This window comes from Elgaria multicarinata, chromosome 6 (assembly GCF_023053635.1).
Source record: "Elgaria multicarinata webbii isolate HBS135686 ecotype San Diego chromosome 6, rElgMul1.1.pri, whole genome shotgun sequence".
NCBI classification, from domain to species: domain Eukaryota; kingdom Metazoa; phylum Chordata; class Lepidosauria; order Squamata; family Anguidae; genus Elgaria; species Elgaria multicarinata.
The window spans coordinates 62,934,308-63,078,486 of record NC_086176.1 but is presented as its reverse complement, the minus strand read 5'-3'; the positions used below and the strand labels follow the sequence as shown (position 1 = coordinate 63,078,486).

The 144,179-nt window shown below is 40.0% G+C and overlaps 1 protein-coding gene across 1 annotated transcript; it reads right to left on the bottom strand.

Annotated features, from left to right (window-relative positions):
- Positions 1–43,109: 43,109 nt before the first annotated feature.
- DTWD2 (DTW domain containing 2) lies at positions 43,110–138,491 on the bottom strand. Its single transcript, XM_063128608.1, has 6 exons — positions 138,295–138,491; positions 106,148–106,238; positions 100,241–100,335; positions 83,541–83,730; positions 47,358–47,486; positions 43,110–45,236 (listed from the first exon to the last, which is right to left on the bottom strand). Exons 1-6 carry the CDS (start codon positions 138,489–138,491, stop codon positions 45,066–45,068), a joined length of 873 nt encoding a protein of 290 aa, XP_062984678.1. The 3' UTR covers positions 43,110–45,065.
- Between the last annotated feature and the right edge of the window lie 5,688 nt (positions 138,492–144,179).

Sequence of the window (144,179 nt, the reverse complement as noted above, 5' to 3'; positions counted from 1 at the left end):
GCTGCCACTCACATAGCTGCCGTCTGTTCCCTGCTCCACACAATAATGTTAAAAAGCATCACATCCTTTTTTCATTGATTTAAGTGTAGAACTGAAAATAATTCCTGGAAAATCCAACTGCTTAAGACCCCCTCCTACACCCCACATCATTTCTTCAGACACACACTATCCCTAACTGATTGCTCCTTCAAATGTGCTGCAGCACAGTAGAGTTTGGGGGCATTCCTTGGATGTTAAACAAAAGCAGAAAAAAGAGTGAAATGTTAATCCTGCTTCTCTCAAAATGTAGGGTAGCCGTGTGTCCTACATAAGAGAGGGCAGTCTTCTTCTCATTGATGGGCTCTCCAGTCCAAGTCCAGTTTAAAGATAAAGAATCCTAAGAAGAGAGGTCAGTGGCCTTGTCATGGAATGCCCAACAACAATGAGCACAGCAGACTGAACAGGCAGGCACACACAGGTCACCTGTTCTCAGCCTTCCCTGTTATGGTGATGGGATATATTGTAGTTTTTATTCATTAGAAAAGAGTCATTATTTCTCAATATGCTTCTTCACATATAAAAGATGAAAACACGTGCCCTCTTATTTGGCGATACATTTCCTCTTTTTTTTTTTTTTGGAGTTGTGCAAGTCAACTTTGAGTGTGAATCCCTGGCTCGTCAGAGGTATACAGTCTCAACAAAGGCAAGAGGAAGCAACTTCTAGCTAAGCCCCACCTGGAATGGGCCACCAAAAAAACAACATGGATTTTCATACTACAGCCCATTGTATTCTTCTGGACTGCCTGGTTTGAATGGGCAGCTTAGGGCAGTGTTAGGTTCAGGTTTGATGGGGGTCTTTCAAAGTCCCTTCTCATACATCCTCTCTTAAATTGCCTCTCCTCTGGATGGGCTTACCTACTAATGGCAACTGGCAGCAGCAGTGCTGTGATCTGAACTTGCCACTTTTATTACCCAGAGTGATGCTACATCAGAGGCATTGTGGGTAAATAAAATGGTGTCCTCATTGCTGTTTAACATCTAAGTGGAACTGCTAAGGGAAATTGTTTGGACATTTTACGTGCAACTGATTACAGTTATCTCTCACTCTCTCTCCTTTCCATCTCAATCCAGGGAGGCCATGGAGATTCTGAATTGCTACCTGAAATCAGTAATGTGCTTGACATGGACTAACAAACTGAAACTTAATTCAGACAAGACAAAGTACTTCTTGTCAGTAAGACTGCTGATCATGCAACAGGGATGTGGTCACATTCACCATGAAAATCAGGTTTCACAGTTTGGAAGTGCTCCTTTGCCCAACCTTGGGCCTAGATCCCCAGAGGTGCTTTCACCCAGCATAGCCTGGTGCTCCAACTCTATCCATTTCTGGGGAAGATGAACCTGACCTGTTATTTACATTGGTGTTGGGTACTGCAAAATATTCTACGTGGGGATGCTTTTGAAAAGCATTCAGAAACTTCAGTCAGTACAAGTGCAGCTGCTCATGACAACCCTGGGTTGTCATGGATGAGCCAGCATGCTCATTCACATTGCTTGATTTCTCACCCTGCCAGCAAGAACAGCTAAACAGACAAGGATACTTCATACCTGGGTTGTTAAATATGATTACCTGGGTTGTTTAATATGATATCAGAACCTGGAACTATGGCTTGTCTTTCCCCCAACAAGCCAGAGAAATAACCCATAGTTTGTTCTTGGCTTATTCTTCTGGTTTGTCAGAGGAAAGAGAACTCAGAGTTCTGGGTTTAGATGTCACACTAAACAACCCAGGGATGGAACATTCCTTTAGCTGCTCCTGCTAGTAGTGGGAGCCAAGGAAGAGCAGTGAAGCAGTGTGAACGGCTCATTCATGACAACCCAGGGTTTTGAAAAAACATGTTTTGTCACTGTGTGAACAGGGGAGTGTTTTGGAGTGTATGATTCCTCATTTATATAAGCTTCACTGGCTTCTAGTCAATTCAAAGTGTTTGTTATCACCTTTAAAGTTTCAAATGCCTTGGGATCAAATACTTAAAGGACCGTCTCCTCCCACATGATCTGATTCTGCATCATGCATTCAGCGCCCTTCCCTGGGCAATCCATCTGGTGCAGACTTAGATGACATTCTGACACCAGCTAATAATATTTTTGTTCTGGCAGGCTTTTCACCTGACTGGTATGTGAAGAACTGTATTTGCCTGGCTCCCTTGCTTTCTGACATTTTTATTGATCAAAATGGAGAGGCAGGTAATAAATAAATTATCATCATCATCATCATCATTATCTGCTGTTTGTTCTTGTACGCATCTTTTAAAAAAAATATTTGTGTAATGTAAGCCATCATGGGTGGTCCTAGTGTTGTCAAAAGGTGAGATATAAATATTTTAAGAATAAATTAATACATTTACTGAGATCTTTTGGAGGGACAAAACACAATTTCTAAGGTTGCAATCCTATGCATGTCTCCTTTGAAATATGTCTTCTTGAAGTCAATGGGACATGCTTCTGAGTAAACTTGGTTGCACTGTCTATAGAATAGGGATAATAAAGTTCTGCTCTGATTCCATCATGAGGAAGAAGTGGCTACAGAAAATGGAAAAGAAATGATAAATAAAATACCGATAATAGCATACATCTCAAGGAAGATCTGTCTCCCGTGGTAGGGCTACAGTACTTATATAATATACAACTAGACTATTTATTTATTTATTTATTTATTTATTATTACATTTATATTCCGCCTTTTCCCCTCTTGCAAGGAACCCAGGGCGGCTTACATGGTCATTCTCCTCTCCATTTTATCCTTTGCTGTTCCTGCTGCTAATTTTATAATACATTCAAACCATTACAAACCGCTCCTAAATAACTGTCTTCATCTTCAAAGGCATTATAGTCAGTAAGTTCATTGACGTTTTCTGAAATGTACCTCAGATTCCAACAAATCTTTGGTTATTAAAAAAAAAAAAAAACAGAATCAACATGGCTTAGTATAGGCACTCCTTTCTGAATGATGACTAGTTATTGATCACATAGACAGAATATTGGAATAAAACAGGATTTTATAAAATATTTTATTTGTCAGTCAAGAGGAATATTAACAAGTTTGAGAAACTTGAGTCGTTCAATTCTTTACAAAACAAAAATTCCACGTTTGCCTCTTTGTATTTTTTAGATATACATGTGGATATTCCAAAACTGAAAAAGTTCTTTAATTACAATTAAGATCTTTTTCAACATATATGTATAGGTCGCTGTATTTTAATCCCTTTACTCTTCTTTAGTTGAAAATAGAATAAGCAGTATGTAGGGGGAAATGGTTGTTTTGCTTGCAACAATAATAGCAGCTTAACCACATCTTATAACACTCAAATGTTTCCTACTGTCAGATAAGAAAACAGACCTTTTGCTGTTTTTCTTGCAGGAAAAATCCAAAATGGTGAGCCAGTCTTTTCATCTAGATTGACAACAACAAAATGAAGTATTGGATGATTTGAAGAAATAATTGGGTTACCAGGCAAGCAGCACCTAGCATAGAGGCACTATACAATTTGTATTGCACGCATATGACTTGCAACATTTTGGTTTTGCACTCACAAAACTACTTCAACTGAGTGGGCTTTCTTCCTGCATAAACATTAGACAATGAATTCTTCCTGTTGCAAAGTGACCTCTGGAGTCTGAAAAGTAGTTTCATTTCAATTTGTGTCAAATAAAACACTTGATAAATCACTACTCTTAGAATCATGTATACCTTTGGATTTCAAGACTTACCATTGTTACCTCTCTGACAAAGATAAATCAGGCAAGAGGCTTTGTTCTGCATCTTCATGTCATGGTTGCAATTACAGGTATGGGACTGAAATGCTCTGGGCATGTGATTTAAGTTGAATGTTTTGCTCCCAGTCTATGCTTACTTTTGGGACAATTATACATATCATGCAATGTCCAGATTGCATAAAGCACTTGAGTCTTGTTTATTTCTTGTTTATTTTTTTATTTATTGTTCATTTAAAAACCACCACCACAACATAGGAATAAATACAAATGCATTGAGAATGAGTTGTCAAGATATTCTCCACTGCAACATTTAAAAAATATTTATGCAAAGTAATAAAAAGAAGAAGTGACAATGTTATGTTATTCAAGCACACTCAACAAATAAACTATCATGGGTATGTTTCTTGGGTCCAATGCACCACTGCGGAGACCCCTTCTCTATGCTCCAGAGTGTAGAGAGCCTGGATAATATTGTAGTTGGGCTCACATCAAACTCCAGTCAGCCATGAGGTGACTTCAGGCCAATCACCACCTCTCAGCCTAACTTTCACAGGGATGTTCTAGGAGTAAAAATGGGGGAGAAACTACATATACCACTTTGAGCTCTTTGAAGAAAATGCCAAAAACAAACAAAAATGACAAATGATAGGTCCCTGGGTACCAACTATGATTCTGGCATGGAAATGAACATTATTCACTAGGTGGGTCTTCTTATAGTTCCTTGTGTTCCTTAACAATAATGCATGGGTTAAATCCAACAGCTTGTGGGAAAGGTCTGTTACTGCAGCAGGAATTTCTCCTTCTCTCCTTCACTCTGCTGTTCTCTGCACCACCTGAAATTCTGCTTATGAGGGTCTGTGGGTGCTAAGGGAAGAAAAGGAATTGCTCTCTCCTGGTTCCAGCGAAATGACACTATTGCACCCAGTCCTATGAGTTGAAAAAGGGGCTGTGACATAAAACAAATTTGAATGGGATCTATAAAACAGAAATAATTTTAAATAGCTTTAGGTATATCTGGAATAATGCAATTATTTATACTGTTTTCAGTTTGAAATAAACCAAAGATTTGATGTTAATACCCAGAATGACATAAATGTTGCTCCATCGTCTCATAATATTCCCTATTTGAGATTTGTCTCTTTATCTTGACAAAACCCCTAAACAGAAGTAAAGGGAGCATTCAAATAATATTACATTCCAAAAAACAGGCAAGTTTGTCAGAGAGCCGTGTATTAGCTAAAATGAATGAATTTTCTCTAGTTAATGTGTCTTGAGTCTCTTTGTAATACTAAACAAATATTAAAGAATAATATGGCACATTTTTTAAACTATGGAAATACTACAGTATTTAAATACATTTCAGTCTTGCACTGGTAAAGAAGCACGCTAGCCATCCAAATACAGTCTGCATTGTGTTTTTATGAAGAGTTTGCTGAGGAAAAGTCACGTCTTGGGTTCCCTTGTGACTCCCTAGGACTTGCCTCATGGAGCTCCAGGCTGTGTTTATTAATCAAACAAAATATGTGCCATGTTGATCTGAAAAAAGAGCCATTGTCAAAGAATCCATCACAAGTTTATTGGCACAGTCCGCGTTTCTTGGAGCAGATGTCTATCATTGCTTTTCTTCTTGATCCTAAAGTTATTCGAACTTCACCTGTCCCAATCTCAAAATAGCATGAAATTGCTCTTCGTTTGCATAGTAATGCCCATCTGGTAGCAACTGTTCCAAAAGGCAGTGAGACTTCTTGGAGGCTTTCAATGCATCATTCATTGCTGAACAACTGTCTTGTTGTTGCCGGTCAAATGAGCAGCAGCTTTATAGCATTAATGAAGAATTATTTGTCATCTTAATTTATTGTCTTGATGAATTCCTTCCTTCCTAACATAGTCCCTACATTTAAGTAGCTCACATCCCCCCACCCTCTTTCCACGTTAAAAAAAATCCATTTTGAGGAAGACTCCTGTATAACTAATAAGCTGACACACTTGCTGAGTTTAGGGATGTTGGGGAAATCCATAATAGAATCAAATGAGTTCAGATTTCTATCAATCTGACCCACAGATTCTGCAGTGGACTGGCTTTCCCCCAGATGCATGGATTACACAAATTTGCAGTGTTTTTTTTTTTTTTTACTTTCTGGAATTTTATGGAAATTTGGTCACAGAAAATACATTTTAAAAAAACCTGCTGAAAATGTGCATTCCCCTCTTTGGATAAGGAATGAAGACACACATTTTGGAGGGATTTGCGTATTGGGGGGAGGAATTGCCACATTTTTACAAATGTAATTTGCACAAATACGAATTCAGGCAAATTCAAGAAATTGGAGGAAAAAATCCGATTCTATCAATTAGTGGATGACATAATGAAAGGTATCTGTTAATTCATGAAACACAAATGGAATTAATTTTACAAAATCAGTACATCCCTAGTTGAATTCAGCAAAGTTATTTGGTGGGGGGAACTTGCTGGTGAAGAATTGTGGAAGGCTTTCCCCCCACCCCAGTGATGGGGTACATGTTATTTGACATCTATTAATAAATGATTTATTTGTTTGGGAGTTTAAAACCTCTAATATTATCTTTCTGCTAATTTCTCAAAGAGGTCTAAAGTCCCAAAGGATAAATAGACTTCTTTCCAAAGTATCTTAAACTGTGGCTTCCAGTATAGAGGGGCATATGGACAGTCTTTTTGGGAGAGTTTCATACATAGATAGATAGATAGATAGATAGATAGATAGATAGATATCCCTCACAAAAATCTCAAATATGTTTTCAAATAAATTTAATGAAAGCAGGTGGCATAGTGGAGATGCATCAAACGATGCACACTTCCCCCATTATGGTTAAATAATATTGCTCATGACAAAGCTCCACAGTTGCTTTTGAATTCAAGGGATTTTAGAATGCTGTTGTGGGTTCACAAGTACAGCTCATGAAGGAATTGTCAAAAATTAAATTACCTGGACTCGTGCATGCTGTCAGGGTTCCTTCTATGACATTGACTCCCTGAGCAACTCCTTAAGGATCTCTGCCTCCTTAAGAGTCCCACCTTCCTTCTTTTTACCTTTCCCTTCCCACTAATGTGTTGTTTAGGCTGTAGACATGGGGGTGAGTGACACTCCAGACACTTGTGGCTTAATACCACAGATTACTAGTGAAGTAAAATGAGCAAGTTACAATTAATTATAGTCATTTAGTCAATAGAGCTGAGTGATACAAAGGCGTTAACAGAAAATAAGAATTACAAATATGCAAGTTCTTTTACCCTAAGCTGCTTTTTTCTGCTCCTTCCATATGCTCTGTTCTTTCTATGGCTTTGGTCTTTGGTCTGTCTCCTGCTTTGGTCTCTCACTCTTTTATATACTTTCCCCCAAAATCAGAAAGTGAAGTTCCCACTTTGAGGAAATCAGATTTACCTGGAGAAATGAAACTTAACCAAGGAATGAATCTTAACTGGAGAAATGAAACTACTGCTCTCACGGATACTCCCTCCCAACAGAAAATCCCCAGGCTTCTAAGCCTGAGTTTATTACCTAGCCTCTGTAGGCCTCAAACCTACTTGATCCAATTTAGTGCAATAGATAGAAACTTGGACTGGAGGCCTGGGTTCAGTTAGCCGCTGGTCCATAAAACTTACTAGGTAACCTTGGACCAATCACTGGCTGAGTTTGGACGACACGCTAATCAACTGTGAGGGTGAGGTAACAGGAACAGAATGGGAAAACAACCATTGATTAGAGTGACTTCCGAACTCAGCCATTTTCTCCTAACCTTACCTACATTTCAGAGATATTGTAAGGACAGAACAGGATAAACCAGGATAACGCTGGGCTGCAATTCCCATGAGCCCTAGCCAGCATGGCCAATGGTGAGGCATGATGAGAGTTGCAATCAAACATCTGGAGAGCCACAAATTGCTCACTCCATGGATGCCGGTCTGAGAAACTTAGCAGGACAAACAATATGTAGTTAGCTCGTGAATTAGTTAATAAAAACACAGACATGTTGGTTAGCTATAGAAATAAGGCACAATGTGCAGTGATGCTCCATTGACTTCATTCCTAACCTGTAACCTTTGTTTTATTTATTTATTTTTGTGGCTCGCGTTAAGTTTGAAAATTATATTAAATTAATCGTATTAAAATAAAATTGAGCAAACGGCCAGATGTTGTTGGCAAGATCACTAATCAAACACAGCCTGGGTAATGCTTTCCATGCCTAGCTCGCTGGGAAGTAATTACTATAACATTAGCTTTACACTGTTTAAACAACCATTTCATTATATTTTTTTCTACACTGATTACATTTTCCCAGAGTTTATAATGCATCATTACATCTCTTTTATGAACAGATACTGCACAACATAACTACTTATTAAAAATTCCCTGCTCTCTTTCATCAGTTTAATAAATCTAATTTGACTACATTTGCATAAGGTTTTATAAAGAGTGATTATTCCTTTTATTATTAACACAATACCTTGGGTGTGAAATGACTAAGTCACTCCTTGCCAAAATCAGGTGTTTACACTCTACTTGTGTATGCTGCAGGTAATTAAGGGCAAATATTTGCTGGTGACCACTGCAAGCGAAATCAGCTCTCCTCACGTTCCACTGCTTCCATTGACGTTGGGTAATAAGCGCTATTGACATAAGAGCTGAAACCATCTTCTGTCCTATTGCTAGATTAACCAGCTGCAGTTCGAGGGACTGCGAAGTTATGTCAGGCGAGAGTCAGCATTGTCAGACACAATCCCGTGCACAATGGACAATTATAGAGGCTGTTCCAAATGGTGTTGCACATTGCCTTAAAGCTCAGAGGTTTGGAAGGGAATCTGTCTCAGCCTGAATCGACATTTGGAGAAGAATGAGCTGGGAATGAAACAGTAGAACAGACCGTATCATAGAAGACTGCAGATGGAGGTCCCCCTCTGTGGTTGTTTCTTAAACTCCCTGCAAGTAGAACAGTATGGAGAGGACTTGGGTGGAACCTTTTCCCCAGATGTGTTCCTTTTCTTGGGGTGTCTTTATGGCAGTGCTTTGGTGACGTGTTTGTTAAAAACCCAGGACATCGCAGCTATGGGGTGGGAACAGCTAATCCCTATGGTAGGAGGGAGTGTGGGCTTTCCGACAGCCATTGGGCTCATGGAGCAAGCCCCCTGCCCTGCCTTCCTGTGCTCCAGGCAACCTACCACAGGCCTCGGTCCACCCCCCCAGAACGCCCCCAATGTCAACGCGAAGCAAGGTCACCACCGACAAACAGTGGAAATACGGTGGTGACCTCGGAGGGAAGAGAAAAGTCATGGTAAATCCTCAACTTTTTAAAGGTGCAGTTTTGGGAAAAAGCCCCGTGGTGGCTGTAAGTTGTCTGCTGCATCATTTAACCTATGCAGCACCACTGCGCAGCCACCTCAGGTTAAACAGGGTACATAGATAGCCCCCTTCTTGCAGGCATCTTCAGTGAAGGAAAGGATTTAGAAAATATGATGCCCACATGCAATCTGAAGTTATGTCTTAGGGTGGCATGCTGGGGCAGTGGCTGGGGAGCCAGCAGGGCCCACTACTGGTGCCTGTCCTGCTTTAATGAGTCCCCCCTTTATCTTAGCAGCAGCCACTGGTGATGTATCATTGCCATGCTATATCAGGGGAAATGGTGAGTGCTCACAGTAGCACTAGAATGCTGCTGCTGCCACCACGCTGCAGCAGCACCAACAAAAAAACCCACCATGCTGCCAATATTGACTACCAAAGGTGAGGGGGCCCACAGGGTTAGGAGACCCTGAGTGGTACATTCCACTTTCTCGCCTCAGGATTCTACCACCTTATGCCACTGGATGTTTAGACTAAGAGCACGTCTACACCGGGCGATATCCCGGGGAACGTCCCAGGATCATCCCTGTACATCCACATGATGCACAGGGGATCCCTGGAGCAGGGAGGGAAGATGCCTGCATTTCCCTGGATATCGCCTGGATATATTCTTTGCGGCTTTTCCTGCAGTCCCAAGATGATCCCAAGGACCACGGGTGGTGTGGCCACCCATCCCGGCTTCTTCCCTCTTCCCTGCGAGTAGTGGGGGTCATCGGGGGTGGGGTGGGGAGCAGGGTCGGGGCTTTTTTTTTACTTTTGTGCTGGAGCGCTGGTGTGCTCCGTCTCATGGCTTTTTTTAAAAAAAATGGCGGGCACGACATCCTCCTTCCTCCCTGGATGTCGCGCACCACATGTGAACGCAGGGGGAGGATCTTGCAATCAGCATATCGTGAGATCCTCCCCTCCTCCCTCCCAGAATGCTGGGAGGTGGACCTGCCCTAAGCCTCATTTCACTGCCAAGAAAACCAAGGAGGTGGGGGGTTACCCTGTGACAGATCTGAGAACAAAGGCGTAAATATTGCAACCCTCCTATCATGTTTGCATATTTGTTAATTTTCATGAACATTTGTGCAAGTGTTGCCCTTTGTGTTTGGAACTTTTAATAAAGTTTTCCATCATAATTTTATCACAATTCTCCTTAATTCAGTATTGTGATATTTCCAGGAAGTTCACTATAATTGTTAAATGTAAATTCTTAGAATCTCCCCTTATTCCCATTGCCTTGCATAGCATGGGAATAGAGTGGCATTGGATTGTGCACAAAGTATAGTGTGTTACAATGGTTCTGACTACTATATCATCAAGGACAGACAAGGAAGATTTTATTTTGTTTAATTTATTCATTCATTATATTTTTAATCCAATAACAAACATTCTCTGGCTTGGTTACAAAAACTAAAAGAATAAAATACACTAGAAAAAAACAAACAATACAGCACATTTTCCTTAAGAAAACCAGTCCTTCCTCCTCACCCATCTCTATATGCAATGAGAGATCTTTACCCCATGTAGTGTATTTATATAGGAATACCCTTTCAAGATAAATTGTTGGCTTTAGATTAAAAGGGTCTTCCCAAGACCCATAATATTTGACATTTCCCAGAGAAGTGAGTTGTTAGAAAAATGGAATGTCTAATCAAAGAGTTTATTTCAATAGCTTTTCTACATGAGACATTGGTTGTGCGCTTGTCATTCCCTCTTCACAGTTGTTTACAGGATTTTTATATGTCAATGTGACCCTCCAGTTTTGCTTCTGTTTGTTTACAGAACTTTTCTGAGAGTTTTTTTTACAGCAGGGAAAATGTGTCATTTAATTGTAAAAGTAAAAGAAAGTGCGATTTCCTCTTGTGCTTTTGCACTATTCTGCTATACCACAGTGCCACCTAGAGGTTATGTAGTGGAAAAACAGGGAAGGAAATCCTACTTGTATAGTCCTTGGATCTCAGTTCTGTGATGAAACTAAATATAGTGGATTAACAGCCTCATGTAGAAAAATCCTATATGTGTGAGAGCATCAAAGGATGGACACTCTGGAGAATACTTTCAGTACCTTCAAACAGGAGTACATTTATTTTAGCCTCCAAATGAATGTTTTAAGCAACACTGCAGGATCCCAGATGGCCCTGTGGTTGACCTGGTAATCCAGGTTTGTTCTTCCCTGCCTCCCCTCTCACTTGCATCTTCTGGAATCACTGTCCAGGCCAGATCTACACCAAGCAGGATATAACACATTGAAAACAATATATAGAATGGGTCCTTGGCCCCAACAGTTGTCAGTACGATTACATAGCAGTAGTGTAGATCCTGCTCTAGTGTCCTAGATCCTGGTTGAGGTATTAGTGAGAAATCCAGCCTCCAGGGCACCCCACAGGTATAAGTCAGGGGCAGGAACCTGGCTATCAGTAGGATTGTTGAAAGCTACTGGGATTCCAGACACCCACTTTTCCCATGATGTCTCTTGCCTCATTCCAGGTGAAACAATTACCTATAACAACATTTGGTCACATCTATCCCTTGTTAACCTTTCCCTCTCCTCCCCCCTTCCCACTGTTGTGTCCCTTGTGTTGAAATAGGGATTGTTAAATTTCCTTTACAGCTTAGCTGCTGTGCTGTTTAGCAAGTTTAGAAAGCTGTTCTTCTTTTTCTTTTCTTTTCTTTTCTTTTAATATAAAGGATATAAATTACAGGAGGGAAAAAAATATCTAGGGCAGACATAGCCGCGCTCGCTTGCAGCAAGGATACTCATTTCTTTCTGAAGGATAACAGTAATCTTTCAAGATCTCTGCACAAGGGCATAGTGCATTGTCCCTGCACTTCCTCATATTTAAGTGGAAAGGATCAGAGGGAGATTTGTAGGGGTCTAAGAACCGGGAACAGCTTCTCTATCCTAGTTTTTATGGGAACAAAAAGGGTTAGCAAGTTTAAGGTGCAAAAAGGGAAGGAAAAAAAAGGGTACAGATAAAAGAGAGCCTTGAGAGTTAACCAGAAACATTTCTGGTGGAAAGGCTTAGCGACGCCGTTTGTGGCCGTCAGGAGCACATGAAGAGGCCAGAGCTTCCTAATGAGGTATGTGTTCACAATAATTCCCTTACGTGGATGCTAGGAAGAGCAGCAAAATGGAGAACAGCAGGTACTGGCTGTTATAAGCTTGTTTTAAGTTATTTGCCACTTTAAAAGGAGTCCACAGTGTTAGACATTCCAGAGTAATCACAGCAAGGCTAGTAAATAGCAAAGCTACCCACAGGGAGAACTATTATCAACATCTGTACCTCACACTGTCTATTAGTGCTTTCATTCCATTTCTCTGGGCTGGATGGTTGAGCTGCATCTACTGACTCAGCACCAGTATCAAGTTCCTATCAACAGAAAGTTTAAAAAATACTTGCCTGCATGTGAAGCACTAACATGGTTGAATATACCAAGCACTTAAAGCCCTAAGCCTGGATGAATGAATCTGTAAGTTTCAATTTCTCCCGCATTTGATTTTAATTTTTTTTTAATTTCAAGCTCTTTTTGTCCCAAATATAGATAACTTTGTGAATTTTTGTAAATTCGTATCAAAACCAAAATGAAGAGAAGGTCTTCCCCATCCCTTCAAAGGTCATGAGCACTGTACAATATTTCCACCTCACTATGTAGACCAACAGAGGCAACTGACAAGTACATGCAGTCTTGAGAGGCAGCCCCAAGAAATCCACACTGACACATCCCTATTCTTGTCCTAAGTTACCAACAGGTGTACTCTTAAGATCATGAACTTGACTATGGAGTATAAAGTCTCTCCTAAGGGCTGGTTGTCTCGTCCCTGCTCCTCCTAAACACAAGCATCCTAGAGTTGCCCTCAGATGCAAACTTATGTAAGGGGAAGCACTGTTGAGCAGTCTCTATAGAGATACACCCGTGGTGATTCCCATTATTATTGTGGTTAGAAAAGTCCTGTTTTTGTTATGGATCCTGCCTGTAACTGTATCCATGTGCAGCTCAGACCATGCTGTTATGCATGATCAAGGGGGACATCTCTTGACTGCATGCATGTCTGGAGAAAGTACTCTTAGCTAGCTGAAACTAAAATCAAGAAAAGCCTTTCCAGGTCATTATTATTTTGCCATTTGTTTATGCAATGTTGCTCCTGGGCTTTGCTGCGCCAGAGCATGGCCAGCAAAATGCCAGGCATCTGTGGAGGGAAACCTCTAGAGAACCGTAGAGGTTCTATAGCATTTAGTTGCTTAAACTGATTAAGTGCTAAGTTACATTAGCCCAATTAATTGGCCACTAGACTTTTAATTAGTTGACAGTCCTTATTATAAGATAAAGGAGAAAGAAAAAGATGGGGAATGAGGCAGACTCAAAAGCATTAGATAAAGGCTCCAGTATCTGGGATTCATATGAAAGTGTCCGCTAACTTCATTAAAAAAAGTGTCTGCTGCTACAATGTCATGAGAATCCTGGGAGGGAAGGGGAAAATCCTTGCAAATCCCCAAATCGCCATGAATGATTCATGCAGTGCTTTCAAGGGAAGCAATCGCAGGCAAGTAAATATCCCCACTTTGCCACAGAGCTGCCACAAATGATACAGCAAGCCACTGCGTTTCCTCTTTACTTCTCATTCCAGAAGCTTTGTTTATGAGCTGCAAAATGTTTCAGATCTCACATGTCTGCTACTCAAATCTGTTACTTTTGGCAAGGCCTTCTGGGGATCCCTAAGAGAGTGTTTTGGATAAGTAGATGTATTGTCTATAAAGTTTACAAGGGGTCATTCTTCCTCCAATGCCTACGCTATAGCACTGTGTACATTTCACTCGCACAGCAGACTCTCTTGATGGAGAGCACCGAAACACTCTTCCTAGTTTAAAGACATGGATTGGTTGACAGATTAATTATAGTATATTAGCACTTGTGTGTCTGTGTCTTGGTTCTTGAAATATTTGGTGAAGCAGCAGACAACAGAAAGGAGGAATTATTCAACTACTGTTTGTTAGTAATTACCCAGAGCCAGTTCTGGGGCAGAACCCAAGGCTTAGAAAAAAGAGGCATCAGATATCCTGGTACTGAATAGTTAATAGCTTATTAGTGTGAAGTCTGACATATTGAAAGAGAAGCTGAATGCCATATAAAGAACTGAAAGTTGACCAAAATTACAAGTCAACTCCCGTACAATCTGCCCTGCACACTCAGGTCCTCTGGGAAAAATCTACTTCAGCTAGCAAAAACTAGATTAACAACTGTTACCCAAAGGACTTTCTCTTCTGCTGCTCCCAGACTGTGGAATGCCCTGCCGGAGGAGACTCGTCAACTTAACAGTCTACTAGCATTCAAGAAAGCTATAAAGACTGATGTCTTCCGGCAGGCCTATCCAGTGGAATTTTAAGATGTTTTTACAATGTTTTTAGGGTGTTTTTTAGGATGTTTTTAACAATGTATATCATGTTTTAATTGAGTATTATGTATTTTATCATTTATTGTTGTTCCCCGCCTCGATCAAAATGGAGAGGCGGGCAAGAAATAAAGTTGTTGTTGTTGTTGTTATTGAACTTTCTGAGTGCATTATGTGGAAAAGGGAAACCAATGCATGGCATAAAGGTCAGGCAGTCATAAAGGTCTGGAGGTCAGGCAGGCGCCAACTTTGTATTCCTTTCGGCGCCTCCGGAAAACATCATTATTCCAGGAAGCCTTTCCTTAATGACTAACCATGGTTTACTGTACATTTTGCTTCTTTTAAAACTTATTTTAAAGTGTTTTATTCTGTTTTTATTTTATCTTGTACACTGCTCCAAACTTTTCAATGGGGAGCGCCATATAAATATTGTAAATAAATAAAGTGCATTGTATTGCATTAGAGGCTATAGAATATTTCATAAAACATAAAGTGTTTGCACTATTCTGCTGATATTGCAACATGCTCTCTGTATTTTACACGATCGTAGGTATTCCACATGGCTGATTCTATCAACAGAGTAGATGTAAGATATATTTACACCTTGAGGGGGAACATATGCTCTTGACTTATATGTCAGTAAGCCATCCTCAGGCACAGGTTTTACAGCTGTTAAATGGAAAAATCCTTAGAGGGCAATTTTTATTAAAAAGCTGGAACACTTCACAATTCACCAATATTATACATATCACTCTACAAAGAACTACCTGCAGTATACAGCAGTCACAAAGTATGAGTTTTGTTTTGAACTGCATTGCAAACAAACAAAGAATTTTGCCATTTTCTTGTCGTTTCAATACATATTTGGGTTATAATTCTGACTCCTCTGTACAAGCAATATTGTGGATATTTTTCCTGCATGTAAGAGAATGTGGATTTGTGCCTCTACTACGGGGTGGGCAAAATGTGGCCCTCTAGATGCAATTCCCATCAGCCCCAGCCAGGCATAGCTAATGTATGGGATTATAGACATTCCATGCCAGCCACACCTGAGGGGCCACAAATTGCCCACCCCTGTTCTGATGTGGTTTGCAAACTTAATCCCATCTTTTTTAATCCCATCTTTTTCTTAAACACCTTTCTGATTTGGTTGATTCAGAAGTAATGTTATGCCTATTTGTTTTAAACCACCCAGAGAGCTTTGTCTATTGGGTGGTATAGAAATGAAACAAAGAAAGAAAGAAAGAAAGAAAGAAAGAAAGAAAGAAAGAAAGAAAGAAAGAAAGGGAGGAGGAGGAAGAGGAGGAGTCCTTCAGAGAGGCTTTGAACATCATTTTCTTATGGGAGATTCTGGGACTGGTGGTCCCAGTGCCATTGCCAGCAAGAAAACATGCCAATGGATCCCAGCATTGCTTTTCCCTACCCAGCCCCATGGTGAATTAATGAGCCTTTTAGGCAAGGAAAGAGGGAAGAGATGGTGCTTGAGATTCAAACATAGCAGGCTGCACACAGAGCCCTGCTTGCCTTGAACCTATTGAACAGGGGTGCTTGTTTTTGAGAAAGCTGTGACTCATCCTCAGAACATCTCTACATCTCTACATGTTAAAAGGCTAAGGGGTAGTTGGTTGTGTATATTTGTTCTGTTTTTATTTATTTTTACCAACACTGATATAACATTTCTTTATGCATCTCAGCAGCTATAGCTGCAGCTGGTTGTCTCCTGTGCTTCCCCTTTTGCTGCCACAGTGACTGGTGCATGGCCCTTAAGAACAGCCATGGGGGAGGGGGGAGTTAGTCACTGGCTCACAGGTAAGGTCCATTACACTAACAGGCTCAAGAGAAAAGGCCTTCTCGATGGGTTTGAATGGTAGTCAAATGGATGGGAAGAATGTCAGAGTCCCAAAATAATGTATGCTGCCTTCCAGCCCACCAGCCCCCACATTTCCTGAAAGGAGGGGGGGGGCTGTGGGCAATTTCACAGATGAGAAAAACAAGAACTAAGATTGATTTAACAGGAAGGGGGAAAGAGGGGTGGAAGAATGAGGAATGTCTCAAATGCATATATAAGTCAACGGAAAACCCTGAGCCACAAAATAGGAGCGGATGGAGTCCAGTAATTTAGGGATTCACAGGTGAATGATTTGTCTCTGAGTCCTGTCTCTAGCTACACAGTGCTGGGCTGGGATGCAGCTATAGGCAGCTGTCTCTGAGGCTCCTTTAGCTGTGGAGCTGCAGCTGGATGATCACTGTGTGGGACTGAAGGCGGCTGCCGACCTCTCTGGATTGTTTATAATCTCTTTCCTGCCCCTGTAGTCTCCTCAGACTCTTTCCTCACAGAAATGTTTGTAAAATCTCTTCAGAACTCTCCTTCAGTCTCTTCAACCAAACCCTTCCATCCCTTTCAACAGCTCCTAAGAGTTCAAAGGGGCTGCGCTGCACAGGGTCACAGGAGTATTTAGCCTGCTGTTTAGATATTCCCAACAGCAAGTCTATATTGACCTCCAGGTAAGAGCCAGGTAATTGGTTTCTCAGAGAGCTGCGACAGTATGATGGAGGCTCCATTTCCTGTGGTGTTCATGGTAGGATTATTTAGTAATGATGCCTCCTGTTAGCAGAGAAAGGGCAAAATGGAATGATTGTTTACCAGTCCCATATGCACACAGGCTATCTTAGTACAATGAAGGAAGACCCCACCTTTCTTCGATGAAGAAAGAAAACAGTTTCCTCACAAATAGGCTTGCATATACAATGCAGGTACAGTGTAGGGTTTCAAAAAGAAGTTTGTTTTGCGTTCCATTACACAGGCAGGAGTGAAAGAGAGTAAATGCAAGTGTTCCAAGCAATCATAGTAGTTGGGGGAGCAGGGAGGAGCAAAAGGAAGAACCTAAGGCTAGCTGTGGTCAAAACGCCCATGAACTAACTAACTGCAACACTCCCCCTTCTAGTAACTTGCAGATGAGGTTGCAATATTCCCAACAGTTTACTCTCACCCCATGACCATCTCTTTCACAGATTTTTGTAGTGCTTCCAAACTCCATTTGACTAAAGAAGGCATTGGGACAAAAAAGAAGAGATGAATGTGAACACCATTTGGAAGCGATGCCTCTACTGTATAGTCTTCAACTGTCTGGGTGGGGGAAAGTATTCTTTCTCTCTTTCACTCTCGCCTGAGAGTGATTATAACTCCAGCGGCCATTGGTGTCTTTAAATGATGGTTGTGTTTATAGGAGGCTCAAGGCTGCAGTCCTCAACACACAAACATGAACATGGGCCCCAAACTGAAGCTGTTCGGGTTATTTATAAATAAATGAATCTCAAATTGGAGTGTGGTAACAGGTCACATTTGTTTAGTATACTGTTGTTAGTTTTTAATCACTCATTTAATATGTCATTACTAGCTTGTTTTGGGACACAAAACCCCGACAACGATGAATGAAGTTACCCTGTGCTCTTCATTTTGGTTATTAAGTGCTAAAATAAATGGACACAGAATACTGGGTGGGAGTGAGAAGACTTCAATAAATGGACAAAGAACAGAAGAGTGTGAGAGGTAGTCCACGCAACAAAATCCATTTAGGTACAAAGAGAGCCTTTGCAAAGTGAAAAACATATCTAGAACATGAAATTTATGGAACTTCAGCTTGCCTCAAGAGATCAAGTGAGGGAAATATTTGCTTTGGCAGAACTTATAGGAAAAGTGTAACTGTTGTGTAGGATATTTAGACAGAATTGTTTTTGTTTGTTTAAAATTGGCTGGCCGACAAAGCTCACTTCAGTTTCTTTTGCTGTTGTTGTTGCTTTCCACTCAGTGGCACAGATCATTAACTGATAAGCAGCAATGGAGCCGCACTGAAAAGTCTTGATAAACTGTCTTGGCAGGGCGGGGACAGGCAGGGCAACTTCAGCAGAAATTGACTCTGGTGTTATAAATCTTCAAAAACAAATAGAATTAATCCTGAGGAAATGGCCACAATACGGCACCCAAATGATGGAAGAGCACTTCTGTGTCACATCATTCACACGGGGGGTGGGGGGTACAGCCTACATCATCATAGATATGTAACAGTTTGTGAAGAGTCTGGAGCGGACTAGCCAAGGCTAGAGGGGGGCACCTGGGCTGTGATCCGTGCTATGGTGAATTGTTCAGTTTAAAACTGAAGGAGAGCAGGGCAGGATCTACACTACTGCTTTAAAACAGTTTATAACAGTAGCGACAACTGCTGAGGACCAGGGCACACTCCATATACAGTTTTCAAACCATTTTCAAAGTGTCATATCCTGCTTGGTGTAGATCTGGCCCAGCACATTCCCTTTTACCCACTGTGGTTTATGCAGTAAAATTAATCATCATCATCTCCAGCAAAAACATACCAACATTCTGCTGCACTCCTCAGTTGAACAAACCCCACTGGATTCAGTAAAACAATTTTTTAAAAACCCTCTACTCCTGACTAAACAGATTGAGAATTCTGCTCTAATGTTCTGGTGGGTTTCTGGTCAGAGTAGGGCCAGCCCTTCTTTGGGGAAGAGAAGAGGTTGTACACGGCCATGAGGGCAGGCAAGGCTGCCTCCAGGGTTACTTCCAAGTGGATGGCTTCTAGCATTGCCACACTCCCTCCTTTTCCTCCTTAATCGGTTTTTTGTGGAAAGGCAAAAGATGGAAGGAACAGTGGGGAAGCACAGGCATGCTACAAGTGGGGTAGCCATGTGTCCTCTTTGAAGGGCCACCAGAGGACCATCTGCTGTTTGAAGGGCTGCCCTATCCAAGTCCAAGATGAAAAAACGTAAGAACTTGTTGCCATCAACAGTGAGCACCTGAATAGGCAGGCACACCGCTCACTTGGTCAGTCTTCCACAGTGTGGTGAGATGTACTGTATTTCTACTTGAAGTATAAAAACCATTTCTAGATTTGCATATATACATAAAATCAGCATATGATAATTTTATGTAAATTTCTGTCCTCTTTTCAGGCTGTTCCTAAATGGCCACCTTAGCTAAAAGTGGAAGAGGCGATGTCAGGGCCCCCTGTAAAATTCTGACAATGAGGCAGGGCAATTGCATGATAAAAGCCTTGCCTGGAAGCACATCTGGTTGGAAGGGGCCCTCCACAAAGTGCCGTCTGGTGGGGTCCGTCCTACACCAGTGATTCCTCCTAGTGGATTTATCTGGGGATGGTGGTGGCAGCCATAAGCCACACTTTGACAAGAAATACTGGGCAGCCAGGTCTGAGCAGCCCGTTTTAAGTTCCCACAGTATTGCAGTTGTAGCCTTTCTCCAGGATATTGTGTGAATCATGAAAGCACTGTAAAATATGTTTTTAAAGTGGGGGTGCTGTGGCAGACATCAGCAATAGGCTCTGCAGCTGCCAGAACTCTGGAGCCTCATCACCAGCTGCCCATGTCTGATACCAGGCTTAAGATTAGAGCTTGTTTGTATTGCCAGTTTTAGGCAGCATGGACTGAAATGAAAATGTGTGTATAAAAACACATGGATTCCATTTTAACAGCAGCATGAATTTTAGAAGTGGAAAGATTTCCGTTACTGGTTTCACATCTCTCGCTCTCGCTCTCAGTTCTTAGAACTTCACATTTGAAGTAATAAATCACATTTAAGCACTTCATCAGAAATGCTGAATTGGCAGTGTTTCCATTACATAAGCTTGAAACTCCTGTTTAGAAAGAACAAGAAAAAGGAAAAGAAAAGAAGAAACAACACTCCTGAAGTGATGGACGCCACCCAATTTTGAAAGCACAGATAAGAAAAACTGTAGCAATATCTGAGCATCTTTTACCAAATGGTGGATGGTGGGGGGAAAGAATCTACTTCTTTTTTTAATACTCATGAATGTGTCATACTGGTTCAGTGTTTCAAAACTATTTTCACAAAGAGGGTAATGCTGGGGTGGGGGGAATGCCCAAAACAGTACTACAAAAATAAATTTCATAAAGTCAACAGAAGGGATAGGGGAATTTAAACTCAGAACTGGTTCTCTGTGATCTGTGGCCTATTGCTCAGTCGCCTGTGAGCTCATGGAACTCTGAGTAAGGTTGCAAGTTCCAGGTAGCATCTACAGGTTTTAGGTAACAGGCTCTTCAGGTTCTGGGAGAGCTCCCAGATATTGCTTCAACAGTGGCCACAGCTCAACTGAGTTCTCAACTGGGTTTAGTAGAGTATTCTGCTGTGTAGAGTATTCAAGCCCCCTCCTCAACTGAGAACTGACATGAATTTAAAGAGGAAGCACCATGGCTTGAGTCCTGCCATCCAGCTTTCTTACTATGTTTGGGTGGAGGCAAGGAGTGGCTATTTTTCAAATAGCAACACCCAAAGGCCTTAGTGCATGTACGTTTTAGTAAGGCATATGACATTGATGGATCTGTCAAAGCACAAAGATTTTGTCCAGGGAGGAAACCCCTGTCTCCAAACTGAACAATATCAGGTTTGGTTTTGCTTTGGTTTGGTTTGCAAAAGAGATACAATAGAGAAGTTCCATAATGGGATTAAAAGAAACAAGCCAATGAATTTCAATCACATCTGTTTGCGTTGTAATCAATTAATCCCAACAGTCAATCAATCTCATCTTTCTATGAAGAGATCTCCAAGGTGACTAACAAAATCGTACTATAACATTTTAAAATACGTACATGTTCCTAGAGGCATTGCCAATCATTAGGCAGAAGACAGTGATATTGAAGTAGAAATGAGTGAAAAAATAGGACATATATAAATCATTGCAGTGCTCTCAACATGTTAGTGACATTTTTAATACAAATGGTTTGACTGGTGTTTATTGTCAATTGTAACACCAAGTATTTGAAAGGTTGTCACACAGAGGAGGGCCAGGATCTCTTCTCGATCCTCCCAGAGTTCAGGACACAGAATAATGGGCTCAAGTTACAGAAAGCCAGATTCCAGCAGAACATCACGAAAAAACTTCTTGACTGTTACAGCAGGACAACAATGAAACCAATTACCTAGGGAGGTTGTGGGCTCTCAAGAGGCAGCTGGACAGCCATCTGTCAGGTATGCTTTAAGGTGGATTCCTGCATTGAGCAGGGGGTTGGACTCAATGGTCTTATAGGCCCTTTCCATCTCTACTAGTCTATGATTTTATGAATCCCAGATAGATTTACATATTTATTTATTTATTTTTATTACATTTATATACCGCCCCATAGCTGAAGCTCTCTGGGTGGTTTACAAAAATTAAAACAAACATTTTAAAAAGTATACAAAATTTAAGAATCATCAGAAACATAAAAACAACAATATCCATTTTAAAAACAACAGTTCTGGGATCCGTTAGAAAACAAACTTAGTGTTGTTAAATGCTGTTAAATGCCTGGGAGAAGAGAAAAGGGTTAACCTGTCACCTGAAAGTTATTTATTATTTATTTATTTATTTATTTATTACATTTTTATACCGCCCAATAGCCGATGCTCTCTGGGCGGCTCACAAAAATTAAAACCACAATAAAACACCCAACAGGTTAAAAATACAATTACGAAATACAGTATAAAAAGCGCAACCAGGATAAAACCACACAGCAAAATTGATATAAGATTAAAACAGTAAAACAGAGTTAAAACAGTAAAATTTAAATTTAAGTTAAAATTAAGTGTTAAAATACTGAGTGAATAAAAAGGTCTTCAGCTGGCGATGAAAGCAGTACAGTGTAGGCGCCAGGTGGACCTCTCTGGGGAGCTCGTTCCACAACCAGGGTGCCACAGCGGAGAAAGCCCTCCTCCTAGTAGCCACCTGCCTCACTTCCTTTGGCAGGGGCTCACGGAGAAGGGCCCCTGTAGATGATCTTAAGGTCTGGGTAGGTACATATGGGAGGAGGCGTTCCTTCAGATAACCTGGCCCCAAACCGTTTAGGGCTTTAAATGTCAATACCAGCACTTTGAATTGGGCCCAGACCTGGACTGGCAGCCAATGAAGCTGGAAAAGGACTGGCGTAATGTGATCTCGCCGGCCAGTCCCTGTTAGTAAACGGGCTGCCCTATTTTGTACCAGCTGAAGCTTCCGGACCGTTTTCAAAGGCAGCCCCACGTATAACGCATTGCAGTAATCCAAGCGAGAGGTTATCAGAGCATGGATAACTGTAGCTAGGCTATCTCTGTCCAGATAAGGGCGCAGTTGGTATATCAACCTAAGCTGATAAAAGGTGCTCTTTGCCACTGAGTTCACCTGTGCCTCAAGTGACAGTTCTGGATCCAAGAACACCCCCAAACTACGGACCTGATCCTTTAGGGAGAGTGCAACCCCGTCCAGGACAGGGAAAACATCACCTCGCCATCCAACACATTAACAGTGTTGGCAACAGGCAAGCCTCATCAGGGAGATCATTCCACAGTTGCGGGGCCACCACCAAAAAGGCCATCTCCCTTGTTGCCATCCTCCGAGCTTCCCTCGGAGTAGGCACTCGGAGGAGGACCTTAGATGTTGAGCGCTGTGTACAGGTAGGTTCATGTTGGGAGACGCTTTCCATCAGGTATTGTGGTCCCAAGCCATGTAGGGCTTTATAGGTTAAAACCAGCACATTGAATTGGGCTTGGAAAAGTATAGGCAGCCAATGCAAGCGGGCCAGAATCGGTGTTATATGCTCAAACTTCCCTGTTCCAGCTATCAATCTGGGCGCTGCATTTTGCACAAGCTGCAGCTTCCAAACCGTCTTCAAAGGCTGCCCCAAGTAGAGGGCATTGTAGTAATCTAATTTGGAGGTTACAACTAAAGCTAGGTTATCCCTGTCCAGATAGGGGCGTAGCTGGACCACCAACCGGAGTTGGTAAAAAGCATTCCATGCCACCGAGGCCACCTGATGGTTCTAGGAGAACTCCGAAGCTATGAACCTGCTCCTTCAGAGGGAGTGCAACCCCATCCAGAACCGGTTGAAACCCGCCCCCCACCCCCACCCCCCACCCCCGCAAAAAAAAAAAAAAAAATCCAGTCATAAGAACCACCCACCAGCAGCATCTCAGTCTTGTCTGGATTGAGTTTCAGTTTATTAGCCATCATCCAGTCCATTGTCGCAGCCAGGCACCGGTTCAGCACATCCACAGCCTCACCTGATGAAGATGAAAAGGAGAAGTAGAGCTGCATGTCATCAGCGTACTGATGACCATGCAATCCAAAACTCCAGATGACCGCACCCAACGGTTTCATGTACATGTTAAACAGCATGCGGGACAAGACTGACCCCTGCGGAACCCGATACTGGAGAGTCCACGGGGCCGAGCAATGTTCCCCAAGCACCACCTTCTGGAGCCGACCTGCCAAGTAGGAGTGGAACCACTGGAATGCAGTGCCTCCCACTCCCAACTCAGCCAGACATTCCAGAAGGATATCATGGTCGATGGTATCAAAAGCCGCTGAGAGATCAAGGAGAATCAACAGAGTCACACGCCCCCTGTCTTTCTCCCGATGTAGGTCATCGTACAGGGTGACCAAGGCTGTTTCTGTGCCAAAACCAGGCCTGAAACCCGACTGAAATGGAAGTTATGGAAGCTTTGGAAACAGGTGATTCCTGTTTGTAATTAGACATGCCAAAGACATGGATGCAATTCACTTCCATTGGATTGACTTTTTGAATGGAATGCCTCTTCCAGCTTTTCCTTTGCAAACCCTTCAGGAATAATGTGTCTATATTCCATAACATCATATTATTTTGTATTTTAATAGAACTAGGCTTATGTTTGGCTTCTCCAAAAGAAGCATGGAAAAGACAAACAGATTTTGAGTCATTCATTACTAAAGTGTTCCAGATGAATAGATAAGTAAATGTTCCTTTACAAACTCACCTAAGTTGATAGTGTGATGTCACCTTCTCTGTCAGAGAGCCATAGCTCAGCATTGGTTCTCACCGGAAATCAGCCAACTCCAACTGGACTAAGATATTAGCTTGCAATCTACATAGGTCTGAATGCAGCCTCCTTCTAGCCTGCTAATGTGTGACTCTAGGTCTATTTTGAGTTTTCTTAGCATAAAAAACAGCCCAACAGTGTATCTTATCAAGGACAAAAGCATGCCATACCTATGGAGAAGAACAGTTTGTTTAGGAACAGCAAAAGTGAAACAAATATGACACTTTTTTTTTTAAAAAAAGTGTGCTGTCTTTCAGTGATTTTATTTACTTTCTGGAACATGGGAAATCAACAGGCAATCAGTAATTTTTTTTGCCCACTGAAAGTGGTAAAAACAGCAGGTTAACATGCAGCCAATAAAAGAATTGCAAGCAGTATCTTCCTCCTTAACCTCTTTTCCAGTCAATAAGTCACTAAAAATTTCACGATCAGAGAATCTGAAGAGACTTCTGGATGGATTTTCTATCAACGTTGGTCGGCCGTCTCTTTGGAGGACGGGGTTCCATAGATGTTTACTTATTTATAGGCAACTTTCCTAGTCATGCGGAAATTGTGCTGACATCATTTAAGCCAAACTCTATACGCAGATCCTAAGACACTGCCAAGAAAGCCTGTAACCAGAAAGTTTGATAGCAATCTCAGTGCTCTCAAGAAACAAGTCTGAAAGTTTGGCTCAAAAAAATAAATTACAGGGTTTAAAGAGGAAAAAACAGATATGGCTGCAGCTAAGTCCTTCCTCCAGACATGTTAAATGATATTCTTCAAAGGTTTACAGAAGACAAAGCAGCTGTATCCAAAGCATCACATTTCATTATTTATTTATTTATTTATATAGCACCATCAGTGTACATGGTGCTGTACAGAGTAAAACAATAAAATAGCAAAACCCTGCCGCGTAGGCTTACGTTCTAATAGAATCATAATAAAACAATAAGAAGGGGAAGAGAATGCACCAAACAAGCACAGGGTAGAGTAAAACTAACAGTATAAAAGTAAGATCAAAATCAAGTTCTAAAAGCTTTAGAAAAAAGAAAAGCCTGCCAACCTTTAAATTCATTATGGGTAACACCACATTACAGGAATGGATGGTTGAGGTGGTTTGAGTAAAAGCATGCATGCATTAAGACATTTCCGTTCAGCCTCTTAACAAAGTATCACTTCTTCACTTCTGTAATAACTCCAAGGACAGGAAAAACTGCAGTAAAATTAATGGTTTCTGAGTTAGAAATTCTTTAAAATTGCCTCCCTCTGGATGTTTGGCTTTATTACATTAGGCTCATATCTTTGGTCCAAATTATGGAAATATATAAATTGCTAGTTACAACAGTACAATATGTAAATGAAGCATTTATATATCAAACCAAACCCACCCATTTAAATAGCCCAATATAGGCCCCTTAACGCATAAAAGAACTCCCACAGATTAATTTGTGATGTCTTGACTATCTTAAGCTATGGCTTAAGGAAACCTAAACACGAGATAGTGAACACTCCTCATGCATTGACAAGTGAAGAACAATTTCTTCCCACTGCTTACATATGGGCTGACACTATCAGCCACACATTCAGCTGGTGTGTGAAGCGGCCCTGTACCCATAGAGTTGGCCTAAGATCCAACGTTGCATGAAAATACTCTATGTGCATAAGTCAATACATGTGTAAGGCCACCTCTAGTGTACATGTCAGTGATGGTTAGGCTTGGCCACCAGGTAGGGCGGCCACTTGTGAATGTCAAAAAAATGAAGACATGCATCACCAGAAAAAGGACAAAAGTGGACAAGATGATTTGTATGTGCTAATTCATATGTATATGTGCACAATGTAGATCACACCATAGTGAGAAAGACTGTGACCAGGTGAATTGGGTGCCTTGCTCAGTCTGCTGTCCAGATGCTGTTGACTGGTGACTTCAAGGCCCAACTCTTCCTTCTGATGGTTATTTTGCTTTAAACTGGATTTGAACCAGACACCCCTTCAATCAGCGTAAACCTTCAAAAGAGAGGCAGTCTTCTGGCAGTCCTTCAAATAGAACACAGTCCTCTGTTAAAGAGGAGACATAGACACCTTACCATCAGGGACAACCACAGTCACCCTATCAACATGTTCGTAGGAATACACATATACACTCTTAAAGTAAAATATTTCATCATCTTGGATGGAGAAAAATATACCTAGTTGATGGAGGACAAGGGCTGTTGTACTCCTGGAAGCATCAGTCTGGCCGCTCTGGGAAACAGGATGCTAGACTAAACTGACTCCTTAGTCTGTCTCCATTTCTTTTCTATTCCGTCTGCTCCTGGCAGATGCACATGTTATATTCCAACTGCAGGTCATGACGTGTGCAGATTTTCAGATGCTCAAAATCACACATGTTTTAGCAGTGGTACATACCTGTGTTAGCTTTATAAATAATTTGTGCATATATGTTATGGAGAATATATATATATATATGTCATACATACCAAATGTCAAGCCTTATGCCTTCACACAATTGTGGCAAGGCTTTAAAATCAAATATGTTATATGCAACAAAACTTAAATCTAATCAAGTCAAAATCACTCTATAGGCGATCAAGTCTTATAGTACATTGATGGTGCTATATAAATAATAATAATAATAATAATAATAATAATAATAATAATAATAATAATAATAATATAGTAGAAGTCTGTGTATGCTTTCATTTAAATGTACAGTGAAACAACAATATTTGCAAAGGTACAGTATTTCCATTCATTCCTCTTTATATATGCTATTGTAAGTTATTATTTATCTTTATTTCAGTGATATCTGAGGCACAGCTCAAATAAGAGCTCTATGAGCTTTTACCTAAACCAAAATACAAAGCTATTTTTCTTTCGCATAACCAAAACAAGCTCTGGACTGTCCTTCTAGGCCAATGCTGTACTGATTTTACTGAGAGCTGAAGGTGGAAAAAGGAGGAACTCTTCAGAAAATGAGTCATTGATTCTGTTGAAGTCTTCGTCATACTATGGAATGATGAGGAACAACAGGCCATAGACACTATCACTCCTGAGCGCACCCTCTTTGGCAGTAGAGAGTAGATGTTCTGCTCTGGTACAAAATTCTGCTCTGGTACCTACCTTATACAACTTTTTTTAGTAGCAGATCTTTTTTCAAATCTATCTGACTAGGCAAGTTTAAGCCACCACGAGTTGTAGCAACAGATACTGTTTGAATGGCAGCTCCCCATTGACCAACACACACATACAGTTAAGATAGGACAGCCCAGGTGAATAGACAATGTGATAAAATGTATGTAACTCCGTGCTCAGGGTGAAAGAGATTTGACGCTCCTGCCCTCAGTGGTCAGAGGCCAGAATATTTCATAGGCTAGTGGTCTTCAACTGATCCAGACCCAGGATCCACCTCGGATTCCCAACCTGCAGCATGGGGCCCACTTTCCCAATTTTACTAACTATGCTTATATATTTTAAATATGTGTATGTTTTAAATAACTCTTTTAGCCTGTTGAACAAAAGACTGTGATTTTATGGTTTTAAATTAATGATTGTTGGTATTGCTTTTATTGGGTCTGTGACCGCATAATAAAAATCTGAATCTGATCAAACCCTAGCCCAGTACGAAACTTTCTCATTAGCAAGGGTGCAATCCTATGCATGTTTAGACAAGGAAAAAAACTAAATGTACAGCTTATGTTGTTTTGAGCTAAATCATAGACAAAAATCAAAATCACGTCTAGGCATGGTCTTCCTACAACCCCAACTAGGCCACAAATGGAAGTGCAAAGACAATATTAGGAAAATAGATGTTGCCTATTGCAGATGGATTTATACATTTGTCTGCTGTGGACACTGCTTCCCAGGTTGGTTTGATGATTCTTGTACTTCCTTGTAGACTATTGAGAGAATGATTGATATGAGTGTCATGATTCTTGTATTTTCCTTTAGACTGCTAAGGGAACAGGTCAAGGATTGATATGGGCAGCTGACTGAGACAAGTAACTACTTCTCGCTCCATCCGACTAGTTTGGGTGTATCTAAGATTCACCAGATCAAAAAAGAATACAATGGCTTTAAAGGACAGACCTCACTCAGTGATAGATTTATGAATCTTTACCAAGTCTTTTGGGCTTCAAGAATTAATGCATGGGTAGTGGTCCCTGAACCTTCTCTCAAGCCAGACAACACAAATATGGTGTTAAAGAATACATTTTATTGCTCAACCGTCCAAGGGAATAACAAGCTTTAGCTAAGATGAGGCAGATCACAAACATACCTAAATATACAAAAGTTATATTCACTAAAAGGATAATGAAGATAGTAGCAAGCATATTGTTAACCCGATAAAAGCTAGTTTCCTCTCAATCTAACAGTCAATATCAAAGTTTCATATTTACCTGCATGGAAGGCAGTGTGGGCAAGGCCAGCCTAAGCATGTACAGCAAGTTTCTCGTTCTCCCAAATCAAACCCTGCCTTTTATAACATCCATGATGCCTACAACCTCATCCTTAGTTATAGACCTGGTCATACCACTATTCCCATTTTTCTCAATGTAACCAGGTCTGCCACTGATACCAATAACAGCCAGAAGAAGGTATCCCTGCTAAATTAAGCTACATGCTGCTTCCAGCACTTGACTGACCCATTTGTGGCGGTCTTCTGTCATTTAAAAGAATATTTTCCATTACTCATAGTCAAACCTATAAGATACAATAAATTCTTATCAATTCTACACACTACAATGCATATTACACTACATGATCCTTGTAGGGTCAGATGCATTGAGCTAATGTATCTGAACCTTCCATTGTCCAGAAATAAAATGCCAGTGAACATGTCTTCATTCTCTCTTGTTATTTCCCTCAGTTATTCACATAGCCTTGAGGTGAAGCATTTACTAAATGGGAAGATGGTTCGAAAACTTGCTTCCTGAATGACTTTGAAATGCCTCTTGAAGCTAAATATGAATTTTCATTTTAGATCCAACACTGCTTTTAATTTATTTAGTTTCTCAATAGAATCTCCCTTGAACTGTGCAACTGAGGAAGTGGAAAGTGTCAACTAGTCAAGCCTGGGAGAAATTGAGATCTGATGCATTTGCACACAAGAACCCTTTACAACATAGAAAATATCACAGTTTTCAACTCCTTCTTTCTACAACTGGGTGCAGAAAGGCAAGGAGAAGTGGGGAGGGGGACATCTTGCATAACTGATCTCACCCAGTCTTCTCTCCCTGCTGAGACCGACAAGATACTCTGTTTCTCTTAACCTTCTTATAATGTGGAAATTGTATCTGGGAGTTCAGTATTTTAGAGCAGCTTTTCAAATAGACATATTGTTATTATTCCGAACTCAGCTTGAGCTGAAGATTCTCTACCCTGTTAACCTAAGTACCAATTTTTCATTCTATTAGCTTCTTATGTTGGGTTTTCACCATCATAGTAGGCATCAGGAGTGCTTTCTCTTTTCAGACAAGCAATATTAGCATTAACCCCCTGACATTGTCCATAAATACTAGTACTCACCTCCTGCAGCAATCTTAGCAAGGGGGAGACAGAAGACAGATGTTGTGCATTAGGGGGAACAAGGAATAACAACACTGTTTGAGAATTAAATATGCAGATTGGTTATTTTACTGTCTCTTCAGCCCCGTCCTTAAGGTAAGACCACTGGAAATCTGTGACCCATCACTTGGAAGAATGAACAGTGCTACAATATCAAAGCAGGATCAAAGTTCTTAGGCTGAAGGCAATAACTTCTTTGTCTTAGCATGATTGTCTTCACAAATCGTTCGCTATGGACAAAGCCAAACTCTTGAACTTAAAAATGTATTATGCTGTTTCTACTAATTAGTCATCACAACCCACAGAAAATATTCCAGTACCTTTCGAGCATTCTGAGCTCCTTCAGGCAGGGAGAAGTTGTGTTCCTTTACCATAGCTCTGCTTCCTGTTTCTCTTCCACTTCTGCAACGAGTTGTTACACAAGGAAGAGTAGTGACCATGTGGCTTGTACAGCCTCAATGCAGTTGAATGGGACAGCGCCCTCTAGTAGGCATTTTATAATGCAACTTTGCCTGCACTTGGCAGGAAAATCCCACAAATATGGATATGTCTCAGAAGAGTCGAGGTTTCTGAGGTTTCATTTTTAGCGCTAAAACTGGAAAATGGAGCGGGAGATGCACAGGAGGCATCAGAATGACCCGCAAACATCCATGAGTGGCCAGTAATGAGTGGCTATAACATTCTCTTTTAAAAAAGCTCTCAGAGTAGTTTTTAAGGCATTCCTATCCTAATAGTCTGCTTTTTTTGTATAGTGAGGTTTAGAAAGAGAATGAATTAGGTTAAGTAATTAAATGGATTTTCATTGCCTTTTAATTGTAGAAAGGGATTTATTTATTTCTTCATTAATTCCACCTAGCATCTCTTCCTGTGTAAGCAGTGGTAGAACAAGTAACAAAAAGCAGCACTAAGGCAGGGTCCCCCTCCCCCAACTTCTGAGTGTTCTGAGTATAAGGGGGGGGGACATTTGTTACTCCCCTTCCCCAATTAGAGAGTGCAAATCATAGCATTATTTTTCTATCTCCATTAATGAGCTGGAAGAAGAATTAAATGAGGTGTTAATTAAATATGCTGATGATGCAACATTACACGTGTATAATTACAGAAGAAAGATAGAAAAAATATTCAGTGAAGAACTAGGAGAGAGAAAAAGTAAGATATATTCAACCCCCAAAAAACCTAGGTAGCTTTTTGAAATGAAAAGAGACTGTAGAGTTAAATTTTTAAGTAAACTTTGATTTACTTAAAGTGGCAGGGGATAAAGAAGAATTGTGTGATGGATTTCAAAGGGGCAGCCCCCTAACTCTGCTAAGCCAGTGGAGATGGGGCAAACAGCAAGACAAGGTGAAGTCAGAGGAGGTAAAGGAAAATCCAGGTACAAAAAGAGCATATTAAATTGTCAAGCAGCAATCAGAAAAGGATCACTTCCTTTCTGTATTTGTTGAAGGGAAGTTCAGCCATTTAGATGCACGCACACACATTTTGCTATTCAGCTTAAAAGGTAAAGCTGAATCGGCTCAAAGAGAACTCTGCTAAAAGGATGTAGTCAAGCAGTGATCTAGTTTTACTGTGCACCGTGTCAGCAGATCTGGTATCTACTGGAGGAAAGATAGAAAGAAGTACAATCCCTTCAGGAATTAGCACAGCATACAAAATAGGATCTGCTGGACCATTATCTATTCTGTGCACTTGATGCCCAGTTAACAGAAAGCAGCTTTGGTTGTGATCATGTTGCAGAAGAACTTGCATGTTTTGTCTCTCTGCAACAGCTTCATCAAAATATTATTAATCATAATCTATCTTGCTTCCCACTCCCTGGCCCCCTTTCCAAGTAACAGAGCACACTTTGGAGCAATTAACTAAAAAAAATTGCCACAGTGGATGAGAGCAAAGTACAGATGTGTTGATCCCACTGATTTCCCATTGCACAAGGATACATTTGAGACTGGACTAGAGAATATGGGAGAGTCTCTAGTTCAGTGGTAGTAGAGCAAGTTCCTTGAATGCAAAAAGTGCTGGGTTCAAGTTTGGGTATCTCCAGTTAAAAGGATCACAAGTAGCAGGGCTGGCAAAGATTTCAGAGGCCTTGTAAAATTGCTCTGTCTAGTTCAACCAATGGTCTGATATAGCCTACTCCAATCTGGTGTCATGCAGATGTTTTGGATGACACCAGTCAAGTATGGTCAGGAGTGCTGAGAGTTGTAGTCCTAAAAATCCGGCAGGCACCAGGTTTGGGAAAGGCCTCCGACAGTATAAAGTAGCCACATATGAGAATGCTTTTCAATACAGTCTTAGCAGGATAGTAATTTCCCCTACTTGAACAGCACATTTCTAACATCTATGTAGTTGTGGGTTGTTGCTTTGGTATGCAAGTTTAAGAGGTCTGTAGGGGAATGCAAACCAATGCCATTCGAAACTTCTTCATTTGAGCTACACGTCTACAGAAGACCTAAAAACAAAAAACTTATTAGTGTATTATGAGAAGCAATCTTCTGGAACAAAGAAGCCAGTAAATCAATTGCAGCTAATTTGTTCTGTGGAGCATTTCTACAACTCAGCACATTTTGTCCGAGTTCTAGCGTCCCATACATTTTCTAAACTAATGATGCTCCCAAGCTAGAAACTGTGGGTTATGGAAGCTCTCAAAAAAGCAGGATGATTGACTTTCTTTTGCACTCATACACTGAATGCGCTCTTTTAGTTACCACTCCAACCAAAGGACACTGGGAACTTCTGCACAATTTCAGTCGAATGCTGACATTGCATTTTTCCTGGCCATCTTTATGCCAAACTTATGGAAACTGCATGCAATAAAAGATGTGGCCTATATTACAACACCATCACCTGGCATGGGGTTTCGTTTCCTTCCTCTCCGCTCCCTGCTGTAGGCACAAGCTTCTGTACTTGAAATACGAACAGTGCTTCAGTGATTTCAACAATAACAACAAAACTCTGTGTTCACAATGAATGTCAACAAACTACAGAGATGGCTATGGTCCCCCTCTGACCTTAATAATGTGTATGTTTAACTAAAAAAAAACCCTCTTCACATAACCCAAGATAAGGAATGACAGGCAATACAACAAATTAGTGAAGGTCAATAGAGCAGGTGGCAGCAGTTAATCAATTACAAGAGCAAACCCTCTGTTAAAGTAACTAGTCCGGTTTTTTCTCAGTGTAATCAACTGGCAGTCTCTTAGTCTAATAAAATTGACTTGTTTTTCTTCTTTGTCTTTGTCTAATGGATTGATGCTTGGCTTTGCACAAACGTTGGGTGCCCTAGAATTTAAAACTGACTATCTTCCCACCAAATGACAGACATATAATTAGCTTGCCGCCAAACCTAATGGATACCTCAGTAAAATGGAATTCCACCCAGCCATGACAAAACTCTTTGCTTTGAAGTAGGCATTTACAAGTTTTGCATTAACTCTGTTGGGTGCAAGAAAGTCATGGCAGGGAAGTGGCTTTCCATTTGTGAACAGCAGGAATTAAATTACAGAATAATCACAGAAGACTTCATTAGGATGACATATTTGTGAGTTGCTTTCCCCTCCCCATAAAGAGTAAAGTCATGACAACTTTATCTTTTGTTCATGTAGCAAGAAGGTTTTTCTTACTAAAGGGTTCTTTAAAGGTTATATCTTAAAAAGTTGAATAGAAATAGTCTCCCATTAAAGTCCTTAGCAGACTTTGTTAAAGTTAAGCTATTGGAGGCTACAGACATTATTTTCATTAGTTCTTTGACTATTAAGGCCATTTTACAGGGCCAGAAGAATGCAGAATGGAACTATATGTGCTCTTTAAAGACACAATAAAGTGATAAAGGGGGATAATATTAAATGAGAAGCAGGCATAAGCTACCCTGTTTCTCCTGTTGATTGAACTTGAAGCCCTTGAGAAAATGCTGAACATGTTGTCAATTAGCCTACTACGATGTGCAGAATTTAAAGATTTCAGCCTAAGCTTGGTGAACATGACCCTCCATTTGTGGTTCCCCCACCCCCAGCATATACAAAGGCACTGTGGTTAAATGTATGTACTGGGATCCAAAGTATAGTCGAACGCCATACAAGTTAGATGCCTGGCATTAAAAAAAATGCTGGAGGGCTGATACACACACACACACACACACACACACACACACACACACACACACACACACCTTTAGCTTTGCTAAAGATCTACAGGATAGCATTGGCCAAGTCACTTGTTTAAGTTTCAGACTGCAAGCCAAAGTATGCACATTTGGGAGATCTTCTATTGAATCAATGGGACTTACTTCAGAACAAACATGGCTAAGACAGATCTGTACATGGAACTGTCTTCTTAACAAGATTATTGTGATGATGAATGTGATAAACAATGCAATGAACTTTGAGCATTAAACTTTAAAATGGAGTATCGACGAAGATGATCTTTACACCCACTCTTCTCTGCTTTAAATAGATTCTCTGATGCTCCCCTCTTTCTTCTATCAAACCTATTCAATCAACCATCAAGATGATGGGACAAATAGTTGTTCTCATCCAGTTTATATTAGCGCTGCGCTGAAACCCCACCTGCCCTTATGCAATCCCTTTGTTTCCCTGCGAAAGAGGCAGTGCTTCTTTCATAAGGATGTTGAGAATTTCAGAGAAATTCCCCAGCGTGGAGGGCTTCAGGGCTTCACTGCTTACCTTACTGCAAGGAAGTAACTGGGGTGTCCATGTGTGCTCTTTATTTTACCATTTCCCCCATTCTGTCATTGAAGTCTTTCTGGCTGTTTGAGCTTCTTGGAAAGCCTCCTAGAGGGACTTAACCAGGACTCACTCCCTTGGTGCTTTCCAGTGTTGCTGCCTGCCTGAAAGCTGAGAGAGGAATTTTTAGTTTGGTTTGGTTGTTGAAAGTCCTTTGAACAATGACAACAACTCCTCACTCAGTTTTCAGGCAGTCAGATTGTGTGGGTTGTGTGTCTTTTTGCTGACTGATTGTAAGCTACTTTTGGAGTCTTGTTTGGCTAAGGAGCAAGATAAAAAAGAGTTTAAATAAGTAAATTAAATAAGTAAATAAATAAAATTAAAAAATAAATATTTTACTGTGGCGTAAAATACCAGCAGTAAGAACCTTCTCTGAATCCTTCAAGATAGATGCTAAACCCAGACAATGATCAGTAGAACTCAGACATAAAACTTCCTCCTTTTAGCCCTTGCGATAACCACTAATTCCTAATGTGATGACCTTGGATGGATATCCGATGAAGCAGACTAGCAATTGATTTGTAGTTGAGTTTCACAATATGTTTGCTCCATTTTCTTACCCGTCTGTACACCTGGAATACCACATGCATTCATCTTAATTACATCATGTAAGTTTTCCTCTGGACAAGGCAATTGTGGTTAATTACTAATTAGATATCCTTGGAAGGGAAGGGAATTAATGCCACATCTCAGCCATACACTAGGAGACTGTTAATATCACTAGAGGGATCTCGCCGTCATCAAGAATGTTTAGAAACAGCTTGAATTCTCTTTTTTTGTCACCAGAAACCCAGATGGAGTTATAGTCCTAATTTATAGTCCTGTTGGAGATATGCTGTGTAGTGCATAATAATATGAGCGGCAGAATGGATAAATAGCGTGGCTGCAGTCGTATCACAAATCACAAATTCTGCTTTCTACCCTGGAACTGACTCTAATACAGAAAATTACACATTTATAAATGCAACTTACAGAAGAGCTTGAAAAATGCAGCTACCCTCAGACCCAGGAGGAAAGGGCAGAACATGATAGAAGGTAAGAGCCCTGCTCAGACCAAAGGCCTGTCTAGCCCAGCAGTCAGCTTACAAAGTGGCCAATCAGATGCCTATGGGAAGCCCACAAGCAGGACATGAGTGCAAAAGCACTTTCCCAGTTGGGGTTCCTAGCAACTGGTATTAAGAATCATACCACCTCTGAGACTGGAGGTATAATGACTAGTGAGGCTGCCAAGTTTTGTAACTAGTTTGCTTACTGGCCAACCCACACAAGTTTGCAGTGCTCTAACTGGTTGCACCATCTTGCTTGCAAAACACCTTCGGTAGCCCCTTTAGAGTTCCAGCTGATTCTGACTAAAACCTGGAGTGGATTCGCTGTCCCATAACATTGGAGCCATCAGCCTCCACTGCATGCAAGCAAATTTCTGAAGGGCATAAGAAAAAGCCTACTGTCTCTATAATACTACCTCTTTCTGAAACAGTAGTGCAGGAGTGGGGAATCTCAGACCAGGGGCTAAATCTGGCTCTCTTTTGCTGCTTTTGTGCTGTCCCCTCCCCCCAAAAGGTTGCAAAGCCTTTCCTAAGGTTTAATTACTGGCAGTTAAGAGTTTTAAGCTACAATATGCTGGCATTTTTTGCATTTTTGTCCCCACCCTCTCTGCCTTTTGCACCCCCCACCAATGGAATGCGGCCCTTGTGCTATCCCATAATGATAAAAACGTCTACTATATACGTGTTGAACTTCTGTAGAGTTCCATGGAACTTGGGCATCAGGCTGTTTCCCTTAAGTTGCAATTTTGCTGCTGTTACTCAAAATGATTTACAATTTCAGCTATCTTTGAGATTAAATTCAAATCTGGTACATTGGTACCATCTTACATTACCATGTAAAACTACCTAGAAAGACAATAAAAAATGCAGGGAACTTGTGAACACCTTACAGTTATTCTCTGGCATGATGCTGTGATTCATTCATTAAGTGCCACTGTTATAAACATTTTACTGACAGGTAACAAACAATGGGAGATGAGCACCCTCTAAATCTTGCGTTGAGCAGAACCATGGCTTTGTATGGCCCCATTAAACTTGCTACTTTGTGCTGACACGTCTTAAGATACTTTAATGAACAAAAAACACAGAGAGAAGTTTCTCCAACTTGAACTCCCATACATTTCTTTAATGCCAGTTTCTGACAGGCATTGCTATCGTAGCACTTTAATGTCAATGCTACATGGACAGAGTTTCTGCTTAAATACTCCCAAGCCTAACCCACAGCTGTAAGCTGCGGCTAAAATAACTAATGAAAAAAGAGTCAGCAAACACCAGACACTGGAGTCCTGGAGCTGCTTAGCATAGCAACCTTCACGCATACACTTTCAGGAGGATATAGTAATTAAAAGGAAGTGCTGGATTTTGGATAGCTCAGTCCAAGGAAGTACATTAAAGATATCTTTATTTTCTTGCATCAGCAACTATCAAGGTTACCTATGGTAACTAGGTAAAGGAGCATTTAGGAACATTTCCAGTACATCCCTTACATTAAAGCAAGGCCAGATACCTTGTGTCATATCCATATGATCCCATCCTTGTGACACTATATCCCTCTTGTGCATTAATACCTTGTAGCACAAACAATGACATCCGCTGCAGTATTTTTGATAATACGGAATAAAAAAAGTGGGAAATGCTGGCAAAGCGGTATATGGGACGTGTTATATGCTCCAAATATTATCAGTGCACTTCAGTGCCGATAAAAAGCACCCGTGTAGATCTAGCCCAGGTCTACTCCTTAATCTGCTCAGCTAGTATCAGAGACAAGACTGGACTAGGAATTCAGAAAAAAACTTCATTTTGAAGGCGTTTGGCATGTACTAACGTCGCCTCTCAAACCCATGGGGACAGGCTGCTCTTGAATGCAGGATTGGGCATAATATGCTAAGCAGAGGCAGCAGATGCTGAGCAGTGTGGAGCAATGGGAAGGTGTTTGAGGACACAGTGTTGTGTGCCATGCAACCTAGCCTGCCTCCCCCACACATGCCGGAGTCGGGGATCATGAGCCACTGAACACCATTGCTGGGCGTGAGGGAGTGTGAGCCACCAAGTACTGCTGCTGGGACTCAGGGAGTGTGTGCCATCATTCCCTGCTGCCAGGGATGGGGGTGGGAAGCGAGAGCCACCCTGTCCACCACCACCACCTTCCCCTAAATAACTTGCTCTGAGGAGTCCTTGCTCAAAACAAGGCATTGGTGGAGAGGTGGCCCTGGAGATCTCAAGGGTCCCCTCCCCAACTCCTCACCCCGAAGCATCCTCCTGCATTGAGCAGGCAGTTGGACTCGATGGCCTTGTAGGCCCCTTCCAACTCTGCTATTCTATGATTCTATGAAATGCTGCACTCTGAGGCATCCTTCAGGGTGAGGTTGGATCTGTGGAGAGCCACACCAGTGGCTATTCTGCTTTGTCAAAGGCAGAGCTGCCACCTGTCTATGCCTTACTCATAGTGAGTTGCCTACCCTGGCTTAGAATGATTCAGATCCTTGGCCATTCCCTACCCACCCGCATGCCCATTTTCCAGTCTTATAGTGAGAGCCACCATGGAAGGAGCCTGGAGGGCTGCTGGAGAAAAAAAATCCTTCTGAGGTTGGAACTCTTAAGATCTCATCCATTTTTTTCTAAACAGTCCTATAGCTCCTGGGACACTTTCTAGGGACCAAACACTTTCTGAACACTGTAAATGAAGATTTATTTCTTTTCCCTATTCATGTCAAGCTACCTCTTAGTACCACTTCAGGTTAACCAATGTGCCTCTTCTGGTATTCCCTTTTGCAACTAACTACTTACAACAGCTTTAATAGCTGGCATGCCACAGAGCTATTTGGGAATATACACTAACTGAACCTCTGCCTGTTTTATGAGACCGACCAAGCAAATTAAAATTTAAAATTGAGCATTAAGTCTTATCATGCATTTTACATAGGATGTTTTGGTTCCAACATGATTTTCTCATTGGAGTCATTGGCCACTCAGGCACTTGCTTCTGCCTTCTCTGAATTATGCATTAGAAAATTTTCATGTAGAAATCATCAACGTAACAGAAACAACCACTCTGCAGGAAAATTCTGTCAACATATTTTATTTCCTCTCCTGAACTGATGTTAATCAAGCACAGTCATTCAAGAAAAGAACATTAATTTCCCTCCATTTAAAACACACACATGCACCATAGAGGAGGCATTTATTAATGTCTGATGGTTATCTGCCACACATCAGAAGTGGCGGTTAGAATTAATATGAAGAGTTGTGTATTCTTCCAAAAATGCTGGTGCCTGCCTAAATTGCTTGGCTAGAATATGGCCTATTTTTGTCAATGTCTCTGCCAGAATTGTTCTTTCTAGCCAGTAGGGAGTTGATTGTGTAAATGGTAAGATGCTTAAAGAAATTAATGTATGGATACATATGGCAAGTCTTGGAGCAAGCAAGAAGAAATTGCTTAATAAAGCCAGACTGGAATTCAGGAACAACTTATAGGGCAGGACAAATCACGTCTTCTCAATAGATCCATCAAGGATATACAATCAATCTTCAAAATAATTCGTTCCATTCTTTTTTAATTCTGTGCTTCCTCCAAGGTCTGAATGGCATACAGGGTGATCCTCAAAATAAGCCTCTTATCCTCAAAGCAAGACTGAGAGCTAGGTTAATCTGAGAGAGAATGACTGGGCCAAGGTCACCCAAGGCACTTCATGGCTGTACCCATATGGTAGGGAAATTGTTTAATGAGCCAAAGTGTTTCCTCAGGAAACCTAAGAGATGAAAAGTCAAATGTCTATAGACTCTGCTGCAATGTATTTTCCTCCATGGTCAGCCATTTAAAACACAAGCACTGGCAAAATAAATAACATCAAGTGCACACCAAGTGGAGCAAAACCCATAGTTAAACCATAGTGCATGATTTGTATGTAACAACCCACGATACGACAACCCATACACTCGTTGTTGTTATGTGCAAACTATGTTTATGTATCTTGTGAATGAAATGAACAGTCTCTAACTGCTTTCCGTTAAAAATTACATTAATAAACTATTGCAATTTTTTTTAAAATGAGAAAATGGTGCCCTAGTTCTTTCAAGAGAAAATAAAAATGGCATAACTCTTCCCCTGCTTTATAACCTCCTGTTCAAGCCAAGACTTTGAGACAAGTATGTTTAATTAATCTTTCTAATTTAACTTTTGTTACAGTTCTGTTCATCAGGGAAACAGTATTTCAGCTGTCAAACATTCTGGGCAACTCTACACTACTGGTTTGCCCTGTATGCAGAAAAATATATAAAAATGGCATGTTTATTGGCTGGCAATGTGACATACACATACATCTACTGCCTTATCCTCAGTACAGTTAGAAAAGTCAAATGGCTACCAAGTAAATGTTTAATCCTTTCAAGCCTGATCCCAGAAATATGAACAGATGTGATAGTTGCCACCGGGTGGTTTGTGCCTATGGAGCTACTGAAATACCTTGAGTGAGTCAAGTTCATCCAGTATCTGTTGCAATAATGATGATTGCTTAGTACATTAATGCAGGCACATAGCTGGTATGTGCCAATTCAAAAGTCTTGTGGGATAGTAATGGTTGATATAAATCTTAGAAAACAAAACCCAATAGTTAAGCTCTATTACAGTTGAAATGTTCCTAAAACATGTGGTGCCTTGCATAAGTATTCACCCACCTTTGACTTGTTCACATTTTGTTGTGTTACAACCTGGAATTCAAATAGAAGTAATTGGCATATTTACCATTTGATTTACACAACATACTTAACACTTGCAAGGTACAAAATATTTTTATTGTGGCATAAAAGTTAAGTAAACAAAAACAAACTGGCATTTGTTAGTTGCCTAAGTATTCACCCCGTTTTGTGACACCCCTAAATAAGCTTTGCTGCAGCCAACTGCCTTCAGAAGTCACATAATTAGTTAAATGGAGTTCACCTGTGTGCAATTCAAGTGTCACATGATCTCAGATAAAATACACCTGTTTCTGGAAGGCCCCAGTTGGGCGTATCTAAACAAACAACTTCATGGAGACCAATGAACTATAAAAACAACTTTGGGCTAAGTTCTGGAGAAGCAGAACAGGGTTGGGTTAAAAAAATATTCCAAACTATGAACATTGCCTGGTGTACCATCAAATCTATTATTACAAAATGGAAAGAATATGGCACAACCGCAACTCTGCCTAGAGAAGGCCATCCACCAAAACTCAGTGGCTGAGTTAGGATGACATTGCTAATCAATGGTTGTTTCCCATTCTGTTCCTATTAACCCCCCTCACCCATTGATTAGCGTGTTGTTCAAACTCTGCCAGTGACTGGGTAAGGAGGGAATTAGTCAGAGAAGCAACCAAAATGCCAATGGAAGGAGCTGGAGAGATCAACAGCTGAAATGGGAGAAATTGTCCATGAGACAACTATTACCTGATTCTCCACAAAGCTGGGCTTTATGGGAGAGTGGCAAGAAGAAAGCCAATGCTGGAAAAAAATCCAAATTAAATCCTGTTTGGATTTTGACAAAAGGCAAGAGACACAGCAAACATGTGGGAAAAGTTTCTCTGGTCTGATGAGGCAAAATTTGAACTTTTTGGCCTTAGTGTGCAAAACGCTATGTGAGCACAAAACCAACAGCATTGTTCACCCTGAGAACACCATCCCCATGGTGAAGTATCATGGTGGTAGCATCATGTTGTAGGGATGCTTTTCATCGGCAGGACTGGGAAGCTAGTCAGGACTGAGGGCAAGTTGATGGAGTTAAATACAGGGCAATTCTAGAGGAAAAGCTGTTTCTTTCTGCAAGAGACCTGGGACTAAACACATAGCCAGAGTTACACTCGGGTGGTTTAAAATCAAGAACCTGAATGCCTTAGAATGGCCCAGTCGAACCCAACCTGACAGAGCTTGAGCAATTTTGTCAAGAACAGGCAAATACTGCAGGATCCAGATGTGCGAAAGACAGCTGTAATTGCTGCCCAAAGGTGCTTCTACCAATTATTGACTCAGGGAGGTGAATACTTATGCAATCAACAAATGCCACATTGTTTTTGTTTTGAATAAGTATCCAACTTTATCAGATCAGAACAAAGGCACTAACAAATTTATTAAAATAAAAATTTAAAGCAAAACAAGCTGCAGCAAATGTGAAGCCCAATTTGAAGAATAGTTTAATCCAGCTGCATACACAATGGGGCATGATCCTTGCCATGTGTGGAGCTTCCCATGTGTGCACAGGAAGGTATCACACTGGGAAATGCAAGGTCTCGGCAAGTCTCCCACATGTCTATCCAGCCTGACTTCAGTCAAGGAACGCAGTGTTTTGTAAACAACAAAGACCAACTATCCACAAACCACAATTAAGCACATTGTTCTATTGATTTCAGTGGAAGAGAGTAGAATCCAATGGGGGTTGCCTCCACCAATTCCTTTACGCCTTGCTGATTCTCTTTTGCAAGCAGTGGGTCCCGCCAATTCGACTGTGCAAGTGGGACTCACCGCATAAGCAAAGGAGATTTAGTGCTTCCTAGAGGAAACCCTTACATGAACTGCCTCCGTCTAGTTTCTGATCGTTTCAGGTTGCCCCGGAAGTGCTAAAATACTATTATGCATGCAGTAGGGATCACTTGCTCAATGGAATTGGCAGGATGTAAGAGAATCAGTGGAGGCATTAGTGCCCTTTGGATTCTGCCCTAACTGTCCGTAACAGCATGTTTCTATACAATGGGACTTGCTCCCAGATAAGTGTGTATAGGATTGCAGCCTACATTGTGTGGTTATTGTGTACAATACTTTTAAGAGTCCCCCAGAGAGGTAAAACAAACACATAAAATGACCTCTGCTTTACTGAAGTCAGAAGAAATGTTGAGAGTAAAATAAAAGCAGCTGTGGAAACTCAAGACCTCAAGAATTGTAGAACATAAAACTATTAACCAAAGATTTGATGATGGATAATCAGATTTCAACTGTTTTATTTTTAAAAACTGTACCAGAACTACCTGTAGTTCCATTTGGGTAACTCAGTTAATTCTTTCCTGCTGATACCTATAGTTGTTGGTCGAAGTAATTGTTATCACAAAAGAGAGACCTAAACTGAATGTGATGTGAAAATGCGGATCTTTTCAGTAAATTTTAAAATAATCTTGTACAGTGAAAATAATGAAAAAAATAATATAAAGTAAGTTTGCAACTTAGAAAAACAATGCTCATAATTTTCTGAAAATATATACAAAAGTTAAGTTTGAACTGACTGAATTAAGCATTAGAATACAAGCTAAGGTAAAAAAAGACTGATTCAACTATATGCAGCAAACAGAAGATCAGTATCACTTCTAAATTACAAAATACTCACCAAAATTAAAATACTGAGATTCCAAATTATCCTATTATACAAAACGTTATTCTGAGTAATCTCCAAAAGTAGAATGACTCTTTTGTATTAAGACAACTTACAAAGGGTGCCGAAACAGACCTCTTTCATATACCCAAAATATTAATAAATTTTCAATAAAAGTACATGTAGGAATATAAATGAAAGCCTTTTTTTATTAGTAGTACCAAAACATTTTAAATTGTTTGTGAATGTAGGTATTAGATTTTCCTTTCTTCTTTAGAATTTAAAGAAGAATTTTATTAATTTTTTCTTACTTTTCAATATAGAAGATAACCTTCATAATAAAATAATAGGAGTATACTGTTGCATTACGGAATCTAAAATAAGGCAAAATTGATCAAAGGAAGTCAGAATTTCCTCCATTTATATGTATGAAGTCTAATTCACAGGAACAATTGCTTCAGTCAGGATACATTTACAGTAGGAATATTTTGTCAGCATTAGCAGTTTTTATTTGCAACAACTATTCTCAGTAGTATTGATTTCATTTCTTCATCTAGACAAAATACACACTTAGCCATACATTATTGACTGAGGACATTCTTTTTCAACATGAACCACATATTCAATTTCTGGTACAATAGTCATCAGTGTGGTTTATAAACTTGCATCCTATTCACAAGACATAAAAATCCAACTTTGGATATATGTATAGTTTTCATGGCCATGATTCTGCAAGTTATGAGTATACAAAAGTTGCACTGTCAGCTATAGAAATGCCAAGGTCTGTCAACAGACCCATAGGAAAAAAAATCCGAATCCCATACACTTGTGGTTTGCTATACCAAATCATTTTCTCATAAAGTCTCAATGCTGCTGAAGGAGGGCGGGGACTCTGGACCCAGCAATACATTCATTTTAAATAAGTTCATTAACATTTATAAAGAAAGCAAGAATCCTGGATTCTTAGACAGTCTCTAATGCTGTCATTCCACTTAGGTAAATCCCTCGAAAAACTGTCATGCCAACATATGCTATTGACATTGTGCTAGAGCTCACTTAAACTAATGCTACGTCAATACTGCCCCTTGTGTCCGCTAGGGTTTCCATGACAGCCAGCATTAATATAATTGTACCACTGTTGCTGAAAATATGAAATATACAGTCTAGCATTCAACGTATTTTCTCACAAATGGATCTTACTGAAACTAGTGTTAACTCAGAGCCACTTTGAACTTCATTGGTGCTACTTATATGCCTGGAACCTTCTATGGTAAACATGCACAGTGTGAAAGTAAACATGTTCCCAAATACTCAGGGATACATAGTGGACATGTGCCAAGGAGATACGATTGCCTGAAGATCCCTGGCTCATATATATTGTGCATTTGGAGCTGCACAACTCCTCTCACAATATACGTGTTTACTATACCAAATACCAATTAAATACTTGTGTATTATTGTGGGATTTATTGACTCTCATTAATACAGAGCTTTGTTCAGGATAAAAGCTCTTGTTTTCTTGTGTTCACTCTTATGAGTACGCTCTCATTGACATCAGCATAAATCTTTTCCCCAATATGAAGATTTATATTATACATCTCCACTATGTTTGATCAAAATAAAAAATTAAAGGAAAAATGTTCAAACAATGGTTTCATTTCCATTTTCATAAAAAATCAAATCAAAATGCTTGAACAAGAATTTTCTGATCTAAATTACTGAATCTTTACCATTGCATTATAACATTTATGTTCGTTCTGCAGCAATGCCAAAAGTTTCCCATAACAAAGAAAACCCAAGGAAATCATATTAAAATTACAGATTAATGAATGGGTGGGATAGAGTGGGAGGCAATGCCTCTTGTTTATTCCCTGGTGTAAAGCAAAGATCCAGGCATTCTATTTCTGTATTGTGCCTGGGAAACCTGCCACCTGAACTTGGTCCATTATAAGAGATGGTTGTTTGGATTAAATCCATATCAACTTCCACTTCATTACCTAAAAAGAATAAAGATCTTTTAATACTAAATCTACATGGCATTGCTAAATTTTAACATTATTCACTAAAAGTTCCATTCTCCTGAGCTTGCGTTTATTTTTTGGCATTGGCTTGTCATATAAACCATTTTTAAGAAGATGTTCCTTGCTGTGATGGACTTGGGCACCGTGCTGAAGCTGGAAAGAGCACAGGGCTTGAAGAGGACGGAGTACAGTCTGGGAAAGGAGAGAAAGGGAGAAAGCTTTTATACATACGTCTCAGATATTATTTCATCTGCAGTTCACATAAGCCTGTAGTTGCACAGTGAATTACTGATAACCTGCTTCAGAGCCTATTTTCTTGAAAGTCACATTGATTTCACATTCAAGTAAGTATGCTTAAGCTTGCAGACCAGGTTTTATCACACGTTTGAATGAGATATTAAAGATGCTGAAATATCAGCTTGATATAGAAAGAGCAGCAAAAGAATTCCAAGCACGTTGTTTAAAGAAGTTATGGATCTCAATCTCTTGCTCTTCTCTGTTGTCATGTTCTGAACTCCCTGAACTGCTGTGAGGAAATATTTCATTTCTCTGACCTAGTTCGTACATCGTAACCATTGGTTCAAATTATGGGTTGTTCATCCCCCCAAAACCTAGAGTTCTGGGTTAGAACACCACAACAAACACCTGGGAACAAATCCCCAAGTTATTTACTGCACTGGAAGCAAGCACATGTGGGAGAATCAGGATGCAAGCTCACTTCCGCTAATCTTGCCCACCCCGTCATCAAGCCTATTTATTCTAAAAACCCACAAAGGGAAATCAGTTTCATACTATACTATTCTTTGTTAGGATTCTCTCTTGAAGTGCAAGTAACTATGTAGAATTTCTAGTGTTAGGTACAAAAGACAAATTGCATGGAAGCCATTTTAGAATCTTGACAGAGTCTTCCATCACAGACTAGTGGGATCACTTGCAAAGCAAAGGCTAATGTCTTATCGTTATTCTTTGACCTAGTAGAATAAACTTAAACTCCAGCACTGTCATGTTATAAATTCTCGTAATGACACTTGACAGTTTTAAGCTGATTAGTAGATTGAAATAACCCAGTGGGTCATACGTTGAGGCTAGAGGAGCGCTTCAAGTCATTGGGATCGGTTTACAAATATATTTTAATCTTCAAGCTCACTTCAAGGGTTGCTCAGGTCATCTTTGCAGAGTAGCTCATGCAGCATGATTTCCATGTGGAATTATTAATTGCTTGGTTCAAATTGGATTGGCAGTGTCTTATACTTCAAAGTTCAGCAGTAATGCCATAGGACTATATAGTAACTGTTTAACCTATTTATAAACAATTATTTATCTTAGTGCTATGAAAACCGATAATCACTACACTATTTGTTATGTACAAAATGTTACAATTGCCACTCCAGATGTTGTTGAACTCCTACTCTGATCAGCCTCAGCCAATATGGCCAATGGTGTACTCGAATAACATCGAATTGGGGGTGTACTCGAATAACATCTGAAGGGCCACAGATTGCACAGATTGAATTCACCCACCCACCCCAATTTAATTGCATGCACCATGGCAAATAAAATCTATCCCTAATTGATGCATATTCCTTTGTAAAATTATCTGTGCCTCTAGTGGTTTCTGTTTTCATTAGACATTTCTAGTCCAAATTTACAATAAACTGAACATTTCTTGCTTACAATAATGGGACTAAAATAACATGTTGCTCTCCCCCCCCCCCCATTCATGTCATTGCAAATTTATCAAAACTCACTACATTTAAACCTGTAACAGCAATTAAACAATCCATCATAATGGGGATCTATACAATGTTCCTATTTATTCAGAGGGTCAGAAAAACAATACTTTCTTTTTTATCATATATATGTTAGAATTTACCAACCTGCCTTCAGTATATCATATGAATTAGAAAGTGAACATTCAGTATATATTATGTTTGGAATATTGACAATTTATGCAGCAAGACCCAATTTGTAAAACATATTGTTAAATATGAAGGTATGAAGAACATACCAGAGGGGTAAGGACATTTTTCTTGCACAAGTGTTCATACAACTACTTTAGGGAGATATAGGGTATGTAAAAAAATAGGGTATGTAAAAAAGTAAGGTATGTAAAGAAGTGTCAAAATCATATGAGAACATTGCTTGTTCCTTCTGCGAAATTCTCTGAAGTTAACAAATAGTAACTCTTAAATTAACAGAATTTTTTAAAAAATAATTTGGTCCTTAGTCAATAAATACAGTCATGTTCATTCAACTGCATTGCTCTCACCCTGTTATTCTATTAGCAGAGTAAATGAGTTTACAATTACCTACCTCTTTAATACCATCATTTTTTTCCATGATGGCAAGGGCAATAGCTGCACATTCAAGTGTGGACAGGCATGCATTTGTGGGTTGTGTACGAATTACATATTGACTTGAAAGGCTAGTTCTCAGTTGCACCTGAAAGCAACAAAAGTTATTCCAAGTTGAAGAAATAAGTTATCATTATACAAGCTCTCTATTTCTAAAAATAATAATAATAAATCCTTACAATATGAAGCATGTTACTTTATAGTAATTGGTGATCATTATAAACATATATTGTAGTGCCATATTTTGTATTTAGTTCATTTATTATTATGGCAACCCTGAATGGGTTTTAGCCAATTACAAGTCTTATATAAAATCAAATACAACAAATACTTATAAAATATACAAGCATTTGCTACATATTAACAATGCTTTAAATACTTATTTATTAAACAGTAAGGCAAGTAGTCTTTATATCTGGTCTTTATATTCTGTGATTTCTTTTGTTGCATTTCTCAAAAGATTAAAAACCCAAATAAACCCAAATTGGTAGCGAGATGTACATGAAAAAATTACATTTAAGCAGATTCCTGACTAATTTTAAATATTGTATTGGTTTTATTTATTTTGATTTAATTGATTTTGTAAAAAGTTTTATAAAGAGTTAAATAAAACTATACAAAAATAAAAACAGTTCATGTCATTTAATGGAGGACTTTTGTTTCTATTTACAGACTTTAAATATGTTTGAAACTGATTGATTGGTTCTGCCTAAACTGATAACCACTTTACACTATCATACATGTTAAACATTTTTCAAGAAAGACAAATGCCATTCAACCCATTAGGCTATGTGTTTTATCAGCTGCAAAGGCTTTTATTGCATTTATAAACAGCTGCTGAAAAATGACACAGTATTCTTTGTGACAGTATTCAGGCATTATTCATTAGGCTTCTTCTACTTCAGACACAACCTGAATAGTATTGAATGGCTTTGGATCCAAAGCCAAAATAGTAGACCCTCCTAACATTCACATCGGTAAATATAAAAGAGATGAAACCGAGTGCGTCTCTGAAGTGTCAGAGGCAAGCAAAAAAAGTTTATATTTGAAGATGTTCCTTATACTACTTCATGGAGAAATTCTGCTTTTTATGAACATGGCTAACTAAAACCCACAATTCAGGAAGAAAGCAATGCAGCACTTGAGTAGGGCTTCCCAATGCAAATGATGGTGGCAAAAGAACTTGATAAACATTTGGGTCTCTGGATAGCTGCCTTAGATCTTATGTAATTACATCACTACAGCATTCCAGTTCAATATCTGCTGAATTTCATGAAGGGAGATCTTTCTTTCCACACTTCCACCACATGAAGCTCATATTTGGATTTCTAAATTACTCTTAAATTGGGGGAGTTAGCAATTCTCAAATGTTGAATGCTCATTCCTTGTTGATAATCCTTGATGTTAAGAGAGTGACAAGTTGGCTGTTCAGCCTCCAGATGTGTTTGACTACAACTTACAACACTCTAGTAAACAGACCATTGGCCAAGTATAGATGATGGGAATTGTAGTCCAACACATTAGGACATAGGAGTGGGGAAGGCTCCCCGAACCTGGTGCTCTCCAGATGTGTTGGGCTAAAGTCCCATTATCCACAGCCAGCACAGCTATTAGACAGAACCAAGTAAATACTAGTTTTTATATTTTTGTAAAGTGAGGGAATGCTCATGATATTGACATTTTGGTTGGTTCTAATGAAGGTATTACCATGCTGTCAGTTTTGAATAATAAAATCAGACAGTTAAAAAGCATCAGTCGGATTAAATATAGAGACCAGCAATTAGAAGATTACAAATTAAATATTAGAAGCACACTGAAATAAAAAGTCTAGCGACATTGTTACTGTAAGCCTTTACCCCAGTCTTACAAATATTACCTTTCTCAGACATTTGAAGGAAAGCATGCCCCAAGCTGCTCAAAACAAGGGCAGAACTTGGCCTGCCAGACCAAAGCATGAAAAATGAGAAACACTGTGCAGCTATGGATTGTTGTTTGTCTACTTGACCTTTAAAGGCCTGAATAGGGAACTTCTATTAAATTCTATACAATGCTAGAACACTAATGCACTCACAGATCTCTTTGTAATTCCTTTCTCCCAATTAAGTAGAACTGACACATAAAGCACGAGAGGCAAGGAATCTGAGGGAGAGAGAGTCCTGCCTAAAATGGTTTACAAGGTCAGCATCCATTTGCTAAATATTTCAGTTACTTAATTTTTACTTATAACACTTTTACTGAATTTGAATGCTGCATGGAACTCTTGAGGGGGAATTGAATGTTGCAGAGTGCGTAGCACACACGATAGCTGGATCACTAAGTTTCTGACTTGAGAGGCTTACTGAGGAAAAGTCAATACTCACAGATTTTGTCAGTAAGAATAACTTTACTGAAACAAACTTTCCTTTACATATGGTCACCAATATATACAGCACACTTCACCAACAGCAGCAAACAGTACAAAGATAACAACAGTGACAACAAGATGCCTTTAAACAGGAACATCTTAAATACTTTTTTCCTTTGGTTCAATTAACCAATTGTCTCTACTCCAGGTTTTGCAGGTAGGCCAAAACTGCCAGGCTCTGGTTTGAACACCTGCTTCTGTCCAGAGACAAATCTGCCAAGCACTTTAATTCTTTAAAGTCCTTTCTTTCCTCTAAGGAGAAAATTCACCCCAACAAAAAAACTTCTCTTCAATAAATAAATGCCATTCCCCAAGTGATAATGAGCTAGACTGGCCCAAATTAGAAGTACCCTCTCCTCATCTATCTGCAGGAAGACAGCCCTCCAATCCAATAGTGAGCAAAATTGTAACTTTTTTCTTCAGCTTTTTATACATCAAAATTAAATACACACTTTGTCAGGTTTCAAACATATCTAGACCCTGAGGTCTCCTCAGGAAGAGGAATGTGATACCTGCCCCCCACCAGCAAAGCCCATGAGGTTTGCTGGTGGCGGAGGCAAGTATCATGTGATTATGAGGAATCTGCCTTGCCTGTAGGACCACTAGACACCGATATTTCAGCCACAAGACTGGAAATCTCCACACTGGTTCAGTGAACTTCTGGTCAGAATATTAAAATCATCCATTTACAATTATGCAACCAGTTGTTAAAGATTCATTGAGTTCCTAGAAAAAGGACTCAAGTACATAGTCCCTGTACCAACACAGAGATTCCTTTGTGATGGATCAGACTGAAGTAAGAACCTATCCGATTTGTATTCACCTGGCTATGCATCTAGAATAGTAAAGAATCTTTCTTGCAGAGTAAATATCATTCATAGTGAACATCATCGGCTATTTCTCCCTTTACATGACAGAAAAGGCAGCTCTCTATACATGGAGATGGGAGCCATGGAGAAGCAAAAAAGTTTACCATGTTTAGTCTAATTCCATTTATAGACAGAAACTTTTCTTTCATTTTTTTAAAAAAGCAACATGAAGAAAAATTGATTAACATGTATATAAATTATTAGTGAGTGATTACAATACAACAGAATGATTCACAAAAAATACGCCTTATGTGAATGTTAATTTAATACATTTTATAGTGAATGGAGGGCCGTTTGAAGTTTCTTGTTGCACATTCATTGTCATTCTTACTTGAGCATCATCTTTATCTACAGTTCCTACTCAGCACATTTTTGCAAATGGATCAGCAGAGCATATGACTGATATTTTACTTAATGCACACATTACAATTTTATAGTTAGCTAGTAAGACATATATTACTAGTTACTGATTATCTTGAGAACAGAATACTTCATTTCTACAAAATCAGGACCTGAGTGTCATTCTTTGAATTAAATCTATCTTCACAAAGGGGCTTGTTGCCTAATGAGTCATTAACAGATTATGTTTTCTATTATACTATCCTTACTAACTCTTTGTGATATATTAAAATATGGTTTCTACATAATGACAACTATGTGTCAATTAAAGTGAAAGAACATTTTGAAAAGTTAACTGCGTATCTGGGGAGAAATCCAGCCCCTCCTTAAGTTACAAGTCTTGACTATGGTTTCAAATACAGCTGTGCAAAGTGTTCACAGTCCTTCTTTGAATGAAGTTGCCTAGTGAGTAGCATTCATTGATATCACTAGGCATGTATACACCATAGGGTGTAGAGGCAGGGGGGGAGGATAGTAGACTTATCTGCTTCTGCAATCCTCCCCCAGTGTCTTGACGGACGCTCGATGTCCTGGAAGGAAAGAGGATATCGTGGCTGCCATTTCCCCCCCTGCAATAGAAGGAGTGCAACTGCACTCCTCCAGAAAAGTAAGTTAAAAATAACCCAACCAACCCCTGAACCTACTCCCGACGGGCCCCCGCACAGCTGCTTGCCCATTTTAAGAGCCCTTCTATTTGCAGGGAGGAAGGGACAGGGAAGCCCTGTGCGTCATTTGGATGCACAGGCATGATCCAGGGATGTCCCCGGATAAAGGGCTGGTGTAGGCATGGCCAATGAGGCAATGTTGAGATGAGAGCAGTGTTCAAGTAAGTAAAGGTTGCAGAATCAAATTATTAACTATGGTTTATAAAGAACTGCTGAGTAGTTAAGAAGTCAGCCTTCAAGTCTAAGCATGCTTTTCTTGAAGAAAGACTAAAATCAATGGCTCTTACTTCTGAGTAAATATGGTTAGGATAAAAATTTTATTGTGACAAAGTGAATTTCAAATATGATTTATTTGTTCTCTTATATATTGCATACATAAAAAACCAGAATCCAGCTATAATTTCTACTTTCCATTCACTATACTCTTGATGAGATGCTCACCAGCTCTAGAACTGCTTTCTCTGTGTGGGGGTTTGCCAAAGTCTAACCTGACCATCTTATGAGCCTACCTTGATTCCCTCCATTTCTTGTACTTCTAAAGCTTGCATATAGATGCAGTGGTGGGGGTGGGGAGAGTAATAATGCAATAGTGATATTTCCAGACTAAGGAAGTGAGTGCCGTACTATTTTTCCTGTACTGAAACACTAGCTATTCTACTTCTTCAAAACTGAACTCAAGACGGACCTCTGCCACTCTCTTCCTTATGGAAAAAGGACTGCATGGGTGGCATGAAAAAGAGGGGGGCAGATAGCCAGACAGACATGGAAAGCTGAGGATGCACAGGTGAATGAGATGTACACAAACCTGGTATTTCTTAAAAATAAACACTATTTATTCTTCTGTAAGATGAAGTGGGTGAATGAAAGGAGATTAGCAGCTGCATGGTTTCCCCCTCCTACTCACAACAACCATACAAAATAATAAATAAATAAGTAAGAAATCAAATGTATCTCTCAATTTAAAGTCATTAGACATATAAAGAACTCTGGGCACATTTTGAGTGCTTTTTCTTATCTTTAAATATCATTTTCTTCATAGGCCTTCACTTTCATTCTTTTGCCAAAGCTGTGTCCAGCAACATTTAGTGTTGAATTTTAATAGAATTAGTATTAAAATCAGGGAAATATCATGAACAGTATATTTGTGGTGCTTAAACGGAGTGCAGAAGCATAGAAAACCAATAGAGCACATAAACGGCTTTGCACCGTTTTCTCGGGCAATAGAAAATATTGAACTAGTTCGGGTATTACCTATTCATCAATGTGGCCCAAATCATAAAAAAGGATAGCTATGCATGGCAAGGTATCATCATCCTGTAAAATATCTTCTTCAAGGTGGATATGAATGAATATTTCCTCCTGCTTTTATGTTCTATAGATCCAACCTCACTCGGCTTGCTGCTAAATAAAGTTCTGCCAGTTACCTCCTTGACAGAAAAAGAAATGCACAGCTAAAGTGAGCCTCAGCCCACTGTTGAAATTTACATCAAGAACATAAATAAGTTAGCCATTTCAAACATCCTGGCTTTAATTTAAAGTGACATTTTAAGAGCTCCATGTTTTCCTATTCTACAGGGAATAGCTGCCACACAACTATTGGGAACAGATAGCCAGAAAAAGTAAATTGATGTCACGAAACCTTTCTTCCTCCCCCCTCCCCTCCTCATGTTCTTATGCTTGCATATGCGTAGGTAATCACACCACCTTTGCATGCTATAAGATATTTACCAAGATGTTTGGAAAATAAGTGCATCTTAGGCATTATCTGAACTACACTTAAGGCTATCTATGACTTTTCAGCAGCCACAGAGAAAACGGTGCAAAGCTTATTACATTTCTATCTCCACTTTGGTCGTAAATCTATTTCCCTATAATTTCCTACATGATTGCTGCTATCAAGGTTGGGAATCTCATTTTTTCTCATGTTATTAAATTTATTTCTTTACAGCTAGATGCTGTCATTTAGACAACAATCTCATTAGGGCTTGGCACACTGCACAAGAGGATCAAGGGGAAGTATTCTGCTACAAAATTATGCAACAGAGAAGTTCATCAGTAAGTAGCTGGAAAACAGGTTTCTTACTTGAAGAAACTTATATTAAACTAAAACCTACAGTGGAGAACATGGGCAGAGATATCCTATAGTTCTGATTATTTATTTATTTATTTATTTATTTATTTATTTATTTATTTATTTATTACATATTTATACTGCCCAAAGCTTAGGCTCTCTGGGCAGTTTACAACTAAAACCATAACATAACAGTCCAAATTAAAACTTTAAAAATCACATAAAACCAGAATAAGTTACAGTTATACTGTTTGGCTGCTATACATGCATAGGATCATGATTACACCCACTAATGGTTCTGAAGGGTCACTGCTGTTGTTGCTGTAGGCCTTACATGACACAAGAGGTGGGACAAACAAGATATGATGCCTCACCTTGTGAAAGTGAAAGATCTAATACTGGTATTACCAGCCTGCAGCCACTTGATTTTTTTCCCCCTTCTGTTGCCTTGCAACATCAAAAATGCTTGGACAATGATGTTGCTGATGTATAAACTGCCAGCTCCAGTTCACATGAGGTGCTGTGGTAGATGACATTGCTCCATCTCAAGATAGGGGATGGGTGAACCCTCTTTGAGGTTTGTAGACTTCTGTCCCAGAAAATGGGTTCACATAATGTTGATGCTTCAGTTATGGCCATAGAAATGGAGTTAATTAATAATATTCTACTTGATTATAATATCATATGAAAACAAATGAGAAATAGTTGGAATCTTTCAATGTGCTTTTGATGTTTTTACTGCTATCAAAAGATGTGCACATAGCAGTTGTCTCAAGAGCTATCATCCATATTGAGAAGAACTGACATTGCAATCTGTTACTGATTCAGAAATGTCCTGACTATTGAACATGTTTTAAGTATGACTGCTTTCTGGATGTTGGCGTGCATGTATTTTGGTAGGCCTAATTTCTGAAGGTTTCCTGTAAAAACAACAACGATGTCATGCTGGTGACTGATGTGACTAACAAATAATTGTAAGTTTTTCCTGTTGCCATAGTTCTTTAACTTCCATAGCCAGTGGTGTATATTTTTCTCTCTTTTCCTCTTCCTTTTCTGCAACATTTTTGTCATTAGGTATTGCAATTTCAATGTAGGTGTGTTTTTCTTGGTTGTTTTTGACTGTTATGTCTGGTTGAAGTTGAAACAAGCTAAGAGGTGGTAGCCTTTAGTTCATTTTGTTCCATGGCTACCGTTTGCAGGCTAATAGTAGTTTATACTCTTTCTGAATGCTTGGTTGTTTGGTTGTTGTATACTTGTCAACTGCTTCATTTGTTCAGTGGTAGCAGTATGCAGTAAGGTGATGGGGAAACAGTGTTAAATGTTAGGAAAGGTTAGACTATGGTCATCCAGTGAAGGATTTGCAGTCAGAAAAGATATTTGAGGGAAGGGAAGACTGTATCACACACAGGGCTCATCTACAGCAAGCAGGTTATTCCACTTTGAAAGCAGCCATGTTGTCCTCCTTTTTGGTTTCCAAAATATGGTCACCCTACTCCAGGTGCCCCTGCCAATTGAGGTGAGGCAGGTGGATAAGGAGGGGGACTTTTTACTAGTTGTAGTGATGCTTGTGGAACACCCTCCCCAAAGAAGCTTGTCTGGTGGCTACATTGTGGTATTTTTCGCATTACAGGAAGACCTTTTTAATTTTCCCATGATTTTTAATCCTTCAATTTTGCTTTAAATGTGTTGTTGTGTTTTTGGATCTTTCCCTGCTGCTGTTTTTTAAACTGGTTTTACTCTGTTTTAAACTTTAAAATATTTGATCTTATGTTTTACCATATTGTATGTTAGGTTTTAATTTTTTTAACTGCCCAGAGAGCTTTGGCTATTGGGTGGTACTGAAATTTAATAAATAAATACATAGCTAAGTTTGTCTACGTGATATTCTGGACCCTACCCCATCCTTAATATTATTTATTTATTTATTACAACCAGACATATCCTTGTGCTACAATTCTCAGTGATTTAGGCTGCACAGGTCTTAGTTTTTAGGGCATCAAATACTATTTTGTGAACCGCCCAGAGAGCTTCGGCTATTGGGCAGTATAAAAATGTAATAAATAATAAATATTAAGTCAGGCTTATTTTAAAGAGGCTTTCTTCAGATGTGAGTTTTAAAATAAAAAATAGTATGCTATTGAAAAATAATTATACCAAATAGTTATTGTAGTTGTAAAATGCAGAATTAACATTTTTAAGTCTCAGTTCATGCATAAGAAAAGTGGAAAGGCAAGCTCCTGAAAAGGCTCCTCGTATTACCTTTTTGCTCTGCATATATTTCTGAAATGAATGTCAAGCAACAGATCAATATTTTATGCAGTGCTATTCTTTTAATAATTAATGGACAAGGAAAGTGCTGCAAGGAAATGCAGGCACTGAGCAGAATAAGGATCTCAAGACAGGGTCATGAAATGAAGAAAGAAAATGTAATTATGCATACAGCCAGATCTATTTAACTTTAATTACTTGTAAATATTAGATCCTCTGAAAAACAAAAGTTATACCTGCGCATTGAAGGCTACTAATTGCCCAAGATTCCATTTCTTTAAGCTATTTGTTAATGGTGCTGAGTGTTTGTTGACCTATGAAAGGGAAGTGAAAGAAGTGTTGCAGGCCAACATTTATAAAACAAAACATATCAGTAAGACTGCTTAAATAGAAATTTCAGAAATATGGGCGCAATCTAAGTGGGAGGCATGGCAAATGCTTTAACAGATAGGACTAGATTGCCAAATATTCTTGAACTTGTTAATTTTTATCTAGACTAATAGGAAGAGTAGGTTGAAATAAATACGATGAATTTGGTGAACACAGCTGTGAATTAAGAAGGCAATGAAAACACAGATACAAAAATAGAAAGAAACAGACAGATCAAGGGCAGCATTGGTGAGACCTTCAATTTATAGACCAGGAGAAGACCAGAAGGCAGAAGCTCTCTTTTGGTTCTTCTCTGAGGCCCTACCCAAAGGAAACCACGTGACAAAGCTGATTGGTTCCTGGGTGGGGAACCATGACTATCTTGCCTGCCTGCTAAACCCAGTAATGGGGGAGATGGGACGAACATTGATTTCAGTGAACATAGTTGTGAAATAAGGAACACAAATATGACACACAAACAAAATAGGACACAAATGGGTCCTGCAGCAAAACATTCCAGTATAGCCTTCTTCCTAAAATGAGTGCTTTTATTCAGAAATCCAGCCACTTTCCCTTCAATCAGGGCATTCCATCTCCCAACCCCATTACATTTTTATTTTTCAACTGTCACTCTACATTCCATAATTACTGAGCATGCTCAGTATACACTGGACTGTTGTATTTGAGGGGGTTGCCTCCTTAGCTTTTTTTTTTTTTAAGAAGTTCGCGTACTTCTTGCAAACCTAAGAATTTCCCCCAGCATACAGATATCTCCCTATTGTTCTAAGTGATCCTTATTTGGCTACAATCTTGTCAGTACTCATCACCTAAGTTTGCTATGAGAAAGAATGACTGATTAGGCAATAGCAATATTTACCAAATGTGCTGGGTTTACTGTGTTTCACAAGCAGAGTGCAGAGAAGCAAAATGGTGATGTTACAAATGTTGCCAACACTCAGTCTTACTTTGGAAGATTGCACCATAGCTAAATGTTTTTTTTATTCTAGATTACATATTTAATTCTACAATGTATATTTTTCTTGATATCTCATGAGCATGTCTGCGTCTATATTATATATTATAGTCCAAATACATCCAGGTAATACAGAAAAATTGACATCTTCAAAATGTTTTTAAGCATACACAGTACTCTCACCACAGTACCTCCCCATTTGGAAATAAATTATGAAAGTATTAACAGAAAACTAAATATAAAAGGTAAATCACTCCAAAAGGCAGTATCTTCCTTCATTTTTTGTTGGTTTGAGCTATTTTACAAACTGGCTTATACAGCTAACACTAGAAGCATATTGTACTAGATGCTGTATAATAAAGAAAACGTGACAAATCCCTTACAGTTAGTCTAAATAACAGAGAAGGAATAGCAAATGTAAAGGAAGAACAAAGGATTAACATTAAAATTACGTATTTTAAAAATGCAGTATAACTTTGATAGAAACTGATCAACTGCCAGCTTTTGTTGTCTTATAAGCTAAAATATACCCATTCCATTCATTCTTAGTCCTCATATTACATTCTTAAACCTTTTCTTCAAAATTTCAGAAGTGAAATGCTGAGAACATAATCTACATGTAAAATTTGGTTTCTATTTAGTGGACAAAAGCATAGTGGAGTGAACGGGTGGGGTTTTTTTTGCAAGCAACTAATTAATGCATAATCCCATCCAAGCCCACATGAAAACTTGGGCATAGACAGTTCTCATCTGCACACACTCCTGCTAGTAATTGGCTACTAGTCCTGATGGCTATATGCTACCTTCAGTATCACAGGCAGTATGCCTATGCACACTGTGGGGAACATGTCGTGGAATTGAATATTTTGCAGAGTGCGTAGCACACGCGATAGCTGGAATCACTAAGTTTCTGACTTGAGAGGCTTACTGAGGAAAAGTCGAATACTCACAGATTTTGTCAGTAAGAATAACTTTACTGAAACTAACTTTCCTTTACATATGGTCATCAATATATACAGCACACTTCACCAACAGCAGCAAAACGGTACAAAGATAACAGTGACAACAGTCACCACAAAATGACAACAAGATGCCTTTAAACAGGGACATCTTAAATACTTTTCCTTTGGTTCAATTAACCAATTGTCTCTACTCCAGGTCTTGCACGTAGGCCAAAACTGCCAGGCTGCACTCTGTGTCCTGCACTCTGGAATAACGGGCTCAAGTTAAAGGAAGCCAGATTCCAGCTGGACATCAGGAAAAACTACATGACTGTTAGAGCAGTATGACAATGGAATGTGGTATCAACTACTCAATGTGGTATCAACTACTCAAACAGGGCCCCTAGGCAGCCTACTACACTAGAATGTATCTTTTTACTCACTACCACTATGAAGAGTTACTTCTACTTGTGCTGCGAGACAGGTATTAAAATTTAGAGAAAATAAGAATGGGTGCAGGTGTATGTCTCAAGTCATTAGGTGATGGATGTCTTTCATCATATGCATTTCAACAATGTTATATATTTGTATATGCCATATGGTATGGAAATATGCATTTATTTCTCTTCGTACAGAATCTTATGCATGTTTAGACAGAAGAAAGTGTAGTTTATGGACTTTGAGTACACCCCTCTAGCTCAAATGGGTGGCAAATCACCATCTTTTCAGAGACAGCTGGTAAAACAGCAGGTGTCAAGACTACTGTTGTTAACCCACCTATGCTTTGCCTGCAGTTTTTTTAATGCAGCCTCTAAAATGTGGAAAGAGCCTTTGCCTTTTTTATTGAATGGGTTTTGCTTCTCATTTTATCAGCATTTTCATTATCACTTACCAACATACCAGCAATATTTAAAACATATTTGGCCAAAAAAAAAAAAAAAAGATTCAAAAGGGATCATAATCTAAATTTGGAAAGGGGACACACACACACACACACACACACACACACACACACACACACACACCAGTGGGGCACAAATAATAAAAAACTGAAATTCTTGAGAGTATGCCAGCTCCTGTAGTCCATGTCAAAGCTGCTGCATCTTTTTTTAACCTTTTTTATTTTCCCTGACAGAGACAAGATATGCGACTGTTGAAGAAAGAAGGCCACCGACATCACCACAAGCTATGGTGACTGACAGTTCCCTGCTAATACTTGAGGAAACAGAAAGAGCAGAAGATTAAAGGATTCCTATGAACCATAAGGTAAGCAGTTTAACAAGAATATGGCATTCATTTCTAATTAATGCAAGTGGCATGTAAGTTAAAAGAACAGAAATGGAAAAGAATAAGAAAAATTCTTGAGGAAATTTTCATGCTCCAAAAATAGAACAAAAAGACACAAAACATGTAGTCCCAAGAAATACCACTTTTATTTGAAGCCTGACAGGTTTTTGTTTGAAACTCAGTATGTCCATAACTTGAATAAGAGATAAAATATCTCAAAAAGTAGTCCTCCCTCTGCAATGGTAATATGATATTTCTTTTTATATTCTATATACCATTGGTATCTAAAAATAAGGGAACATTAGGAAAAAAATTAAGTGGATTCCACAGAATAAACTAATCCATTTTTACTGAATGAGAAGATAAAAGCTGTAGCAACATTTATTTATGGTAAGTATGGATCACCTAGGCATCCAGAGGCAATGTCTAACATTAACAGTGCAATCCTATAATTGTGTGCAATCCTGTCTGGAAGTAAGCTAACTGGATTCAGTAGAACTTATTTCAGAATAAACATACAGAGGATTGCACTGTAAAAGCTCCAACCATCCTTAACCAACAGGAAAAACTTTATTTATTGATTTTATTTGTACCCCACATATCTACCAAAAAATGGCACTCAAGATGGAATTAAAGATGGATGAAAGAGGCTCTCTTTTGTCCTATCCACTGGTAGTATGCAATTTCAAATGAAATACATAGACGTTTAACTTGATTGTTTAATTTACAACAGATGCACAAGCACACTTATACTTCTATATAAACATAAAATGAGAAATGGGATTGGTGTGTGCATATAAACATAATTATTTGAAGCAAAAGAAAATCAAGTTGAACTATAACTGGTGGACTTTTTGAGAGCAGGAGGTACAGCAGACAAGGTGACAGCAAGATAAAAACCGAGAGAAACAGAAAAATCCAATAAGCAAGCAAAAAAACCTCCTTAAAAGTGCCACTGTCTTATTAAAGCATGTCACCTCTGGCCATTTGATTCTTGGTTAAAAGCCTTTCTTTCAAGTTCAGTAAATTTTAATGAGCAAAGAAAGAAAGCAAATATTACTGATGTGAAGTGTTCAAAATAAAATTAAAAATAGATGGCAAGTCCACACCAAATAAAATCTCCAAATAAAATCTCCAGTTAATCAAATTAAGGAAATTATGTTAGCATTTAAGGAGTAACTTTCCAAGACTATTATAAAACAGCAAAAAGAGTTCTGACAAGAATTAAATTCTACTGTGGTTATAGGGGAAATATTGCACAAAATACTAAATGGGCTTAAATGGCATTGGAAATTAACAGTATGATATTATAATGACATTGAAACTAACAGTTGCCCACCCTGCAGCCCATGCTACAACTCCAGTATGTTATGAATGCATGCAGACCAATGTCAGCCATGTTTACTCGGAAATAAGCCAGGATTGTGGCCTTAATAACTTAAGCTGAACTGGTCTTCAGGAATGTTGTTCCCACACAATTCTTCTACCTTCATTATTCATTCCATCTGCTCACAAAATGCTCTTGAGTTACAGAATAAGCTTTTGCTGGTCCAAGTTTTATATTTATTTGAAATATTTTGTGATTAGGCTACAATATATCTAAGGCAGGGCTAGGTAATGAGTGATGCTTCAAATATTTTAGCCTACAACTCCCATCAGCGCTAGCCAGCCTAGCCAATGCTGAGGGATGATGGAAATTACAGGCTACTACACCTGGAGAACCACAAGCTGCCCACCCTGAAGTAAAGGCTATTTGTTATACTAGCCATATGAAAGCCCTTCTAGCATGCTTCCTTCCCATATCGTGCCATAAACATGTGTGAAACCTGGGCCATGTGGGAGCAGTCCATGCTACAACTACACTCCAGGCGAACACCGCCCCTCCCAGAAGTTGGGGCAATGCAAATGTGGAGAAAAGCTACACTGTAGGTTTCTATCACACAGCCCAGGACTTCTTGCTTTACCATGGTGGCACAAAAGGGAGTTGTGCGGTAGTAGCATCTATGACACCAGTCAAAGGTAATATGGAGCTAAGCAAGTTGAGGCTCCTTCCAATGTAACATACTGTGCCTTCCATGTGAAAACCGTATGAGGATAAGCCAGACAAGTAGCTTCTTCTGAAGTTTAGTTTGTGAAGGGCAACACTCAGCTTACTGAATTAGTACAGTCCAGAATTATGGTTTATCAACCACCAGCAACCTCAAGTATAAAATAATTTTTCCAACTAATGACCAAGAGGATGACAACAACTTTTAGTTCCCTTCAGAAGCCCAGTCTGGTTTTGTGAGGAAAAAATTCATCAGTGACAGTATGAGGAGATAAAATCTCTTCCAATAGTGAAAAAAGCCAGGAAATAAATAAAGCTGATAAATGATGACATTTGCAAGTGAAGGTGCTGCAGATTTTTACAAGTATTTATGGTTTTGTTAGTAATGAACAGGAAAGATTGAGAATAGCCACATTCAGGTGAACATATACAAGATTTCTGAATTTATATATAGATATTCTCCATATATATAATGTTACAGTAACCATATGAATGTGAATGACAGGAAATAAACTGCAGAAATAAACTTTCTCTAGCCTCTGCACTTAAAGCTATAACAGATGATTTTTTTTGAAGACTAACAAACTTTTCAGCACAATTACAGCTCCATGTAATGTCACTGTATGAAAGTACAGAGACATGATGCAAAACATAGATCATAGCAATCATACATTGCTCTGTTGACTCCTCCTCTCCCCACAATATTGCTTGTTGCATAGACAGGCTTTCCATTTTGACAGCATGATGCGGCTTTACTGAAAAACTAAAATAAGAACAGCTTTCCCTTCTAAGCCACAGTGAGGCAGGGGACACACTGAGGGAGGGAGCCAGAATGAGGGGCTGGGAAGAGTTTACGCTGATTCTTTTCTCAGCTTCCCCAAGCTTAGGCCTTGTAAACTACTTCAAGGACTGCATAGCTCCCTTGTTCTTGACCTTTTGGGGCAATACTAGCATGGAACTGAAAAGCTCCGCAGAGCATTAAAAAGCTACCTTTCTTGCACAACTCCGAATAGTAATATCCTGGCTTAGAATTTGGATGAATAAATGCCATTTTGATGTCTGCACAATTTGAATACTTGTCCAATTAAAAGTCTCCCCAATTTGAAAATGCAGATTTAAATATGAAAATTACAATTCACAATAATTTGGCTCAGCCTTTCTAGAGAAAGTCTGAAGTAAAATATGCTTAAATATTTTAAAGTGCATTGACATTTTTAATAACAAAATAAGAATGTGTTTTGAAAGGTAACACCCACTTGTAAACAACAGGAATAGAGATGAAAAGGCCAGCGCTAGCTGAAGCCTAACTACAACTTTGTATATTAAATTTACTGTGGGCAATCTGTAACTGACAATTGCTACAAAGAAGCAATTTGTGTGCTTTAAAACACCTTCTGCAATCTGTTATCTTTCAGATGTTTCAGACTACAACTCACAGCACTCCTATTGGTCATACTGGCTAGGGCTGATGGGAATTGCAGTCCAAAACATCTTTGGGAAGGCTGCCTTAGAGGATCATAGTTAAACGTGTCCAGGAACATAAGTTGAAAAAATGATGCTCCATGGCAGAATTTTTTTAAAGAAATATGTGATTGGTTTTAATTGATCAGAAACTAGCTTTAGATACATAATTTCCATGGCGTCACTCTACAGGATATGGCGTGTAGTTTTGATGTCATCAAGATGGCCGCCTTTAAAATCCACTAAATCATCAATACCTTCATAACTAGTGGATGGATTTTAATTTAAAAGGTCTCATTTAAAAATAAATCAGAGACCTACAGATAGCAATATAATTCCCTTGGTGTAATTGGTGTGTGACACATAATATTGATGATGCCATCAAGATGGCCACCCTCAAAGTTCACTAAATCGTCAATATCTCCATAATTAGTGAAACGATTTTAATTTATATGGCCTCATTTTCTAGATAAATCAGAAAGCTACTAAATAACAATATAATTTCCATGATATAAGTGGTGTGTGACACATAACATTGATGATGTCATCAAAATGGTTGACCTCAAAGTTCACTAAATCATTAGTATCTCCAAAACTAGAACAATTTTTATTTATTTTTATTTATAGCACTTTTATCCCACCCTTTAGCCAAAAAGGCTCTTAAGGAGGCTTACAAAAATATTTCTTAAGACAGTCCCCGCCCACAGGCTTACAATGCCGTATTTCTTCGATTGTGAGACGCCATTGATTGTAAGACGCACACTAATTTCAGTACCACCAACAGAAAAAAAGCTTTGATTCGAAGAAATAATAAATGCACCCACGATTCTAAGTCACATCCCATTTTTAGAGATGTTTATATGGGGAAAAAAGTGTGTCTTAGAATCGAAGAAATACGGTATATAAAAAAATTACACAAAAGGAAAGAGGTGAAGCAAATTCAGGCACTAGATTCTTGATTGCTAAAGAGCGACGCCATAGAAATTATGTATCTAAAGCTAGTTTCTGATCAAATAAAACCAACCACACATTTCTTTCAAAAATTCTGCCATAAAATTACATATGGTCCCCTACTATATATAATTAGACAGGAGAAAGGGACAAGTTTTGAAGCCGTTTATTATCATTCCTTTGGCTTTCATTAGCTCATTGTTATAGGCCAATGAGCTGACAGATATTGAGGTAATTATAGGTCACTGGTCAGAAGTTCCTTACTAGGAGACAAAACAGCCATTACTTTAAATCTGTATCTAGCAGTTATGGGGTTCTTTCTTCTTAACTCTTGAGTAGACTAGTTCTGGATCACAACTGTACCATTGGAGCTTAGGGAGGCTTTAATCCTTTACCCCCAATTGGGGCCCAATCCAGATCAGGCCCTCTTAGCTTACTCTAAAGTAAAAAAAAAAAAGAAAGAAAAAGATGTTGCTGCTAGAAACAGATTTAAAGTAATGTCAGTTTTGGCATTACTTTACAAAGGCAGTCATAGGGGCATTGTACTCTGGTGGTCTTCACAGCAGGTGAAGACGAACAGCCTAGGAAGAGGCAGAAGATGTGCTAAGATCACTTAAGGCAAAAGCTACGAGAGTTAGTCAGAAGAGGAAGATTCTGCAGGTGGTTGGTTCTTCAAGATAGCTTCTGACCACAGTGACAGAAGGAAGTTGGCTTCAGGAAGAAGACTTCACAGAAGGCAACTATCACATCTTATTTGTGTCCTGATCCTCAAATCCCTTGCCCAGAAGAAAGATGTCAAGAGAAGCTGAAACAAGCTTGCTAGAGAAAGTGTTATCAGTCTCAAGAATCTGCGAGTTTATTGACTTACAGTGTTCCTGCCCAAAGAGAGAACTTCAAGCCTAGTCTTCTCTGTCATTCTAGGAGATCTAAGAAGGGTGGAGTTAGGGAAAGCGTAACTGACATGAGAGTTTTATTTAGGGAAGTCAAGTCCTTAATGTGGCAATACACATTTAATTTAAAGGAAGTACTGAAACTTGAAGAAAAATTAAAATGGGGAGAATTTTTGGTGAGTTATCTTTCATGACTGTTCAGCTTTAAGGTACAACTAAATAAAGAATTTAGGGTCTGAAGCTTTGCATTTTTTTTATTTGAAAAATGTTCTCTATAAAATGAATGGATGTGTACTTTCTGAAAAGGTCATTAAACATGTCCTATATGGACTCCCTGTGTTTTTTAAAAAAGAAAATCTGAGTATGTCAAAGGGTTAGTTTCAGAGCCACCTTCTTTCATATGACTGAGCAATTACCCTTAAACAAAGCATCAGTAAAGTAAAAGGAGCCTGGCGTGCCCTTTTTCAACCAGAGTTCTGTGATTCCATCACACTGTTCAAAGGATAGTGACAAAATGGTTTCTAACAGTAACTTTACAACAGTCTTTACACATGTCTAATTACATGTAAGTCCCAAGGACTTAAATGAGACTTATTCCTAGCTAAGTGTGTATAGATATGCGAGCTTTAGAAACACTAACTGTAATAAAAGCAAATTGAGAAATAAAATACAGCATTTCTAAAACCATTTATCACCTTATAGAGATGGACTAAACAAGAGTGAAGTCTTCTCAGTAGTTAAAGATAAATCAAGGCAGATATCGTATTTCTTCAATTGTAAGACGCACACTAATTTCAGTACCGCCAACAGAAAAAAAAACCTAAGACACACCTGTGATTCTAAGACGCACCCCATTTTTAGAGATGTTTATATGGGGAAAAAAGTGTGTCTTAGAATCGAAGAAATAGTGTACATCTTAGGAGAGAAAATACTGCTGAGAGCTGATGAAATATTGCTTGTGCTATATGTTGACGGGGTATGTAATCCATAAAAGTTGCTTTAAAATGTAAAGAATAAGTTGAACTTTTTAAAAACTTAACATCCATAGGATTGGAGGCACAATAGACTACAGTTATTTTATGGAGGATTCATTATTCTGGAAGATTATTTTTGTTTTACAAATAATTATTTGAAATAACTAGGTGAAATATGGGGTAAATCAATATGTGAGAAAACAGCTCCTGTTTTGTATGAAATTATTTTATCATACCATCAGGGCCTGCTCCAGTTGGAACCCTCCCACTCCCCAGGGCTAATGGTCATCTTGACCCTGTGGGGAAGAAGAAGAGAGGGAGACAGGAGCAGGCAGAGAAACCATCAGGGTCTGCTCCAGTTGGAACCCCCCACCCCTCCACACACAGGATTAACTGACATCATGTCCCTTTGGGGAAGAAAGAGCTGTTGGTCTGCCTCTACATTGGGAAATGAGAGGGGGGAGCAGGGCCTTCCCACCAGCCTGCTGAACAGTCTCCTTAACTTCTTTCCCCCCTCTTCCCTCCCCATCCTCTTTCCCCATGTGTCATGTCTTTTTTAGAATGTAAGCCTGAGGGCAGGGACTGTCTTCTTTACTGATTGATTGTAAGCAGCTCCGGGAGCCTTTTTGGCTGAGGTGCAGGATAAAAATGCAATAAATAAATAAATAAATAAAACTTTTTATATCTTATAATATGAACTACAGAATCAGTGACATATACAGTCATGTGAAAAAGAAAGTACACCCTCTTGGAATTGTATGATTTTACATAGCAGGACATAATAACAATCATCTGTTCCTTAGCAGATCTAAAAAAAACTCTTGGGTTTTTTGCAATTTCTCTGAGAATTGCGTGGTGTGACCTTGGGGTGATTTTGCTGGGACGTCCTCTCCTGGGAAGATTGGCAACAGTCTTGAATGTTTTCCACTTTTGAATCATCTTTCTCACTGTAGAAATTTAAATTGTTTGGAAATGGCTTTATAAACCTTTCCAGATTGATGGGCAGCCGCAATTGCTTCTCTAAGATCATTGCTGATGTCTTTCCTCCTTGGCATTGTGTTAACACACACCTGGATGCTCCAGACCAGCAAACTGAAAAAACTTTGGCTTTTATAGAGGTGGTCATATTTGTTGATGATCAATTAATCACGGGCATTTGATTAGCAGCACCTGTCTGCTACTTAGCATCTTAATTCCTATGGAAGCAGTAAGGGTGTACTTACTTTTTCACACATGGCTTCTCCATTTTGGCTTTATTTCTGTTAAATAAATCATGACACGGTGTAATATGTCATTTGTTGTTGTTCATCTGAGGTTGTATTTACCTAATTTTTAGACCTGCTAAGGAACAGATGATTGTTATTATGTCCTGGTATGTAAAATCATACAGTTCCAAGAGGGTGTACTTTCTTTTTCACACGACTGTAAAACATGAATTGGAATCAGAATTTTCAACAGCTGTTGAAGACTGAAATATAACAATAAAGGCCAACTAATGTGGAAGGAAATAGGAGATCTGCTGCAAAAACAGATTTACTGAAACCCACTCAAGGAATTGGTGCATGATATACCAAACCTTCTTGCCCCTTGAAGTAAACACATGTGAAAGTTTCACTAAAATAAGTGGAACTTTCTTTCCAGGCAACTACAGAATGGTAACCAGCCTCCAGTCATTGGTTTGCAAAACATTTAAATTAACAGAAAAACTAATGGAAGATAGAAGGAGTCTGTTTTAAAATCATCTGATGAACACCTAACAATCAGATGAAATACAAAAGAGAGCACGAAGACATAATCTAATGAATGTTTATATGCAATCTTAACTTTAGTATTTTTATGGTAAGTTACAGACTAGTAGACAGTTGTACTTCTAAAACAAAATGAGTAGATTTGAAAAAGTACACCTTAAATTCATGCAAAGAGCAAGAAAATTAACACAAATACAGCACTACCATTAAATGAAACTTTCCTGATCAGAAAGCATTGGTTGTGAAATGCTCTCATCCTTGAAAATGTCTTCCAAAGAGTCTTCCTTCTGCCATCTTATCAGACAGAATACAAACTGAGTTGCAGACACTGTTCTATTATCAATATACTATTATCAATATACATTTTACCATTAGATTTATTATTCTGTCAAAAGTAAGCTATAAAAGCCAACACACACGTGGCTAAAAGATGAAAAGTATATTTTTTTCTGTTTATACTGAGGTTTGATGCTACTGATGAAAAAGTTTCTAAACTTTCTTTTCTTCTGTAATGAAATATAAGGTCAAGTGCTTTTTAGCCATCTGTTCCCACTATGCCATGCACATCACCCTTCATGAAAAGCAATGTGTCTCACAGTGCAGAGTGATTGCTTCATGCAAAATACCAGTAGCCTAACGGTACAACCATACCCGCTGTGCGAACCAACTTGTCTCCTTCACTGAACTAATTTGTATCTGCTGCGCCAGATTAACGCAGTGCTTCTTTAGTATCTCCCTTGCCAACCATGACAGCTGTTGCAAGCATGCGTGCGGTTCATATGGGGCCCTTCATGGCCTCTCACAGTTGTGCCTGTACAAAAACATCACTGGGTAACGTGCTCCTGTAAAGTATGCCAGCACATGAGGAACCAACACAATGAATAGAAATAATGCTCATTTGCTAAAAGCCACGTTTAAGCTATGCTGCTCTGACTTCCCTTCCATCCTATGAGTGTGCCTCAAACATCTTTTTATTTATATCAATAGATATAAAGACAGATTTAAATCATGAAATCAATCAACCAAAGGTTTAATTGGTGAATTAGTGAGGACGAGGTTTAATTGGCAAGAGGTTTTGGTGAGAAATATATCCTGCATAAATAGATTACAGCACTGAAAATTTCAACTGATTCATTTAAGTATTCTATCATTTGCTTTGGGATTCTTGTTCAGTGGGATCAATATGGCTACTAAGGTTCTCATCTGTTAATAAGGACAATGTGTCTTCATTTGAAGCAACAAATGGTAGAGGTATTGCAATGTGCAAGATACACATTTCATATCATCTAGCATCCTGAATGCAAAGTGAACTAATTAGATTAGTACCTTTCAATTTATAAATAGATGAAAAGAATGAATAAGATAATATTAATGTGATAAAGTTAGGACTTCTAAAGATACAGACCACTTGTGGGTATTGTACATTTCACCCACAGCAAGATTCATAAAAGGTCATCTAGAACTTGCAAATCTCATGAAAGGCAAGATGTTTGAGTCCCAGCTTACAAAAATATTTCTTAATTGCATTTTTATACTGTCCATAAGCCAAAACTCTCTGGGAAGTGCACAATTAATAACCATAAAACAAGTATAGATAAAGGGTGGGTGCTCAGTAGTGAGAAAGCAAATTGCCTATAATATGCAAACTTTTTTTATTCTGTATAATAATGAAAATATATGCTTTAAGAATAGCTGCACTAATTTTAGGACTGAGTGGTCAATCTCCAGCATTTTTAAAAGATACTGTTAGTTTAATCAAGCTCTGTTACCTTGATTTTAAAAAAATTATCCAAATTTTTTCCAACACTCTAAACATCTGTATTTGATCTATTGCATTTGAAAACTGTACTGATTCTGATCCACTTCTGTAACTATATTCAAATCAGAGGAGAGAAAAAGTACACAAAAGCTGAGATTCCAAGCATATTTTTAGATGCAAGTTCCACTGCATAAACATATTTGGGATTTGGCTGTGAGACAGTTAAGTCAGGCCACATTGTATTAAATGTACTTTAATATGTGGAAAAAACAGAAAATGAAGACAAAATCTCTTACCATACAATGGAAGAAACCTGTAATTTACATGATTATCTACAAGCAATGCTATTTGCAAAAATAGTATACTAGAATTACTCCTGTGCTGAAATACAATATGCATCTAGAATAATATACATGTTAAAGGAAAAGGATGGAGAACTGCTTTGTTAATTTCTTAGGACATTCTTGATGTTTTGGGCGAAATATAACACACTTTAGGATAAAAAGGGGGAGTTTTCCATTCTCTTTATTGTATATAGAATTATGCTTCCCTTGAATTTCTGAAAGAGCTTAAATCACATTAATAAATATTTCTCTTTAGTGTATTTTTCTTATCAACATCTCCAAGATAAAACTGCCATAATATGCAATCAGAATGAGGACTATGCATGTAATTAGCTTCTAGTGATTTTTAAATCAGAATTTTAACTCTTCCTAATTATTGCTTGTGGAAAGCCACAAGCCTGACAGTACCCTGCTCCTCAATTTCTACAGCAATTGACACACAGGCATACTGCTTTTGAAACTGGAGGTAATCTATAGACTTCATGACTGGTGTCCATCAAGAGCTTTATCCTCCATGGATTTGTCGAATGCACTTTTAAAGCCATCGAAGTCGGTGGCCTGCATCTTGTGGTAGTGAATTCCATAGTTTAACTATGTGCTGTATGAACAAGAACATCATTTTATTTGTCCTGCGTCTCTTCATTGAATGACCCCAGGTTCTGGAATTATGAAAGCCTTATCCACTTTCTCCACCCCATTTATAATTTAAAACACCTCTATCATGTCTCCTCATACTTGTCTTTTTCTAAGCTAAACAATCCCAAATGTTTACCTTTCCTCACAGGGGAGTTGCTGCTGTCATTTGGGTTGGCCTTTACTGCACCTTTTCGACCTTCACAATATCTTTTTGAGATGTGAAGACCAGAACTGTACACAGTATTGCAAGTGAGATTACACCATAGATTTGTACAAAGGCATTATGATACTGACAGTTTCATCTTCAATTCCTTGTCTAATTATGCCCAACATGGTATTTGCCTTTTTCACAGCAGCCATATATTTTCATTGAGCTATCCACCACAACCCGAGGGTTCTTTTCTTGGCAGTCACCAACAGCTTAAATTCCATCACCATATATGTGAAATCGGGGGGGGGGGTTACCCCAATGTGCATCACTTTATACTTCCTTATACTGAATTGCATTTGCTTTTCTAAATGCTCATTGCCCTGGTTTGAAGAGATCCTTTTGGAGCTACTCACAATCCCATTCCCCCCCCCCAACCACCCTAAATAACTGCATGTCATCAACAGACCAGGCCATTAAATACAGAGCAGCTGGCAAAGACAGCAACTCCTTTCCATCAGTCCTACTTAAAATTTTGAAAGTCACTTACCAAAATTCTGTTGTCATGGTATTGTGCATTTCTCTAATGAGCAACATTGGAAGCCACCAGTGGGGGCTCTCTTATAGATTTCTACTCATAAGTAAGTCTCATTAAATTAAATTAGAATTACTCCTAGGAAAATACATTTAGGATTTCAGCCTTAGATATTATGAAAGCAGAGCACCGATATAAATGCATGATTACCATTTTTAGCAATGACCATGCATTTAATGGAACATATAGACTTGGATCAAATGCACACTTTTGTTCCAATGTTTTTCTTGTGATGGGTGTGATTTGTGACAGTGATGCAAGATTTTGTGTGGCAACTGTTTTATTAATATTTAAATTATTTCTAGTAATAAAAAACTTCATTCAATAACTTCAGAAGCAAACAAATGCTGGCAGAAAAAGAAAACTTATTTTGAAATAATAAAAATTTGGTAATTCCCCAGAGCAAAGAAATATTGCATAGTTTGTGAAGAAGGAAAACATGGATTGTACTTTACTTCTGTGTTATACAGTTTACTCTCAAAGGATTAGACAGTTTTATTATAACAAAATACTGAAATAATATAAACTTTGTATTCATGAAAATAAAACATGGAACATGCTCCTTCAACCTGTGTTTGGCTGATCTTTTGGGTTGTAAAGGAAGCTGCAGTTCATGCACCAATAACTTTTAGTGATAGCAACAGAAGAATGTTACAGTACTCCTCATACATAAATTTTATAAAGAGGAACATAATGATGAACTTTAGTTATTGTTATTATTTCTCCCTTTCAATTGTTTAGTACAGCTCCTAAAAGGTTTCCGGGGGGGGGGGCAGGATAGTATACAAAAGTTGTTTGTTTGAATTTACAAACAGACTAGGAAATATTTTTAAAAGGTATAACTTTTGATAGGCTACAAATCTTAGTGTCAATTGCCATGACCAAATTGATGTACTGAAAATATAGGATGAGAGGATCATATGATGCTGGTTGAAGTAATTATGAGATTGTTTTCCCTTACACTAAGCTAACAACACAATTATTGATTACAATGACATGACCCAAACCATTTTAAGCAGTTTTGCATTAGTATTAAAATAAGAATTGAATAAGGATTTAGGAGTGCAGCAAAGCAACTGAATAGTCACCAGGGCCGGTGCCAGACTATTTTGCACCCTAGGTAAGGTGAGCTACTTTCACACACCCCTCCCCAAAGATGCCAACTTTGATTTTTAAGAACATTTGTTTCCTGGAAAAAATAAGAAGCGCAAAACTTGAAACTGCTAACTTTATTTTAAAGTGCAAGAAATACGTCATGCCAACTATAGCAAACAAATTGGAAAGGAACGTCTATGGGCCTAATAGGAATATCACCTCCAAATCATCCCCCCCCAACTCACACACGCACATGCACACACACTCAGCATCACTCATTCCAAACAAACACACGCATAAACACATGCATTCACTCAAAGACCCCATGCACCTCATTCACCCATACATTCTCTCTCTCTGTGTCTCTCTTCCAGGCGCGTTCTGGAAGTCCGAAAGTGGAGCTGCCCCCGGCTTTGCTTCTGCTGAGCACACACGGGGCACCATCTTGCCTGCCCAAGCCCAGCGCCAACATGCGTTAGTGCTGCGCTGTGTCCGGCGCCCCTCTTAGCTTGGCGCTCTAGGTGGCCACCTGAGTGGCCTCTATGGTAGCACCGGCCCTGATAGTCACTGTTCCACAAGTCAATCACTGAACTGCTTCTCTCCACTCATACCGTCAGCATACAGTGTGAATCAGCCACTTCATGAGGATTCAAGCTCTGTAACAGTGCACAGTCAACACTTTTATAGCTATTTTATTACTATTACACCTATTTATGTCACTAGGGAGTATTTTCGCACACAGCAGGGCTCTAAACTTTGTTCTAGTTTTAGGAATATAGAAAGCTACCTTACATTGTCCGACTATTGGTCCATGTAGGCAGGGCCAGCACTACCATTAGGCCAACTAAGCAGCCACCTAGGGTGTAGATCTCAGAGGGGCACAGTACTGCCCTTTAAGGGTCACAGTTTTATACAAATTAACTGTTTTAAGAAAAAAACATAATAAAAGGAAAATATAGTTGTTCAGAAACTCTTCTTGAACAGCTGAATCGAAGTTGGCAATTTGGGGTGGTGCTGGTGCAAGTAGCTTGCCTTACCTAGGGCGCAAAAGAGTCTGGCACCGGCCCTGCATGTAGGGCAGAACTGTCGTTATTGACTGTCCAGTGGTTCTCCAGGGTTTTAGGCAGCATTTTTTCCAGCCCTACCTGGAGATTGATCCTGGGATCTTCTGCATGCAAAGCATATGCTTTACCACTGAGCTACTTCCCTTCCTGGAGCCTCATTTCCAGAAACCATTACTGTACAGTTGGGCTAACATTTAATTGGCTAACACTTTTCTTATGGAAAAGTTACTCCCATATTGCTACGGTAACATTTTAAAGGCTACTGTATTGGCTGTTTCACTGAAAAGCCTCAAGAAAGACAGGTTGCTTACCTGTAACTGTAGTTCTTCGAGTGGTCATCTGTGCAGTCACACATTATGGGCTCTGCGCCTGCGCGGGGCCAGCTCTGGGAACTTCCCTAGCTGAAAACATTGTTTGGGCGGGAAACCCTCCTCCACCGTCTACTGAGCATGCTCGAGATTTCCCACCCTAACTCCTCAGTTCTTGTAAACCGCCTAAACAGTCTCACTGAGGTAAACCACTATGTAAAAAGTTATTACACCATAGTGGGGACGGTGGATGGGTTGCGTGACTGCACAGATGACCACTCGAAGAACTACAGTTACAGGTAAGCAACCTGTCTTTCTTCTTCATGGTCTCTGTGCATCACACATTATGGGCGAATAACAAGCTGACTTACCGGAGGAGGGTGGCGTCAGATGAGATGTGTCCTTTAAAAGATTGCCGATAGTACAGCATGCCCAAATGCACAGGCGATAATGACTGGCAAACGTCAGGGATGTTGACCAGGTGGCAGCTTTATAGAGGTCTGGTATAGGAATCTCTCTCTCAAATGCTGTAGAAGTAGCAACCCCTCTTGTGGAATGGGAGCGTACTTTACCCTCAAGGAAGAGGCCAGCAAGGTCATAGGCCAATTTAATAGTCTGTACAACCCAGGCGGATATTCTTTGAGAAGAGACCTGCAGGCCTTTCTGTTTGCCACCATAGCAAACAAATAATCGTTCGGATTTCCGAAAAGAGGCTGTTCTAGATTGATAGAAGGCGAGGGCACATCTAACATCTAGTGTGTGAAGAGCTGACTCCAGAGGGGAAGTCGGTGAAGGAAAAAAACTTGGAAGAGTGATATCTTGGCTGAGGTGGAACGATGAGACAACTTCAGGAAGGAAGGCTGGATCTGGCCGAAGAACCACCTTGTCGGCATGGAAGACCGTGTATGGAGAGTCTATGCGTACTGAGGCTAATTCTGACGAACGTCTAGCGGACGTAATAGCGACCAGGAATGCAACTTTAAATGTTAGTAAACGGAGGTCTGTGGTCGCTAATGGTTCAAAGGGCTTAAGATTGGTATAAAGAAATATGGGATATTGCTATTAATGATAAATTAACATGTAACATGAAAGTTAGAAGAGGAATGATAAAAACGAATGATTTTGAAGGAATATGGAAACAGTTCTTGGAATTTGTACTATTAAAGGGGAGAGGAGAAACACCTACAGAGGAAGTAATGAGATTTTGGAAATATGAATAAGATCCCGTGGTTGGGGGGAGCACACTTGGAATGGTATTCTTCATTCTTTTCATAAAATGTTTAACTAACGAGTGTGTGAAAACAGAACAACCTTGAACCAATTAGTGTGAAGCAAAAATTGCTGCTAAATGCACTCTAAGTGACGAGAATTTAAAACCCCTTTTAAAGAGTAAATAGAGGAATAAAAGGATGGTGGAGATGGGTGCTGAAGTGGGGTTCTCACTCCTTGCTATAACAAAGGAACAGAAAAATTCCCATTTGTAGCGTAGGATTTCCTAGATGCTGGCTTTCTTGCTGCCAGTATCACGTTCAATATATGAGTAGCAAGAGAGTGCTGGTCTAGTGCACCCTTATCCTCCAGGCTGTTAGATTTAGGCTAGAGACATCCGGGTGAAAGATGTGCCCTTTCTCCCTGGAGAACAGATTGTGACATTGGGGCAATCTGATGAACTCTGCTGATGACAATTTGAGAAGCGGCGTGAACCACGGTTGCCTTGGCCACCAAGGAGCTATTAGTATGGCGTTGGAATTGTCCTTGCGTAACTTCACTATCACTTTGGAAATGAAAGGTATCGGGGGGAACAGGTAAACCAGTTGCTCTGACCAGGTCATTTGGAAAGTGTCCCCCAGGGATGCTAGTCCGTGGCCTGCCCATGTGCAGAAACGGTTGCAGACAGCATTCTCTGGTGACACAAACAGGTCTATCACCAGACGACCCCATGCGCGGAAGATCATTGTGAGTGCAGTCCTTGACATTTGCCACTCGTGTGTATCCACAAAACTGCGGCTCAGATTGTCTGCCAAGATAATGTCTTGACCTGCGATATGAAGGGCGGATAATGTTATGTTGTGGGCTATGAAAAATCTCTAGGGTCAAGGTAATTAGATCCATGGAACGGGTTCCCCTTGTTTGTTGACATGCCAGACAACTGCCATGTTGTCTGTGCGAATCTGAACCACATGTCCTGTTAGAGATTGTTGAAAGGCTTGTAATGCACAACCGGTAATTCTAGCACATTTATGTGATTTAGTTTGTCGAAAAAGTTCCAATGCTCTTGGATTTTCATCTCTCCGCAGTGGGCACCCCAGCCTACTAAGGGTGCATCTGTCACCAAGGTCTTGGATGGTACCAGAGGCCGGAAGTCCAGGCCTTGCATGATGTTGGATTTGTCTGCCCACCATAGAAGGGACCTCTTTAGGGACACAGGAAGAGAGAGTCTGACTCGATGGGCATTCATGGTATTGTCGTATTCCCACAGTAGCCATAACTGGCGGGGCCTCATATGAAGACGTGCCCAAGGCACAACGTTCACTGTTACTGCCATGAATCCAAGTAGCCTCTGTACCTGGAAGGCGGATACGCTGTGTGATTGGCAGAGCTTGAGGGTTAAAGTAAGTAGAGTGGTAGCTCTTTCTTCTGGGAGGAAGGCCCTGGAAAGGGTTGAATCCAGAATGGCTCCAAGGAATTTTATCCTCTGGGTAGGTTCGAAGGTGGACTTTTCTTTGTTGATGCACAAGCCTAGTGCAGAAAGAAGGTTGAACGTGAGTCTGGTGTTGCGAATGGCCTCTTGCCTTGTATTGGCCTCCAGTAGCCAGTCATCTAGATAAGGGTATATTTCAACCCCGTGAGTCCTGAGATAAGCACATACAGGAGCCATGCACTTTGTGAAGACTCAGGGAGCAGTGGACAGGCCGAATGGTAAAACCCTGAATTGGAAGATTTCTTCTATCAGGAAGCGTAGGAAATGACGATGGTCCTTGTGGATTGACACGTGGAAATATGCATCCCTGAGATCGATTGCCGTGAACCAATCCCCTTGAGAGAGGAATGGGAGGATGGTTGCTAGAGAGTTCATCTGAAACTTTTTGGGTTTGATGAACTTGTTTAGGTCTCTGAGATCCAAAATAGGATGGAGGCCCCCATCCCTCTTCAAAACCGTAAAGTAACGGGAGTAGAACCCGAGGTTTATACTGTTTGCAGACAGTTGCTCCATGGCGCCCTTTCTCAACAAAGAAATAGTTCCTTGTAGGTATGTGCCTGTAGGTGGTGAGAATCTTGTGATTCTGAGCGGAGGGAGAGTAACAAACTCTATATTGTAACCCCGAAGAATGCTGTCTCGGACCCATGCATCGGTGGTAATAAGGGTCCATGCAGGGTAGAAAGGGGCAAGAATTTCTCCAAAACAGGGGACAACAGTAGGGTCGGTAGGGCAATCAAAGACGGCGTCTCTGGGCTCCGTCCGACTTGCCTTTGTTCTGCCTGAAGTGCCCAGTAAACTGTTGCTTCTTGTACCACGCTTGAGGGTGGTATTGAGGTGCTCGTTCTTGTGATTCTGCTGTCTAGGAAAAAATTGTGGTTGGTTCCTGAACCAACATCTTTGTCGAAAAGGCCTTTGCTGTTGCTGTTGTCCAATACCCATTCTTTTGGCAGTATTTTTGCCTTTGGAATACTTTCCATGGATTCATCAGTGGAGCAGTTGAATAATCCGTCACCATCAAAGGGCAGGTCTTCTATATGGGTACGTGCCTCTTGGAACAGTCCCGCTGAACGTAGCCATGCATGCCTTCTAAGTGCAATGGAAGCAATCATAGCTTTCGATGCACAGTCAGTGGCATGACAAGCAGTGTTCAACTCTTGGCGAGACAGCCTCATCGCCTCAGTATAAAAGACTGTGGCTAACTCCTTCTGATCGTCTGGGAGATAGCCGCAGAGGGATGCCATCTTTTCCCACAAGAAAAGTTGGTATTTCGCCATGGTGGCTTGGTAATTGTGGACTCTTAGCGAGAGTGCAGTGGAAGAGTAAATTCTTCTGCCCAGACTGTCTAATCTGCGCCCTTCTTTATCAATGGGTGCACTGGGTCTTCTTTGTGAACGTCCCTGCGAAGCCTCTACAATGATGGAATTAGGTTTTGGGTGAGTGAAAAGAAATGATGCTGTCTTTTCTTGTATTCTATACAGGTTCTCCAGTCTCTTGGAAGTCGGAGGCATAGAGGAGGGCAACTGCCAACGTCCTTAACAACACAGGTAAGTAAGGATGGCAGTGGTGTAGAGGACTCACAATAGACGTCGTCGTAAACTGGATTGTTTAGCTTCTCCAGAGGTTATGACATTTCAATTACCAAAGACTTCGCCATCCTTTGGACTTGCTCCGCGAAGTGTGCTAGGACTTCCAACGGTGAAACTGTGTCTGGGGTGGCCACTAAATCGTCCGGTAACAGAATAGATGGTGTTGAAGAAGCCTCCTGCGAGGAATCTGACTGGTAATCCTCTTCAGATTGGAGGGTTGGTGCTTCTAGTCTGTTCCTTTCGTCACCCCACCTGACAGGGGGATGTACTGTTTGCAGAGGAGTTCCCACGCTCGGTACCGAGGTGGTCAGTACTGCAGCGATTGAAGGTGGTTGTGTCCGGAGCAACAGCCATGTCGGTTGCAAGGGGCGCATTGGTTGCGGCGGAAGCGGTGGTGGTATAGATGGAGCATCGTGTGGGAGAGGCGGGTAAGAGATCGTTTCTGATGGCGGCTGTCGAAAGCGAGGGTAGGCCGGGTGTAGCTGCCTCTCATAATAATAATCTTGGTCCCTACGGTACCTCCAGTCGTCCCAGTAATGTGGGCAGTACGGAGGGGGTGACCAGTCAGCATAGTAATCGTGCGTCCTTACAGGCGAGCGGGAACGTTCGCCATAGAACGAACGCTGGCGTCCAGAAATCTCAGACGCGATTGAAGTCGGAAAAAAATCACGGGGGCGGCGGTGTGGAGACATCGCTCGGTACCGATGGGCCCTGCTGTTGACCGGAGGATGTGATCCCTCACGGTACCGAGAAGAGAGTCCTTGCCTAGATAGAGGATGTACGGGGCACACTGCAACGTTGTCCAGAGAAGAGTCTCTAAGCTCCCCTTCCGAGATGGATGCCCTTAGGGGTGGTTCCTCCACCGGTACGGTAACTATCTCAAAGGGCGATGGTACCAGAGAGGCCAATGCTCCTTCATACCATGGAGACGTCGGCGTTGGTAGTGTCAGCATCAGTAGTGAGGTCAGTGTTGTTCGCCTCGGTATCGAAAAAGACTTCGGTAGCGAAAGCCTCGGTATTGGGCTTTTCGGCATCGAGGGAGACTTCAGTAGCGAAGGTCTCGGTATCGGGCTCTTCGGTATCGATGAAGATGGATGCATTGACTTCTTTTTGCCATGCTTCGTCTTAAGTTTGCTCTTTTTCTTGTGAGGCTCATCGCCCCCGTTATGCTCCCTAGCTCTCTTAGAGAGCTTCTTTGCCACCTTGATGGAGGAACTGTAAGTTGGATCGGGTGGATCCGATAGGGCTTCACTCTGTATAGGAGGAGGCTGGGGCAATGACTCCATTTTCTTTGGAGGAGTAGGATCTCGAGCTGGTCTCGGGGTATCTACTGCCGCCAGTGCCCTTTCCCAGAGAATAGCCCTAAGGCGATCTGAGCGGTTTTTCCTCGCTTGCCTCGAGAATTTTAGGCAAAAAGCACAGGATTCCACAACGTGTGCTTCTCCCAGGCACAATAAAAACAAAGAATGTCCGTCGGTGGTGGAGATTTTTTGTCCACAGGTAGTGCACTTTTTGAAAAGTGCCCTTAGTGCCATAGGCACCTAACAATAATAACATTTTTTATTTTTTTTAGATAGAAAAGATGGAAAACTGGAGAAAGAGAAAAGAAGAATAGAAAAACGGAAGTTTTCAACACAAGTAAGTAGAACTAACCAGGAGTCTCACGAAAAGCTGTTGACCCACGGGCGGTTTACAAGAACTGAGGAGTTAGGGCAGGAAATCCCGAGCATGCTCAGTAGACGGTGGGGGAGGGTTTCTCGCCCCAAAAATGTTTTCAGCTAGGGAAGTTTCCAGAGCTGGCCCCGCACAGGCGCAGAGCCCATAATGCACAGAGACCACGAAGAAGGAAGAAGTATTAATAGGTCTTAAAAAGAACGAACTAGTAAGAGAACTACAGTAATTCTCTCTGCTACTGCCAAAGCCTACTGAAGGCTGACCTTTCTGAGGCTTAACAATTCAAACCTAAAAGAGTGGAGCATTTAAAGGAACAATCGCATATTCAACTAACTCATTGGTTTCCTTTGACTTGGTGCAGAATGTTTGTTTTTATTGCAACCAATATAAATTCATAAATATGGTTCTAGTAATGAATTGGCTAAGTGTTATAATTATTACTTTTCTATCCACCCTTTCTCTTCTATGTGAATTCAGGATTCTCCAAGTTTATTGATAACACAGTAGCACAACATTATCCTGTTGAAAAGTTCCAGTAGCTACCAAGTTCAATTTCCTTGCCCTGAGAGAGCACTGGTGACTTGTAATGCATTTGTAATATTTATTGTATCTATAAATAGACAAAGAGGGCATGATGGAAACAAACAGGCACTCCTACAACAGACAGCAGATCTTCTAACCCTGTATCCAGAGACCCTGCAACCCAATGTGATCCACACACAACTCCAAACTCTCTCATTCTATGACATATTCCTTCTTGCTCTTCCAAATTGCAAAGACCTGGGTTTCAATTTCTGAAGATTGGGTTCCAAGTCAATCAAGAAAAACAGTCACAAATGTTCATTTATCAAAGACCACAGCAACTCATTCACAATGATCGTTGGTCAAACACAGTAATATTGATGGTTCCCACTTAACCTATACGCATATTTTTAACAAAAAGCTTCTTTTTTAAAATAAATTGTAATAGAAGAATAAAAATGAAATATCGAAACAAGCCAAGAATAAACTGCACCAGAATTTTACAGCAGATTACTAGCATAACTAACTGAGCTTGTGAGCTAGAAAGATGTATTAATTCATTTTCATTTCTAAATGGCTCTCTATAATGCTTCCAGATGCATTAACATAAGTTGCTCTTCTTGCAGCTTTATGCCATGAAGCCACTCTGAAATTAATAAAACTAATAAATAAAAGTTAAATGAACATTTTAAACCACAGATGAAAAAGTTAACAGCTTTGACAAATACTCCAATTATGATAGGTACTACATCTCTATCAAATGAAATACAAGCCATTAGACATTCTTTTCATAAGTTTCCATTCTAGCTTCTCTTGAGCCACAATAGGAGTATGAATCTAGATTTAAATCATTTTGCCCTATATTCATATTATATAGACAGTTCAGTGGCAAGCATATGCTTTTCATGTTGAAGATCCTAGGCTCAATCAATGGCATACCCAGGTAGTGTTGAGAAAGATTAGTCTTTGAAACCCTAGAGAGCTCATGCTAGTCAATATAGATAGTACTGATTTAGATCAACCTTACCTAACCAGGTGCCCTCCAGATGTTTTGGACTACAAATCCCAGCATTCTTCAACATTAGCCATAGCTAGGGTTGTTAGGAGTTGTAGTCCAAAATATCTGGAGAGCACCAAGTTGGTGAAGGCTGATCTAGATGGACCAATGGTCTGATATGATACAAGGCAGTTTCCTATGTTCCTATGATTGCCTGAACTAGCATTCCTGAATCTGACTTGAAGGCTGTTAGAAGGATTGCAGTATGCTGAATTCAGAATTTCTGTCAAGCAAACAAGGTCTATTACCCATTTAATCAAAGGTTATTTTAGTTTAGCATACCTTTTGCTGATCGTTCTAGTTGCCCCTGCAGAAGCCATTACCAACGGATTTTCTTAGATCACTGCACTAATCAAAGGTGTATTTGGGGAAAGAGAATGCAAAGCAGGTCTTTTCTCCACAAACTAGCTTCTAAAGGTTAAAAGTTAAATAGAGAATATGACCTATTCCATGTTTCTTAGAAACCCACTCCCTGTAGGATCTACATATTATGCCATCTCCCAGACCAGTTCATTCCCCTGTCCAATAGTATGTTGCTGGGAGATGGAAACCATAGCAAGCAAATCTCTATTCAGAACAGCTTAGGAGCCATGCATATAGCTTGTGGGTTTTGAGTAATGGTTTGATCTTCATTGAAGTAGTTCAATAAAATTCTTCCTCCAGGCCTCAGTATGAGAGAAGTGGAGCTTGTTCATAGTCTTTAAAGCAATGGCAATTCTTCATCTGAACTTTTGATGCATATTTATCTTGGTAAACACAATGAAAATCTAAAGTCACAGTGAAAAGCCAGTGAAACTAGCACCTAGTTGTTGAAGAAAAAATGCAGTAATTCAAAGAATGCATGCACCACTATTAAAAACGTCAAAAATATTCTTTTTTAAAACATATTATCCAATAAAGTCTCCATGTGAAAGAAATTAAGTTGCCATTGTGATATCTCAGTAGGACTCATTGTCTACATATCAATCATGACAAGTCATTTACAAAAGTACAAACTTTGGTCTCTTTCAAGAAAATAGTCGAAAAAGGGAAAATATGAGCTTTCTCCTACTCTCAGCCACAAACACACAGGTAAGACATGCAAAGACCAGACCTTCAACTGGCATGTTACAAAATTAGCTGTTTCTCCCTTGGTTGAAACCATTATAACCTGTGTATTGCTTCAATTTTGATAAGTGTGCTAACATGGAAATGTAAACAATAGAAACTTACTCTTCAAAACACTATTAGCATCAGTGCCAATTCAGCCATGCACACACAGAGCCAACACGGGGAGAAAGACTGCATGATCAAGGTACATGACCATATGATTATACACATGCAATACCTACACATGTTATTATCTTATACATGGGGGCATATGCTGGAAGTTATTTATGGATATAGGAATTCTAGACAAAGAAGTATACTAAATCAGCCCTTCTCCCACAGAAGTGTTTCCCATGGGTAACTATATTATTATTATCATTATCATCATCATCATCATCATCATCATCATCTATATACCGCCCCGTAGCTGAAGCTCTCTGGGCGGTTTACAAAAGTTAAAAACAGTGAACATTAAAAACAAATAAACAAAACTTAAAACATAAAAACATAAAATATGAACAAAAGCAGACAATATCCATTTATACAAAGACAGACAATCTGCCTGAACAGTGGGGTAGTTCCACAAATACTCCATGATATCCAATTGTAACTGTCAGTGTGTTCTGTGGGGCTATAGGTCAACAAAAGTATTTCATCGCACTTTCAATAGACATTGTTACTATGAAGGAATTGTAGCTGTATTCTCTCTTTTTGATGTAAAGGCAACACCACATGAAATTTGTTATGAAATTGGCATTTACTCAATATTTTTGGGAGAAAAAACACTATACTCAAATATTTTCTCTCCTGGAAAAACATTGTCACACTCCATACCATGGAAATGTTCATGTAGCTTCCTATAATGACGCTTAGAAGTAATGAAGAGCTTGGTTTAAACCAAATAAATTGGTTTAAATAAACAACAACAACAGATGACATGTACAAAGTTGTGTGTGTGTCTGTGTGTGGGGGGGGGGTATTTGGAGTGATTTTTTTTACATTAAGGGCACAATCCTGTGTATGTTTAGACAGAAAAAAGTCCTACAACTCCTGGCACTGCCCAGTTAGTCATGCTGACTAAGGAATGCTAGGTGTTGTAGGACATTTTCTGTCTAAACATACACAGGATTGCATCTTACATCTAATAAAAATAATGTGTGAATGTATTATTGTAGATGTCTGCAAGTCAATGCAGGGAACTTGCTGAAACACACACATAATTTTAAACTTTGAATGTTAAACCTTACCTGTTTAGGTATTCGAAAAAGGGAGTTCTTAAAAAATATATCTTTGGCCTGGCTCCATGTTCCATCAATGATGATGATTGCGTAGGGATCAGAAGAGCTCAAGTCTTCTTCTTCCAAATTTGCTGCTCCAGCTCCAGGATATAATATTAAGGTTTTTGAATTTCTGCATACTGATGCTAAGTCGGGGTACCTACAAATGGGGGGGGGGAGAATTTAGGGTTTTTTTCCTGGTGAGTATTAATAGAACTTGCTCATTTTTTCTCCATCCCAGCTCCCCTTCATTTCACCTCAAGATATGCCTGGCTTCTAAGAATAAAGTCTGGATAATGCTCTTATCGATACCTGTTTAGGAACCTTCATTTCTGTTCACCATTCAGTTTATCCACAATCTTCCAAAAGAATCCCAGTACTTTCTACCGAGTACCACTTCCCCTCAAGGACTATGGATATCACAGAGGACTGTTAGTATATGAGGGCAACATGATAGTGGTGAGTAGCAAGAACCATATGTGAAAGGATTTCAGAGGGTTGCTGTAAAGCAATGTGTGCCTCAAGCATATGGCTATGTCCAGCTCTTACTTAGGAATACTGGGCATCAGTGCACCAATGTTTAGGAATGTTAATTCATATCAATGCCAGGATATTTGCGTCATCATTAACACTGCTTTATGAATAGTCACGATGCAGATTTTACAAACATTTAAATGTTTCAGTAGTTATCATGGTCTGTATTTTTTTTCATTACCCTCTAAATCCATTGTGTATATACAGTGGCAAGAAAAAGTTTGTGAACCCCTTAGGATTCTCACATATTTCCAACCTAAAATGTTATTAGATCTTAATCTATAATCCTAGGTATAAAACAATAGATGACCTGATTGGGCAGTAAAACTATGTACATCAGTTGTTGGGGGACATGGGCATGAGGGTGCTGTTGCACTCATCTCCTGCTTGTTGGTTCCTTGTGGACAGCTGGTTTCCCACTGTGTGAACAGAATGCTGGACTAGATGGACCCTTGGTCTGATCCAGCATGGTACTTCTTATGGTCTGATTAAACAAATGATGATGATGATGATGATGATGATGATGATGATGATGATGATTTTTCAATATCCACAACTGATTTGTTAGCAGAACCACCTCCATTTTTAACAGGAAACTGTAAAATCTCCATTGCACACCAAGCAAAATGTCATAATGCCCTGTATGAGAATGTCTCCTTGTGTGCGTCCTTGCATCCTTGATTACTAATATAAACAAGAGTCCTGGTTCCAGCTGTCTGTGTCGAAGTTAACTCTCTGTAACTTACTGTCAGGCCAAAGGTATTGTTTACAGGACTGTTTAGCATAATTAGCTATGCCTCAGTGTTATGTTCTGATTGGTTAATGCTGCTACTGGGCCCTGCCCCTTGAAAGCTTTAATACTGTACCATATTCCCTATGTTTTTTGTCTGATTGCTCCCTTTGAAGAGACCAGGCCTTGATTACTAATCAATAAAGCACTTTTGAACCCTCTGTCGCTGGAATGGTGGAGTCGTGCTTAAGGGCTGTTTGGATCTCGTCCTTGGGTGAAAAGAACATTGATCTAACAAATGGCGCCTGACTCAGATCTACCCCAAGACGGATTCAAGCCTGCCAGTGGAGCCTAGATTGAGGAGCGATCGCCAAGAGAGATTTCTCTTGCCTCTAGTAGGTTGACATGCACTGTGCAGACATGGAGACCGAATTGACGGGACCATTCGAGCCAAGGTTACAAAATCGACTCCACCCGACAGATGGAAGGGAACAGGCAACAACAATTTGCAATCAGACGTGATTAGAAAGGGCGAAGACGGGAGACGGCTATTTGGTGAGTGAAACCTTTAATCCCATGGACCCTGACGGGAAATGGAGGGAGTGGGTGTTCACAATTGACCTCAGAAATGGGAAGCTTATAGTTCGTATTGGAAAAGAGTCCCCGAGCCCATTGGTTAAAGTTGTTGTCTTTGGGAAAGCTTTCATTGAAATTGAAAAAGAGATTTTGAAACTGTAACAATGTAACAATGAGTTAAAAATGTTTGTGACTGTGAATGGATGTCTTTTTTATGTTAGATTGCCCCTTGTGGATTTTTTGAACTTGATCCAAAGTTAATTTCAGCTGTGTCATTGGAATCAATTTGCAAACATAGAAATGTAATTGAGTAAATGTACCTCTCAAAGGATCGCCCTTTAGTGTTGGAATGTGAATTACAGAAAAGTTGGTGTTGTGTTAAAGTGAAAGGAAAAAAATTGTCAGTTTGTGTTTTCCACCCGGCCCAAGTGAATGAAAGTTAAGTTTTTGTTTTCCTTCTGTGGCTAGATTGGTGTTACATCCCTCCTATGCTTAGCAGCTAGAGATAAGCAGTTTTATTTTCAGTGAAAGTAGTCCAAAGATTTTGAAGACTTTCTGTATTTTGTCTTTCACTAACCTCAGATAATTAGAAAATGTAGAACCCCATTTTCACGGAAGAAATGTCTTCCATAGCTTTGAAGATTCACTGCCTGAGTTGAAAAGCTCAAGTCCTTGTACAAATAGTTTTGCCAACCATTTTGCCAAGATGGGAGAAAGAAAAGTATGTTGCTGAAAGTGGAGAGAGAGAGAGAGAGAGAGAGAGAGAGAAGGCTGTGCAGAAGAGATAGTTTGAAAGACTTTTAAAAAGGTTGTTTTGGTTGTTTTGATAAAGTTGATTTGAAGTGAAGTTGATTTGAAGAAGAGTAAAGTATGTGAATAGAAGAAGAAAAGAAGTTGAAACGTAGTGAAAAAGGAAAGTGTTTGAAGGTTAGTGTACGTGGCATAGTTTTTGACCAGAAGGAAAAGGGGGGTGAAGAAGCCCTGCCTTGAAAAAGTTAGTGAATGGACAATCTTGTGTTCTCTGCTGACGAAGATTGGAAATACTGAATTGCTATATTTTTGCGTGTGTTTTGAACGTTGTGTTCTGAAAATTGCCCAGTGGCTCTTTTTTTGGGCAGAGATATTCTAACTTTGGCCTAATAGAACTTTTGAAATGCTTTGAGCCCTGAGCCTGAGCCCTAAATGCAACTACAATTGAAGTCTAAAAGCACCCCTGTGTTCTTGCATCAGTATCCTTTGAAATTAGAAGCCAGAAGAAGAATACAGCTATTGCTTTTTAAAAATGGACTTGTGAAATGATTAAAGCAATTAAAAACTCCAGCTTGCATTACTGTGTTTGCACTACCAGCCTCAAGTGTGCTGTGCCAAAAACGTGGCACAGACCAGTGGAGTACAGTGGAAGAAGCTGACACCTGAACCCTGCCTGCCAGTCCAGATATGAGATCAACATCCTTGTGGACCCAAGGCTTGCCTCATTGAATCCTGCCACGTTGATACCTGAACTACAAAGAAGAAGTTCCAGAGCATGAATGCCTTGAAGTCTTGCAACTTGGCACCAAACCTCGCCCAGACCTATATGATGACCTCGAGTTGTTTACTGATGGATCCAGCTACAATTGTACAACAAGCAGCTGAACTCGTAGTATGCACAGAAGCCCTGATGCTTGTTTCAGGCAAAAGACTATATTTACTGATTCGAAATATCACATGGACAGACTTGGAAAGAAAGAAGATTTGTGACTGCCCATGGAGCAGTGACCCATGGAGAATTAACAGTTGATCTGTTAGAAGCCCTGATGTTGCCAAAAGAATTGGCTAATTTGTCTACAAACAGCTGCCATAATTGGAGCTAGCCCATTTCTCAGTATTTGAATCCACCTTATGAAAAAGAAGACTTGGAATTAGCACAATAACTCAAAGTTTTCAAGAACCCAGAAAGATGGGATTTGTTACCCCTGATGTGCCAAGAATCATCATGACCTCCCTGTTTAAAGACCAGGTGTTTAAAGACCTCACAAGATGGACATTGATCAGACTCTTCAATGACTGAAAGACTTTTTTGAGAACCATGATCAGCCAAGGAATATAAATGCTCAGTGAATTGTTTTTACTGGCTTCATTTGTAAATGCATCAAAAGAAAAGCCCCTGCAGACATGGACTTGTTATCTTTTTTTAAGAATCCAGATTGACTTTGTTGAAATATAAAAGTTTTTTTGAACGCCTACTGTTTTGCTCAGGCCTGAAACCATAAAATCAGATCTAGAAAGCTATTTTACTTCTTAGGTAGTGTAGAACATGGCACTTTTGTCCTAAAAATAGGCTGGCATCTCATGAAGATTCCAGTCTGGTAGGCAGATAGAGTTAATAGGACCCTGAAAAGAGACCCTAGCAAAAATTAAATTAGAAATTTCCTTGAAATGGGTGGATGTATTTCCAATTGCATTGTTAAAGTCAGAAAAAGTCTTAAATTGTTTTCTTTTGAACTAATGTTTGGCTTTTCCTCTCAGTTTTAGTGGGGGAACAAGGAAAAAAATTAAATAGGAATTGGGGAATGTTTTATTCCAAGAATATGTAATTGCCCTGCAGTTTTCTCTTTTCCAGCTCCATCGTTATCTGCACCTTTCCAGAGATTGTCGTTAGAAGAACCCTGCTTGTTCCAGCCTACCTGCTTAAAAGTAGGACCCCAGGATTGAGAAAGCCCTTGCTGCTTCGTACTTGTAAGTGAAATTATTATAGACAGATAAATGGACACATTGTTCTAGAATAAAACATTTCATCAACATGGGTATTGAATACCCATGTTAAAAAAAGTCTGTGAACCTTTAGATTCAGTACTTCTTGGCACTCCCTTTAGTAACATTGGTTTTGATGGATTTTGGTCCATCCTTCCTTGTGGAACGGCTTCTGCTCAGTGACATTTGAGGGTTTCCTTGCATGAACAGCTCTCTTCAGTCCTGCCACAACATTTCAATGGGGTTTAGGACTGGACTTTGACTACGCCATTCTAAAACATGGAATTTCTTCCTCTACAGCTATTCCTTTGTAGATCTGCTTGTATATTTAGGTTCATTGTCTTGTTGCATGAAATACTTTCAGTTCATGACATGTTTCCACACAACCGTATGGTGAATACCAAACTCACAAAGTTTCTGATTCTTTTATAGAGTGGGGCCTCCCAAACTCATCCCTTAAGATCTACCTAATTACTTAAATCTGATTCTAATTATTCCCTTTAACTGAAGTGTTGCAAGCAGGGGTTCACTTACTTTTGCATGTACCCTGACTCTTAAGTACTCATTCTGCCCAGTCTCCTTGCATTATTTATTCTAGAAGGATTGATGAGTTTATGCTCCAGTTTTATATTGCATTTTAAAAGAAAGTTTTAAGCATTTAGGTAGTTTCCTGTTTTTCAGCCATGCAAATTTGGTGGCCTCTGATTTGTGGGCACTGCTGGCTCCAAATGCTCTGAAATCCAAACACTCTGTGAAATGGGACTTAGGCCTAGACTCTTGAGCACCTTGAAAACCATGACAAATTGAACTTGCGGGTTTTTAAAAAATTCAGGTAGCACTTTTATATTTTCTGTATTGTAAATATGAAATATTTTCCTGTTTTGATTGTCCAAATTTAAAATATATGTTATTTAAAATGATTTCTTTCTTACTAGATGAATTTATGGAGGAGCAAATCTGTAGAAGAATCTTACATTGTTCTAAAACAGAAAATAACAAGGATACTGCTATATCAAAGATGAGCAGGAATTTTAATAGTATCATCCATTTCAATCAGAGTAGCTGCAACCTCTTTGAATTCCCAAGACTCAAAGAACCAAGTTATATTTTTTAAATTAATCCTCTTATCAACCTTTTCCCTTCCAGATCAGAGCCATGGTTTTAAAGATCTTGCATATTGATGCTAATCAGGAAAAATAAAAGTTCCAGGAAAAAGTTTTCTTACAAAGGACCCACTTTTCTCCTGAGCCTTTGGCTGCTTTAAACAGGCTGACAAAAGACTGGCAGCTGCTTGAATGCAAGCAGAGGGCAAAACGAAAGCTCCCACTGAGGATAGGAATTTCACTTTCAGCATTTTCAAACCTCCAAGGATTTAGCATTACTAAAAATAAACAGAAGTGGGTTTTCTGTTTTTTCATAATCCTTTTCTAGTATATAAACCTAAGAAGAATTTCCCTCACAGAACTGGTACATGCATACATTGTCTACATGACAGGCTCCACTTTTTTGTCTTTTCAACCCTCAACAGCAAAGTGCACATTCTTTTTATGCAAAGGCAAAGTTAACCAAACTAGGAAGATTGTGTTAAATTAATTTCTCTCAAAGTTACAATTTTTATTCTGGGAGGTCAGTGTTTCTGATATTTGCCACATAGTTAAAATCTGAAGACAAACTCCCTGGCCTGTTAGAACACTGAAGGCTGGACATGAGGAGAGAGCACACATGTTCTCCGCCTCATGTTCTCAGGATCCAATTTACTCCACTGAAAAATAATTCTCTGCTAGAAGGATGCAAGAGGAAGGGGAAACTGTAGTTGAACATGAGACTTTGGAACTCGGTTCCTGATCCTTTTAATGGCTGGAGTGGAGGGGTTATCCCTTCACTGTCAAAAAGACCTGCAGGGGGGAAACTGACTGTCCTCAGAGCCCATTTATTTCAGCAGCAAAGAGAGCTATGCTCTCCTTGGTCAAAGAAAGGATCACTGGGGAAGGGGGAAATTCCCTGTGAATTTTCACAGGCCTTCATTTTTTAAAATGGATTTGTATACTGCTCCAACAACATTTTCATGGCAGTTCATATAAAAAGAGATATAAAACAATAAATGCATAACAAATCAGCAATCATTAAAAAGGCATCCAGATAAATGATCCCATCTGGTTAAAAGAAGTGTTCAAAAAGACATCAATGTTTGGGTAAGCCTCCCAAGGGAGATAATTGACAAGTGAGCACCATAACTGATAAAGCCCTCTCCTCAATCACCACCCACCTTATCTCGGAGAGCAGTGGATTTTCCTCTGAGATAAGTTGACTCTCGCATGATGTGTTTATGCAACTTTCCACTTACCTACCCAAGAGGACTTCCTATTTCCTCCGTTTCACTCCCAGATGATTATTTTCTCTCTCTCTCTCTCTCTCTCACACACACACACACACACACACACATTATTCTTTTAAAATTTGGTTTTACTGACATGGCTTTTGGTGCCCAACGTTTTCAGAGGAACTATCACTCCCAACATTAAGACAGGTTGCTTACCTGTAACTGTAGTTCTTCAAGTGGTCATCTGTGCAGTCACACATTATGGGCTCTGCGCCTGTGCAGGGTCAGCTCCAGAAACTTCCCTAGCTGAAAACATTGTTTGGGCGGGAAACCCTCCCCCACCGTCTACTGAGCATGCTCGGGATTTCCCACCCTAACTCCTCAGTTCTTGTAAACCGCCTAAACAGTCTCACTGAGGTAAACCACTACGTAATAATGTATGGCACCATAGTTACAGGTAAGCAACCTGTCTTTCTTCTTCGTGGTCTCTGTGCATCACACATATGGGCAAATAACAAGCTGACTTATTGGAGGAGGGTCGTGTCAGACGAGGTGTGTTCTTCAAAAAATTGCTGACAGCATGACATGCCAAAAAGCACAATCCTGACGTGCCCGAATGTCCAAGTGATAATGACTGGCAAACATCAGGGGTGTTGACCAGGTGGCTGCTTTACAGAGGTCTGGCATGGGAATCCCTCTCTCAAATGCTGTAGAAGTAGCGACCCCTCTTGTGGAATGGGAGCGCACTCTACCCTCCAGAGGAACGCCAGCAAGGTCACAGGCTAACTTAATAGTCTGTATGACCCAGGTTGATACTCTTTGCAAAGAAACCTGTAGACCTTTCTGTTTGCCACCATAACAAACAAATAATCGTTTGGATTTCCAAAAAAAGGCTGTTCTAGATTGATAGAAGGCGAGGGCACGTCTAACATCCAGTGTGTGAAGAGTTGATTCTATTTTTTAAAAAAAAATATTTTTTTTATTTTCTACAATACTTAAACATACACATACATCACATAAGAAAAACACACAACATACTACATAATTTTCAGTTGAATACAATATCTTATCTTAATAACATAATCAATACATCTACAGTGCACCCCCCACCACGGGATCTCATTCCTGATTCCAGAATCTCATACTTTCTTCTGCTGGTGGATTCCCACTCCCCTTAGAAAATACAAATATTAGGAACTGTTTCCAAATTCCTTCAAAATCATTTGATTTAGCTATACCTCTTCTCCATTTAATATTACTTGTTAATTTATCGTTAATAGCTATATCCCACACTTCTTTATACCATTCTTCAATAGAATATTCCCCTTGTATCTTCCAGTTCCTAGCTATAATTAATCTTGCTGCAATCAACAAATTCGTTATCAGTTCCTTAATTTCTTTTTTACATTTAAAATCTTCTTCAAATAGCGACAGCAATGCAACTTTTGGTGTTCTTTCTATCTTCATTTCAACAATTTCTTCAATCTCCGAAAACACCATCTTCCACAAATTCTGAACATAGTTACATTCCCACCACATATGCATATACGTTCCTTTAACCCCACAACCTCTCCAACAATTTGCTGATTGCTGATTGTTTATCTTATTCATTCTAACCGGAGTTAGGTACCACCTCCATACAATTTTATAATAATTCTCTTTTATTCTTACTGACATATTTCTCAACGCTCTTTGCCTCCATAATCCCTCCCAACCCTGTTGTCCTATTTGTACCTTCAAATCTGTCTCCCAAACCATTTTACCCGAGTTATCCACTGTCCCTTTCTCCACCAATATTCTGTATATTTCGCTCATCAACCCTTTTAACACTGTTCTTTTCCCCCTTTCCTTATCTTTTTTATCTATTAATTCTTCAAACCTTGTTAATTCTCTACACTCTCCATTATCTCTTACCCACTTTTTAGTCCATTGTTCTAATTGCGTATAATTTAACCAAGTTAACTTTTTATCCTTCAAGACTTCTTCTATATCCTCTCTTGTACCCATTCCTCTTAACCAATCTCTTAATTTCATTTTGTTTTTCTCTATTAAAACTTTACTTAATCTACTTTTTAATTCCTCCGGGAAATTCTTCAACAATATTACCGGTGACAAGGGAGAGCTGCTCGGAAGCAGCGCCCCTTTATATTTACTCCAAATTTCCCAGTGAGTCCTCAAAAGTGGATTATTTATACCTTCCACCCATTTTTTTTTCCCTTCCATAAATTTTTTTTTCTAATTTAGTCTCTATATTACTCATGTTTTTTTCTTCCATCCAATCTAAGTTCCCTAATCCTAAAATTGCCTCCATTATATATCTTAATCTATTGGCTGCATAATATAATATAATATTCGGGAGACCCAATCCTCCCTTTTTTTGACTCAAATACCATTTACTTTTATTTACCCTCGCTTTCTTATCACCATTACAAAAATTATTTATAATCCTTTGCCAACTTTTTAACTCTGGTTCTGAAATTTTTATTGGTAGCATCCTGAACACAAAATTTATCCTTGCTAAAATCTTCATTTTTATTAATGCTATTCTTCCAAACCAGGATAAATTTAACCTTTTATATTTTTCCAGTTTTACTAAAATCTCTTTTTTTAAAACATTTAAATTTTCTTTCTCTAGATTCTCTAACTTCTGCGTAATTTTTATTCCCAAATATCTAATCTGAGTCTTAACTCTCATTTCTCTTCCCTTTTCATCCCAATCTTTCTCTTTTTTTTTGGTATAATTAAATAACATCAATGAAGAGTTGATTCTAGAGGAGAGGTCGGCGAATGAAAAAAACTTGGAAGGGTGATATCTTGGCTAAGGTGGAACGTCAAGACAAATTTTGGAAGGAAAGCCAGATCTGGTCTAAGGACCACCTTGTCAGCGTGGAAAACTATGTATGGAGAGTCTATGCGAAGTGCGGCTAATTCTGATGAGCGTCTAGCAGACGTAATGTTAACCAGGAATGCAACTTTAAAAGTTAATAAACGGAGGTCCATGGTTGCTAATGGCTCAAAGGACTTGCCCAACAGCACTTTGAGAACTACAGAAAGGCTCCATTGAGGAACAAAAGAACGTACGGGAAGAATGGTATTCTTCATTCCCTTCATAAAACGTTTAACTAACGGGTGTGTGAAAACAGAGCATCGTTGAATCCATTGGTGTGAAGCAGAAATTGCTGCTAAACGTACTCTTAAGTGACGAAAACTTAAGACCCCTTTTAAAGAGTGAATAGAGAAATAAAAGGATGGTGGAGATGGGTGCTGAAAAGGGGTTCTCGTTCCTTGCTAAAACAAATGAACAGAAAGACTCCCACTTTGTAGCGTATGATTTCCTATTCGCTGGCTTTCTAGCTGCCAGTATCACATTCCATATATCTGTAGGAAGGGATTGCTGGTCTAGCGCACATGTATCCTCCAGGCTGTTAGATTTAGGATATGGACATCCGGGTGGAAAATGAGCCCTTTCTCCTTGGAGATTAGGTTGTAACGAGGCAATCTGATGAATTCTGCTGATGACAGTTTAATAAGCGGCGTGAACCACGGTTGCCTTGGACACCAGGGAGCTATTAGTATGGCATTGGAATTGTCCCTGCATAACTTCACTATCACCTTGGAAATGAAAGGTATCGGGGGAAACAGGTAAACAGTTGCCCCGACCAAGTCATTTGGAAAGCATCTCCCAGGGATGCTAGTCCGTGGCCTGCTCATGTGCAGAAATGGTTACAGACGGCATTCTCTGGCGACGCAAACAGGTCTATCGCTGGATGCCCCCATGCGCGGAAGATCATTGTGAGTGCAGATTTTGACATTCGCCACTCGTGTGTGTCCACGAAATTGCGGCTGAGATTGTCTGCCAAGGTATTGTCTTGGCCTGCGATATGAAGGGCGGATAATGTCGTGTCGTGAGCGATTGCCCAATGAAAGATTTCTAGGATCAAGGTAATCAGATCCATGGTACAGGTTCCCCTTTGCTTGTTGACATGCCAGACAACTGCCATGTTGTCTGTGCGATTCTGAACTGCATGTCCTGTTAAAGATTGCTGGAAGGCATGTAATGCCTTTTGCACAGCCAGTAGTTGTAGCACATTTATGTGTTTCATTTTGTCAAAAAAATTCCAACACTGTTGGATTTTCATTTCTCTGCAGTGGGTACCCCAGCCTACTAAGGACGCATCCGTCACCAAAGTCTTGGATGGCACCGGAGGCCTTGCATGATGTTGGCTTTGTTTGCCCACCAGGGTCACAGGAATCGAAAGTCTGACTCGATGAGCGTTCATGGTATTGTCGTATTCCCGCAGTAGCCATAACTGCAGGGGCCTCATATGAAGGCGTGTCAACAGTACAACGTTCACTGTCGCTGCCATGAATCCAAGTAGCCTCTGTACCTGGAAGGCGGAAACGCTGCGTGACCGGCAGAGTTTGAGGGTTAGAGTAAGTAGCGTGGTGGCTCTTTCCTCTGGGAGGAAGGCCTTGGAAAGGGTTGAGTCCAGAATAGTTCCAAGGAATTTTATCCTTTGGGTAGGTTCGAAAGTGGACGTTTCTTCGTTGATGCACAGGCCTAGTGCAGAGAGAAGGTTGGACGTGAGTCTGGTTTTGCAAATGGCCTCTTGTCTTGTACTTGCCGCCAGTCGCCTAGATAAGGGTAAATTTCTACTCCATGAGTCCTGAGTGAATGTTCACCATAGAACGGACACTGGCGTCCCCAAAATTCTGACGTGATTGAAGTTGGAGAAAGATCATGGGGGTGACGGTGTGAAGACATTGCTCGGTACTGATGGTTCCTGCTATCGACTGTAGGGTGAGATCCCTCACGGTGCTGAGGAGGGAAGAGTCCTTGCTCCGATAGAGCCTGTACAGGGCACGCTACGATATTGTCTAGAGAGGAGTCTCTAAGCTCTCCTTCTGAGATGAATGCCCTTAAGGGTGGTTCCTCTACCGGTACCGTAACTATCTGGAAGGGTGATGGTATCGGAAAGTCCAAAACTTCCTCATACCGTGGAGACATCGGTGTCGGTAGCGTTAGCACTGGTGGCGAAGAAGATGTTGTTCGCCTCAGTATCGAAAAAGGCTTCAGTAGCGAAGGTCTCAGTACCAGGCTCTTCGGTATCGAAGAAGACGGATGCGATGCTTTCTTTTTGCCATGCTTCGTCTTCAGTTTGCTTTTCTTCTTATGAGGATCCTCGACCCTGTTATGCTCTCTAGCTCTCTTAAAGAGCTTCTTTGCTGCCTTGATGGAGGAGCTGTAAGTTGGAGTGGGTGGATCCAACAGGGCTTCACTCTGTACAGGAGGAGGCTGGGGCAATGACTTCATTTCCTTTGGAGAAGTAGAAACTCGAGCCGGTTTCGGAGTATCTACCTCCGCCAGCGCCCATTCCCAGAGAATAGCCCTAAGCGATCTGAGCGGTTTTTCCCCCCTTGCCTCGAGAATCTTAGGCAAAAAACACAGGATTCCACCACGCGTGCTTCTCCGAGGCACAATAAACACAAGGAATGTCCATCGGTTTGGCAGATCTTTTGTCCGCAAGTAGTGCACTTCTTGAAAAGTCCTCTTAGTGCCATAGGCACCTATTAAAACTAACTAACAATAACAACAAATTATTATTATTTTTTTAGATAGAATAGATAGAAAACTGTAGAAAAAGATAGAAAGAAACGGAAGTTTTCAGCACAAGGTAAGTCTAACTAACCGAGAGTCTCACAAAGAGCTGTTGACCCACAGGCGGTTGAAGAGAACTGAGGAGTTAAGGCGGGAAATCCTGAGCATGCTTAGTAGACGGTGGGGGAGGGTTTCCCGCCCCAAAAATGTTTTCAGCTAGGGAAGTTTCCGGAGTTGGCCCCGCGCAGGCGCAGAGCCCATAATGTGTGATGCACAGAGACCACAAAGAAGAACTTGGTGGTGATAGGCATGGAAGTTCAACCATTTGTCTGACATGTCTGTAAAGCAGAGAGGAGAAATAATAAAGTACGATTAAACTGCACTCTTTCTATTTATTTGAAGCAGTAATGATCACTGACCTGTAGAAGTATTCTGAGATTTAAAAATAATTTCTTGGACTGGTTTTACAGTTGGCTCTGTTTTGAAATTTAAATATCAATATTTTTATTTTTTAATGTCTGTGCATATGCATTCCCCTATAGTTTAAAGAGCAAAAAATGAGAGGAGAGAAGCATCCAAGAAAGGTGCAAAAAAGGGGCGGACTTTTTATTATATTATATTTGGTTGAGAAGCGAAATAGAATACTCTCAACCAAATACATATAATAAAAAGTTCAGCATCTTGAGAACTTGTTTCTCCACGTTTTTGCACCTATAGTTTCGTAGGGGTGTGCACGGACCCCCCGCTCCGCTTCACTTGCAGATCCGCCATTTTCCGGATCGGGCCGCTCCGTCCCGCCCCCGCTCCGCCCACTTCCGCTCCGCTCCGCTCGGAGCTCCGGATCCGGAGCTCTGTTTCCCCCCCCCCATAGGCTTGCATTGAAAGCTAAAAAATTATACAACTTTTTTTCTGTTCAAGTTAGAAACCTCATGTTAGCACCATGACACCTCATGGGGATATACACACGCACGCCAAGTTTCAAAGCAATCCCATCATCCCCTGATTTTTGGCGAATTTTTGAAAATCGGGCACCCCACACACAACATCCCTACGAGGTGGGCAGGGGAGGAGGGAGGGAAGGCAGGCAGGCATGCAGCTGGCATTTCTGGGGGCATAAGGAAGTGAGCCAAGGATAAGCCAGTAATGCATATAAAATGGAATAAATCAATAAATAAACAAAGGAGGGGTGGAATTAAAAGCAGCAGTGTTGCTCAATAAACAGCAAGAAGAATTTTTTTAAAAAGGCTATATCTGTCTTTTACCAGCAATAGGGGGACATGCCCGGGGGAGGGGGAAGTAGCTGCCAGTTCAAGACAGCCACCAACAGCTCTGAGAAGAAGTAAAACGCTCACTTCAACTCATAACAGGCATTGCTCTACCACTGAAAAGTGACCATTCACTTCAACTCATGATAGGCATTGCTCCACCGTTTTACTCTCTTTGGAAGGCTCTAATGGCCCTCCAGTGCAGGAGAGAGTGGGGGCACGTCCATGATGAGATGCCCTAGGGGAGCTCATCCCCTTGCACCACATCTATTCAGTTGTTCACCAAGGTTAGGGTGGGGAGCAGTGCTGTGTTTCTATCTCTTATTCTTGGCTTAGTATATGATTTCAGGTTGTGTTGTGCATTTGGTGGGGCTACTGTGTTAAAAAACACGGGGAAAAGCCCGTTCAGATGAAGAAAGAGAAGTTTCCCAGAATCCCAAGTTACCTGTTTTGCCTATGCCCTCCTCTAACTTTGGGATCATCATGACCGGGAGCTGACTCTGCCCCTCAGCCCTTTGAAAAAGGTATTTTTCCCGCCGATTTTTTAAAAACTTCTAGCGCGCGACCCGTACGACGCAGAAAGTTGAGAGTAGTCTCAAAATGACCCCCATCCACGACTCTCTGTGCACAAGAATTTTCAGAACGATAGCTTAAACCCCCCCCCCAGTTATCCCCGATTCTTTCCCTCAATGCAATCCTATGGGCGAAAAGCCGAAAACGCCGTTTGAGCCGCGCGGTTGACCCGATTTTCACAAAAATATAGCATGCGACCCAGACAACGCAGAGAGGTGAGAATGGTCTCAAAATGACCCCCATCCACGACTCTCTGAGCACAAGAATTTCTAGAACGATAGCTTCAAAAACAACCTAGTTATGCGCGATTATTTGCCGCAATGCAATCCTATGGTGAAATGTTTTCAAGATGGCGACCGGAGCGCTCCGCCTGAACTAGGAGCTCCGAAAAATGGGCGCTTCTCTTCGCCTTGCTTCTAGGGGGTCCGCGGTCCGCTCCTACTCCGCCTCTGTGTAAGGCGGAGCAGGCCAATCCGCTACTGCTTCTACGCTCCTAATCGGAGCGGATCACACCCCTAGTTTCAAGCCCTGCTTCTTACTTCACCAAATATAAGGATTCTGCTTTCCTAAATATTATAATGTGATGATCTTTGAAAAAGTCAAAAAGGAGAAAAATAAAAAATAGTAGAAGAGACCACAGAAGCAGAAAGTGGGATTATTTCAGTTATTGTGCAGAACAGTGAAAAAGAAATGAACTTCAAAAAGTCCAGTTAGAAAAAAGGACTGCTCAAGCAAGTGCAACGCCATCCTAAAAGTTCTAATAAAGATAATTAATAGCTGGCAAAATTGACTATTTTCTTCCTAATTTGCTGGTAATATTTGCCTTAGAATAAGTATTAGGATCTTCTACTGTTCAACTGAAATAGTATTTATGATTAAAGAATGGCTTGCAAAAATACTTATTATAAATCTTAAAAGCGAATAAATCCCATAATAACAGCTTTATTAGAACTTTCATGATGAATAATAGAGCAAGTGCTTGGTCAAAAATACACAATGATGATTAAATAAAGTATCTTACATTACAGGATATGGCTTTATTTATTTATGGCATATTTTAAATTATTATGACAGTAAATGGATAAAATGCTATCTTTTTTCTGTGTTATGAATTTAATAACATTTCTTTGAACAGATTTCTGACAGGAGATTACACTGAGCAACAGCAGACAGTTATGAAAGCTAAAATCTGATCTCGAGGTGCATTTTATGTTGCTTTACTAGGGCTGAGGTGTGTTTTATTTCATTTGTCAGTACCTCTAAGAACAGCTTATCTCCCCCCTCACCTCCTATGGCATTATATTTATTATCTCCAACTCATGGACACACTTACCTAATCCTTAAGAATTCACTGGATTTGACTCAAGACTGGCAAAACGCCCTAGGTGGCAATTCTTTTAAAAGTGACTGACTAGGCAGTGTGACTAGCTGGATGGAAGCAGGATCAACTGAGTTGGAACTTCACTAGATAGAATATGATCACTGTAGATAAAACAAGCCAGGTTGGCTTGCCTGAGTTGTGCTGGTTACCATCTGCCTGGGCATGGCTCATCATGTCTACTGAAGCTGGGCGGCATGCCTTGTTTGAAGGAGAAATGGTGCCCATCCAGCATGTAATGTGGCTTGTTTTTGCCACTGAGATCGTGAGAACTGGGCCACTATATCTTCATGCTGGCCATGAGCCCGTAAGTACAGATTCCAAATTGGTGGAGAGCCTGGCAAACATACTAACAAAACACAGGAAATATCCCACATGAGGGTAATAGTTACACACCTGACCTTCAAACTAGTAGCTTAAAAGGGTTTGTCAAAATTACATGTGCAAGTGCAGGAATTACTAATACTTACCATTTATTTAGCACCAACCAGTTGCTAAGTACTAGAAAGAAACAAGAAGTGGTTTGGGTTCTAGACAGAAGCCTTTCAGAGTACAACAGTCCAAATGAAGAAGATTGTTATACAAAACTTAAGAACTAAAAGCTTGCATTGATATGACAGAAAGCCAGTGTTGACTCATGCTATATGGGTACATAGAAAATGGAAGAGAAATTGAAGTTTAGATGAGGCACCATGATTTGACTGGTGAGAGAGGATATATATTGTTCTGAAGGAATTCATATACAAAATAACCAGGACATGGAAAGAGGTAAGAAAGGTGCATTTTGGAGATCTAGACAGAAGCAATGATATTTGCTTGCATCTATCTAGAACATTTTTTAAAATTGTTTAGGCATTTTACTGTGAATATGTGCATTATAAAACACTAATAAAACAAAGTATTTTGGCTTACCCACAAGTACTCATCATAGAACTGGAAGTTAAATTGTTCCTGTTGCTTACCTGTCTTCACTGAAACGTCGACCAATCAAGACTTTACATTTGTCTTCAGGTAGACAAGCAGCCAGAAGTGGGACTGTTCGTAATACTCTACTTTCCTTCAGTGAATATGGAATACAAAAACAAAAGCTTATTTTAACCTTGTAAGGGTATATTATATTATTATTATTATTATTATTATTATTATTATTATTATTATTATTATTATTATTATTTATTTCTTACCCGCCTCTCCACTTGGATCGAGACGGGGAACAACAGTGAATATAAAACTCATAAAAACTGATTAAAAGCACAGTATACATGATTAAAACAACCTAAAAACATCCTAAAAACATTCTAAAATTTCACTGGATAGGCCTTTAAAGTTCTTTGATTTAAAGTTCTTACTGTTAAAAACAAAGCACATAAACCTTCCCATTTAAAACACACATATACATTATACATCTAGATGCAGCAGTAATGAAATAACTGAATGAAATTTTGTGATGTAATGTACATTGTAATTCTTATTCTATCTACATTAGCTAGTACCTAACTAATGAGATCTAGAATCATTATATAAACTGCTTATATATTTTTATTATATCAACCAGTATAGAAGTATTAAAAATAAAGAAAGCATTGTGGCTACGTCCCTGTAAAGAAATTCAAAAGTGAAACATACTGCCACTATTGTAAACCTGAAAACAAACACTAGCGATAATGAAAAATGGGAGAAAACCAATAGAAATCAATACTCCTTCACAAAACAATGGTATACCTATCCCTGCATAGTTCTGTTTACCAGGCAAAGACATACTTGTACTTGAAAATGTACAAAGAAGGAAAATAAAACTAAATTAGATCAGGATATGCTATCATTACCACAGAAAAGATGTATGTCAATTGGGATGCATACAAAATTATGAATGATTTGAATTAAAAGAATAGAGAAGGGGCTTTTCTCCCCAAAACTAGTCCAAGTAAGGAGTATTAGAGTTTCTGAAATTTAACCTAGCACTTAAATCCTAATCCTCATCACACCTGCACTTGTGTCAGACCCAATAAGGAAACTTGCAATGGAATTTGCACACATATAAGATTTACCTCCTAAGAACTGATGAACATGATATGGCTGCCATGCAGAAGCCACTTATTTTTGTGCAGCAGCTCACAAGACAGATTTCAGGAAGACACGTGGATATTTCTCCTGTGCCGTTTCAGCTGCTTTTATGGACATATGGAGAAAAATCACCTGACTCTCATGAATTGTTGCACATGCATGAACCATCACTATGTATGACAATTTAAAATGTCTATATGATTGTGATTTGGGTACACTGCACTGAAAGCAACTAAAGTCTAGTTAAAGGGGGCGGGGGGAAATAGTGTAAGAACTAATTCAGAATAATACTACCAATATCTATCAGGATGGCACATGAGATAAGTTTGATGGGAATTTTTCTTTCCCAACACTGGTGCCAGCCAGTATCAATGGCAAGCTAGCATCTCAAATAAAAGTAAACCATCATTAATTTTCATCTTCTTTCTGCATCAACTGGCATTTTCATTTCTGCCTTTAATTATTTGTTTAAATCACAAAATCATTACAATTATTGCTATCCAAATGGGGAAAAAATAACAGCACATTCCTATGCATGTTTACATAAAGATCCTACTGTATACAATGGGCTTCACTCCCTAAAACATGTACAGTCTCAGCCTAAGTTTGGACAAGCAAAGGATAAAGAAAAATATCCTAGGGGATGTCTGCACCTATGGGCTTTCCGGCCAGGGGATGGGGGGAGGATCCTGGGCTTTCCCACTTCTGGGATCGTCCCCCAGTGTGCAGACACCTGTGCATTATCCTGGAAGTGAGGAGGCACGGCATGTTTTCTCTCTCAAACTGAGACGTTTGTGCAGCAATGGGGGCGTGCTCGTGCGCCAAAATAAGTTTAAAAAGAAAAAAATCCTCAAATCTCAACGCCAAGAGCCATCCAAACAATGGCGAAACCACTGCCCCCTCCCCGCCCTACGGGCCATAGTCTGTTCTTGTGGATTGTTGTTACGCATAGCCCGGCCCAGTGATATTCATAAACACAGGAAAATCTAGAGTCAAATTTCAGTTGACTTGGGATGGAACTTCCTGGTTTCCTTTGAATTTTTTTATTTTTTTAATTACCAAGAGCAGAAATAAGAGCTGTCGAAAGAAAACAAATGCAGAAATCCAAGATCTACACACACCCCTGATACATTTTCTTAAAGTTGCAAGGTTAGGCTACCACTGCAATTCCAGCCACTTTTGACTCCTTCTTGATTTGGCAGAACTTGCAGCAGAAAGTGGACAGGGATACAGCACACACAGACAACCTCATAGAATGATGCAAATATAAAACACAGGGTGAAGCTACAGATACCAAAGTCCTCTTCCTATCTAACTCCAAAAAGTCTTACGCCTTATCTTGTTATTTTTGCCAGAGCAATCATACTACATCCAGATGTCCCATTTAAGGCATTCACAAACTCAAATAGCAAGAAATACAAATGGGACTAATATATATATATTTACTGTATGTCTTCCTATTTTATAGCCATAATACTGGAACAACGAGCACACAGAGATATTCTTTAAGTATGCATAGAAAGAATTGCTAGGTTAGTTAATTCCTAGCCATTGCTTAGAAACAGATATTAAAGTCAATGTTGAAACAATAGAACTGCCATTTGCCAATCAATTTGGGCCAATTTGAAATTGAACTTAAGCCTTTAAATCCCAGTGATTTGAACAGATCTTTAGTGTACCTGGGTTCTGCCAATTATGTTTAAACATTCCATCACAGATTAGCATAATTGTAGACAACCTCTAAGCCCCTTCAGAAGATATGTTCATCTTTTACTCCCAGAGAAAACTGGCTCAAAATCTAGGGAAAGGGAAATCCTGTGTTCAAATAGCAGAGCAATACCATTAGCTTCTATGCACAGAGACGGGCGAGGAAGAATGCATGTTCTAGGATTGTGCCCAGTCCCACTGTGCAAGGGGGGAAGGGAAATGTAACATCTGAACAGAGCTATAGAGAATCTAAGAATTAGACAATGGGAAGTGCCTGGTGAAAACCACAGGGAACACTTGAGAAACCCTCTCAATAATGTGTAAGGTTAATGTTGTTGAGAGTCTGAGGAAGCCATAAGGGCATTGTTCATATTATTATTATTATTATTATTATTATTATTATTATTATTATTATTATTTCTTCCCCGCCTCTCACTCTGGATCAAGGCGGAGAACAACATTAAGTACAATACATAAAACTAGTTAAAAGAGCATATAAAACCAATACAATAATAAAATAACAATCACAACATCTTAAAATTCTTAGGTTTAAAATTCTTTTGGGTAGGCCTGCCAGAAGAGACTAGTCTTTACGGTTGTCTTAACGAATCTCCTCCGACAGGCCATTCCACAGCCTGGGGGTGGCAGAAGAAAAGGTTCTCTGAGTAACAGCTGTCAACCTAGTTGTGGCTGACTGGAGTAAACCCTTCCCAGAGGAACTGAGTGTGAGGGGCGGCTTCTACGGGAGAAGGCGATCTCGCAGGTAACCTGCACCCAAACCATGTAGGGCTTTAAAGGTAATAACCAACTCTTTCTACTTCGCCTGGAAACTAATTGGCAGCCAGTGAAGTGTTTTTAAAGTTGACATGCCTGCTCCATATAAAATATAGCTTGTTAATAGACATAAGGTTCAATCCCAGGAGTAACAGCATTTGATATGTGAATACCATAGAAGACTATATGCAAACAATTTATTTATTTATTTATTGTATTTTATACCGCCCAATAGCCGAAGCTCTCTTATTCAATTACAGTAAAACATTACTAAGGTATAAAGCTTCAGAATATCCCCCAAATTCAATGTGAATAAGTGAGAGGGAGAACCTATTAACTTCCTAAATTGTTTTTGGATTTTTGTTTATTCGATTTCCTCTGAAATGGGTAGTATGTAATATAAAAATCCCAAATACTCAATCTTCATTATTCAATAGGGAGAGTTCTATGGGCAGTAAATAAAGTCCATTAATGACACAGGATCAATGCATGTGAACAATACAATAAGATATTCTATGGTCTCAAATTTCCTTCACTGTTTATTCCTTGTGATCACAACATCTTGTCCTGCTTTCTAAACTGGTGAATATTTGTACATATTCTCATAACTCCAGTCACAGTCTGCTACTTATGCTGAACATAATGTTGCGAAGAAGATAAAGAAGGGCCTGCACACCAGCATTTTTTAGACTCACTCTCAATGGCTGCATCTACAGAACCCCCAAGTTGTTTCTTAAACTGCTCTTTATTTAAAATAATCCCATAGTGTTGGGAATTTGGCCTGAGAGTATCAGTTGCACATCAAAGATGATTTCCCTTTGATCAGCCTTTGCATCAAATCATGTACATTGATGGTGCTATATAAATAAATAATAATAATAATAAAATCCAATAAAATATTTTTGGAAAACATGCTATACTGCAATCCTAAACACGGCTCACACCTGAAAACCTCTTATAGGGCCAGAGCATGGGTATCCGGCAATCTTAACTGGGAGCAAAGCCAGCCTCAAAGTGCTCAAAGGTATTGGTAAAACTGATTTATATTCAGTTTCAATATGCATGCTTCCAGTGGACCCCTGGATATGTATGATATGAATACATGCAAGTAAGAATTTTGACCTTTTCTGCATAGAAGAGTAGCAAAATTATCTTCGCACTTTTCAACATTAACTATTTTTTTCCTTGTGTTCCTGTACCATTACAACCTCAGATGTACTAGGATAAAATGCCCATAAATACTGTGCCTGTGAAAATGCTACATGTGATGTATTGTTTTCACACAGTCATCTGTCTTTTTTTTAATTTTATATTTACAACTTTTTAATATATAACTTTAAATATTTTTTTAAAAAGACAAAACTTGGGACCACCTATTAAGGGTGCAATCCTACGTTGAGAGTCAGCAGCCTTCAAAACTCCAGTGCCCTGCTTATTTATTTATTTCATTTACAATATTTATATTCCGCTCCCCATTCAAAATTTAGAAACAGTGTACAAGATAAAATTCAATAAAAACAGAACAAAACACCTTAAAATAGATTTTTAAAAGCAAAATGAAAAGTGAACTGTGAACCGTGGCTGGTCATTAAGGAAAGGCTTCCTGGAACAATGACGTTTTCAGGCGGTGCCGAAATACGCCTGACCTCCAGAGGCAGGGAATTCCTTAGAAGCGAGGGCACCACACTGAAGGCTCTTCCCCTGGTGGACTCCAATTGGAGGATGTGTCTATGTGGAACCACCAGGAGCAGGCCCTCGGATGACCTCAGTGACCAGGCAGGTTGGTAGGGGAGAAGGTGCTACCTCAGGTATCCTGGTTCCAAGTTGTTTAGGGCTTTGTACACAAGTACAAGAACCTTAAACCTAGCCCAGTAGTGAATAAATGGGTGATTTTTGCTAGAAGGGTGATTTTGCCCATCTAGCTGCAGTGCTTTGGAGCTGGATGAGCATAGGAAGTTCTCTCCATGATGGTTACGACTGAGAGGGGAGCACAGCTAACTGGCTCCAAGGTCGGAGCCCTGTCACTGACTTCAGAGCCAGTAAACAGAACAACCCTATGTCCCGACATTGTCTAAGGGCCATAGGACTGCTTTCTGATTACAGGATGTGGTAAAATTTCAAGAACCAAGAGTAACACATGGAATTATTTTTAAAGTAAATGTATGTATGACTTTATTGCATCAGGTTATGTAGTCACTGAGATTGATAAATCTAAAAGAGATAAAATATCACATGTCTTAACAAACAGTTTTCATCTGCATTCTTTCCTTTCGTTTGCTGAAAAATGACTAATTGAACTTTGGTATTTCCTCCAGCTTACTCACCTCTGCTGGATGCTGGATAATATACAAACAGGTGGAGACTTTCAAGGGATGGATTGGCAAGAACGGACACAAGCACACCTTTTGAGGACGGCTATAGGAGAGGAAGAAATGTAAGAGGGAGAGAAATCAGCAGTTAATAATTTATAATACAGTTGTTATGTAATATCTAGCTTTTCTGCTACAAACATTTTAAAAACGTAAACAAATGTGCACTTCTTTTGACATTCTGGAGCAAGTTCTAAACCCCACAAATAGGCTCTTAGGTGAACATTCAGAAACATCAAACACAAGAGTTAGAAATATCTGAATTCTTCCACTTATATTGAAACCCTGCAACCCCATGACTGTGTGTTTATAGTGATGGACACAATGGATTGTATTCAATGGTATCATTCCACAGCAGGATGGATTTCCCCCTCCCAGATTTGGGAGTGCACATGGGAGGCTGAAGGGGAGAGAAGACAGAGAAGTCCTGTCACATAAGTGAAGCTCCTTATTTGCTGGAATGGCATATTTTAAATATGTGATGCCCTATTCTTTTACTTCAGAACAAAATACCACCATCTTCCTTTTTCTGGAGAATAGTCCACTTATTCCTGACAAAAATGGAATTAAGAACTTTTGCATGTTCATTATTTTAGTTGTTGTTGTTATTATTATTATCATTATCATTATTATTATTTCTTACCCGCCTCTCCCTCTGGATCGAGGCGGGAAACAACATTGAATACAAAAATATAAAATACTTAAACTGATTAAAAACATAAAGCCAATACATTATTAAAATCATAAAATCTTTTAAGACATCTTAAAATTCAACTGAGTAGGCCTGCCGGAAGAGATCCACCTTTATCAGTTGGTTTCAAAATCATGCGTTCAGTGAAAGTTGGGTCCCAATCTCATTATTTGGAAGTGAATCCCATATACTCCAACACCACATACTTCCCAGTATGTGTGCTTCAGCTAGCAGCCTACAAATTTCCCTGTCTTATATTTAACATGCACTCTGTTCAAGCATAATGCATTTTTTAACTCGCCTGAACATACTTGTTTCTACAGATAGAAGTCCATATGCTCAGATTCCATACTTAACATTTCTGATTATTTTTAGATATATGGAGCATCCCTTCTGCCCTTTGGTTTTTCACCTAAGATGGTGTGCATTTACCAGGAATTTGTTCAACAAGTTAGCAAAACTATATGAGGTTAATTGATTCTAGCAACAGAATCATGTTCAAATCCCTGCTACAAAGCTCACCAGGTGGGCTTGAACAAGTCACCATCATTCAGTATCACACAGATGTCAAAAAGAAAGGAACTATAAAACACTTTATACACTGGAAAGTCCTACAATTTTGCTGGTTTGCAAAATTGTCATAGGGATAATACACCTTGGCTTATTTAAGCCACTGTGGGTTGTGATACATGCCAGCTGCCCTTCTTAATATTCAAGCTGGGACAGGGGGTTGCTGTGGCTCATCATGTCATGTGAACCCAGTGAGGGTGTTTTATGTGAGGGTTAAACAACCCATGGGCTGTTTTAGGGTTATGCGAGAGTTGTTCAACCCTCACATAAGCCCACCTGCCATAGCTTGAATATTCAAAAGGGTGACTGTAACACACCACAATCCACCATGGCTTAAATAAAGCCACAATGGGCTAGGATGATCAGGCAATCTCAGTCAGTGTCTTGGGTTTCATTTATTCATTATATCTAGATCCCACCTTTTGCCAATGGTACTCAAAGTAGAATACATAAGGTTCCCCGAAATTCTTCCATGGAAGCGCTGACAAAGCACAGTTGTGTTTCAGCAAACTTGTTGCACCAAGATCCCACTGTGCAAGCAGAAGCAAGAACCATGTTTTTATTGCACTCACACTCCAAGAAAACTAGCTCTAGAGGGTCAGAAGGCTTTCCAGAGTGCCTTTTCCAGGGCCACAGAGAGCTGTAGATGGGGATTCTGTAACCTTCCCCCCCCCCATAAAGCAGAAGTGCTTCCATTCACACAGCAGATTCTTTGGATTCAAGCCAATGCTTGTAATATTAGGAAGCAGATGTTTTTAAGAGAATGATGGCAGCTCAATTGTGATTCAGTCAGAAATTTCTGAAGTCATGTCACATATTGAAGGAAATCAATCTCACCAAATAGACAGAGCGCCTTAGAGTTCCACCATCAAAAAATAAACAGAGAGAGAAAACCAAAATGCTACAAGGTCTTAAGGTCAAGAATACCTCATAAATTTCCATAGTTTCCTCTTTTCTCTTCCACACATTTCTTATGCAATCTCATTAAAGAAACATCCAATTGTGTTACCTATTTGTGCTGATATTTACACTACACAAATTAAATGTTTGTTTACTAAGAGTGTAAGCAATCTCAGCTTTGCAATGATGGTGATTATTGCCATGTTTATAAGTTATTCTCCCCACTCCCTTCCCCCCCAAACATACATATTATTTAAAACTGAGAGTCTGTGGCTGGTCCAAAGCTCAGCCTCTGTACCAGAGGACTGGAAGATGGCCAATGTAACGCCAATTTTCAAAAAAGGATCCAGAGGATCCCGGAAATTTCAGGCTAGTTAGTTTCACATCTGTTCCAGTTAAATTGGTTGAAAGCATTATTAAAGACAAAATTAGTAAGCATATAGAAGAGCAGGTCCTGCTGAAGAAGAATCAACACAGCTTCCACAAAGGCAAGTCCTGACTCACTAATCTACTAGAACAAACATGTAGACAGGGATGATCTGGTGGACATTGTTTACTTGAATTTCCAAACGACTTTTGATAAACTCCCCCACCAAGACTCCTGAATAAACTTAGTAGACGTGGAATAAGAGGAGAGGTCGTCTTATGGATCAGTAATTGGTTAAAGAACAGAAAGCAGAGAGTAGGAATAAATGGTCAATTCTCCCAATGGAGGGAAGTAAATAGTGGGCTCCCACAGGGATCGGTATTGGGCCCAATTCTTTTCAATTTGTTCATAAATGATCTGGAATTAGGAGCGAGCAGTGAAGTGGCCAAGTTTGCTGATGACACCAAATTATATAAGGTTGTTAAAACATAAAGGGATTGTGAAGAGCCCCAAAGGGATCTCTCCAAGTGGGCATCCAAATGGCAGATGCGATTCAATGTAAGCAAGTGTAAGGTGATACACGCTGGGGCAAAAAACCCAACTTCAAGTATAAAATAATGGGATCTGAGCTGGCGGTGACCAAACAAGAAAGAGATCTTGGGATTGTGGTGGACAGCTCGATGAAAATGTCCACCCGGTGTGCAGCTGCTGTAAAGAAGGCAAACTCCATGTTAGGCATTATAAGAAAAGGAATTGAGAATAAAACAGCTAGTATCATACAGCCCTTTTACAAATGTATGGTGCGACCACACTTCTAATACTGTGTACAGTTCTGGTCACCACTCCTAAAAAAGAATATTATTGAGCTTGAAAAATTGCAGAAAAGAGCAACTAAAATGATTAAGGCGCTGGAGCATCTCTCCTATGACGGAGGGTTACATCAACTGGGATTGTTTAGCTTGGAAAAAAGGAGGTTAAGGGGAGACATGACAGAGGTGTACAAAATTATGCACGGTATGGAGAATGTGAAGACATTTTTCTCCCTCTCTCAAAATACTAGAAGCTGATTGGTGGGAGATCCAGGACAAATAAAAGCGCATAGTTAAATTCTGGAACTCACTACCACATGATGTAGTGATGACCACCAATTTGGATGGCTTTAAAAGGTGGTTGGATAAATTCCTGGAGGCAAAGGCTATCAATGGCTACTAGCCCTGATGGTTGTGTGCTATCTCTAGTATTCAAGGCAGTAAGCCTGTGTGCACCAGCTGCTGGGGAACATGGGTGGGAGGGTGCTGTTCCACCATGTCCTGGTTGGCCAGTGCGTGAACAGAGTGCTGGACTAGATGGACCCTTGGTCTGATCCAGCTTGGCACTTCTTATGTTCTTAATAATATTAACATTTTCCTAGTACCCAAAATAAGGTACATACACTCAAACTGGGAAGCATGCTGTACAGAGTACGTAATGATGAAGACAGGATCTCTAGAAATCATAGCAATACCAAACGACCAACGGCATTAATATGAAGCTACTCTGACAGAAGGTCAACATATCCTTGGGGGCCACTCTTATTTTATTAACTAAAGATGGCACTAGTGCTAATGTTGACCATGGGAAAGCCAATTATAACTTGGTGTGTTCTTCTGGGCCCCATAACATACTTTCTTTCCTCTCCCTGCATCACTACATGTCACTCTGAATCCCTAGCTCTTTTATTCCTTCCTTTTTACTTCCCATTCATAACATTCACTCTCTATTCTCCCCTTAGCATTGCTCCATTGTCTCTCTTGTGTTCTGTACGACCACATCTCTGCACATGCATCTCTGTTACTCTCCTTTCTATCCATTTCCCCATCCCACACACCTTTCAGTTGCCCTGCTCCCTCCCCTCCCCATAGGGCATTGCATCTCTTAATTCTCAGCAATCCCCATCTTTCTTTCTCTTCCTGTCATATTCCTTTGCCAGGGAGAGGAGAAATGATGCAGACACTAATGGCTTAAATGGGTTATAGATAGTCTCATGAAGAGGAAGAAAAGGGGCAGAAACAACAGGAATTTGGAATTCCCCTAAGGCAAAGAAGGGCAAGCTTTTGAAGACTCTCCTTGATCGGGTGAAGAAGTGTGGAACCTTCTGTATGCCATCCCATGTATGGCAGATTGGGGGAGTGCAATCTACTTGGGGAAAGGATTACTGGGGAGGGGAGATAAAGGCTCTTCTTTGCTCCACCCAGTAATTCTGATAATGATTGCCGTTTCCCCCACGGCTATTACCAACAGAGAAAGAACAATCTGTTCCCCATCACCCAGCTCATCACTGGGCATTGGGGAAAAGTGGGTGGGGCAACTGAGGGCATGTCTACATGGGACTTTTATCCCGGGGTTGTCCCTAGGTTGGCCCTGTGCATCCACATGACATATAGGTGATCCCGGGGGCAGCCAAGGACAACCCCTCCATTTTCCTGGGATAACTGGTTCCCCATTTTTCCTGATTTTCCCCAGTTCCCCGGGACTGTCCCAAGACCACGGGAGGTGTGGGTGCCTGTCTCGCCTGGTGCCCACTTCTTCACGAGCAAGCATGGCACTAGAAACAGGCATGGAGCCATACAGTGTGGCTTCGTGCCCATCACAGAAGGGGGTGGCAGCAATTTCACCACCCCTGGGATGGCAGGGAGAGGGTTTGGGGGCTGATTTTGGGGGAAGTTTCCCCCCCTTACTTTTTGTTGGAGCGGGGCCTTGCTCTTGCACAACTGACCCCGCTGCTTCCCAAAAACAAAAAAATGGTGGCCACAACGTCCTGCTTCCTCCCCAGATGTCACAGGAAAAATTGAGATAACTTCCTCCCCCCTCCCTCCCTAGGTGTAGACATGCCCAGAGAGTTGCAGAGGGCCTCATGTGGCCTCTAGGCTTTCAACTGTACTCAAAGATGACATAAATTATCAAGAAGGGAACCACAGTCAGCCTACAAGTCTTATGCTGTGGAGGCCTCTTCAGAAACATTAACTTTTAGATTACAACTTCCAGCATTACTAATGACTGGCCATGCTGGCTGGGGCAGATGGGAGTTGTAGTCCAAAACATTTGGAGGGCACCATTTTGGGGGAGGCTGGATTAAACCATCTGTAAATTTTATGTATTTGTTTCCTAGTTCAGCCAGTCCTAGCAGCAAATAGCTAGGTTTTATGGCATATTCAGATAAGAATTTTATATTTCTCCTCCAGAAGAATTTCCTACAATCTGATATAACAATATTAATGTCAAACAATAATCTTAAAAGTGTCTCTCCTACGGTGTCTAACAGGTTTTCGTCTTGTTCTCTTTCCACTCAAGCCAAGCCAGCAGGATCCTTGTTGTGGAGACTCCAATCTAAGATATCATCAGCATAATCGCAACAACCCAACTCTATTGTTGCTTGTCCTTCAGCCCTCTTCATGTATTTTTGATAAATACAGAATGCCTGGCTTATTTTGGCAACAAGATGCAAGCAGGTGAAACTGAATCTAGGAGATAATTCTAGGATATATTCTAGACTGCAGCCAATTCCGAGCGGCTGTGAGCCAACTGTTTTAATTGGCTGGTTCATTATATTCATTTTTATCTGTTCAAGTTCTGATACTGCAAATTTTTAACTCTGTAAGCTATGTTGGCCCTTGATTGAGAGAAAGTTGGGGTTATAAATGTAAGAATAAATACGTGGGGTTTTTTTAGCCTTTTTACATTGTTTTAATTTTTTGTAAGTTAAAGTTTTTATATAATATTTCTATTATGTTTTATTTTGGATTGTTATTTTTGTGATGTGCCTAGGGAGCTTTGGCTATTCATTGGTACAGAAATTAAATCAAATAAGAACCGTAAAGGGCATAGAGAGACTGTTTTCAACAGCAGTTTCTTAGCTTTAGAACGCCTTCCCTCAGGAGTCTTGCAGATGTCTACTCTTGGGCATTCTGGAAGTGATGACTTATTTAAATAAGCTTTCAGTGGCTGGTGTTAGGAAATGGGACTGTATATCTTTGTTAATTACTCAATATTGTTTAACAAACTACATTGTAAAAAAAATTAAACAACTAAAATCTAACAGGTTTACAACTTAAAATCTACTGGACAGTACAGAAACGAAATAATAAATAAAAATAAGTTAGTGCTAGTCAGAAACTCAATAAATAAATAAATAAAGTTTCCTAATTTCCACTTTCATCCAAATATGTTTTAATTGCAAACTCTTTCATTAGGACACTTTTTAAACACAGTATGGGTTTTTTGTCACATATGGTTCCTTTGAAGTTGGCAGGAAAATAATATGATCACAGGTGTGCAGGACATTGCAGGATGGGGGAGAAGTTTTCAAATCATTACTTATTTCAAATGAATTAACCAAAGGAAAATGAACAGCGAAAACTCAAAGGCAAGTTACTGATTCTTGTTCCTTGTAAAAATTAAAACAGCCAACGAAAAACAGTGAAACAGGTGCTCACAATCTTTGCTTCAATCCATTCATATGATATAATAAGCAACTAATTTCCTAAGTAAGAATGAGATTGCAGATCACTTATTCTCTTAAATGAATGATTCAATAAAGCATGTTATTTGAAAATGAGTAGTGAATTCTCTGAGGAGAATAATCCATATTTAATAATCCAAATGCCCCAAACAAGAGGTTTGTGCGTTTGAAACTCAGAGGATGAGCATGAGTCAGAGTGAAAAACAAGCAAAATAACAAATCAACTTGTTAAGTGTTTTTGTATTACACTGAGCACCCCAAGACACAACTTTGCACACCACAAACGAATAATAGTTTTCCTATGCCAATCTGCCATCTCTATTACATCAATTCCAAAATTGCCATTTGAGAATTTTTGCTGCATTTTGTTACAATAGATTAAAGAACATTCTTAACTAGATGTAGATTACTCTGCCATCTCTAAGGGAAAACAGTCTCTGCGTGAAGCTCCTTTCTAAATGTCCAAAAACAGAAGTCCTATTTGGGCATTTTTATTCACATTCCCATAGTGTGAAGGGACAGCGGGGTCAAGTTTGGTGCCCCTGCCCCATGTCCCTTCCTGAAACTTCCCCATAAGTGCATTGGGAGGGCAGGTCTGAAGTGTGGTACCCTTTTCTACACATTTAGGTTCCCCACATTATTTAGAAACCTGCATGATCAGAGTTTGAAATCATGTGGAGAGCCTACACATATAGGCTGGGTTCACACAACATGCTAACCCATACTCAGTGGTTGAGTGTGGGTTGTTGTTGACTCATGGGTTGTCTGTTGAAACATGGGTTGGTGTGTTGTCTGAACCAAGGACATTTTCTGCAGGGTGGCTGGTTAACCATCCTGAACTATTTAATAACAAACCATGCGTTCTCTTTGAGATAAATAAGCCACAACCACATGGTTAAGAAGCCACCCTGAGGAAAATGTCTTTGGTTAAGCCAACTGCTAACCCACAGTTCAACAAACAACCCATGGTTAAACAATAACCCATATTGTGACGGTTATAAGCATATTTTGACATGAGATCAATCTGATCAATGAGGAAAGAAAGGTCAGAAGTCAGACATCGAGCATTGCTAAATAGCTGAGCACGCTTTTAAAAATCGTTTGTGTCTCACAAGGCCCCCACACACATCCACATGTATCTCGCTCATGCATACCGAAAAGCTCTGCGGGAAAGCCCTTTTCCCTAGTCGCCTTGGTAACCGGCTTGCTACAGGAAAGTTGTGGTCAGCTAGAGTTTCTGTCTTTGTAAACAAGCTTTCTGCTCATGCTCTATTTGCTTCTGCCGAACTGGCTAATAAAATAGCTGACAAACCCAGCAAACCTCAGAGAAGGGTACTCCTTGGCAGAGGTACATCTTCTCTCCATTGCAATGTGAATTCCTTTCTATCGATAAAGTTGTGTTGGACCATAAGAACCGTCTTCGTAATGTTTGGGCCACAACAATATTCAACCAATGAGTGTAGGTTAGTGTAGTTTCTCTAATTCATGCCCTTATTCCCCACTCCCAGTGTATGGGAAGCAGAAGCCAGAGCTGGCAAGGGATGTGGCTAGCAAGTGTATTTTCGCTCTTCACCTCATGTGGTGTTAATTGTGCGAGTATGAATGACTGAATAGGGCTAGAGGCCATCAGGTAAAATATACCAAAGAAGTAGTATTCAATTTGAGGAGTTTTTGTGATTTATGGAATATGGTTTAAAGGTGTCTGTCGTCGTGGTCAAGACATGCTTGAGCAGGCTGACTACATTAAGACTTTCTCTGAAATAATAGAACATACACTTTGATGTGTAGTGCAAACACAAAGGGATTTCACATCTTAAAAGTTCAAAGGAAGGATCTGCTTGCTTTCATTCAGGATTCCATGTCCACTTAAACTTTGGTTTGCTTTTAAACACAGCCAGAAAAAGCGTGACAATTAATGCCAGCTTTGATCGTGAATCCTCTTCTTGTTGACACCTAGCCTGACACCACCAATTCACTTTACATTAGTCCCAAACAGCCATCAGATTGTAATGATTTTCAGTCACAACTCAACAAGTCTGAATTTGAACAAGCGTAGCAAAATGCTTGAAAGACACAAGTTACGGTATTAGAGTGTCACTTACTAAAGTTAAGAAGAGAAGAGATACACAAACGAACATCCTGATCACTGTTAAGGGTTTTAAAGAAGTAATTATATTTCTTCGCTCAACTTTTATGACACCAAGGGCAGCTAATGAACTCTTGGGAAGGAGGAAGCACTAAATCACTTGAGTTGCCACATTAACTATCTATGCCAGGCAGGAATCTGCAGCTTGTGCAAAATGCAGCGGCCAGATTGATTTCGGGAACCTGAAGGTTTGACCATATAACACCTGCTCTGGTCCACTTGCACTGGCTGCCTGTATGTTTCCGAGCCCAATTCAAGGTGCTGGTTTTGACCTATAAAGCCTTACACGGCTTGGGACCACAATACCTGACGGAACGCCTCTCCTGACGTGAATATACGCAGTCACTACATTCAACATCTAACGTCCTCCTCCGGGTGCCTATTCCGAGAGAGGCTCGGAGTGTGGCAACGAGGGATAGGGCCTTTTTGGTGGTGGCCCCCAGACTATGGAATGATCTCCCTGACGAGGCTCGCCTGGCACCAACACTGCTATCTTTCCGGCGCCAGGTTAAGACTTTCCTCTTTGCCCAGGCATATGGCGGCACATCTTAATCACCCACGTTTAGTTTTTTTTAACGGTTTTTAATGTTTTATGTGTGTATGTTCTGTGTTTTAAAGTTTTAAATTTTATATACTTGTTTTTATCTCAATTTTAGAATTTCTGTAAACTGTCCAGAGAGCCCTGGCTATGGGAGTGGTATATAAGTGTAATAAATAAATAAATAACCTCCCTAAGGAGGTTCGCTTGGCACCTACATTATATGCTTTTAGACGCCAGGTGAAGACCTTTTTATTCTCCCAACATTTTAACAATCTATAAATTTTAAATAACATGGTTTTAAATTTGTAATTTTGCATTGCTGCTGTTTTTATCTGGTTGAGCTTTTATATTGTATTTTATATTATGGTTTTATACTCTTGTTTTATACTTTGAATGGTTTTAATTTTTGTGAACCGCCCAGAGAGCTCCGGCTATTGGGCGGTATAGAAATGTAATAAATAAATAAATAAATTACTGGGTCAAGAGCTCAAGGGGCTCAGGGCAACAAGGCAGCCTACATATTGTAGCATCAAGGAGAGCTCCTGGTGAACAGCTTGCTTGAACAAGGTCCAAGAAGCTTCAGCCCAGAAGCCCCGTCTCAGACTCCACCCCTTCCCATAAAGTGGAAGCCTTAAGGCCAAACTATGTGCTTGGGTATCATGCATAGTGGAGCTATGTATGATACTTTTCTTAATTCATGTAAGGATATATGGCCCTGGATCAGGACCATGGTGTTCCAGGTAGTTAAGCCTCTCTCCCTCCATTTCCTCCCTCCAACCACCCCCACAGGGGAGTTAAAAGAAGAAGAAAAAGCCTCCACTGACTCCAACAATTTATAGGTAAATTGTTCTGAGGTTGTTGAAAATACAGCCCTCCACCAATATAAATGAAATCTCTTTTCCTTGAAGAAGAATACATAAGAACTGTATTTTAAAAGTTTATTTAAATAAAATATACACTAAGTGGATCTATGAGAGTTTGAAGAATAAAAAAAATCTGGATTGCATTTTATTTTATTTATTACATTTCTATACCATCTATACCCCTCTGGACGATTCATAAAACAAAATTTATAACCTTAAAATACAAATTATTAAATGTACTGTGGGAGAGATAGATATCTGAAGGGAGCAAGTTTCATACTGATGGGCAAGCCAGAGCCCAAAGAGTCTGTTAACTCAGATTTGTCACAAAGACATATTATACCTGTGTTGAAGGAATTGCACTGACTGCCTATTAGCTCCTGAGCCACATTCAAGGTTTTGTTGTTGACATTCAAAGCCCTAAACAATTCAGGGTCACCTGGCTGACCACCTTCCCCTATATACACAAATTGACCCGAGATTTTCCAAGGAGGCCCTAATGGTCGTTCCACGACCAACACAGTGTCGCCAGGCAACGGTGCATAAGCAGAACTTCTCAGTAGTGGCGCCCACCCTCTGGAACACTCTCCCACATGGGATTAGAGAGCTGAAAACTGTGGCAAACTTCAAATGCTTTTGGAAAACCCATTTGTTCTCTCTGACTTGTAATCAATCATAACATTGCTCTCTTTTGCTGCTTTGTTGTAATGTTTTCAGGTATTTTCTTTTTATGCTGTTTTTATATTGTATTGTATGTATTTTTATGTAACCCATCTGTAAATCCTATATGTTAAATGGTACTGAAGCATCTTAAATAAATAAATAAACAAATAAAGTAGGTTGCTATTTTGGTAACAGAAAGTTGGTGCTGAAACCAGGTGGTGACTCAGGGCTGCTAACGTGCAACACCTTCCCCAGCAGAAGTCTAGCCCTTAAAGCAAAACAAAAAACCCAAGTGACATGAATTCATTGGTTATTAAGGCAATACTTTCATGCGAGAAGCCTTCTCCATTGTTTCGTAAAGACCTCTGCTGTTTGTATTCTTTTTGTGCCAATCAAGGTCCAGTAAATAAACCTAATGAGAGAATCAGGGGATTTTCTTTGTGATCTTTACCTTTGGAAGGAGCCCTCATTTCCTTCTATGTGCTGTTTCCTTTCTGAGGAAAAAAAATTAAATGAATCCAAATCAAAGAACAGGGTTTGCAGAACTCTTTCTCTATTCACTCACAGAGAGGGAGGCCAGCGGCAGAGAAGAAGGTTTTCCTTAGAAGCCTTCTGTGTCCAGTGGACCTGCCATTGCTTCTCTGCAGTCCGAATTCCACTGCTAGAGAGGGCAAAAAGGAGCTGTTCTAGGGATATATTGGGGAATCATGGAAATCTCTCACCCTAGATCAACCCTTACAATTCAGATCACAGCATATCTGCAAACATAGGATATACTACTGCAGTATGTCTGTAGATCAGATAGAACTGAGGATTCAAACATATCAAATCACACCTGGCAGACCATGGTTATGCAAGGGTTGTTTAATTCTTACACAATCCCTGCTGCCTGGTTTTGCATGACACGACAAACCGTGGCCAGGTACTGAATATTCAAATCCTTCCTGGCATGTGAACCAGGTCTGTATTTCCAAAATCTTCTGATTCTACTATGAATGTGTTATACAACACTGACACAACTAACGGCTGTTTGGCAGATCTACTTGCAAAGAACTAGTGGTAACATCCAGTTCACATACTGATGGAAGTTCAAAAAAGAAACGTTCAGCTATTTACCCCATCCCACCACTCTGGGGTCAAGTGACCTTTGAAGTTCATGCCCAGTTCAAAATGAGTTCAATTTTGACAAAGCTGACAGACAGCCCTCTCTTTCCTCAAACTCACTCAGGCAGCAACACTACTGAGTGTATGAAACATCTCTAGGTCTCAAGACCCAGATTATGCTGTAGGCATGCACAGCATCATCCATGGGTGTGGGGAGACATGGGAAACGTAGTTGATCCCATGCTTCCTGAAATGAATAGATGCTGCTGCACATACAACAGTAAACTTGAGGCCATGGAATGCCATGATATCTCCCATTCCCATTGCAAAGTTAGGTTTGGGAAAGGAGGACAGCAGAGAGGGCTAGTATTGTGGATTTGAAGAGGTGAGATGATGGATGCCAATTCAAAATTAAATCATGACAAATCTGCTAAATTTACTGGAGTATTACAATGGTGAAAAATCTGACTTAGCATTTTTCGCTCTTCCCTGGCAGTGCCCATTTGATAAAAAGAAAATGGAGAGCACTTATATAAGAATATAAAATAACTGGACATTACGTACATCTATTAACTCCTTTAAAAAGGAAGGATTAATGTGGATATTTTCCATTAACAAATTGTAATGCAAATTGCCCACAAGTCAAAAGGGAACCGAATTATAGTTACTTGAATTATGCATACATTTTAATTGAATGGCACTGGATGATACAGAGAGCACTAAAACCAATCTCATGCCAGGGACATCACATTTTTTAAAAGTTTTTTTTAAAGCACAGAATGAAAAGCCAAGAACTAATGAACCTGAGTTTGTTGACATTTTTAAAGCATCTTGCTAGACTCTCTGGATTGGCTTAGTAGTGAGTATGACATTAAATACTTATAAACGGTGCTTCTATTTTGCTGAACAAGGAGTAGTTCTAATGGTATTTAAACTTAGCCATTAATAACAATTCATTTAGAACAGCGGTTCTCAACCTGTGGGTCGTGACCCCTTTGGGGGTCGAACGACCCTTTCACAGGGGTCGCCTAAGACCATCGGAAAACACATATTTCCGATGGTCATTTATTTGTAATTAGAAATAAATATTTCACAATATATAATTACATATTGTTTTTGTGATTAATCACTATGCTTTAATTATGTTCAATTTGTAACAATGAAAATACGTCCTGCATATCAGATATTTACATTACGATTCATAACAGTAGCAAAATTACAGTTATGAAGTAGCAACGAAAATAATTTTATGGTTGGGGGTCACCACAACATGAGGAACTGTATTAAAGGGTTGCGGCATTAGGAAGGTTGAGAACCACTGATTTAGATGAAGACTACAGGGTTTTTTCACACATCATCACCAACATCTACATTTCTAAGAGCAGTACAAAGTGTGAGTCAGCTCTCTACGGATTTTGGTGGCAGCACTATACATCCTGTTGGTCATGTCCTTCAAAGCACCTAAAAACCCACTGAAGGTGAACAGACTGAAATTCCCACATTCCCCTCTCATGTGCTCATGTGACCACAAATATCACACAAACATACACACAAAAATATAAGAACTGCCTTCCTAGATCAGACCAAGTACCCATTATCCAGCATTGCATTTCTAACCCTTTGGAAGCAGTCCATTTCTTCCCATTTGTCCCCAAACATCTAGTATTATTGAACATGAAAGTTCCATTTAGTTATTAAACCAAAAGTGCTTTCCCTTCTATGTTGTAGGTTTTACCCACTTACTTAGTAGTAACCCATCTTTGAACTTGATGGGACTTGCTTCCCAGTTGGCATGTACAGCAGCTTTCCCCAAACCTGGTGTCCTCCAGATGTTTTGGACTTCAGTTCCCATTGGCTGTAGCCAACATGGCCAATCATCAAGAATGCTAGGAGTTGTCATCCAAAATATCTAGAAGGGAAGTCTGATGTACAGGATTGCACTGTTAAACTGGCCCCATTTACTCAGTCCACTCCCCAGATATGTGACTTGCCTTTTCACACATTACACAAAGCACCCCTTAGAGTTATCTCAAACCCACAAAATGTTTGCTGCTACTGCAGCTTTAATTCAAAATTTAATCTAGAGCTTTTTGATACAGAAACTTTAATTGGGGGCTATAAATTTAGTAGATACAAATTAAATAACTTCATCGTATCTGTAAGCTTCTGTGAACTGAGTGAATAAGTATTGTGATGGGCTTCTTTGAATAACTGGAATTCCAGTAGTTCCCTGATTATTGTTTCTTCTGGATTTATAAATGTATGCCTTTGTGCCAATTTCCTACATCTGAGTCAACACTGGCTCCTGCAGACTGAGTCACAACTCATTATCTTCACTGAAACTAATGTACCAAAGAAAATAATGAAAGGCTGAATATGACTTTTCAGGTAGCATCAATTGAAAAGTCTGATAAATTATAGAACGGAAGACACTAGTAAAAACATTTTTATCTAGTCTGCATAATATGAAGAATAGTTTCACAACCATTACTTCCTACTACAGTGGGCATTTAATTTACATAATCCTCCTGATGAGAACTCTCAGTAAAGTACCACCCTCTAGCGGCAAGAGTAATCTGGGGATTGTCATTGCAATTCTATAATATAACCCATTTAAAGCAACTGTATGAAGCAGGGAACTTCATAAAAGTAGCTTCAGATAAAAAATTAAGTAGACATCACTTCACCTAGCGTTTCCCCCTCTTTCCTCGAAAATAAATCTATTTAATGTAAAGCTGCCTGTAATGCTTTCATATGATCTTTGTTCCCCCAAACTGAGTGTACCTAAACAAACAAACATTAAACTTGTAGCTCACATACTTTGATCTGCAACATAGAACAGAGTTTACCCTCTGATACTCCCAGGTAAATATGCACAAGAAATCCATCTGAGTTCAACAGGACTTGCTCCTAAGTAAGGATGTGTGTGATGCCTGCCTTAAATCTGGCATCAGTACATAACTTTGGATTACAAACACAGATTTTCATAAAGTTGGAGCTGGGACTGCCAACTTTTTAAATGTATCTTTAACAGGTTTTTTTTCATGGAACAGAAACAAAATAATGGAAAAGCTTGACTTGTTTAATTTCTGTATGTTAAACTATTACTGAAAGGAGTGATTTCCAGAACTGGACCTTCACAAACACACAGACAAGAAGGCTTTATCCTTAATATCAGACCCATGCACTCTCCCCATCACTTCCACTGCTTCCCGATATGCATATCTGAATCAAGAAAATGTAGTAACTCTCTTCACTACTTCCACTTACTGCGTTCTCAGCAGTGCAGGAGATGAGTGCGGAGATGTAAGCACAGCAGCAAGGAGCATTTTTCCAGGGGTAAGCGCAGAAGCAGGCAGGCAAGCAGCACTGGGGGCATCCCCACCACATAACTTCTGGTGTTGGTAGGGAGGCAACCAGAGTGGGTTTCTCATGGTTAAGCTCTAAGCCATGATAGCAGGGAACTTGAAGAAAAATCTCCAAGGATGATTTTAATGCACAGATAAGGTCCTGCAGAAGAAGGTGGTCCATATGATACTGACTGGGGTTGATTTTCTTTTGCAGACAGGCAACATGCATCTCCAAGAACACTGCAATTCTGCAATAAGAGCTACTATTAATATATATCAGTTGGGATGTCTGATAAATAGAATTCGTAATAATTATTGCATCAGCTGCTCTTCATTATCATTTCCCAACCTACAGGCTGCCATTAAGCTTTTATTGATATGTTTATATTCCACCTCACCACTGCAGTCAAGTTGGCTTGTAATGAAACAGTATACAATATAAAACATACATATCTAAAAAAACGGGGGAGAACCAACAGGACACAAGCAGTAATATTAATGCCAACAAAAACACACCCAAAACATAATACTGTAGCACTACTATGCTAACCTCTAAAAGCATGTTTAAATAAACGAGTCTTGCATGGTTCCCTAAAACCTTTGAGGGAACTATGTTGACATAACTCATTGGGAAGTTCATTCCATAGCTTTTGGAGACAACGCAGAAAAGGCCCTGCTCCTCACAGCTGTTGTAACACTGTAATCCAAACACACTTACATGGGAGCAATTCCCTGTGATGATTAGAGCCGGGGTGAAAATCCACCTGGGCCCACGAGGGCAGCGGATACCTCCGTGTCCGAACTGCACAGGCGGACATGCCCAACGCATTTTCTTCCCAAGGCAAGGCCGCAGGTCAGGGTGGAATTGTTCCGCCCTGATTTGCACCCTTTTCGTATTTCCTCCCACTGTATTAATGGTAGCCGCCATTTCCGCAGCAGGGGGAAATCCATGATTGCCCCAGTCTCCCCCATCCTGTGCTGATGGGGCTTTAAGGGCTCTATTAACATATTCTTTAAGACCCCCATTGGTGGGGAACGGAAGGGGGGGGGGAGAAATGCAATTTCCCCAAGGTAGGGAAAATCAATTTCTCCAAGGTAGGGAAAAACCTTTAAGAGGGCTTTTAAGGCCCTAATCGGTGCATGGGAGCAGGGAGTCAAAGCACACTTTCCGGATGCCCCAGAAAATATGCTTTGCTGAGCACTCAGCCAGACTGGATCCCAGAAAAATGCCGGCCAAGCAGCGCTCAGCAAACTTGTATGGCCAACGCCCTGTGAGTTCTCTGGCTCCTAGTGATGATGGAGCAACACGAGCTCCAGTGTCAACCTTGAAGGCAACGTGTCGTCAACCTTTTTTCTTAAGCTGCCAACATACACTCTTTGTCCATCTTAGTCAGGAGCAAGTGTGCTTCTCTTAATGTAAGGCATCTTTAGTCAGAAGTAAGGGGCACTGCCAACCTAAGCTCTTAGTCTCCAGCAGATCATACCTCAGCCCATCCTCTCCCTTTTTACTTTGCTGTTGCTTAAAGCCCCATAACATGATTCAAGTAGTTTAAGCGAGTAGGGAGAGAATTCTCTCTTGGGATTTGTCAGAAACTCACCTTAAAACCCCAGGTAAGTATTTATGAAATAATATAATAAGGGAACAAGGAAAAGAAGGCAGGTACTAGGGAACTAAACAGTGCAAAAATTACTAAGCTATGCTAAGTACTTTGGGAGATAATGAGAAGATAGAGGGGCCATCTTCGATGCACAGCACCCTTGCATGATCAACTGTTGGCAAGGCAATGGTGGTAAATCTGTGGCCCTCCAGAGAATGCTGGACTACAAACTCCATCATCCCTGACCATTGGCCATGCTGAGTGGGACCAATGGCAAAGTTGGGCCCTGTGGTAAAGTGACAAAGAACTAAACGGAACCTAGTCTGTTTTCATTATGGTTTGTTGGGCAGGGGTGACTGCCTAACCTGTTTTCACCCACCACAAAAGTTGTACATCATTAATTATCTTTTCAGCTAGGAAGTGCTACTTGAAAAGGAAGGGGCTAAAGCAGGAGATGGCTCTGGCTTCCTGTTTTGTGAAGCAGGAAAGATGGTCACTGGCAGCAAGCTATGTGGAACCATACTTGCTATTTTGTAGATTAAAGAGACAGAACCTGCAATGGCAAGTTTGTGTTACTGTCCAATGTGGCTTACTTCAGAGTAGAGAAGCACAGGTTTGCACTGTAAGGTTCTTAGCTGCAGGAACTCTAGGTCCTTTGGGGGGTGGGGGAAGATAAAAGATAAATATAAACCAGAGATTGGGGGAGCAGTTCGGAATAAATTGCAGGTCATTAAGGATTTTAAATGCAAAGATGAACAGCTTGAACTGGGCCCAGTTGCAAAAGAAAAGACCAATTGGTGGAACATGTTCCCATCTCTTCACACTTAAGTTAGGGAACATGGTACTCCACACCAACAGCTATTTCAACCTCTTTGCCTTTTTTGCACAGTTAAAGGCATAGAACAGGCTAAAGTGAAGATGTGCTTCTTAAAAAGCCTGATAGCCTTCATGCCATGTTTTGGTTGGATAGGCAGAGGTTCTGCTATTGTGTCTGTTTGCTAAAAGGGCAGCCTTTTGTTACCTGCTGAATCCTGTTATTTAGTGTACAACTTATACAAAATGAAATGGAGAAATACCTGTAGCAGTTTGTCTGAGATTAATAGAAGGAAATAGGCCATGTATCAAAGGCACGAAGGGGAGGAAGCATTACTGAATGCTTAGGCACCCATTAAGCTGATGTGTTTTCTAAACAGAGATCATAACGTAGAAATATCAGAGATCTGTAGCTCTTTTTTATACCTTTGAAAAGCAAGGACTTCTGGATTCTTACTGTAATGCACAACTGCCAATTCATAGACCTCATAACTGGAGACACAGCAGTTATCTGTAGCAGCTTTGTTAGGTTTTATTGTGTACAACTGAGAGTTTAAGGCTTTGGAGAAATTAATGGAGGGTACAGGGTGTATGGAACTGCATGGATGTCCTCTAGTTCCAGTTATGTATATTGACTGATATCCGGATAACACTGCCTCCTGTCTTCAAATAAATTAAAGATCCAATTTTGTATCTGTTACTGAAAGATGAAATTATCTTTTGATTTCTTGTGTTGTTGTTTTTAAGGAAAAAGATGAAATCATCTTTTGCTTTCTTGAGTTGTTGCTGTTTTTAAAGAAAAAGATTGTTTTTTACATGAAGATTTTTTAAACATATATTTAATGCAAATTTTAACATAGGATACCTAGAATCTCATGTCTTACAGGGAAATCTATTATTTTCATGTGTTCCAGAACAAAGATTGAAAGTAGGCAGTCCCTAACACACCGTATTATATTATAATTCTAAAAGATGCATTTATGAATAGAGATTAAAAATTGGCTATATATCTGGAAAATTAGGTTCACTATTTTAAAGCACTGTATTTGTTTTACAATATCTGCACCATCACACAGACATTTTCTCCTGGTTTATGCAGTACAGAATATATATATTGTAGATAAAATGAGTCAGAATACAGTGGTTGAGATATCTTTAAAATAAATTTTAAAAGAAGCATTAAACATTCTTGTAACATGTACAAGTGTAAGGAAATAGTTTTAAAGAGGCAGTGAAAAAAAATTGTACCAATCTTTTCAATCAGGGAAAAAAATGCAGTAGTAAAATACACCACTGCTCTCTGCAGGCCAGTTTAAGATCTGCAAACTCTATTTTTTTCCTGAAATAACATCTTCAAAAAAGAATCGTGGGTTTTAAGAAAGATATAAAACCACATACAGTACTAAAACAATAATTAAATTAATAATTACACTAATTTTTAGAAGATACCTTAAAATAGCTGTCTTTACTTCTAGGAGGGAAGAGGAGAAAATGTCTTTAAAAACCCCACATTTTTGCTGTGCTACATGGCATCTTAAACTCACAAACTGGTTTTGGGAGCTCCACAAGTTTCATGTACCTAATTAATGCCTGATGTGGAGATTAAGATATGTGCATTCAGCATTTGTCTTATTCTTCCACCGACATTTGAGATATTTGATGCCCCAACACACCCTTGTACCAAACAACCAACAAAGATATTAGAAATGGAGTGGAGAAGGATAACATAATGAAAGTCTGCTCTTTGGGAACTGGTCCATGGTCATCCAGAATCACCTTTCTAAATTGCATCCCAAGAAGCACTCTGGCAAAAATGCACCGTAACCTTATGGGTAGTTATTACATGTATTCCTTCTTGTTAACAAGTGCAGATGTTATGAACACTGAGAAGCTGAAAACAAATTACTCTGCCATTGTTATTCAGTACAGTGAAGAGCCAAGAAGTCCCCATGCCATCCATAATTGCCTTGCCCTGGACTCTGAGCGCAAATCTGTGGAGGACATGCAACTACATGCATTTGCCAGGGGTGGGTGGGATATAGAATCATAGAGACGGAAGGGACTTCAAAGGTCATTATTTCCAATCTTCTGCCAATGCAGGCAATCCACTGCTATACTATCCCCAGTAGGTGATCATCCAGCCTCCGCTTAAAATTGTCTAACAAAAGAGAATAGGAAGTCTGTTCCACTCTAAAGCAGCTTGTATCATCAGGAAGCTTTTCCTAGCATTGAGTTGAAATCCTTTAAGTAATTTGAATCTGCTGTTCAGGTCCTGCCCTCTGGAGCAACAGAAAACAAATTTGTTCCATCATCTACCTGACAGTCCTTCAAATACTGGAAGACAGTATCATATGACCTCTTAATCATTTCTTCTCTAGTCTAAATATACCAAACTTCTTCAACCTTTTGTATTGCATTCAGGAACCTCAACATAAAGAACCTAAGTGTTTGAATCAGAGCTCCAAAATTCACAAAGAATCATATCCTCTCAGCAGAAAGAGCACATCTGGCTTTAAACATACAGCTGCTTTCATCATCTTATAAAGACCTGAGCTACCGAAGTGTATAATTAGCCTGCTGTTGTATTAAGGAAGCTAACAAGACAGTTCACTTTTCAGAAGTATGCTCGTTATGAGTCCAACTTCAGAAATGTTCCTTTACAAAAGTACTAAAATCCATGTCCATCCAATCAAATTCCTGTCTTTCTGAAGTGTGAAACAATTAGACAAATACATTTACAAAAGAGTACTTGGTTGGAGAAAACACAATGTGACTTCTGGTCCCTTGACAATGGTACAATCTAGTTAATACTTTACACCATCTCTGCCAACTAAGAATTTCTTGTAGAGTATTTTTATGCTTTAGGAAAGACAGAAACTTGGGAGGGTTTTTTGGGGGGAGGGTAAATCTTTTGAATTATTTGAATATTTTGAAGTTTCTCTTTTGTGCCTGTAATTATGCATCAAAAAAGCTTTAAATATTTATTTTACAAGCATGTCAAAATGAAAAGATGTAGAAAAATATGGAGTGGATCACTTCTTAATGAAGTTTTAAAGGGAACACATCTCTATTTATTTACTTTATTGATTTGTATTCTTGAGAACTACAAAGAGCTGTCCACACTACTCTAAGTGCTCTGGGTAATTATTTCAAAAGAAAATAGAAGTCTATCACAAAATACAAAAACACACTATGAACCTGAGCCAGGAACTACTTTGCTTATGCATTTCTACTGGTCTTCACTAGAGATCATTCCTTTGTTTCAAAAGCATCAAGAAAGGATAAACTAAGTCTTAAGTACTGCCTCCACATTTTTGCCCACCTTCTTCACACCTGCTTTGGCAAGCAAGCTAGCATTTCTGCCCCATGTTAGGTAGGAGAGAATGATGGGCAAAAGGGCAACTGCAACTTCTCTCATGGTCCTGGATCAAAAACAGGAAACACCATCTGTGACAGAGACAGGGGAAGCCCAATTATACATTTTAATACACTGTATTTCTGCACTGAGCAGTAAGAAGGTTACTTCCACCGGCATCAATTTTGGACAGTTGGAGTTGAACCACCCAGAGAGTCAGGCAACTACATTTCTGTGCCCAAAAAACTTTGGGCCTTGCATTTTCCTCTCTCTCTCAGGAAGGCAAGAGCGAGCAGGTGTGGGGAGTGTTCCCTGGAATCTTATTGCATATTCGCATTTCACAAGGGCAAGATGGTCAGATTGGTGTGCAATTCTTTTGCGTGTTGCTTTTGGTTCTGTTGCTTTGTATGAAGTAGGAATGCTCTGCACGTGCACAAAGGACTCTGGCCTGGGACATACTTCAGCTTCATGCAGGACAGCAGCACCAGCCAGGTAAAAAGCAGGGTCCTTTATGAGTGAGTCCTTGCATTACTCCAGTGACATGAGAGCTGCTACAGTGCTGCTCCTTCTCACAATGCCAGGATAACAGCAGAAGATATAGACTGCATGGAAGAAACCCATGCTCTGGCTTTCCCCCATGCCAGCATTACCTGGTTTTCAATGTTGACACTAGGTAAGGAGAAGAGCTGCAGCATAATCTCGCTCTTCTCACATTGCCCTGTTGGTGGAGTATGGCATGGTGATGCGCTGGCTTCTGAACCAATAAAATAATGTAAACTCATACAGATCTTGGCTACAATCCTACGTACAGGCTGCATAACTTTGACTTAAATGCATATCAAATTGCAACCATTCTCTTTCTGCACTTTCGTTTTAACTTAGCTTCAATGACAGCTACAGTAGAGATACAGCCTCACAGTCCCGTCCCCCAAAATCAGCTTTTGGAACAGTGCCAAAGAAGTTGCAGCAGCTCCTCTTTGTTATTCCCTATGGATCCTTCAGAAGCGAGATTTCCCTATTTTAGAGCCGTTATCTTGCTACAGACCTACCTGCTCTAATGTTTCTCACCAAGTGGTGCCTCCAAACAAGAGGGGCTTGGTGTACTGCCCCCTTCTTCTACAGTTTGCAAATTAAAGAAGTTTGCCAATAATTTCCAAGTCAAAGAAAAAGCAATCAATAGAGAAAAGTACCTAGAAATGATTCTGACAGCAGCAGCAGGATTATGAAGCATCCACACTTCCTCTCAAAAACTATTTATAATTATATCTTATTGAGCAGAATCATACATATTCCTTTGAAAGATACTTAAGACACTTCTTTGTGGCATGGCAAGAACAAATTATATCAACTATTTTACGTTGCTTTGTGCTTCCAAACGAAAAGCCTTCATACAAAAGCCTCTTGAACATTTTTTCTTCTTCAATAATTTGAAGCCCTTATCACATTATTCTCAGGCAACATTTCATTACTCTAGTTGGTTAGATGTTCTATATCCACAGCCTGCAGTCAGAACCTTTGCTAAAAATTTAAGGAACTGGCAGAACCAATTAAGATTAAAGATGTATCAAACATGATGCAAATGCTGATAAAGACAGATATTTTTGCTTAAAGAAAAACAAGTCGTAACTTACTTTTGTTAGTTATTGCATCAAAACAGTGAACAATGTATATGCCAATAAAATTACAATTTTCAGGATTTTCAAGATGCAAAACCACGTATGTTTGAGCAAATAATTATTTTTGTAGAAGACATGAACTAAGCTGCTAAAAAAAGCTTTTCGCCAATGCTAATACTACGTGATGTTAGAAGAAAAGGAGATCCTGGTACCTTTTAACATGTTTCTGAAGATATCTATACTCTATGATTCAAAAGCTCATTGTGCATATCTTCAACTTATTCATTTAATGAATGGTTGCTGGAGAAAGAATAACACACTTCATTTGTAAACATTTTTTTAGGTTGTTCTTTTTCCACCATCACAATATTTTAAATGTGTTAAAAGGGTAAAAGTTAATAGATCGTTTTTTAAAAAAATAGGTCAGCTTTTAAGTGATTATTTTCTATTATTAATATGGCTCATGACTTTCATCCCCAATTTCAGTCTACTCTGAAATGTCCTTCATTTCTCAATCACACACAATAAGACACAACCCTCAAGGCAAGATTGAAGTTAATATAATTACAGAAGACAAAGCTGATCAAAAGGGTAGTGACATTAATTAACAAGATTAGTCCGTGCTACAGTCAGTGGCTCCTGGTGTTCTCATCAGCCAAGGGATGTGGTCATCCAATGATGCTTAATGTTGTTTGCATTTGTTTTAATGCCAACAGATCAAAACAGGTAGCTGCCAAATTCAATGGGCATAGGATGAATGGCCTCAAAATATCACAACTCATCATGTAATAACCAACCCACAACAAAGTCTTAAAACCTGACCCTAACTCACTATGCTACCACATTAAGAACCAAGCATACACCATATCAATAATGATGTCAGCATAACATCACACAATGAGATTGCAGTGCAAACAATATACTCTTTCAGATTTCTCTGGTACGATAAAATTATCTCTGGAAAAAATACAAGTAATATTCTGGTTACTGGATTCTAATAACCAAACAGATGTTCACATATTGGCAACATTCCTAATAGTTAAATATAAGCCAAATAAATCAGATGGTATGTGAAATCAACTTCTCCAATTAAAATTTATCTATAAAGCCAGTTCCCAATATTCCACCTCAGCATAACAACACTGCAATTCACTCTAGTATCACTAAGAGTATCATCAGACGAGCATTTGATTGCACGGATTTTCATGTTTCGACAATGCTATCAGTCTCCCGCTCCTTCTGAGCTTTATTCTATCATAAAAAAAGACAGTGAAAATCCGCTATTTTTGGACTATAGCGAAACTTGCCGACATTTCCTGTTGCATGCTTGCTTGCTCGCTTCCTCTTTCTTCCCTGTGGGAAGAAAGAGGAAGCTATTCGTCCCTATTGTGAGACAGGAGGAGGCAAAGCGATGGTAGGGAAACATGACTCCACCCTCCATCTGATGCTCTAAGCCTGTAACTCTACCCACATTTTTCTAAAAACACCATGGAACTTACTTCTGAATAAACATGCCTAGGATTGTGCAGTATGAAAGAGAACCCAGGATGGGATTCTGATAGGAGCAGACTTAGTTTTCAATGGCTGACATAACTAGGGGCAGCAAGGGACTACTTTAACTCCAACTCCAATGGTGTACCTAAGTATATGTCTTTACTTCCTTTCACACAAGTGAATGATTGCTGTTCACTGTGAGAAAAATAAAATACTTCACATGGGGATGTAGCAAGACAAAATCTGCCCTTCATTCCCAGCACCAATTGTTCAGGTGGAGATACAATGGGAGAAGATATAAAGCTTCTGGTTATTCAAGGAGATGCACAGCCGACACACACCAGGTTCCCTGCCATATACAAACTTTTCCTCTATATACACCACTTGCCATAATGATGGGCATTTTGCTGGAAAAGGCATGACCCACTGGAGATTTCTACTGTGCAGACTCATTGACCTGAGAACTGTAGAAAGTACACCCTCCTATTCGTGTCAATGAGGAGTGAACAATGGGATAGCTGCAGTCCAGACTCGTTTAAATTAATGACAAAATTTCTAATGATTTGAATTCCCCCCAACTCACAAAGTGGCAATCTCCTTAGTAAGTTGCAGTACTCATTCACATCAGTATTCAACTGTACTTCTCTGGGAGTTCGTAAGAAAACCAACAACTTGACAATTATAGCATAGCAGAGAAAGGCTGTAACCATAATATGCCTCTCCCTGGAGATCACACATTAAAAAAACAGTCATTTCAGTTCTTGATAGCAGATGGGAATGAAAGACAAATTCCAATTAATTCACAAATCAAATATAATTCTCTCTAGTGCCGAGGGTTTTACGCTGTGGGCTGGGGCCTTCAGGAGGGAGTCACCTTCAGGAGGGCATAATTGCTCGATATCTGCAAGTGATCCATAGCTACTACTGCCAGAATTGCTCACTTCTAGAAGCCACACACCTCTAATCCTGGACAGGGCAAGAAGGGCGCCAGGAAGCCATAATGGAAATTAAGTAAGCAGCAGCAGCTGAAGGAGCCATTTAGTTCGCATCCTTCAGGTCAGTTGCTGGAGCATCTGGGCAAGCTTCTACCTCCTTCTCATGTTTCTAACTCCAAGGAGGCTGCCTGCCTGCCAGGGCAGCTCTACACCTCCCCATTTATTAGACAGGAGTGCAAAGCTAAAGCCTCTTTAGAACTGGTGACAGCCTCATTCCCTTCTCCATTCAAAGCTCAGCTCTGCAGATAAGCAAATGAATGGAACTGGGCAAAAAGAGGAGTGATGGGAACTCTCTTCCTACTAAAAAATAATATCCCCTTACCTTGTCTACACACCCCATTCACGGCTGCAGACTACATGCATACTGCTGCATGTAATGATCACCATACACTTGCCCACCAACCTACTCTTATATTGAGTCAGACCACTATCTAGCTTAGTACTGTCTACACTGACTGGCAGTGGCTCTCCAGGGTTCCTTCCCACCCCTACATGAAGATGCCAGGGATTGAACCTTGGAATTTCTGCATGCAAAGCATATGCTTTCCAACTGAGTTACAGCCCCTCTCCTGTTGCTGTCTTGGGAGAGGGTGAAAGGTAGAGTAGATTTAGAAGGCGAATTGAGATTAAAGAATTTTGGAAATGCTGCTCTAGCACCAATACATGTAGTTATGCATTTACATGAGAGGAAGTAATACTGTTGGAACAGGGGCTCAACTTGACTCTGGCATAGTGAGCTCAGTTTCTTCAATTTTATCATCAGCATCCCATTTGCTTTGTCCTATAGAATTCTTTAACCACTGGGAATTCAACCCTGCTTTGGGGTGTGATAAAGAGGGAATCCAGAAACTGACTTATATCCTTCTGTTGCTTGCCACAGTGTCTGGGAATGGTTTTATTCCAGCTCATCTCTGTCTCAAGTAGTCAGTGATGTGGGGTGTTTAATAAGTTGATTGGTAAAAATAAATGTATGCCAATTGCAAATACAATATTGGGAAAGGCTAGCAGTTTCAAAGTTGTAATTAATATTTTTCAGGTGACTCTCCTTAGCAAGTGTGTGAGAGAAAAACATGAAATTCACATATGCCTCAGACTGAAATGGATCTAATAAATAGCGACAGCAAAACTGAAGGTGCCTCAACAACCTCAGTGAAAGAGAGGAGAACTCTGTTGAAAAAGATGAACGGTTAATTTCATGCACATTACTTTGGGTTGCTAAAATTAATTAGGGAATTAATTAGTCAGCCTAGAAATGTCTGGGGGACATAGGATATTTTGAATTCCTGGATCTGAGCCCGGTGACAGTGCTCTGACCTAGCACCCAGGAAACCGAGCTCCCTGTCCCGTCCCCCTCACAGAGAGAACCACGCCAGCTGTCTGTACAACCTTGCAAACGGGAAGTCGTAGAGCTGTGAAAGGGGGCACACCGGGGGGCAGGGAGGAGACTGGGGACACAGGGATATGAGCTGTCCCCAGCCATCCCCAGCCTCCTTCCCTTCCCCATTATTATTATTATTATTATTATTTATTTATATAGCACCATCAATGTACATGGTGCTGTACAGAGTAAAACAATAAATAACAAGACCCTGCCGCATAGGCTTACATTCTAATAAAATCATAATAAAACAATAAGGAGGGGAAGAGAATGCACCAAACAGGCAGTATAAAAGTCAGAACAAAATCAAGTTTTAAAAGCTTTAGGAAAAAGAAAAGTTTTTAGCTGAGCTCCGTGATGCTTCTCCTAGATGGGCGAAAATGCCTGTCTAGCGAAAATGCAGAGTGGGAGGTGCAACACTCTGCAAATGGACATCTGCAAGCCTCCAAGTTCGGAGGCTTATGGGTACCCAGGACAGATCGAATAGGATTGCACCCTTAGTGTGTCAACAGTTTTCAGTACCTTTTCCCCCACTTAAATTTAAACAATGTAAGGAAAGCACATGCTATTGTGTTTAGTTTTTTAAAGAAGTTTTCCAATAAAATGTCTACATAATGTGCTTTAATGTTTTTCCTCTAATATTTTAGATCAAATATTTGTGGCATATTGGGATAAAAAATGAACATGGGCATTTTTAATAGAGTTATTTAGTAAATACAAGTAAAATTAACATGCTAAATTAGGGGTGGGCACTTTGTGGCCCTCCAGATGTTTTGGTCTATGGGTTCTATCATTCTAGACAGCAAAGCCAATGGGAAGGGATGATGGGAGTTGTAGGATCACAAGTATCCACCCCTGCTCTAGGGCACCAGAACATTTTCTGATGCAAAATGAAACTTTTCCCATACAAATGACCAATATGCAAAGGAATCAAATTTGCATTGGGAAATTTTCCAATTGATAATTTTCTAGGAAAATCCACATCATTGCAGGTAAGTACCCTGTTTATTTTGTCATATATAATTTCTTGTAAAGAACTGAGAATAGTCCAACTCTGGGTTCACACTAGAATATGGTGGATTCTAAGACTGTAAGAGTGTGTGTGTGTGTGTGTGTGTGTGTGTAAGAGAGGGGGGGAATACACAATAAAGCTTAAGATTTGTTTTCCAATTGCTTAATTTGTTTTATTATTATTATTATTATTATTGCTTTTTTTTTTCTTGAATTGTGGGATCGGTGGCCCAGAAATTGAATTATAACCATCTTACCTGAAATGACTGTGGCTACAGACAGCCAAAGAAAATAAATATGAGGGGATTTTTTCCTATCTGCTTTCCCTCATACACTTCCTTGCAGCCTGTCTTATTTGGCCCCACTTTTCTAATTGGGTTATGAAATCTCAGTTTATATTTATAAAAGCAAGAAAATGACTGTCTAAAATGATTTATGAATTAAGCGTATCTGTAAGTCCAAGAAGCCACTACTGTTTCTGCAGAGCAGGTGGAAGATTCAGATGAACTTGCAAAGCAGAGACTTCCAAATAACTGCTTTGTGCTCAACAGCTCTGAAGTGAGTGGACTGTGAAGTTTAATAAATCAGAGGACTTTCGATATAAAATATTATTCCACAGTCCCTTCATGACCTGTGAACTTTCCACAGTAGTCGTGCTAACACTTCCTCTGTCCCTCAGAGATATGTGCTAACCTTGACATTTTCCCTCATGTCAGTCATGACCGTCATCACCAAGAGAGATTTATTAAATTTAACTTTGGAGATTTGTCAATCAAAGAAAGAGAAATAAAAAGGCTTTGAAATACCTCATTCATAATTCAAGGCTGTCTTGGCTTTGAGAATTAATGCACTGGCTAATGTGTTAGATGGTGGGAATAAGTGTTGCATGTTATGAGGGATCTTTTAGTCTCCCCTAATTAAGTCCCTAATGGGTATGTTTACAAGCCACCAGTGCTTTTCAGAAGAAGATGGGCTTATTCTGTCAATCTCATGCCAGACAGAATTAAGCACACATACTTCTTACATTGCATTCCATAAATTTCACTAGGATTAATTCTATATGATACCCTTTGGAGCATCTTTTAAGATAATTTTCATTATTTAGCCGATATGTCTATGTAATTCCTGAGTTCTGTGAAAGCCCCTGCTATTTTAATAAGACATTCTGATTACTTTTTGTGTGGGGTGGGGGGGTGGGGTGGGGGTCTTTTTTAGGTTCCCAGTACTAAGGCCTCCTTCACATACCACGTTTTTCTCGTGTGAAGTACCCCTCTGTGTTTGTCAAGTGATCTCTTCTACTAGTGACAGTTATGCACAGATTTTCAAGTCTGGTGCAAATATTACCATTAATCCATGTGCTTGAGGAGAACTCAGTCAGCCCTGTGCAGCAAATTAGGCTGAGAATCAGTAGGAGAAAAATTACAAACCTGCCTGGGACACTGGGTTGGCTAGCCTCGAGGGTAAGGGATTGTTATTGTTCTGGGAGGGGGGGTATTTGATTTTTACCCTGCTTTTCTACCAAAAAAAAATAGCACTCAAGGTAGCTTGCAGAAAAAAACAGAATTAATTAAAACAATAAAACATAAGAAGGGCCATGCTGGATCAGACCAAGGGTCCATCTAGTCCAGCACTCTGTTCACACAGTGGCCAACCAGCTGTTAACCAGGTACCAACAAAGCAGGACATGGTGCAACAGCAGCCTCCCACCCATGTTCCCCACCAACTTATGCATATAGGCTTACTGTCTTGGATACTGGAGGTAGCACATAGCCATCAGGACTAATAGCCATTGATAGCCTTTGCCTCCCGGAATTTATCCAACCCCCTTTTAAAGCCATCCAAAATGGTGGCCATCACTACATGTTATGATAATCAATCCCATAGTTTAACTATGCGCTGTGTGAAGAAGTGCTCCCTTTTATCTGTCCTGAATCTCCCACCAAACAATCCAGGTGGGTCTCCAATTATATAACACCGGTTTTAAAACCTGTACACTGGCTGCCAATTTGTTTCTGGGCAAAATATAAAGTACAATTTCTTACCTTTACAGCCCTACATGGACTAGGTCCAAGGTATCTTAGGGAGCACCTTCTCCCCTATGTTCCAGCCTGCCATTTAAGCTCCTTGGCCCAGGGTCATCTGCTACAGCTGCCGAATGTGAGATTGGCAGCCAAATGCCAGAGGACTTTTTGTTTTGCTGCCACTTAGCTGTGGAATGACCTGCTGGCTGAAATGTGCCTGCTGACTACTTTGAATGTCTTTAAACAGGCATTAAAGACTCTATTATTCTGGCATGCCTTCCCTTTTTAGAATCTTATTGCTGACTGTTATATATTGTTTTATGTTGTACCATTTTATTGAGTGTTTTATCTTGTTTAAATTGGTTTAGGTATGCCGCCTAGAATATTTTGTATATAGGTGGGATATAAATTGAATAAAAAATTTTTTGACCCTGTTCAGACAACATGCTAAGCCATGGTTATGCCACTAACCCTATTGCAACCAATGATTGTTAGCATGTTTAAACTGTGGTTATTCAGCTACCATTGTTAGGAATGGTTCAAACTACACACGAAGTCGTGATTCACGAGACATGCTATGCCATAATGTTTAGCTCAAAATGCTTAACCACGATGGCTTAGCGTGTTGTCTGAACAGGATCTTTGCCTCCTGGCAGAACAACAGCAGAGTAGGAGTGAGTCTAAACTCCCTTGGGAGGGAGTTCCACAGCCTGGGAGCAGCCACTGAAAAGCCCTCTCTTGGGTCACCAGCAAACACACCTTTGAAGGTGACAATCTTAAAAGAAGGGCCTTTCCAAAAGATCTTAAGAACCATGTATGGGCAGTTTTTCAGGTAGCCTGAAACGCTTGCAGGGGAGAAGGCAGCCTTTCAGCCAAGCTGTATAGGGCTCTATAGGTGATAACCAACACTTTGAATTGTACCCAGAAACAGACTGGTAGCCAGTGAAACTGCTGTAACAACAGTCATTTGCTCCCTACAACTGTCTCAGGTCAACAGTCTGGTGAAACAATTTCATCCTAGTAACTTCTAGCCTCTACTTGCTTTCTGTCCCTCTCTTCCTGGGCAAGTGAAGTTGGGAAAACTGGGCTTACTGGACCCATTCCACATCACCATGCCATCCAGAGAGAATGCAGGTAAGTTGGCGAGGATGTGTCTGCTCCTTGCCAACTTTGCCCATTTGTCTTCTCCCTGTAGCCAGTGCAGTATTGGGGATCGGACCCAATTCTCTCTGCCACACTACCCAGAAATAGAGGGCGACCAAGGTAGGAGCTTGCAGACAGCCTGTCCTCAGGCAGCAGCACAGGCCCCAAACCTCCCTGTCTTCCCATGAAAGAAGGAGGATGAGCAACCAAGAGGAACCAGCCATTGTTTTCTCTTGCTGGCTCGATATTTCTGGGCAGCCCTGCTAGATCAATTCTCCCTGCCTCTGCTGATTTCCCCAGCTGCACAGTACAATGGGAACAGCTGTCTGGTCCCATTCTTTGCTACTTGCGATCTCTCTGGCCTGCACAGTAAGCCACCTTTCCTCCCAGAAGGAGAAGTCAAGCCAGGGTTCCATAATCTGGTCCCCTCCAGACGTTCTGAACTTCAACACCCATCAGCCCCAGCAAGCATGGCCAATGGTCAAGAATGCTGGGAGTTGTAGTCCAAAACATCTGGAGAGCACCAGGTTGGGGAAGACTGAACCCATCAAATGATTGGAGGCTACCCTCTGGAAATGGAGTGAGAGGTTCCCACATGGGGAGTTCATGATCTAACCGTAAGAAATTATTTTGGCAAATAATACATTCTTTCTAAAGCGTTTTAGAAAGAAAAGGGGGGAAAGCATGTTTGGAGTTGTAGGACTTTTTTTTCTGTCTAACCCTGCATAGGACTGAGCCCTTAATTACTCCTTTTTAGCCATCCCTCCAAACAAGCGGATCATTTCCTCTAATATAAAAAGAGGGGCGGCGGAGCAACCCTTTCCCCGAGATACATAATAAAAAAGAGAACCTGCGGACATTGACCAGGAAAGTGCACAGGGGTTGCGTTGCGTTCTCTCGACCAGTAGAGGGCGCGAAACGAGAATGCCGCCACGCAAGAGTCACATGACTGCCCGGGAATGACGGCCTAGTTTTTTTCACTCACCCGCAGCGGCCGCACTCTGGCCTCCGCGCGCTGAACTCTACGGGCAGCTCCCAGAGGCCCTCGCAGCCTTCACTTGCTTCCTCCGGCCCGCCCATGGTGACGGGAGTTATACGCCGTGGCTGCTGCTGCTGCTCTTCCTCCGCCTCCTCCCCCCTGTCGCCCAGCGCCGCGCCGGTCGACCACGTCTCTTCTTCCATGGCGCCTTCCTGCTGTACTAGGAGGCCAGCAGCAGGTGGCGCTAGGAGCCCGCTGTGCCACCCGGGAGCAGCCTGGAAGTCGACACGTGCCCGGCAAACCTCTCGTCATGTGATTGGATGTGCGGCCTCGCCCCTTTCCCCGGCAAGCTCGGCCAATCAAAACGCAACGTAGAGGGCGAGCTGCTTCTTTTGAGAGTTGCACTTCCTCAAAGGTGGCCGAGCGGGGGCGCCTCTGAGCTCTTCTCTATTTTAGGAAGGGGTGGGGTTGTATGGTTAGCATAGCGGTGTAGCAGAAGTTAATTAAGATTTAACAAGGGGGTTTATTCTTTCTCCAGTTCAAACCTATTTGCATTTACTTAGAAATGCTTCACTCAGTTAAGTGGGGTTTACTCCCAGAGAAACATTATTGTCTGTCCGAGCACAACGAATCCCTTGCAACGCCAAGGTTTCCATCCTACGGACGTTTCCTGGGCAGTAAACCCCATTGGATCATAGGAAGACTTGTGGGGGGGGGGGGAGGCCTTGTCCTGCTATAGTGAATATTCCAGATGTTCGTAAATGTAGAGCAGAGGCAGACAGAAGGTAGGTAGATACCTGGATTTGCAGTATTTTGGCAAGGATTTCTGATTCCTAAATTTATTAATAGCAACAAAATGCCTTCCCTAAATTATACTGCTGAAGTGAAGAAATCTTGGGAAGTGGAATTTTGTGTGGAAGAACTGTGACCTCCATTCAGTTCCGATACTCAAAAGAAACTCCCGGACTCAGAATTCTTTAATTCCAAGTGTGTGTCTTGTGTCCTAGGTAGCTCTAGGGATCAAGTGTAAAAAAAAAAAAAAAAGTAGATCCCTGAAATCTGCCCTCCCCTTGTAAAGTACTCCTGTGTATTCGTCAACATTGATGGTATTTACTACTATATATTTGTACAGGATTTTTGCTCTGTTGTCTCCTGCTGTTTGCAGAAAAGCGTGAATCATTAGTTTTTAGAGGTTTACTTATGTAGGAAGCTGTGGCAGACCACTGATTGATCTAATTTAGTATTGTCTAATCTCGGTGATAGTGGCCCTCTCCAAACTTCCAGTCTTTCTCTGCTCTACTGGGAGATACCACGGACTGAACCTACAACCAGTTGTGTGCAGAGTATGTTATATTTCTAAGCTTCAGTCCTACCTCAGTATACCTAAATCCTAAGTATACTACAGCCCTAATCAGAAATATTCCTCACACTAAACCAACAGGTAAGGGGAGAGCCACGTCCTGCTCCACACAGACAGCATAAACATCTGCAGGGAGGAGATTTCACATGTACAGTTGTACAGGTGAAGGCTTCCATGCAATTTGTAACCCTGGCTTGCACAACATTCAGGTCTCATGGAAGCCTTCATTACAGGCATATAGCTGTAGTTGAGGACTCCCTTGTGGATGTTTGTTCTTCATATGTGGATGCAGGGGGCAGAGCTAGTCAGTACACATCATCAGGGATGGGACTGCTCTGTGTTGCCCTACTCCTCCTTCACAAATTGGTCTAATATGTGAGGAATGCTTTTGAATACAGCTTGAGTAGATTTACGATTGCAACAGTACAGCCTGATTCTAAGGCTTAGAAGTTGGCTTTCTCTGCACTCCATCCTGTACCTGTACTAACAGCTAAGTGCTAATCGCTATCTTACCCTGGTCCTAAGAATTCAGATCAGTCCTCCTCCTGTAGTAACCTACAACCTATGTATGGGAAGTCCTACATTGCAGTAACTCCTCACATAAACATAACAGTGAGCAACCTTGCAGTATGGAAGCACCCCTTTAGTTATACTGCTCTGCTGTAGGATTTGAAAGTAGCCCCTCTCAGGAAACTGCAATCCTATGTATACTTATCATTGAACACAGTGTGATTTATTTCAAACTAAACAGGCACAGGACTCTGCTGTAAACTGATACAGCAGTATTAAACCACACTGCTGTCCTTCCCTCTTGTATACTTCATTAGCAAAACACATCATTGGTGCTGTCAAGCTGTACCATCACTAAGACAAATGAATTACAACTAGCTACATTCTTCTATGTAATGTTTATCTGTTCATGAAAACCAAAAGGTATAGATCAACTACAGTTTACATGATAATATTCCATACTGAAGTCTTAGGGGGACAAAAAATTAGGATTAATATGCCTACACATTTTGTACTGCTAATATTAGCATGTCCACATCCCCTTTGCCTCAAAATACGTTCTTTCATTTTATACCCAAGGTCTTTGTGTGCTGAAGTATAATGTGTCAACATAGCCAAGGAGGTACTAAGATGTTTTCAATACAAATACTCCCAAACATTATGGGAGCTGAAATTGAATAAGGTTACTTAATTGCACTGTACTGAACTGGGACAAAAATAGAAATGAAGATTAACACATAGGACCTGCAACAAAATGTTGCAGTAGAAAATGCTATTATTCAGGATTCAAACCACTCCATTCTATCCCCGCCCTCTGGTGTGTGCGTGACCTGGTTTGGACGACACAATAATCAACCGGGGTGTGGTGGGGGGGAGAAATCAACCCTCCGTTGAGTTTATTATTGTGGGAGAGTACACACACTACACACAGTACATTATTTTATTTTAATTAATGCAGAAAAACAGGCTGCTTCATTGCGTATCAAATAACCAATTGATTAAAATGTTTTGTGGAGGGCTCTGTTGTATAATCTGCCCCCGTCAAGTGCGCTATTCCATTGGCCATAGAGTTCTCTGTCAGGAGCGAGCAAAAACACTCCAGCTGCTCCTGTACAGCTGGCAGAACTCATAATGGCTGATATTTCAGCTGCGCGACAGGGGGGAGGGGCAACATGTCATGTGGAGAGTACCAGCAAAATAATGCACGGTGAATGTGTTGTTCCCCCCTCTGTTGCCTAATATGTCGTCGAAACTCAGCCTGTGTGTCCTCCCCTGCTCCCCCACAATAGTCAGCATTCTATGGCCACTGAGCACATTCAGCCTCCTTAGACTATGTTTGAGTTTTCGCCTCTTAGGGCTTCATTGTACTGCTAAAAGAATTGTACTTCCCTCAAACCTGTGTTTGGTGTAATTTTAGCTACATAAGCAACAGTATTCACAATCTGAATATCAGAAATAGGGGGAACAATGCAAACACATTCAGGATGTGCACCTAAGTTTATACAATTATTTATGCATACATATGTACAGAAAATCTTTAGTCCTTTGGAACTCACTACTGCAAATGTTTGTTAATTTATGTGAACTGCCCAGGGAACTTCGGCTATTGGGCTGTATAAAAATGCAATATCAGACATCCTTTTCCTGCATGTTTAATATAGTTTGAGATATAATTGTTAAATGGAAAATTTGCTGATACAGTGGAAAGTCCCTGAATTCAAAATGCGTCTCTTCTGCATTTTCATTTCAGCCTTCTACTGCTTTCCGCACCTATCAATAGTCACTAACATATGATCACAAACAGCTGTACTGTAATATTTTTATAACAACCAAAAACAGGAACTTAAAAAAATAATTCCTAGTTGCAATGTAGTTTCATTTTAGACAAATGAAGAATATCAGAAACTGAAATAGCAATTTGTCTTAAGTTCACAATAGAGTAATAAGCCATAAGAATCTGATTCATGTTGTTGTTTCACATCAGCTAAAATTAGTCATGACTAAGGCTGCAGTCGCAACCACACTTACCTAGAAGTAAGTAAGAAATCACTGGAACGTACTTCTGAGTAAACATGCTTAGAATTGGGCTGCAATCTTGTGCACACTTACAAGGAAAGATATCTCAATGAAAACTATGGGACTCTTCAAAGCAAATAATTTTAGACTGCAGTGCCTCTCCCTCTGAAAGCAATGGGACTTTAGTCACAATTAAACACTGATTTCAATGAAACTTAGCTAACAGTTGGATTGGGATCCAGCTAAATTTTTCAGTTTTTTAAGGTCAGTTTAATAAAGCCATACAATTATTTTTAAAACCATTTCCCCTTTAATGTATGTTAACCACTGCAATAACCAGAAAAACGCACAGCTGAATATGTTACTTGAACAAAGTCCAATACATCCCATAACTGTTTTTTCCCCATGTAGACTAACACACTTTTGAAAAACAAGATCAAAAGTATATTTAAGTTTTAGCGGATCATTCCTGCACAACACTCCCAGTACCAATTTCTGGATCCTCACTTCTCCAAGGCCCATATTACATAGCCATGAACCCTAAGAAGACTAAAAGTTTCCCAAATATTTATTTTAAATATTGCTACCTCAACTTTTTCTTTAAAAATAAAATGCTCAGGTCATAAAGCACAATAGTAATACTTAATATTTGCATAACATAAAGTGTACATGCATTATAATTAATAGTAATTATTATTATTATTTATATAGCACCAACAGTGTACTTGGTGCTATACAGAATATACAAATAAAACAGCAATACCCTGCCTAGAGGCTTACAGTCTAAAATCATATTAAATCATATATGAAGGGGGAAGGGGTTACACAAAACAGAAATAAGGGAATAATCATAACGAGAAAATAAATCAGACTAAAATACCAAAAGCTATGGAAAACAGATGAGTTTTCAAATGCGTTTTAAAATCTACGATGAAACTCGTAGTTCGTAGATGCTCTGGAAGAGCATTCCAACAAACGGGGCAGCCAAAGAGAATGGGCAAGAGACATAGAAACTCTTGGGCGGGAGAGCAACATAGCAGTTGAAGAACGGAGGATACGAGGGGGATGGTAGAGTGAGATGAGAGACGAGAGATAAGAAGGCACAAGACCATGACACGATTTAAATGTCAGCAAAAGAAGCTTATATTGAATTCTATATGGAATCGGAAGCCAGTGGAGGGATTTCAACAAAGGAGAAACATGGTCAAAGCGATGAGCCAAGAAAATAATCTTGGCTGCAGAATGGTGAAGAGAGACCAAAGAGGAAAGATGAACAGAAGGAAGACCAGTCAAGAGAAGACTACAAAAGTCCAAACAGGAGATAACCAAAGTGTGTACAAGAGTCTTAGCAGAAGATACAGGTAAGAATGGACGGATCCTAGCAACGTTATATAGGAAAAAGCAGCAGGATGTGGCTACAGCCTCGACATGTGCGGAGCAGGAAAGTGAAGAATCAAATATGAAGCCAAGACTATGAGCTTCTTCCACCGGATAAAGTGTGACATTATTAACAGTAACAAAGAATGAAGAGCAAGGGGACGGTTTAGGAGGGAAGACAAGCAATACTGTTTTCGCCATGTTTAGTTTTAAGCGACGCTGAAGCATCCAGGCTGAGATGTCAGACATCCAGGCTGAGATTCTAACCTGAATGTCAGAAGAAAGTTTGGGAGAAGAGAGATACAATTGTGTATCGTCTGCATACAGATGATATTGGAGGCCATGAGAACGAATAAGATTACCTAAAGATAACATGTATAAAGAGAAGAACAAAGGGCCAAGTACTGAGCCCTGTGGCACCCCAACTTGAAGGGGAAAAGAAGAAGACGAGTGGCCATTAGCACACACGCTAAACGAGCGACCTGCGAGATAGGAGGTAAACCAGTCATAGACAGATTCGCGGAATCCATGGTCACATAGGGTAGCCAATAGGAGGTCGTGATCAACCGTATCAAAGGCCGCAGTAAGATCCAAAAGAATAAGAACCGAAAACAAGCCTTTAGATTTG

What these genes read in the sequence shown, in the direction of transcription:
- DTWD2 (XM_063128608.1), bottom strand. Translation starts at nt 138,491, where the DNA reads ATGGAAGAAGAGACGTGGTCGACCGGCGCGGCGCTGGGCGACAGGGGG. An exon ending in TTTTTCGAATACCTAAACAG is followed by an intron (nt 47,487 to 83,540) that starts GTAAGGTTTAAC and finishes TGTTGCTTTCAG; the next exon opens with GTGCAACTGAGAACTAGCCT. An exon ending in AAAATGATGGTATTAAAGAG is followed by an intron (nt 45,237 to 47,357) that starts GTAGGTAATTGT and finishes CTCCTTTCCCAG; the next exon opens with ACTGTACTCCGTCCTCTTCA.